At 41.1% G+C, this 135,574-nt stretch overlaps 2 protein-coding genes across 2 annotated transcripts; both read left to right on the top strand.

Moving 5' to 3' along the window:
* Nucleotides 1-26,312: 26,312 nt before the first annotated feature.
* On the top strand, nucleotides 26,313-48,798 carry LOC142445610 (membrane-spanning 4-domains subfamily A member 12-like). Its single transcript, XM_075547565.1, has 6 exons — nucleotides 26,313-26,453; nucleotides 30,584-30,721; nucleotides 31,330-31,386; nucleotides 37,991-38,107; nucleotides 42,072-42,182; nucleotides 48,685-48,798. The coding sequence occupies exons 1-6, from the start codon at nucleotides 26,313-26,315 to the stop codon at nucleotides 48,796-48,798; spliced, it is 678 nt and encodes a 225-aa protein (XP_075403680.1).
* Nucleotides 48,799-51,338: 2,540 nt separating this feature from the next.
* MS4A13 (membrane spanning 4-domains A13) lies at nucleotides 51,339-130,577 on the top strand. Its single transcript, XM_075547563.1, has 7 exons — nucleotides 51,339-51,467; nucleotides 55,410-55,466; nucleotides 63,115-63,234; nucleotides 80,368-80,463; nucleotides 110,627-110,746; nucleotides 115,426-115,505; nucleotides 130,478-130,577. The coding sequence occupies exons 1-7, from the start codon at nucleotides 51,339-51,341 to the stop codon at nucleotides 130,575-130,577; spliced, it is 702 nt and encodes a 233-aa protein (XP_075403678.1).
* The last annotated feature ends 4,997 nt before the right edge of the window (nucleotides 130,578-135,574 follow it).

Below are 135,574 nucleotides of genomic sequence, written 5' to 3'. Positions count from 1 at the left end.
TAACACAGGCACCGTATGCTGAGGGAGAGAGTGACTGAGGTGTCACCCTTTGTGTGTACGGTGAGACGTGATGAGTGGCCCATTTTGGGCTGTACTGGTTTTTTCAAGTCAGATTGTCGGTTGGACTATTGAGCAAAGTTAGGAACACTGAGCAGATTATTCTTTTATTTTGCTTTTCAAATAGTGGAAAGTTTGAGCTTGGAGGCATTTAACAACTGAAGTATAACTGAATATAGATCATTCAGACCACCAGTGGCCTATATTTCCGGTAATTAGAAAAACAGAAAGCAGAACTTTCCTGTGTGGTATATAGGCCTCAAAATTAGCCTTAAATAAATAAAACTGTGTTTGTGTTCTGATTTGCAACAGAAGATTCCAATGTTGGAATTTCCCCGGTATTCTTTACTCTTGAACTTCCAGACCATGCAAGGCTACTCTATACTCTAGGCCTGAGTGCATACTCACCTGACCCCTAACAAACATTTACTTACGTGTGCTATCATGATATTGCTCTATAAGTTGAGCACTTTTCTGTTGAGTCACCTTTCTTTGGAATGGGTACAAATATGGATCTCTTCTAGTCAATTGGCGAAGTAACTGGCTTCCAAGTTTCCTGGAATAGACAGCTAAATGCATCTAACGCTTCATTAGCTTGTTGAAGCATTTCAATGGGTAGTCCATCAATTCCTGGAGTCTTCTTTTTGAATAATGTTTTCAGTGTAGCTTGAACCTTTTCCTTCAGTACCACTGATAATTGCTCATGTGTTCAAAGTCTTGAAAAGGTTGAGCATCAACTCCGTCTTTTTGGTGTCGTGACTCTGGGAGTACTTTCCGCCTCCTCTTGATGCCTCCTGCATCACACAGTAGGTTGCCCATAGGATCTTTCAGTATTGCAACTGGAGGCTTGTTTATTTTTCCAGTTCTTTCAGTTTAAGACATGTTGAATATGTTCTTCCTTTATGATTTTCTAACTCTAGTCTTTGCAATTTTACTTTGTCTTCTCAAACTGCCCGTTAAATTTTCTGTTCAGCACTTTGACTCCATCATTTTTTCAATTTGTTTTAGCTACCGTACCTTTAAGAGCAAGTTTCATAATCTCTTTTGATATCCACACTGATCTTTCTTTTTTTAATCCATCATTATTTACTCAAAAATGTATTTGTAATTTTTTTCTTAGACCAGAGGATGTACACTGGTACAGAGAGGAAGTGGAAACACAGGGAATCCAGGACAGATGAACACCTCAGGACCAGTGGTGAGAGTGGTGATACCAGGAGGATGGAGGGAAGCTGGAGTAGGAAGGGGGAACCGATTACAAGGATTTACATATAAACCCTTCCCTGGGAGGTGGACAACAGAAAAGTAGGTGAAGGGAGACATCCGACAGTGTGTGTGTTAGACAGGGTTCTCTAGAGAGAGAAAGCCAGATTACCAGTAATTTTTATATATATCTATAAAGATAGATATCTAATACAAGAAGTGAACTGTTAAATTATATACAGATAGATAGATGTATAATACAAGAAATGAACAGTTAAATTATAAAGCAGTACAAATGGCTCTGCAACTCGCTCCCCTGAGAGAGTAGTGAGACACTAGCAGTCCTTTAAGTCTTGGGGGCCACCAGTTCCTCCTCTGTAGAGAGAACCGGGCTATATATACCCAGGCAGCAAACAGCAAGGTAGGTCACCAGTTGTCACCAACAGTCTCATGCCCAGCTCCAGAGATGTACATTCCAATCGCGTGGGCTTAAAGGGACCTCAACATACAGTGACACAGTCCACCGGCTCTGCATCCCACAGGTAGTGTGGCCTTTAAATTGAGGCACAGAACAAGCAAGCCAGCCGCACACTGGTCTAATGATCAAAAAGGAAGAGACAAGAAAGGCGAAGTTAACCAAGCCATTTATCTCTCTGCCCTTCAATGAATCCCACTTGTGTTTATTGGCCAGGATGGCACAATAAACTATTTCAGTGTGGTATAACAAAATAATAATAATAATTTATAAATTATCAAGGGTTCATGAGGGGGTGGTGGGGAGGGAAGGGAGAAAGCAGAAAAATGAGGAGCTGATATCAAGGGCTCAAGTAGAAAGCAAATATTTTGAGAATGATGAGGGAAACAAATGTACAGATGTGCTTGACACAATAGATGTATGTATGGATTGTAATGAGTTGTATGAGACCCCAACAAAATGATTTTTTTGAATTTAAGCCTTGATTTTTAATATTGAAGGATTCTATGGGAAAAACATTAAATTTCTTACTACCCCTCTCTCTTTAGCATGCCACACACATCCTAGTGTTGAATGGAAATACAATGGAGAATTTCAGACACCTAGAGAGATTTCACATTTGAATATTCCAAGTATCAATACGAACTCAGAATTATATGGTGGTGAATTCAAAACTAAGTTAAAAGTATGTACACCATAAATGTGGAGAATGCACATCTTTCCTGATCCAAAGATGTAGAACAAAGGTTATCATCACTGAAGTCACAGATCTTGGCTAAAAGCAGAGAATATTAGAAAGATGTTTGCTTGTATTTTATTAAATATGCAAAGGCATTTCATTGTGTGGATCATAAAAAATTATGAGTAAAATTGAGAAGAAATGAAATTCCAAAATACTCCATGGTGCTCATGAGGAACTGTTATCAATCAAGAGGCAGTCCAAATATGGTAAGGGCATACTGCCTGATTTAAAATCATGAAAGATGTGCATCAGGATTGTAAATGTTTATCTATTTACTCAAGCCATATACTAAGTAAATGATCCAAGCAGCTAAAGGAAATTAAGAAGAGTGCAGCAGCAGTTTGGGAGTTGGTTCATTAACAACCTTCAGTCTGCCGATGTCACACAGCCTTGCTTGCAGAAAACTAAGTGGACTGGAAGCACTTACTGAGATTCTCTCTCTCTCTCTCTCTCTCTCTCTCTCTCTCTCTCTCTATATATATATATATATATATATATATATATATATATATATATATATATATGCTACAAAAACATATCAAAGCCTTCCCTGTGGATTAAATGCCAATGTAAGGAAACTGAAAACAATCTTGCAAAAGGACCAATAAACTGTCCGGTCTTGGCACAACAGACTCCATTTTGAGTCCTGCACCTCCATCTTAGCTCTCAAGACTGACCCCTAACCGACCTCCCCTCCCGTGCTCAACCCCAAATTCCTGGAACCAGCTCTTCCCAAAGCCAGAATGTTTCCTGAAGATATGGTCACTCCACTCTGCCCGTCCCTGACATATAGGTAAGATTAACAGCCTTCTCCCCTCTGAAGCACCTGTGTATGCAGATCCTCCCCAGCTATGATCCTCCCCAGCTGTACCTGCCAGCAGTGGGCATAAAAACGCCACCAGGATTTTTTCCTGGCGCGGCTTCAATAGCTCAATATCCTGAGTTGCTGAACCCGCCTGCAAGCTTCTCAAAAAAGGCTGCCTAAAACTTCATTAATTGGGTCTTTGATTCTGTTTTCGCGTCCAAATAAACCTTATATAAACAACATCATAATAAATAAGGAAAAGTTATCAAGAACTTCATTTTACTTGGCTCCAGAATCTACACCCAGGGAAACAGCAGTCCAGAAATCACATGACATATATTGCACTGAGAAAAATTTTAAAAGATCTCCTTGAAGTGTTAAAAAACAAACAAAGATGTCACTCTATTCAATCACCTCATATCTGTACAAAATTGGGCTATGAACAAGAAAAATGAAAGAAGATGGATTTGAATTATGATACCAATGAAGAATATTAAATGTACTGTGAAGAATAAACAAATTTCTATTGGAAGAAGTACAGACACAATTTTCCTTAGAAGTGAGGAGGCAAGACTTCCTATCTCATACTTTGGTTATGTTATCAAGAAGGAACCAGACCCTGGAGGACAATATGCTTGGGAAAGTAGATATTAGCAAAATAAAAAGACTCTCAATAATAGGGATTGTCACAGTAGCTGCAACAGTAGACTCAGGCATAAGAATGAGTGTCAAGATGGCAGAGGACACGGCAATGTTTTGCTGTGTTGTACACAGGGTTGCTCTGAGTCAGAACTAACTCAGCAATACCTAACAATAAAGGAAGTGGGAGAGGATTGAATAGGGAATTGTTGCCTAATAAGTACAGATTTTCTACTTGTAGTGATAAAAAGTTGTGGAAATAGTGGAAATGGTTGTAAAACAAATTGTTGCCACTAACTTGTAAATTGAAAACTGGTTAAAATGGTAAATTGACCTTACTACCTAACTAGATATGATAATAGATAACCAATAGAAGACGAAGCAAAGTCAATGTGGAAAGAATAATCTTGTATAAATGGTGCTGGGATAACTGGACAGCCTTGGACAAAAAATAAATTGGACATCATATAAGAAAATGACTCAAAGAAATCTGGGAAAACAATGCTGAGGTAGGAGTAACTACGTGGAGAGTTCCACAGAAAATATTGGGTTTGGGGTCTGGGATGCTTTGAGATGTGCAATCACGTACAGTGGAGTTGAAGTGACCTGTGGTTTGGTGCCCTGACCATCTTAACCTCCACCAACTGTGAAGGCTTTTCTTGCAGCCACTAAGCAGGCCCAGCATACGGCAAAGGAGGCTTTTCCTAGCACCACTCAGCAGCCACCGCCCCATGGCAGAGGAGATTTTTATAGCAGTCTCTCCACATCCCCCACTCCCCAGCAGAGAAAGCTTTTCCCTGATGCTGCCTGGTAGTCCCCACTCTGTGGCAGTGGCAGCTTTTCCCTGGTGCTATTCAGCACCCACAGCAGCACAGCTGCACCCTGCTGCCCCATGTTGTGCACTACCTGTGTGATTGACCTGCCAAGCACCATCCTCCCTGCCCATGACCACCCAGTCCAGGTTGCTTGAGAGGGCCACTTGAGCTGCCCTCCAAATAGATAATCCCAGCTGTCTAAGGAGAAAGCAAAACCCTGGCAAGATAAAGAAGCAGCCCAATCCTGGGGAGTGCAGTTGGCTAGTAGGTAACCCTTAGATTCACTCTCACTAGCCTCCCAAAAAGAAAACTCCCAACTCCCTGATGCCTGGGAAAATGGCACTGAGCACCTGTAAAATTTTGCACAGACAGCAACCTGAATCAACAGCCTCTGCAAGCAAGCAAGAGAAACAAAATGCAATGTCAGTGGAAGTCATGAACCTAATGATGTTCATTGAAGAAGCAGACATTCAGCCACCACAGAAAGAAATCTGCAGTATGCCACTTAAAGGATATGAAGCATAGCTACATACAGGATATGAATCAATCAATTCAGAAAAGGGTGAAATAATAGAGAAAATACAGTCTACACACCAAAGGGAAATACAAGGGCTAAGGAGTAAGGCAATAGAATCAAAGAACAAGATAAGAGACCTCACCAACAGAAGAAGTGGAGAACCATATCAGTGATCTAGAAGATAACCAGGTAGACATCAACAAATGGGAAAGGCAGTCAACAAGACGATCAAAGAACCTGAAGAAAATCTGAGAACAAAGAGCAATGCTATGAAGAGGCACAACATTCAAATAACTGGGATACCAGAGCAAGATACAATGACTAAAACGACAGCAAAACTAGCAAGGGAATTCCTGGAAGAAAACGTCCCCAAGAAATTGAATGAAAATCAAACTATCTGTCAGGAAGCACAGAGGACACCAATTACACTGAACCCCAGAAAGAATTCACTAAGGCACAGAGTAGACAAATTAATCAACTATGAGGATAAAGAGAAAAAGAGGCAGTCGCCTACAAGGATGCTCAGATAAAAATATGCTCAGATTTATCATCAGATATCATGAAGAAGAGGCGAGATTGGAGTAACATCTTCCGAAAGTTGAAAGAACATAATGCCAACCAAAGAAGCTTCTATCCCAGCAAACTATCCATCAAAATAGAGAGGTAAGAGTCTTCCCAGGCAAACAAGAATTCAGAGAATATATCAAAAGAAACCCAGCACTACAAAACAATTTTCTTTCCAATTCACTGTTGGCATAAGACCAACAATTTTGAGCGCAAACAGGAGATCACCACATAGCACAACTCCATCTAGAAGTATACACATCGAAAACAACTCCCAGGAAAACAGTGACACAAAGGTGAAACAAAGGCAAGAATGAACTCCTCCCCCCCGCCCCCCCCCACACACATACACCTATACAACATTGATAAGGAAGGAGTTAGGAAGGTACCAGAGGACAGCAAAATATCCATCAGATGGATGTAATCTGAACATCAATGTCTGAACTCGGCCATTAAAAGGAAAAAGCTAGCCTACTGGATTAGAAAACATAACCCATCGATCTGTTTTCTGCAAGAAACACACCTTAAGCTCACAAACAAAAACAGGTTGAGAATCACAGACTGGCGAAAAGTACAACAAGCAAAGACTAACCTGAAAATACAGACGTTGCCGTCCTAATCGCTGACAAAATTTGACCTCAAGGTACAAGTCAAAACTAGAGATAAGGATGACCACTACATAATGCTCAAGGGATCAGTAGTTCAAGAGTCAGTGAGTATAATAAATATATATACCCCCAACAAGAGACCCTCAAAATTTGTCTATCAGATTCTTCAAACGATGAAAGAAAAAAAACCATCACAGATTCAACAATACTATTAGGTGACTTCAATACACCTCTCTCCAAGAGAGATATAAATCAATGGGAAAGAAGCTCAACAAGGAGGCTACAGAACTAAACTCTACAATTAGGCAACTTGACCTGGTACAGCTCTCCACCTAAATGCAACAACAACAAAAATCAGTCTTTTTTTTTTAATCAGTCTTTATTTTTTTATCACAGTGTTTTCAAGTGCACATGGCCCATATTCCGAAATCAACCACATGCTGGGATACAAGTCAAGCCCTAGTAAATTTGAATACATAGATGTCACTCAGACTTCCTTTTCTGACCATCATGCCATAAAGTTGGAAATCAATAAAAGGAATATCTGAAAACAAGGGCAAACGCTTGGAGGAATAACTCTTGTTTCTTCTTTAACATGAATGGATACAGATCCAAATTAGAGAAGAAATTGGGAAATTTTTTGAAACTATTGAGAATGGAAACAAAACATACCCAAACCTATGGGATGCAGGAAAATCAATTATCAGAGGATGGTTGATAGCAATAAATGCACATATGAAAAAGGAAGACTTTTCATATACTATCACAAAACCCTCAACAATTGGAACAGAGTCAACAAAATAATCCCTCTAATAGCAAAAGAAAAGAAATAATGAAAATCAGAGCAGAGATAAACAAGTGAGAAAAAAGAAAACAATACAAAATATCAATGCAGTAAAAAACTGGTTCTTTCAAATGAAAAACATGATTGACAGATTATTAGCTAAGCTAACCAAAGAAAGGAAGGAGCAGACATCAATAGTCAGGATGAGGGATGAAACGCAAAATTACAACAGACCCCAATGAAATCAAAAGATTAATTACACAATAGTACAAAGGTCTGTACTCCAATGAATACAACTTGGAAGACACTGAGAAACACTTGGAAAAACAATCCCTCGCCAGATTATCCCGCACAGATGTCAAGAACCTGAACAGACTCAATGGCAAAGGATGAAATAAATAAGGCTATCAAGGATCTACCAACTGAAAAAACTCCCGGCCCAGATGGCTTCACAGGGGGAATTCTACCAAACATTCAGAGAAGAGCTGACACCAATTCTAAACAAGCTTTTCCAAAACATAGAAAAGAATGGCAAACTCCAAAACTCCTTCCATGAAGCTAGTATAACACTGATACCAAAAGTGGGCAAAGATCCCACAAAAGTAGAGAACTACAGACTGAACTCTCTAATGAACATCAATGCAAAAATCCATAACAAAATTTTGGTCAACAGAATACAAAAGTATATAAAATTAATAATTCACCGTGGCCAAATGGGATTCATCCCAGGGATTCAGGGATGGTTTAACATCATGGAAGTCCATTAACATTATCCATCACATTGGGAAGAAAAAGGACAAGGACCACATGATAATAATCAATAATGCAGAAAAAGCATTTGAAAACATTTAACATTCATTCCTAATTAAGACACTCAAGAAAATAATACTGGCGGGACACTACCTCAACATAATACAAGCTATATGTGAAAAACCAATAGCCAACTTTATAGTCAATGGAGAAAAGACAAAAACACTCCCACTGAAAAAGGGGACCAGACAAGGATGCCCCTTGTCCTCACTTTTATTTAACATCATTCTGGAGGTCCTGGCCAATAACATAAGGCCACGGAAGGATATCAAAGGTATCCATCTGGGGAAAGAAGAACTGAAATTATTGTTATTTGCAGATGAAATGGTTTTACAAATTGAAAACCCCAAAATCTCCACTCAGGGTGTGCTCACTCAATAGAGGAATTTGGTGTGGCAGGATACAAGGACAACAGACAGAAATCAACTGGATTGCTTTATACATCGGCCAAGATCACAGAAATGCAGATCAAGAAGGTAGCCAAGCATAAATTGAGATATATAGGGATATACCTATCAACAACAACAAAAAACAAAACCCAAAGATCTGAATGAGGAAAAGTACAGGATATTTTTACAAGAAACCAAAAGTAACCTTCACAAATGGAAGAATAGCCCATGCTGATGGATTAGAAAACTCAATATTATAAAGATGTCAATGCTACCCAAGGCACTATATAAATTCAATGCAATCCCAATACAAACATCAACATCTTTCTTCAAAGAAATGGAAAAACTGACTACGAACTTCATATGGAAAGGGTAGAAGCCCAGAATTAGCAAAGAACTCCAAAAGAAGAGCTATAAAGTTGGAGGAATTGAATTACCTGACTTTAAAACCTGCTATACAACCAGAATTGTCAAAAAGGCACGGTACTGATATAATGACAGATACTCAGACCAAAGGGAAAAAAAGAACAAAACCAGAAATAAAATCAGTAGCATAGAGGCAAGTGATCTTTGATAAGGGCCCCAAAAGCATCAGATGTGATGTGGACACCTGCTTTTAGCAAATGGTGTTGGAAGAACTGTGTACAAAAAAATAAATTCAAGGTGGATTACAGACCTTGAGGTAAAATCCAAACCATTAGGATCACCAATGAGAAAATTGAGACAAACCTAAGAATCTTGTTGCAGGGAGTACATAGGCTACCAAAATAAGGCATGACACACAGAAAGGAAGCTAAAATAACCAAGTGCGACGTACTAAAGATAATGCGCCAGTGTCTCACAAAATACTTCATCAAGAAAGCAATGAGAGCCCACAGATTAGGAAAAGTTATTTAGCAGTGACATATCAGACAAATGGCTTATTACTACAATCTACAAAACTCTGCAAGCCTATATTAAGAAAAAATGAATTGCTCACTGAGGAAGTGGGCAAAATACCCGAACAGAAGATTTACAAATAGAGAAACCTGAATGGCCAACTAACATATGAGAAAATGTTCCCAATCATTAGCCATCAAGAAACGCAAATTAAAATAACCATGAGATACCACCTAACACCCTCAACGATAGCCCTATTCAATAAATGAGAAAGCAACAAATGCTGGAGGGGGTGTGGTGAGACAGGAACTCTCATTCACTGCTGGTGGTCTTGGAGATACGTACAGCCACTGTGGAAATCGATCTAGCGATACCTAAAACAAATAGAAATTGAGTGACTTTACTACCTAGCAATCCCCCTACGAGCATATACCCAGAAGAGGTAAGAAACAGACTACAACCAGCCATCTGCACCCCAAAGTTCATAGTGGCACAGTTCACAAAGGCAAAGAATTGAAAACAGCCTAAATTTCCATCAATAGACAAATAGATATGAAAACTCTGGTACATATATATAATGGAGGAATATGCATCCCTAAAGATCAGTGATGAAAAGATGAAGCACCTAGTCTCATGGAAAGAGTTGGAACAAATTATGCTGTGACGTTAACTAAGCACGAAAGGACAAGTATAACATGAGTCCACAGAGTTAACTTTAAGCAGGGTATAGGCAAATGAGCATATCGCATAGTTTCTGGGCTAAGGACCAGGTACACTGGCAGGGATCAGACCAAAACCAAGGTTACATATGGCCTCAAACTCTTTAAAAGAAAAAGGTGCAGATAGCACAGGGATGAAAGACATCCTTGCCTCCTCCTCATGCCCTTAAGACTCACGGAGAAAGGAGGGAAGTGAAAAGATGGCATTTGGGGAGCAGGGCATTAATCCACTCGTGGGGAGGGTCCTGTGTGTCTTCCCAGGAAAGGGAGAGAACAGACCTTATTCCTGTGTACCAATCCTTGAGGGTGACGATGTACCTGCAAGGAGCAGCTCATTCACCAAGAGCACGGCAAGCTTTGCCCAGCTAACGTTGTGAAGTATCCTGAGGCAGACTAGCAAAAGAAACTCCATTTTTGTTAGCTGCTAAGTAATTTGCCTGTTTCTCTCTTCCATCTCAGAAAGTTGACTGCCAGTTTACCTGCCCGTTCTCCCTCCCCTTATGGAAAAGTCTCTGTTGGTGATTAATTTTAGAATGTACTCCCATGTTCCCAGGTTCTGACACTACAATTAAGTTTTGACTGTTCTTCAATATATCATTGGTTCTGATTCAATATTGTTCCCTTGCATGTTGTCATCTGAATGGTATCGTTCATCTTTCTTGGTAACCAGGATATTACAATATAATTTTGTTACGGTAACCAGGATGTTATAATCAATTTGGGTTTTGTTTCTTTTATGATAAGAAATGTACCTTATAATGAATGCATGCTTCCTCTTCTTGAAGTTAAAATTATTCCATTAATTTTGCTTTCTGCTTCTGTTCATGCTTGCTTGAACCCTAGGCAGGTGATAAATGAGTTTTTCAGCCTTAAAAATGAACTGAAATGTGGACTTGGACTGCAATCAAAGACTCACTTTTAGATTCTAGCAGTCCGATTACAATCAAAGACAGACTCTTCTAAGTTATCAAGACATTATACTGGCTGCCATTTATTCAAATCTGCAACATCCCTCCCTAAAAGACAGAGATGCAAAGGACAATACTGAAGATCCAGTCTAGGCAAACTGGCTGATCTGCCCCATTCTCATGGGAATAAACTAAAAAAGAAAGAGTGAGTAGACCTCATTCTGGAGCACCAAGGCCTGAGAGAGATACACCTGCCCAGAGAAGCTAGTTGACAGAAAGGACTGCATAGCCCAGCCCGATTTAGACATAACATCTCCTCCCTAGATCACAGTGCTATCGAGGTCAGTACGGAAGGTACAGTGCAGGGAGTACAATAGATCAGCAACAGGAGCAAAGCCTCAAAGTCCCTGAGCACTCCTAAAAGTAGACTTGTAACTCGGGGCTGGGAGGGGCAGGGCTTGGCACCTCATCAGAACTGGTTGGGGGATATTCACAAAGGTCAGCAGTTAGACCCAGAACTATTTATATGCTTGTTTTTGTTTTGCATTTTTCTTCATGTTTTTCTTTTTTCTCTTTTGATGTCTATTTATAAGATAGACAGGATAAGCAATCTCAAGGGGACAGAAATGGAACCAAAGGTTGGAAGGTGGGGCATGGGAGAGGAAGATATGGGGGGAGGGGAGCAGTGAGTCAATACATCAGGGACAGAGGAAAATCCAGGGATCTAAAATAGATCGTGAGGAGGATGTAGGGTCCCTGGCGATGTTTGATCAGTTGAGATGTACCTGAGAGAAATTGCTGAGAGGCTAATGAAGGTTTGTGTTAGTCTGGGGGTAGACTAGAGAAACAAAACTCATAGACACTCATATTTCACAAGAAAGACTTTTATATAAAGGGTAAGTGTACATTAAGAAAGCATCCCAACCCAGTCCAGTTCAATAAGTCTGATATTAGCCCATATGTCCAATACCGATCTCCAAAGTCCTCCTCAAACTACAAAACACGTGCAATGACGCTGAATGCAGGAGGAAAGCCAAATCAGTGAGGGTGTAAGCATCTCAACGCTGGGCAAGGTCTCCACGCAGCTTCTCTAGCACCCAGGGCTGCATTGGGGTAGGTCCATGTGGCTTCTCCTCAGGGATGTCTCACAGGAAGTGAGCCTTGCCAGCCGAGGCAGAGAACTAGCTAAGGCAGCTGCACACTGGTCTGACCATCAGAGCGCAAGAGTCAAAAAATGGAGAGGCTCGCTGAGCCATTTATATCTCTGTGCCCTTCAATTAAACAGCCCTTCAAGTAATCCCACAAGTATTCATCAGCTAGGTTAGCACAATAAACCTAACTACCACAAGGGTGAACATGATAGTGGGGTAAGAGGAAAGAAAATATAGAGAGGAAACAACAAGAGAGAAAGTTGATGATGCCTGGCTATTAAATATTATAGGGTTTGGGGTCTTACAGGCTTTAGTTAAATAAGGGGCCATGTATCAGGGAAGCAACAAAGTACACATGGAAGAAGCATGCCAGCCTCTGTGATCATGAGGTGTTGAGAGGAAAAGGTATCAGAAGTTCAAGAACAAGCAATCAAATTGACATGAAGGAGCATAGGCAAAGTAGAGACCCAGAGCTCACCTGTAAGATAATTGGACAGTCCCTCAGAGAAGGGCCAAATGGAAGGACCTTCCATGGTTACAGTGTATCCATGGTACAGTAGAGCAATGATGAAGCTCTCCTCTTCTTTAAAATTCCCTCTTCCCACTATGATGGCCTTGGTTTTACCTCACTGATCTTGCTAGATCTGTGTATGTACCTTGGTACTAGTAAGATCTTTGGATGCACGAAATCAAAGATAGATAAACCCCTCAGAAACAGTAATGGAAGTAATGATACCCTGGTGATATGGGGAAAGAGGGGGTGAAAGGGGGAAGGGAGAACTGATAGCAGTGACGACTGTTACCCCACTCGAGGAGAATGGACATCAGAATTTTAGGTGAATGGATTCATTGGATGGTTTTAATTATGGCAAATACAAACAAACCCAATAATAAGAAGAATACATAATTTATTAAGAGTTCAGGAGGGCACTAGGGTGGGAGAGAGAGGGGATAAAGGGAAACTGATTATTAAGGAGTTCAAGGATAAAAATAAAATGGACTGTAAATGATGAGAGCAACAATTGTACAACTATGCATGATCTAATAGAACTATGGATTGTAATACCATATATACTCGTGTATGAGCTGAGTTTTTCAACACATTTTAAATGCAGTTTTTGTGGTGCAATTAGGTGCCTCGGCTGATATTCGGGTTGGTATATACTCGAGTACATACAGTAATATCTGTAAGAACTCCCAATAATTTTTTAAGAAAAGAAATTAACTCAAAATGGACCATAGAGCTAAATGTAAAAGCTAGAACTTTAGAAGGAAACAGGTGTAATTTTAATGTCCTTGATTAGGCAGTGTCTTCTTAAATATAACACCCAAAGCAAAAGTAGCCAAAGGGAAAATATTAATTGGACATCACTAAAATTCATAACTTTTGTGCTTCAAATGACACTCTAGTGAAAATAAAAACAGAACCCATAAAAAGGGAGTTAATATTTGCAGATAGTATATCTGATATCAGAATATATAAATAAAGCATATTAATTCACCAATAAAAAGGCAACCCAATTTAAAATTGACAAAAATTTGAATACACACTTCTCCAAGGCAAATATAAAAATATCCAATAAGCACATGAAAAAGATGCTTGACATCATTAGTCATGAGGGAAATTCAAAACAAAACCACAAGAAAATGCCACTTCATATCCACAAAGGTGGCTCTGGTTATGACAATATGAGTATGGTTGAAAAGGTGACTAGAGTTATAAGACAGTGTGATTAGGGAGAAATTGAAACCTTATACATTGCTGGTAAATCCTCATTGATGCTGAAAAGCCAAACGATATAGGCACCTTAGATAAGAATTTGGAAACGCCTTAGAAAGTTAAACAAAAAGTTGCATGACTAAGCAATTCCACTGTTCATATGTACCCAAGTTCACTGAAAACATATATACAAACGTGTATATGAGTGCTCATAAAAACTCTATTAATCATATCCCAAAATAGGAACAACTCAAATGTCCAACAACAGAACCAACAATATTCACATGTGGAATATCACTCAGCCATCAGAAGGCATGAAGAACTAGTACATTTTGCAACATGGATGAACTCTGAAAACATTGAACTAAGTGAAAATATCGAGACAAAAAAACCTCACTTATACGATTCCCTTCATATGAAATGCCCATATTAGGCAAATGTCTAGAGCTAGGAGGAAGGCCAATGATTGTCGGACGCTGGGCAGAGGGGAGAATGCAGGACTGGTAATGAGCTCAGGGCCTTCGGCAGATAATGAAAATAATCTAGAAGTCAAGAGCTGTGCTACCTTCTGAGTGTAGAAACACACATATACACACCAATATGATGAGTTTGGGGCATGTGAACAAGACAGTCAGAAAATAAATATGTAAAAGTTCAATATCCTAGCCCCTACCATACAATGCTAGCCCAGTCATATATGACAGCTTAGTGGAGGCTGGGATAGAAAACAAAACAAAAAAACTCATGGACAGAAGAGGTTTGACTTGAAAATATGTAGAAAATACATAGTAAGGAAAAGGGAAGAATATTCCAGGTGTGGGGAGCAATGTCTACACAGAATGAAAACAGAGACACTCTGGTTGTCTTAAAAGGTCAGTGATAGAGTATCCTGGTAGTCTGAAGGTTAGGCTGGACTGCAAAAGAATGAAGGCAGTATAAAGAGGTTAGAACCACATTATAACAGACCATGAAATATTGGGACTCTGGGCTTTCATTGGAAACAAAAACCTTAATAGAGATTTTAGGTTTAGATCAGAGAATCCTTGGAGGTGTTTGTGTAGGAAAGTAACAAACTTTGATAAATAAATTAGAAAATAAATGAGATGGCAGGAGAAAACGCTAACTAATAATTGGACCTGAATTTAAGACTAGAAAGAAGGGGTTTAGATACTTGAGAGATTTTTGAGTAGTCAAGACGTAATGGATGTAAAGCGATTAGATGTAAAGAGTGAAAAAGTGGAAGAAATCTCAGTGGTCAAGTCTGGTGACAGCGGGGACGAGAAGATGAGATTGATGCGGATTCCAGGAGAGCTAGAGAGCTATGGGAATTGGACCATGGCTCAGATGGACCATTTTATAGCTGCATGCTGTACACGGGAAGTTCATTATGGACGGCTTTGCAGCTGCCTGAAAAGGCACGTTTGGAAATCAGATTTTAGAGGAGCACTGAAAATGGAATCGCATGAATTATTCACCAAAAATCGTTAGATAGAATTAAGGGACTGGATAATAGATGAGTGTTGCCAAGGAGAGTTATATTTTGTAAAGAATGCCCACATTTACCTGTCAGAGAAAGTGAAAGCTCAGCAGGAGATGGAGTTTTGAACTTCAAATGGACATCCCCTTACAGAAGGGGTGCAGGGAGGAGACAGGCCAATCAGGGTGCAGTGTAGCAACGATGAAACATACAACTTTCCTCTAGTTTCTAAATGCTTCCTCCCCCCCCCACCCGACACACACACACACACACACACACACACACACACACACACACACTATCATGATCTCAATTCTACCTTACAAATCTGGCTAGACCAGAGGACAAACACTGGTACAGATAGGAACTGGAAACACAGGGAATCCAGGACAGATGATCTCTTCAGGACCAGTGGTGAGAGTGGCAATACCAGGAGGGTGGAGAGAAGGTGGGGTAGAAAGGGGGAACTGATTACAAGGATCTAAATATAACCTACTCTCTGGGGAATGGACAACAGAAAAGTGGGTGAAGGGAGACGTCAGACAGTGTAAGATATGACAAAATAATAATTTATAAATTATCAAGGTTTCACAAGGGAGGGGGAAGCGGGGGAGGGAGGGGAAAATGAGACTGATACCAAGAGCTCAAGTAGAAAGCAAATGTTTTGAGAAGGATGAGGGCAACAAATGTACAAATGTGCTTGACACACAATGGATGGATGGATGGACTGTGATGAGCTATATGAGCCCCCAATAAAATGATTTTAAAAAATTGGGGTCCTCTAAGAAAGTACCTGGTTATTGTTGTTGTCTTGTGTTTTCAAGTCAATTCACATTTCCAGCCATCCTGTGTGATAGAACTGCCCCCATAGGTTTTCCTAAGCTACCATCATTATGGGAGTGAATCGGCAGGTCTTTCGCCCTCGGATATGCAGTTAAGTTCAAACCACAGCACTCTCAGTTGGTGGAAGAGGACTGACCCACTGTGCCCTGAGGGCTCCTTGAGTCCGATCTTAGAATATAAGAAAAGGCAAGGTTCACAAACGATAAGGTTGCAGAACAGTGTTGTTGAGAAATACTTAACATAGGTCACTGCATTCAACAGTTACCTACACACACACACACACACACACACACCATTGCCATCAAGGCAATTCTCATGCACAGTGACCCTATCAATCAGCATCATGGTAAAGGATTTTAGAAAAGTATTAAGACAAAAAGACAGACTTCACTGTATGTGATGTGCAAGGGCAGACTGTGATTTGGGGTGGGGGTTGTAAAGGGAGCGGGAGAGAGAATTCAGAGTCTAAGTGGAAATCAGGACAAGAAAATGCCTTGCAGTTGTGGGCAGTCTAGTGCCTGCATGTACAGTCACTTAACACATGCTGCAAACATTTACTGAGCACCTACTAGGTGCCTGGTACAATGTTCAGCACTGCAGACGGAGCAGCAAACACCACACCACAAGGCCCTGGATTTGTGGAGCTTGTGTCGTTCAGATGTAAGTAGCAGCTGCGCAGTTCGAACACATCTCTGCACTCAATACCGAGGGTTCAGATACATCATTCTGAAATTCCCGACATTCCACTAAACAGTTTTGTTGAGTGCTTACCTCGGTAACACTCCTGAGCAGTTCTACTCTGTCCTACAAGGTCACTAAGAGCCAGCATTCACTGCAAGGCAGTGAATCAAGCAAAGCTCTAGTGCAAATAGCTCTCAGGCCACTTTCAATCTCTTCTTCAGTAACAGAGCTACCCAGGGATCTGCTGGAAGTCCCAGTGCTCTTATTTGCATAGGAAATGAAACTCCTTAAAGTGGTGCTTTTGCATTTACAGGAAACAGCTGCAACGAACGAAGATTACTGCAGGAACCATCTGAGTCACGAGACAGTAGAAATCTTCATTAAAACTGACTTCATGAAATTGGCACAAAAAGTTGTTTGAAATAAGCTTGAAGCAGGTACTTGTCCAAAGAGTAAGTGAAGCTGTGTCTAGGAGGCCATATCAACAGATCCCTTGTTTGCCGGTATCTCAAGAGGTGGGTGATTCTGTTGAGCACATTCGCTTTCCTGAGTCCTCTCAAAAATTGTGCGATCAGGGAAGGTCTGTGAAAGACATATCATGAATGAGGCTTAACCTCAAATTTAAGTTGACTTGAGTTGTGTGTAGGCATTTTCACATTCAATAAAACATGGACACAACACATTTTGAACCATCAAATTTTAATCGGTGTAGCTTTGAATCACCTAAAACATTTTTTTTTAATTTGATAACTTAATGTAAAAGCCAGAGATTCTAATCATCAGATGGGGCATGAGGATTTTTTAAATCCCCTCTTAATCTGCCTTTGTCGCAGCAGTTGGAGGGATGCTGTTCTAAATGCAGAGAAGTGAATGGGCATGGTGGCTGCAATAATGGACTCAACACAGGGACAAGTGGGAGGGTGGTACAGGACCAGTCAGTGTTCCATTCCGTAGTGCACAGGGTCCTTCCGAGTTGGCACCTAACAACATCTGACATCCACTTATCACAATCTGACCTTTCTGTCATTTGTTTACTATGTTTCTTCTCAGCAGAATACAAGTTCCTGAGACCTAGAATCTGTCTATCTTGTTCACAACTAAAACCTCAGCATCTAAAAGACTGTGTACCATTCAACAGAAAATGATTTGTGGATGAGTAACAATCAGTTTTGTTTATGGTTAATTGTATTTACATTCATCAATAGGCATATTTCTTTCTCTACCTAACACAGGTTTTAAATGTGTATTTTTTATCTTTCCATAAGTCACATTTTAACAGATGCGTAATTGTCTATCTACTCGGTTGTTTACAGTCATTGAGTGGATCCAGTCTTATGGCAATCCTATGCCTGCAGAGTGACAGGTCTCCAGGCCTCTCCTCCAAACCACTTCACCCCAGTAAGCCTCAGCTCAAAGGCACTGAGCTTGACTTCCGTGGGCCAGCAAGTCCAATTCCCCCAATCAAGTGCCCAGATGCACCCCACTCTGCAAGTCAGCCTACAGCACAAAAGCTCTCTACTTTACTTGCTCGGTGGGGTGGGAAGTCCATCACTCTGTTCCATACTCTGGCTCCTGGTGCTGCTGCTGCTCCTCTGACGTCATCTAGCTCCAAGAGGTTTCACTGTGCAGGGATGTTGGGTCCAGATAATGAGCTCCACTCCAGGCTCTTGTTTGTCATAAGATCTCCGGCTTCTCATTTTATACACAGCAGGATGCCACATCATTGAATCCTGGTCACAATTACTCACAAGTTATTCCGATCTGTATCTTCTCCCACTGTCTTACTAGACCCATGTAGGGAAAGGTCATTTGGTGAGAGTTCAAGACTTTGGCTAGAAGAATAATTCACTGTCCCTGCAGCCAATCTATTCAGAAATTGAAAAGATAAAACTCACTCCTGCCCTCTCTGCCCATGCTGTGCGTGGACTTGGCTGTTGAGATCATGGCCATCCAGGAGGTGAGCATGCTACCATGAAATGTGTCTGACTTCTTTATCTTACTCGCTCTCCTATCTCTTATCTCTATGACTTTACTATAATCTTTATATATCTTAACCGTACAATTGCGCTTCCTGAACCTGATTAGTTGTGGGAAGCTGGCTTCCCCCCCCCCACCCCAGTGAGTGTCTTCTAGACCCATGAGCACTGCACAGTGAGCCTACCAGATCCAGAAGACAGCTGTATGAGGAGCAACAGGAGAAACAAGAGTTATGGGCTTCCCAAACCACAGAGCAAATAAAAGCACTTCTGCGCGGAAGGCTGGCTTGTGGCGTGGGGGGCCTCTGGGAACTTAATTAGGGAAGTTGGGCTTGCTGACCCACAGAGCGTAGGCTGAATGCCCTTGGGTTTAGGCTTATAGCTGGAGCGGTATGGCCCTTTGAGTATGTATTAGCAGACCTGAAAGAACTTTGTGACATATCCTAACAAATCAAACCTGAGCATTTGTCAATGGCATCACAACTTGTTAACTTCCTTAATAAACCCTTGAATCATGAAATAAATAAATAAAAGATAAAACTCAGCAATTCCTGCATCAACACCCCATTTCCTTTTGTGAAATAAAGGGATGTGACCAAGGAAGCAAGAAACAAAAGAAGTTAGGAATGTGACGGAGTTATCCTGTTTAGTAAAATGAGGAAGCTTTCGAGATTGGATTGAAACCTGAAAAATATGTGTTGGGGTCCTAACCCCTATAATTATTGATGCAATCCTATTGGGAAATAGGATTTTCTTGGGTGCGCTAAAAGGTCTTATTCATATAGGGTGTGTCTTAAACCTAATCACTCTTGAGTTATAAAAAGAGGACTTAGGCCCAGAAGCAAGTAATCATAAACAGGAGGAGGGCGGGCGAACTAGATATATGACATGGAGATCACCAAGGCAGGAACCTGGCCAGGAATCGAAACTGAGTTCTCCCTTTCCCTCCCCCACGATAACAAGCCAAGAACAAAGCCTTTCACTGTCGCCAGTGCCCTGAGTTCCAGCCTTCGAACTGTGGGAAAATCAATGCCTCCTCTTTAGAGCCCCCGTTTGTGAGACTGGTTACAGGAGCACTAGCAAACTAAGCCACCATGCAAAACACGTTGAAAGGAAACTATTTGTATGCTTACGGGGTCAATGCTCACCTTTCTTCAAAATGTCCTAAAGCCTGAGAAGAGCCGACTTCTCGGTGACGCTATGAAACCCCGGGTTCGAACACAGGCAGAAGGGGTGCTCAGGCAGCCTTCCTCTTCAGCACTACTGGCTGTATGGCCCCAACCAAGTTACCTCGCCTCTTGGTCATTCCACTTTTATACATTCCTCTACATAGACAGGTTTAGAAGGCAGCCTATCAAATCATAGGTTTTTAATAAATGTTAGTTCTGTCAGAAAGAAAGTGGCACCATGGTTAAGCTCTTGGCCGTGACCATGAGATCACCGCCAAGAGCTGCACGGGACAAAGAAGTGGAAGTCTGCTTCTGTAAAGATTGCAGTCTGGGAAACCCTCTGTAGTTTCCTCTCCAGGGCAGGATTCTCATCAATCCTCAATCCATCAATCAATTCTCATCCATCAGAATCAGCTCCATGGTCCAAGACACCACCCAACACCTGTCCACTCTGTTTTCAACTCACAGCAAACCCATGTGACAGAGACACAGCAGAACGGCATCACTGGGTTTCCTACTCAGTGGTCTGAAAAAAAAAGAAGATTGCCAGGTCTTTATTCCGCAGAATCACTGGGTAGATAGAACGGCCGGCTTTTCTGTTCACAGCCAAGCACTTAACTGCGGTGCTACCAGGGCTCCTACAACAACCTTCAGAACTATAATAAATATATTTATTAGGAAGAAAAGGTAACCCACTTACATAAGCTATGAAGCACGTTACACACTCTAGAGGGAACATAATCCTAATATAATGATTTCAGAAGGCTGTGCATGTTTCTAGTGGTGCAGCGGATGGCGTGTGAGTGGCTAACCCAAAGTTAGGTGGTTGGAGTCTACCAGCTGCTCCAGGAGCAAAAGATGAGACTTCCTGCTCCCATGAAAAGGTATTGCTTCGGGGACCCTACTTTGCCCCATACAGTTGCTATAAATCAGAAATGACTGAACAGCAGTAGACAGTGGGGATGTATTGTATACGTCTATGTACAGTACAGATGAGGTCGCTGCAAAAAGCTTGTTGAAGTTTTTTCACTATCTGTGAACTCAAACGTTCTGAAGACCCTCTCAAAGTTACGTAAGAAACCGCATCAGTGAAAGTACTATCGTTAATGATGTCTGGGCGGTAAGATTTGGATGAGCCTTTTGTTTCTTCTTTCTTTTTTTGTTATGTGCAATTTCCAGCTATGTTTCTGTAATTAAAAAGGTATTCTGATTCAAGATGAGGTTGAACGGATGAGCGTCATAAATGAAAGGGGTGTGGAGAGACTGAGTGCTTCTGAAGCATTTGGGGATGAAAGGGCAGGGGCGGTGTCCCAGTACAAAGCAGAGAAAGCTGTGAAGGTGGAGCCCATTCTGAAATGTACAGATGGGTTTGTATACCTGCCTGGGTGGAAGAGAGTTAATGATAAAAGGACTTTGGAATAAAATAAAGGTAGGGTGCAGGTTGGTTTGAAATAAGGAAGTAAACATGCCCATAAAATCGAGGCAAATATCTGAGACCAGCACAGAGGTTGGAGCAGAGTAGGAGAGAAAACACAGAGGTGCCCAAGAAACAGGGTAAGTCCATTTAAATGTCTCTATCTACCTCTTCATCCACTTCAATGGGCATGAACAGTGGGGCTGGTCTACCTGTGTGCGTTCCCTCTGGCATTCTGTTCTCTTGGATGGAGAGATGAAGTCAGTTCTGGATTCCGTGTTGAGAACAGTAGATAAATAAGGGAAAGCAAAACCACGAGTGGAATGAATGCAGGAGAAAAATGAAACAGATGAGAAGTGAAACAGAGCAGAGGAATGAAAGCCATTCCGCAACAAAAATACCAAAAGCGAATGCTAAGTAAGACAACATGTTAGCTTCCAATGTATGTTGTCCTGTGAATATCCAGCAGCAACACCCCACTATGAGCATCTAGTACCAAGATGGCAACCACACATCTATCACAGGGCAGCACAAATACAGTGCCAGCTGGTTTTGTGATGTAAAGCTGGTGCCACTCACACCCCGTCGCGAGGTCGGCCTTTTCGTGTGTGGAGGATTATAATGCAGTGGCAACAGAGCCTGCTAGCAAAGTGGCTAAGAGCTCAGTTGCTAGCCAGAAGGTCACTCTGATGTAAAAAGGTGTCAGGATAATGTTACAGCGCTGGCAACCCTGGGCAGTTCTACTCCACCCTGGAGGATAAACGTGTACGAGAACCCACTGTGTGTCTGTGTGTATGCTGGGAGATACTGAGCAGGTACTTCATTACAACTACGATGTTTTCTCAATCAGCGTGGCCATCCTGGCCCACTCATGGTACAATTGAGGTTCATTTAGAAGGAAGGTGGGAAGAAACTAGGAAAGAGCTCTTGTCTTATTCCCATGGCCTTGTTCTTTTGCTCTCAGCACACCTACGTTTTATTCCCCCTGGGCTTAAAAACCATTGCAGTTGCTCTGATTTTTAGGAAAAAGACAACTGATGGCTAGGATCGGATCAACAGTAACGAGGGAGGCTGTACTAACCAGAGGCCAGACTCTATAAACGCAGGCTGCATGTCCTCTTTTCTGGGCTCACTTCTACAATTATCCTTATTTTCGTTGGGTAATCACTTAGTTATTTCTCTGAGTAAGGTCCCTTTCTCTGCTAAATTACATTACCAGTAGGGCTGTTCACACATTCATTTTGGTATAAATTAAAAAGACCAAAACTAGCTCAGCTCTTTAATCCTAGGTTAAAACTAAACAAAACAAAACAAAAAACAGAAGCTGTTTAGTAAAAAATGGATTGTGGACTTAGCCATAATCTTCTTAGAAGTATTAATAGTCTGGATTTCACACGAAGCTCAGAAATTGTAGGCCAGAAACTGAAGGGTAAATATGAAATCAAAAATTGCTCATCAATAAATGAAAAGCCTTGGGTATTTCTTATCAAATTTTTCCATGAGACCAAAAAAATTACAAATAATAATAGGAAAGGAAAGTGATAATGAGCTCATATCTGTACAGAAATTGGAGAGAATGATTTCATTGTAAACTTTAAAAAAACTGAAGACAATTTTTGTTCTGGCTGATCACTCCACCCTAAGCTCCCTCAACTAAGATCTTTTCATTAGCCTTTTGAAATTTAATGCCAGATGTAAGCTTTCCACATGGCCACATCTGTGTGTAGTGGGAGAGAAGACTTTGGCCTCGTAGCTAAATAGTGCCTCAAAGCAGCTTGCCAAATGCCAAGCACTTTCCAGTCCTTGGAGGAATTATGATCATTTGATCTTCATACCAGCCCTTCAGAGTGGTCTCATTAGTCTCATTTTAAAATTGAGAAGCAGGGACTAAAACAGAGTTAGAGAGCTTCAGCAGCTTGCTCAAGGTCCCAGAGTCAATGAAGCAGATTAGGGACAGATCTTGAGCATAGCTGGCCACAGTGACCATGTCTATGGAATGCAAAACGACCAATGGTCACCTTCTTTTGATCTCGACACACCTACTATTTCTTCTCTGGGCTTACAAATACTTGCAGTTGCTCTGATTTTCAGCAACAAGACCACAGATGGTTAGGATTTGGCCGATGGTAACACGGAAGACCATTTGAAATCAGTAGGCGGAATCTATGAAAACAGGCTGTACATTTGGTTCTCTTTTCTGGACTCATTTCCAGAATTGTCCTCATTTCAGTGGGATAATCACTTAGTTATTTCCCTGAATATGTTCCCTCTCTGTGCCAAACTATATAAATTGAATGTTGTTTGAGAGTTACCGGAAGTCACAGCTATTGACATGTTGCTTTCCCCTTGATTAAAATAAAATATCAGGGATTCAAATTTATACCCATTGGGAAAAAGTCATCCTTGGAAATCAGAGGTTTCAGAGATGTGACCCCCACCCATCCACTGACCATTGAGTTTTCAACGTGGATCAGTTGTACTTAGTTAGCATCTAGCATCTGGGAGGCTTAGAGGAATGGTTATGAATGTGGGTTCTAGATTCAATTCTCTGTGAAATGGGTATAATAACTATGCCTATTTCATGAGGCCAGGTAAAAACTAAGAGAAAATGAATTTCATTCCCTTTGCAGAACAATAATAATACTCAAAGGCTACTGGGTTGCTTTTGCAGTTCTAAGAACTTAATATGGAAAAACTCTTTAATACTCAAAGAGACCCTTTAAGGAACACATTCATCCTTTATCCATTTTACAGGCAAGAAACGAAGACAAAAAGAGGCTGAGAAGGTTGCCAAAGGACCAGGAATCCAACCTACCCGGAGTTTATTCTCTGAACAACACTACAGGGCCTCTCATATGCAAATGGTAAAACTTTGTTCGCCCCCTACTTAATCCGCAGGAGGCTAGTTGAGGAGAGGCCTTTCCTGGGACTTGCCTGGTTTGTGAAGTTCTCTCCAGGCGCCGGAAGGCAGTGGCTCCGTCGTTGGCTAGTGTGATTGTAGAGTCAGCTGGCCTAGAAGACAAACTCTGAAAGCTTCCGGAGTGTAGCAGAATGGCTGGAGCCAGGGACCCCTAGACCAGCAGTCAGGTGTCCAATGTTCTAGGCCTGACTGTGCCACACGTATTCTATGCAACCTTAAATAAGTCATTCAACTGAACTGAGCTTCGTTACCAAAAATGTAAACCAAGTCTCCATTGGGTCAGAGGAAAGTATACTGAGAGTAAACCAAGACTAGTGGATACAGGCAGCTAGCCCTATTGATTCTTGAAAAAAATCAGGGCACGTCCAGAGTTTTTCTTCAACATCAGAAGACTCCTTTTCATTTCAGTCCTTCTCTCGAAGCCGTTTCCTTATGCTTCATGGATGCCAAGAAAACAGCAATTATGAGCTCCTTCACCCCAGGTAGCCTTGCATAACTGGCATTTTATCACAAAAACAAACAACCAACCCCAAAACGTCGATTCTAACTCATAATACTATAGAGCAGAGTAGAACTGCCCCCCTTGGCTTAAAGATGAGCAGGGAAAAAAAATTTTTTTAAGATGAGCAGAAAGTCTCATCTTTCTCCCACAGAGCAGCTGGTCCTTTCACACTGCTGACCTTGCAGTCAGCAGCTCAATGGGTAACCCACTACGTCACCAGGGCTCCTGCTGACCACCGCCTAAGATGCTCCGGAGCTCCAGAAGGACAAAAATGAGTTAAGGACTCTCAAGAGTTGGTTTTTTGTTTGTTTGTTTTTTGCCCCGCACCCACCCCACTCCCCAGTGAACGAGAAAATAAACTTCATGGACAATATGTGAATTATCTACTTTTCTAATTCCTGGTCAACAACTTTAAACCTTGGACTGCCTTCCTGGATATTCACTTGCATTCTTGTCCACAGTATTAATTTTCCGTTTGCTGATCTTACCAGATGATCACAAATGTGCTGGCGTAATTAACAGTGCATTTGAATGAAAATAGGAGTGTGGGTCTGAAGTCCAACAATAGTCTCACTGAGCTCAGATCAAAGTGTTGACAGAGGTGTGAGACTTTCTTCTCCTGTACAGAGTTAGTCTTGGAACCCCCAGGGGCAGGTCTGTCCCATAGGGTTGCTATGAGTCAGAATTGACTCGATGGCAGTACGTTTGGTTTTGGTCTTTGAGAGACTCATGACCTCCTCCTCCTCTCCAGCACCATAGTTGCTACCCTGCTGCCATCATCACTTATCTTTCTATTCCCTTCTTCTGCTTCCTTCTTTCACTTTTAAGGGCCCTTGTGATTCCATACCCTCAAAATACCCACTGCCATCAAGTTGAATCCAACCCATAGAAAACCTACAGGGAGTTTTCAAGGATCTAAATCTTTGCAGGAGCAAAGAACTTCAACTTTCTTCCCCAGAATAGCTGGTGGGTTTGAACCGCTCATCTTGCAGCTAGCCCTCCAAAGCCACTGAGGATTCTTTGTGATTATGTAGAGCCAACCAGAATCACCTCCCTATATTAAAGTTAGCTGACCCGCAACTTCAGTTCCATCTGTAACCTGAATTCCACTTCTATTATCTATTCACGGGCTCTGAGGACAAAAGGATGGACATCTTTGGAGGGCATTCCTATGATAGCCACAGTCCCTTCCCTCTTTCCACTTTTCTTCAGATGCACTAAATGTGAATAATATCAATATATTTAAGGAGTTTCATAAAGCACATGACAAAATTAAATTGGGAAATAAATCAATTTTCCCAGTAACTTTTGAAGCCCTTTAGTGTATATCAATAGGAATTTGAAAATGCCAACAGTTTCTTTCATTTCTTTTCTGAGAACTGTGTCATATTTGGTATGTTTAATAGAATGTCTAACGCAATCATCTCATCCAAGCAGACAACCCAACCTGGAATGGGAGACACCCCAGCCGGTCTTCCTCCACCAAGAAATGGTGTGACTTTTTGGTCTCAACAACCTCCGGGTGGAATAAACACAGGAATCCAAATGCAAGGCAGCCAGGCTCCTTTCTTCGCTCCTCCAACAGTCTATGCTAACTTCCACCAGGGCCAAGCAAACATACAGTTGGTAAAACCACCTGTAGAAACGGGGGCATCAAATTTCAAACAAGAAGCAAAGGTGCTAGGGGTAAGTCTACTTTCTACTGGCATTTTACTTCTGTATTTTCAATGTTTTCTTGTCACTACCAAGGATAAGACACGTGGCTCTGACACTGGACTCAAACGCACCAACAATTGTAAGGCTGGCATGGGGCAGGCAGGGTTTCGTTCTATTGTACCTCGGGTTGCTACCGACTCAGTGACACTTCAACATCAACCAAAGCAACATGAATGATGGATGCTGATCATCGGGATCATCACGATCCTGTCCAATCCTTAAGCAGCTTGGGCAGATATTATTAATTTGCAGATATGCTGTACACTCAGCTCATTTTATTTTAGACTCAAGCAAGAATCTGACAGGTGTCAAAGGAGCCCTCCTAGCAGGACAGTGTCATAATAAGAACACTGGACGCACCGCTACTTTTGCAGTGATCTCACTTCGGCAAAGCACATTGTGAGTGTCCTCAGTTCTGTCTCTAGATCGGTTACAAGCCTGGGCCATGGACATAAGTAAAGTCACATGAAAGTGAACACAGATGACGTGGATGGTGCCACCACGTTGATTTCCATTGTCTTCAGCGTCACTCTAGAAGAGAAAGCCCACTGGTAGTTAGTTGCTTTTTAAATGGTTGTCTTTCGTGGGCAAAGACCTACCAGTGGACCTTCTCTGCTGGAGTGAAATAAAAATTCTAGAGCATTTGGAGATTTTCTGAACTTACCAACCACCTGGTGGCCTGGTGGTCCAATGGTCGAGTACTCGGCTACTAACGGAAAGGTTGGTGATTTGAATCCACCAGTGGCTCCACTGGAGAGACCTGGCGATCAGCTCCTGTGAAGATTAAAATCTAGAAAACCCTGTGGGGCGGTTATACTTTGTCAATTGGGATCACTTTCCGTCAAAATTGACTCTGTGGCTCCCAACACTACCACCTCACTTCTGCAAGGAACACTGTGAGAAACCACAATGTTGTCTCAGCAGGTGTTGTGAAACATGCCCGACTCCTCGACCGACTCACGTGCCCAGGTCCAAATGTCAGTAGTCCTTTAGCTGGGCAGTCACCTCATCCACACCATATTGCATCCACACCATATTGCATTGCGTCTGTCCCACCGAGCAACGCGCAACCCTCTCAGGGGGAGCATCCAGGAAATTATGATGCATACCCATGAAGTGCCAGCCACTCTCCTGGCAATCCTACTATCAGCTAGATCCACATTCTGCACAAGGCAGCGGCCCTTCATTCATGGTGGATCAAAGAGGGTTTATGATGATTCTCCTCCTGTCAAGAAAACACATATCGATATTTCGACTCCCATTGATCAAATGGGACAACTAGGGTCCCATACAAATGACCTCACATAGGTACTGGGGAATATATCAAAGGCTAAAACAGACACAGTCTCTGTCTCTCAGTCCTCGTAGAGTCTATGACTTCATTTGGAGGCATCAGATAATAAAGATAATGAACAAAGAAACGGCCTGGCTTGGTTAAAAAAAAAAAGGAAACAATCATAGAGTTGATTCTGGTCAGCCAGGCTGTACATCTTTCTAGAAGTAGGCTGCCACATCGCTCTCCTGTGGTGTGGCCGGTGATTCCCATCGCTGACCTTTTACTTAGCAGCAGAGTGTGTTCAAAGGTAATAGATGCTTCGTTGAGAAATAAAAAAGTGTGAAAACGATGTGAGGGAGTAGTCATTCTAAACTGGCCATGGGATTAGAAGATGGCACTTGAGTAAAGGCATGAAGGAAGTGAGGGAGGGGTGAGTTACACAGATTGCAAGGGAAGAGCCTCCTAATGGTCTTCTGATAACAACAAATTGGTAAGGGGGGGGGGTAAGATCATGGAGAAGAACACTAGAGCAGAGCAGAAGGAGTGAGGGAGTAGTCAGAAAGAGGGCAGAGAGGGGGGCTTCAGGGCCAGGTGCCTAAAGCCTGGGAGAAAGAAGGCTCTACCTGACACTAAAGAAGCTTACAACAAAAGTATTTTAAAGGTATAAAACAATTTTGTTTTTTAAAACCTCTAGTTGAATGTTTTTAAAGGAAATGCTACATCTTCTCCTTGAAGACTGCGTATCCATCCTATTCACCCCCAACCCCAGAACCCACAACCTCACAGGGATCCTGGAATGGAAGGACACAATGCAGCTGCTCCAAACTACTTGGAGATTAAGATAGTTCTGTGGCCAGAAGTAAAAAAAAAAAAAAAAAATGAAAAACAACCAAACCCATTGCCATAGACTCAAGTCTGGCTCATCATAATCCTTTAGGGCAGAATAGAACTGGCCCTGCGAATTTCTGAGACCATAAATCTTTTTTGGAATACAATGCTTCATCTTTCTCCCTCAGACTGGCTACTGATTTTGAGCTACTAACCTTGTGATTGACAGCCTAAGTCTTTACCCACTATGCCACCAGGGCTCAACCACTCATAGGATCATATGTCCAAATTACTAAATTTGGTTTAAAGCTCATGGTGACACCATGTGTTGCAGGGTAGAGCTGTACTCCACAGGGTATCAAGGTTATGATCACTCTGGATGCAGTTCTTTCCGGGTAGATGTGAACCACCAACCTTGTAGGTACTGGTCAAGTGCTTTGAAAAGCAAGAGAAAGCAGATGCTCTGTCGGCTGTCTTTGTGGAATAGCTCATAGATGATAAGGAAATGATTGCTTATCTGTGGAATGATAATAAAGGAACAATGATAATCAGTACAACATGAAGTTATAACTTCTGTGATTTATATTTTGAGATGCAACAGAAATTCAGAAAGGGAGGGTGAGTGAGAGCTAGAGAGATATTAGTTTGGCTGGTGCAACTAAGCCTTTATGGAAGAGGTAGGTCTGAGTTAAGCCTGAGAAGAGATAATGCTTCATTGGTAAAAGTTGGTTTTCTGCATTAAATTCAAAGACCTGCCTCTTATTAATTATGTGACCTTGCACACTTAATTTCTCTGTATTTCTATATTCCCATCCAGTTTGTGAAATGATTGCATAAAGCAATCTATGTGAAGTGTTTGTCGCAGTGCCGGGCGTATAGTGAATGTCCAGCAAAAGCTTTTATACTCACAGATTCTTTCCCCTTCACTGGGATTGCCCCGCACAGAGCATCTTCATTTGGAAAAGAACAAGAGCAGCAGGATCAAGCCACTGCCATCAAGTTCAATCTGACTCGCACAGGCTCTGAAAGACACAGAATTGCTTTAGGGGTTCTGAGACTGAAACTCTTTAAAGGAGTCCACAGTCCCATCTTTCACTCACAAGGCAGCCAATCACAGGGTTAGCCCACTGCACCCCTGGGGCATCTTTCATTTGGAAAAGAGCCACTGGTAGCGCTGACGCTTCACAGCAACACACAAGCCTCCACTGACAGATGGGTGGTGAGTGCTCATGAGCGAAACGAACCCAGGTCTTCCAGCCTGGAAGGTGTTCATTCTACCACTGAACCACCACTGTCCTCTCTCAGGGGACTCTAACCAAGAAAACTTTTAAACCCATTGGCATCAAGTTGGTTCCAACTCATAGCAACTCTGGGTTGTATAGCGTAGGGTATGACTTTTCTGAAGCGGATTATCAGGCCCGCTGAGACGCCGCTGAATGAGCCTGAACCACCGCCCTGTCAGTGAGTATCCAGTGCTCATGTGTCGGTGCCGCCCAGGAGTTCCTCAGGTGAGGCTTGTCTAGCTCAGGACTTCCCAGGACAGTCAAAATGCCCCACAGGGTTTCCAAGGCTAACATTTTTACAGAAGTAGACTGTCACATCTTTCTCCCACAGAACAGTTGCTGGTTTTGAACTGCCAACTTGAGATTAACAGCCAAGAGCTTAATCACTGCACCACCATGGATCTTTTAGGGGTGATAATGGATGCTTCACAGGAGATTTTCTGAAGAATGCTACCTGAGCCACACCCAGCAAACCTCTCTAGAAACTTAAAACCAGGTCATATGCTGTGGTCTTGGGTTCCCAGTGATTCTAGAGTGTACCCAAATCTTAATAGCCCACCTCCTGCTTTAAGTCTGCCAAAGTGACACCCCTGAATCTCACCAGGGTTAAAAAAAAAAAAAAAGAATCAGCAGCAGCAGCAGCAATGATAGTAATGATTCATAGGACTGGAAAACAATGACGATCTCAACACGCTTGTGTTTTCTCTTTCCAGGGCATCGAGATCTTGATTGGAGTGATGCACTTAGGCTTTGGAATTGTTCTGGGTTTAATGTACGGATCGTATGCAACTGTTTGGGGGTTTACCTCCATTTCTTTTATTGGCGGATACACAATCTGGGGCGGCATCTCTGTGAGTGGATGACCAGAAGGTCTCTCCTTTCAAATTTATAGAGGCAGAAATAGTCACCCCATGCACAACGCCTTTCTCAATAAGTCTGCAGCTGACTAGTTGGGAGAACTGAAAGCCTACCTGCTCTGATCAGGCTTAAGTAAGGGAGGACCTTTGTTTTCCATTTAAAACTTCCAGCTTAAAATTATACCCTAGAGATGACTTTACTCTGATCAAGTCATCAGCAAACTAAAACTAAAGGTACATGATATGTGGAAACACTATTTGTGCTGGGTGGAGGTGGGCATGATTGGAAATGTGATCAAAAATACACAGTTGAACCTGAGAAGAAGTTGAATAGTAAGCCTGCGAGTCAGCAAAGCAAGCAAGGAAGGTTCACTTACAAGAGAAACATAATTCTTTATAATGCGGAATGAAGGAAAAAAGCAAACTAAAAAGAGGAAGCCCAGGCTCCAGCCTCTGGTGGCGACTCGAGAAAACTTGACAACTAGGAGAATGAGAGGGGGATGAGATGAATTTAGCAAGTTCAAGTTTTCATAGAGAGCGAACTATTCCCAGGAATAATCAGAAAGCCCATATCTCACAAATATGTTCTTCTGTTTTGACAGTTCATTATTTCTGGCTCACTCTCCATCTCGGCCTCCAAGGTATTTTCACCTTGTCTGGTAAGTCAGAGGTCTCTCCTTACTAAACCCATGTGAAAATTAGCTTACTTTAGTACAACAGAGCATTGAGAAAGTGGATTCAAACACGTAAGTAGAAGAATTTGTTAGCAAGACATCTGCTGGTGTCTCCCAGGGTTTATGTGCTGGGGTGAAAGAATGTTGTCGTTGTTAAGAACTCTATGAGTAACCTGTGATGTGTCATGTTTAGAAAATTATGATGGCAACATATGTACAAATGGGCTTGATACAATTGATCTATGGATTGTTATAAGAGCTGTAAGAGCCTCCAATAAAATTATTTTTTAAATAAGAATAAAATGGAAGGAATATACAGTCACTGCACCATTCAGGAAGTAGCAAATGATCAAGAACCAATGCACTGAAGGAAGAAGTCCAAGCAGCACTGAAAGTTTTGGCAAAAACAGAAACAGGACTCTAGGAATGAAAAAAAACTACAGCTGAGATGTTTCAACGAATGGATTCGGTGATGGAGGCACGCTCATCTATGCCAAGAAATTTGAAAGCGAGCTTATTTGGTCAACTGACAGGAAGAAAACCATATTCATGCCCCATTCCAAAGAAAGGTCATCACCAGAATGTGGAAATGATCAATATTTTTAATATCACATGCAGATAAAATTTTGGTGGAGGTAATTCAAAAGTGGTTGCAGCAGTACATCAATAAGAAACTGCCAAGAATTCAATCAGCGTTCAGAATAGGACAGAGAACACACTGCTTGTACAAGTTCCATCTTAAGACAATGAAGTGTTCTGGAATTTCCAGTCTTCTCAAAGTTCTTTATAGATCCACATGGGAGAATGCCTTGGCATCGGCATAAAAACATTTGGCGAAAGACTCATTAACAACCTGTGTGTGTAAATGAGGCTGCTATGCTTACTGAAAGCAAACAGAAGTTGAAGCATGTACTAATGAAGATCAAAAACTGTAGCCTTCAGTATGCATTAAATCTCAACACAGATCTCACAATAGGACCAATAAACAATATCAGGCTAAGTGGAGAAAGTTTTCAAGAGTTTGGCATGATCTGAAGTCAAGAATTTAATTTTACTTGAATTCAGAAGCATCAGCCAAGAAAGCAGTAGCCAGGATATCAAATGACTTACTGCATTGGACAAATCTAATATAAAAGACCTCTCTAAAGTGCTAAAAAGCAAAGATATCACCATGAAGACTTTGGTGTGCCTGATCCAAATCATGGTATTTTCTGTACCAACACCCACCAAAACATCCAAAAACTGAACAGTGAACGAGAAAGCCTGAAGAAGAATTGATGCCTTTGAATCATGCTGTTGGTGAAGAATATTAAATATACCATGGACTATCAGAAGAACAAACAATTATACCTTGGAAGTAGTACATCCAGAATGGTCCTCAGAATTAAAGATGGGGTGATGCTCACCTTCCCCACATGATCACTGAAGACAAAGCAGGTACACAAGCAAATATGGTGAAGAAAGCTGGTGGTGCCCAGCTACCAAAAAGTATAGCATTTGGGGTCTTAAAGGTTTGAAGGTAAACAAGCAGCCATCTAGCTCAGAAGCAAAAAAAAGCCCACATGGAAGACGCACACCAGCCTGTGTGGTCACGGGGTGTCAAAGGAATCAGGTATCAGACATCAAAGAACAAAAAATCATATCATTGGATATGAGGGGTGTGCAGAATGGGGACTGAAAGCCCGTCTGCAGGCAACTGGACATCCCCTTACAAAAGGGTCGCAGACAGGAGATGAGCCAGTCAGCATGCAGTATAGCACTGATGAAACATTCAACTTTCCTCTAGTTCTTTAATGCTTCTTCCCCCACCACTATCATGATCCCAATTCTACCTTACAAATCCAGCTAAAACCAGAGATGTACACTGGTACAGATCGGAACTGTTAACACGGGGAATCCAGGACAGATGAAGCCCTCAGGGCCAGTGCTGAGAGTGGCAATACCGGGAGGATAAGGGGAAGGTGCAGTAGAAAGGGTGAACCAATCACAAGGATCTACATATAACCCCTCCCTGTGGGATGGACAACAGAAAAGTGGGTAAAGGGAGATGTTGGACAGTGTAAGATATGACAAAATAATAATTTATATATTATTAAGGGTTAGTGAGTGAGGGGAAGCGGGGAGGGAGGGGAAAATTAGGAGCTGATACCAAGTGCTCAAGTAGAAAGAAAATATTTTCAGAATGATTATGGCAACAAATGTACAAATGTGCTTGACACAATAGATGGATGTATGGATTGTGATAAGAGTTGTATGAGCCCCCAATAAAATTGAGAGAAAAAAAAGAAATTTCACTTCACCATTAAAAAAAGAAAAAATAAATCTTACCATAGTGGATGAAGGGGGAAGTGTAGAGTGGAGACCCAAAGCCCATTTGTCAGCCACTGGAGATCCCCTCTAGGAGGTCTAGGGGAGGAGATGAGTCAGTCAGGGTGCAATGTAGCACCGGACGAATACAGCTTTCCTCCAGTTCCTAAATGCTTTCTCCTCCCCCCCCCCCCCCAGCCGCCCCCAACTACCATGATCCGAATTCTACCTTGCAAGTCTGGATAGGGCAGAGGATGTACACTGGTGCAGATAGGAGCTTGTGGCACAGGGAATCCAGGGAAGATGATACCTTCAGGATCAGGGGTGTGAGGGGCAATACTGGGAGGGTAGAGGGTGAGTGGGTTGGAAAGAGGGAACCGATTACAAGGATCTACATGTGACTTCCTCCCTGGGGGACAGACAACAGAAAAGGGGTGAAGGGAGATGCCAGACAGGGCAAGATATGACAAAATAATATTTTATAAATTATCAAGGACTCATGAGGGAGCAGGAAACAGGGAGAGAGGGGGAAAAAGAGGACTTGATGCAAAGGGCTTAAGTGGAGAGCAAATGCTTTGAAAATGATGAGGGCAAAAAATGTACAGATGTGCTTTATACAACTGATGTATGTATGGATTGTGATAAGAGTCATATGAGTCCCTAATAAAACATTTTTTAAAAAAGAAAATCCATCAATACCACTACTATTCAATTTTGAGTAACAACCACAAAAGTTATTGATATAGAAATTGAAAATTTCTGTCAGTGACTTCCATCACAATTGTTCAAATATGCATTTAAGATATAATGATTATTATGGACAATTGGAATGCAAGAGTTGGTAATAAAGAAGCAACAGTAGTTGGAAAATATGGATTTGGTAGTAGGAACAAAGCTAGAGATTACAAGATAGAATTTTTCAAAACCAACAACTTGTTCATAGCAAATACCTTTTTCAGCAACACAAAGGGTGATTTATACACATGGAATTCTCCCAATACACAGAAATCAAATTGACTACATTTGTGGGAAGAGAAGATAAAAAGCTGAACATCCGCAGCTAAAACAGGCTCAGGGCTGACTGTGGAACACACCATCAATTGCTTATGTATAAATTCAGCATAAAGCTGAAGAAAAGTAAAACAAGTCCAAAAGAGCCAAAAGACAACTTTGAGTCTGTCCCATTTCAATTTCAACAACGTTTCAATAACAGATTTGACACCCTGACCTCTAATGACAGAAAATCGATGAGCTGTGGGAGGCCATCAAGAAGACCATTCATGAAGAGAGCAAAAAGGTCATTAAAGACAGGAAAGAAAGAAAAGATCAAAGTGTATGTCAGAAGAAACTCTGAAAGTTGCTTTTAATCATAGAGTAGCTAAGAAATTATGAAGTCAAAGAGCTGCCATTTCAAAAGGCAACTTGAGAAAACAAAACCAAATATTATAATGAAATGTGAAAAGACTTAGAGCTATAAAGCCAAAATGGAAGAACACTCTCGCAAATTTTTAACCAAAAGAACTCAAGAAAAATTCAAGATTCGAGTTGCAATACTGAAAGATTCTAGGGGCAAAATATTGAATTACGCAGGAAGCATAGAAAAAATACAGAATCGCTGTACCAAAAAAGAACTACTCAACATTCCACCTTCACAAGGTAGTATATGAATGAGGTAGTTAAGTTTATTGTGCCAACCTGGTCAATAAACACATGTGGGATTAATTGAAGGGCGGACGGACAAATGGCTGGGTGGGCCTCGTCTATCTAGTTCTCGGGACTCTTGCTTTGTGATGGTCGTACCAGGATGCAGCTGCCTTAGCCAGTTCCCTGCTTCAGCTCACTCCCTGCAAGACATCCCTGAGGAGAAGCCACATGGACCTACCCCAATGCAGCCGTGGGTGCTAGAGCAGCCATGTGGAGACCCCTGCCAATGCTGAGATGCTTACACGTTCACTGATTCAGCTTTCCTCCTGCAGTCGGCATCATAGTGCTTTATGAGATGGAGGAGGAGTTTGTGGATTGGTGTCAGACATATGGGTTAATGTTGGGCTTGTGGGCTTGGGCAGCACTGGGCTGGGATGTTTTCTTGATGCGCACTTAACTTTTATATAAAATTCTCTCTTATACATGAGTTTCTGTGGATTTGTTTCTCTAAAGTATTCAGACTAATACAATGAGCAAGAACCAATGGTGCTGAAGGAAGAAGTTCAAGTGGCACTGAATGCATAAGCTAAAAATAAGGTTCCAGGAATTGATGGAATGCCAATTGATGTGCTTCAACAAGCTGATGGAGCACTGGGAATTTAGAAAACAGCTTCTTGGCCAACTGAGTGGAAGAGATCACTATTTGTGCCCATTTCAAAGAAAGATGACCCAACAGAATGCTCATATTATCTAAGGATAGCATTGATATTACATGCAAGTATAATTTTGCTGAAAATCATCCAATAATGGTTGTAGAAGAGGGCGTGGAACAAGGGATGTCATTGCTGATGTTTGCTGGATCATGGCCGAGAGCAGAGAATACCAAAAAGATGATTACTTTTGTTTTATTGACTATGCCAAGGCATTATACTCTGTGGACAATAACAAACTACTGGTTACCTTGAGAACAATGGGGATTCCAGAACACTTCATTGTACTCATGCAGAACTTGTACATGGACTAAGAGGCAGTTTTGAAAATGGAACAAGGGAATACTGCATGGTTTAAAATCAGGAAAGATCTATGTCAGGTTGCATCCTCTCACTCTACTTGCTCAATCTGTAGACTGAGCAAATAAATCATCAGAGAAACTGGCTTATATTAAGAAAAGGGTGGCCTCAAGATTAGAGGAAGGCTTATTAATAACCTGTGATATGCAGACCACACAACCTTGCTTGTTAAAAGTTAGGAGGGTTTGAAGCCCTTGCTGATGCAGATCAAGGATTGCAGTATTCAGTATGGATTATAAATCAATGCGAAGAAGGCCAAAATCCTCACAACTATATCAATAGAAGACATCATGATAAAATGGAGAAAAGGTTGAAGTTGTCAAGGATATTATCTTGCTTGAATCCATAATCAATGCTCGCGGAAGCAGCAGTCAACAGATCAAAAGACCAGTTGTACTAGGTAAATCTGTTGCACAAGACCTCTTTAATGTATCGAAAAGCAAGAAAGTTACTTTGAGGACTAAGGTGTGCCTGATGCAAGCCATGGTGTTTTCAGTTGCCTTATATGAATATGAAAGTTGGACACTGAATAAGGAACCCCAAAGAAGAATCAATGTATTTGAATTATGGTTCTGGAGAACAATAGTGAAAGTATCACAGATGGCTAAAAAGGACGAAACAACCTGTCTTGGAATAAGTATATCCAGAGTGCTCCTCACAGACAAGGATGGTGAGACTTTCTCTCATGTTCTTTAGACAAGTTGTCAGGACAGAGCAGTCCCTAGAGAAGGACATTGTTTGATAGAGGGGCAGGGAAATAAAGGAAGGCCCTCAAGATGGCGTGACACAGTGGCTACAACAGTGGCTTCACGTAGAGGAACAACTGTGGGAATGGCACAGGATCAGTGTTTTGTTCCGCTGTGCATAAGGTTGCTATGGGTCAGAACTGACTCACTGACACCTAACAACAACAAAATTCCTGATTAGAGGTCCCTGAGAGGAACAAGTAAACTGTGATTGACAGTTAAGGTAAAGAATGACCACTCAAACCCACCCAGGGGCACCAGGGAAGAAAGATACAGAACCAGGGAAACTTGTGTTCTTCTCCTACATCACTCTCCCCACAAGCCTGAAGAGCACCACCTTCTAAATCTGGGCCTTCTCACCTGGTTCCTTGAGAGACTTCAGAGTTTCCCTTAATTCCTAAATTTACTAGCAAAAAATTTGGGTGTATGTACTTTCCAATTTATAAAATGTAATGCTGTTTTACAATGTCATCTAGTGGCTAAAAAAGGTAACTATTGAAACAACTTAGCGCAATGGCTGTCACAGAAGAATGTTTATGGGTTTTTTTTTGTTTGTTTTTACTAAAGGTGTGTAGTTGATATTGTGAAAGTAGCTTCTGCTTTGGATTATTTACATTTTGATATAGATTTTTAAGAAGTATCTCACATTTCGATTGAGTAGGTTTTATAACAACTACTCAGAGAGCAGAGAAAACATAACCACAAAATTATTTCAATCTCAAAAAGTTTTTTTTCTCAATAAGAGCCATTAAATTTGATAGTTTATTTTATTTTCTTTCACTTAGCCTCTATTATATTTATGTTTCCTGTTATCTCCATTAGATAAAAGGCAGCCTGGGAATGAATATTGTTAGTGCTATCTTTGCCATTGTTGGAATGATCCTTTTAGTGGTGGATGTGAGCATCAATGGGGTATACTACCAAGACTATTGGGCAGTGGTAAGTGTCTATAATAATCTACTACCTTCTTTTCCTCCACTCTCAAAATCAAAAGTGAGTGTAATTGTTTTTATTTATATTATTACTGTCCAGCAACTCCAGTGGAAAATCCCCCTAGCTTCTATTCAAGTTCTACACCCAATCAGGTGGGACTATAGAATACAATCAAAGAGTTACCTATACGTTTAGCAAGACAGAAAGGACATTCTTCCTTGAAATGTCCAGTTGTTAATCACATAAGCAATAGCTCATGATTTGGCTAGGCCACTAAGACTTTTAATACCCAGAAATTATTTCCAAAGATTTGAAACTCTGTGTATGTAAGATAGTCAAATTCCTAAAGAGCTTTTTTAAACATATTTTTTGAGAAAGAATGTGGCCACTATAGTAGTTATTGTTGTTAGGTGCTGTGATGTTGGTTTTAAGTCATAATGATGCAATGTAACAAGCTACCTGTTCTACCCCACCCCTAATGATTGCTATGTTAGCGCCCATTATTGAAGCCACCCGTGTTAAAGTTTCCTTTCGAGGGAACAGGATGAGAGAAAAAAAATGACATTGACAAGGACATCTGATTTTATTACACCCATTCAAAAAATTAAACAACTCTAGAAGAAAGCCTATGCTTTGATATGCTGTTAAAACAAAATCATCTAGTGATTATCTTTATTTTTTTAATCATTTTATTGGGGGCTCTTATAGCTCTTGTCACAATCCATACATCCACTGTGTCAAGCACCATTGTACACATACTGCCATCATCATTTTCAAAACATTTTCTATCTGATCCCTCCTTGGTATCAGCTTATTTTTTCCCTCTCCCAGTCTGCCTCCCTCGGGCACCCTTGATAATTTATAATTTTTTTCCATATCTTACACTGACCTCTGTCTTCCATCACCCTCTCTCTCTTCTGTTGTTCATCCCCCTGGGAGGGGGTTACATGTTGATCACTGTGATTGGTTCCCCCTTTCTCTTCCTACTTTCCCCTTACCCTCCTGGTATTGCTGTTCTCATTATTGGTCCTGAGGGGTTTATCTACCCTGTATTCCCTGTGTTGTGAGCTCTTATCTGAAACAGTGTACATGCTCTGGTCTAGTCTGATTTATAAGGTAGAATTGGGGTCATGAGAGTGGTGGGGGGGAGGAGAGGAAGCATTAAAGAACTAGAGGAAAGTTGTATGTTTCACTGGTGCTATACCGCACCCTGACTGGCTCCTCTCTTCCTTGTGACCCTTCTGTTAGAGGATGTCCAATTGCCTACAAATGGGATTTGGGTCTCCACTCCGCCCTCCTCCTCATTCACACTGATATAATTTTTTTGTTCTGGGTCTTGGATACCTGATCCCATCAACACCTCACGATTGCACAGGCTGGTGTGCTGCTTCCATGTGGGCTTTGTTGCTTCTCAGCTAGATGGCCACTTGTTTATCTTCAAGCCATTAAGGCCCCAGATGCTATATCTTTTGATAGCCAGGCACCTTCAGCTTTCTTCACTACATTTGCTTATGCACCCATTTTGTCTTCAGCAATAGTGTCAGGGAAGGTGAGCATCACAGGGTTATTAGAACAAAGTGTTCTTGCATTGAGGGAGTACTTCAGTAGAGGCCCACTGTCCTTTATATGGGTGAAGAATGAACAATATTACCTTAGGAAGAAGTGAGTAGTGTAGTAGGGACAGAATACAGATAAGGACAGAGGAACACAAAATTGGACTGTGTTTAAAAATGTCACCTTTCCCTACAGGCCAAGATAAGGACTTTGGTCTGTATCCTAAAAGCAAAATCAAGTCATGGAAAGAATCTAGACAATGAATAAGTATAATTAGATTTTACTTTAAAATAATAACTCCATTAGAAATACAAAGAAAAACGTATAAAGAGGCAAGGATAGATGAGAAGACCTCTTGTTAAATAAGATGTCCTGAGGTAACAACAAAAAATATACCCTCTACACACCAAACAAAAATAAAACCACTACAAGTAAATAAATAAACACAAGAAAATGTTCTTCAACTGGGAGCTAAGAAGAATGATGTGGAAAGCAGTCGATCTTGAGAAAAGATCAGGCAAATCCTAGACCACTACTGTGAAGTACCTCCAGGCCCGAGGAGAAGCAGGAAAGCCACTAGAATTCACACCTTCCAGTGTGTACCAATTTTAGAAGAAGCCAAAATCTCTCAGTTCAAGAGCATCTCTGACCACAGAGCAGGGCTTGTTGAAGGGTGTTTGGCAGATTCTCAGAGGACATAAATTTTTTAGAAATATATACCCTGGTTTAAGTGTTAAATATGTATTTAAAAAGATTATCTAAGGTTTTAGTCAGAAAAAGAAAATTACCTACAGGCTGGAGAAACTTGGCAGCAATAAGGGATGACAACGGACAAAATGTCTACATTTTGACAGAAAGAAACTGCGACTCAAGAATAACACATTCAACCAAATTCTTGTGCAGCTGTATATGCAACAAGATTCTCTCAGTGAGACAACAGCAGCACCGGGGCACCGCTTATCAAAGAATACAGAAAGGCACAGAGACGCTTTGCAAAGTGATCAATGAGAAGTACAAAATAATTTAAATATTTACCTAAAACTAGACAATGGGAGATATCAATTATAGTACTAAATATAAACTGTATAACGTTTCCCTCAAAAATCAACCACTCCAAAAAAAAGTGAAAACAACATGTAATTACCAAAACCTGAGGGATGAAAAAAAAATTGTGGTAAGATGAGAGTGATATACAATAAGGCTACTAATCACCTCATTTTTCATAGCAAAGACTCATTTAATAGTGTGTAAAGTTAAAATATGTAAGCATAAAAATAACTTCAACTTCTTCAAAGATTTTGTAACTTAAAATATTTTAACGGAATCTTATTCAAACTTGAAATATTCATTTGAAGTTCAGAAATGCCAACTTCAAGTAAATGTAATGCTTGTCTTCAAATTGGGAATTACATGGTTCCTGTTGGCATAATAGTTATTATGCACTGGGCTGCTAATCACAAAGTTGACAGTTCTAAACCACTAGCCACTTCAAGGGAGAAAGAGGAGGCTTAGAGGATCCCCTGTCTTAGGGGGTCTCTATGAGTCAGAATCAATTGATGACTGTGACTTTAGAGTCTTAGGGAATGACTCATTTTCTCTCTGGCGTAGTGGTTCCGAATTGGGCTGCTAGTGACAAGTTCAGCAGTTAGAATCGACTAAATGGCAGTGAATGAGTCTTTTGTTCACTCTCACTCTCATTCTCTCCCTTTCCCCCCTCCTTGCTCTTTCACGGTCGCTCCCTGAATCCATTCTTCTATTTCTACTTTCCCTATACACCTAGATCATTCCAGAATCATAAACCAAGGAATCAAAACCAAACCCACTTCCACTGAAATAATTCCAACTCATTATTACAACCCTATAGGGCAGAACAGAAATGTTCCTCTGGGTTTCTGAGATTGTCCATTTTTACTGGAGTAGCCAGCCTCATTGCAAGAGTGGCTAGGGGGTTTGAACTTCCGACCTTATGGCTAGCATCTGAGTTCTTACCTCACTGGGCCACCAGGACTCCATTGTAGAATAATAGGCATGAAATGTTCTTCTTCTTTTGACTATTTCTAAGGAAGTGGAATTTGGGATCATTGATTGTTTTGTTTTCTATAGGGCTTGATTTTATTTTTAAGATGAACATTAAAATTTTGATAAAATGAAAATAGCAAAGAAAAATAGATAATTCTTTTTAATGTTTGCGAATGAAATAGTTTGCTTACAAAAGCAAAATCTGATAGCACTTATATGGAAATTTAAAATTAGTTCACATTCCCTGAAGTAAGCATTTGATGATATTATAGTCAATAATTATGGAGGGTGAGTTGATTATGAACAATATCATATTGTATATGTTAGTCACTCTTTTAGGCCTATGTGAAGGCTTCTTGATTAGCAAAAATGTCAGCACGTGTGTTCCTGATTTCAGATTGCTGGGAAAGGAATTTCAGCCATGTTGATGATCTTCACCCTCTTGGAGTTCTCCATAGCTTGTACGTTAGCCCATTTTGCTACTCAAGCAATTCCCTCCACCAACATGGTGAGTTGTGCCTCTTCTCTGTAAAACAATCAGAATGTGTGCCAGATATAGCCATAAACGGTGGAAATGGTTAAGTGCCTGACTACTAACTGAAAAACTGCCGATTCAAGGGTACCCTTGAACTGGTGAGTCAAGTTTTAGACCTAAGACCCGGTGATCTGTTGCGGAAAGAGTGCAGCCTTGAAAGCCCTATTAAGCACTTCTAGTCTGCATGCTTAAGGTTGCCATGATGTCCGAATTGACTCCGGGACAGCTAATGAAGATAAAGATCTGATTATACTTTGGATGATTTGCTGACACCTTCTTTTGTCTTTGACTCTGAAGGGACAAGAGCTAGAGGGATGAGCACAATTGCAATAACATTATTGTTCGGTCTTCTTCATTCTTTACAGCCTGCTATAATCATCCCAAATGTGTACCCCATGACATCAGCACCATCTTCAGTGCCGACCAGAATTGACAGCCAACCAGCTTATGGCTCTAGATAATAAAGACGGGACAAAGGATGTCCATCCGGTCCTATGGAGTAAAACTGTTCGGCAGAAATTTTTTGAAAAACTGACTTCTTTTGTCTCAGATGATGAGCAATATTTAAAGAGTGAGCTTGAAATGTTATCTTGTGCATATTGTTCATGATAGTTGTCTCCGTTGTCACTGTTTCTTCCTACTCACTACTGTCATGCACTGGCCAAAGGTGAACGATCAAAGGACCAAGACATGACCCTGTCATTCCCCGGAAGTCAGACACTGTCCACATTATTTTTATTTCTCCTCAATAAAATGCTATTAGGAATATAGGGCCTTCCTGGTATGTGTTGACATTCATTTCTGTTTCATTCAATTCTATTGTAGAGTGGTGCCCAACCTACTGCCATCAAGTCAATTCTTACTCACAGTGATCCTATAGGGAAATGTAGAACTGCCCCTGTAGGTTTGCAAGGTTGTAAATGTTTATCAGAGAGCCCTTTCTTTCTCCCTCAAAGTGTCTCATGGTTTTGAACTGCTGGGCTTGCATGAACAGCACAGGGATAAGTGAAATTTAAATTTTAAAAGCCATATAATGCACTAAATGTACTACCTGGATATGGTAAATGCAATAATAATTTTTAATTATGTAAAATGTTATACTTTTAATTTTATTAAATAATTGTATATATTGATAATGGTGCTATGAAAAGTGATATCTAAGATATTATGCATAAATGTGTGTATGTATAAACATATCTATTACACAAGATAGATGACACTTCAACAGTAAACTCAATTGCTTACTTAGTGTTTTACAGATTTCTTTCTGTCTTTCTTACTAGAATATATTGGTACTTACACAGAGAAAATATCTATTTTCTCTTATGAGATTTATTATATAACGTTGAACAAAATATTTGATCAAAGATTGCAGCCAAAAAGGTTCCTGTAATGATCCTCAAAAATAGTATCAATAACCTTGTATCAGGTCTAGTGGGCTCAGCACATCTCTTTATAATGTCTTTTGTGTTCTTGGGACCAATTCCAGGGAATAAGCAACATGAACCACAGGCATAAAAATTAAAAGACAAAGGATCAAAAGAAAACCAGAAACTGGCCATCAAGTTTAAGTCTTTACCATCCCAGGAATATTCATATGTCCTAGGTTATTTTAAATGCTCTCTGGAGCATTTAACAAAAGGACTAACTCAGATTAAACACCAACCCATAAGCCATTGTTTATTCATTGTTGATCAATGCATATTTTCTGAGGATCAAAGGATAAAGATTAAAATGAAAGTATATTCTAAATTTCCAAATCCATGTTCTAGAGATAAAAAAATATCAATGTTGATTCACTGGTCTATTATCAAAGGAATGAGGCAGTAACTTTGTCTCACAGTTTGGCTCAATCCTGTAGTCTATGCTAAAAGAGTTCTAGTGACACATGGATTAGCTCAAGAGTTCCGCTAACTGAAAGCTCAGCACTGAAGAGTTCACCACTTATTCCATAGGAGAAAGGTATAGTAGTCTGCTTCCATGAAGATTATTGCTTTGAAAGGCTATGGGCAGTTCTACTACCACTGGCAGCGTTAGTATGAGCCAGTATCAACTCAAGAGTAAAGGATTTGGCTTCAGTTTTCTAGTTAGATACTGTAAAACTGAGACCATCAAAGGAAATAATCAAATCCAAGATAATTTCCAGCGACTGTTGACTAAACCTTAAATGAAAAGTAAACCACTATTCACACAAATAATCAATAACTGTTGGCAACCGAGTTCCAACTCATACAAATTAAATCCGGTTTCCACTAACCTTGAGATTGAAAGCATATTCAAGGGAGTTAAATGAGATGCTATCCATAGCTACAGGAATGTCTGCTTTCCACGTACGTTAATGCCTTATGAAATCCTGAGAGTTGCATAACACTGTTGCTATGTATTTGTTGGTTATTTTTGAATTCTATTATGTGCTTGAGGTTTATTTTTCCCCACTTTCTAACCTGCCTTGGCAGTTCTAACTTTCCTATATTGTCATCTCTACTTCATTCATCTCATCAGAAGCACTGCTTTGAACTAAAGGCCACATCAAATAGCAATTTACACCAAGCATTCCCTGAAGAGGACTAGAACCATGTATTGATGAAGATCAAAGACTTTAACCTTCAGTATACTTTCCAAAAAACCAAACTCACTGTCCTCAAGTCAATGCTAACTCATAGCAACACTGTGGGGCAGGTGGGACTGACCATGTGAATTTCTGAGACTGTAACTGTTTACAGAAGGAGAAAGCTTCCTCTTTCTCAGGATGAATGCCTGGTGGTTTCCAACTGCTGGCTTTGTGGATCACAACCCAACTTGTAACCACGACACCACCAAAGCTACATAATACTTCTTCCGTGCGTGCACACACACACACACACAAACCCACAGCTAGGCAAGTGAATTCCAACTCATAGTTTCTGAAACTTTAATCTTTAGAAGGCAACTGCTGTTATGCAGCCTCTTGTCATTTCCAACTCATAGTGGCCCTATGCACAACAGAGCAAAACACCTCCTGGTTCTGCTCCATCCTCACAATTGTTATGTTTAAGCCCATTGTTACAGCTACTATGTCACTCCATCTCGTCGAATGTCTTCCTCTTTTTCACTGCTCCTTCACCAAGCATGATATTCTTTTCCAGGGACTGGGTAGTCCCGCTAATGTCTCCAAAGGATGTGAGATGAAGTTTCACCATACTTGCCTCTAATGAGCATTCTGGCTTTACTTCTTCTCAGACAGATCTGTTTGTTCTTTTGGCAGCCAAGGTTCTTTCAATATGTTTTGCCAGTAACATAATTAAAATGCATCAATTCTTCTTCAGTCTTCCTTAGTCAGTGTCTAGCTTCCACATGCATATGAGGTGATTAAATATACCATGGCTTGGGCTGGGTGCACTTCATTCCTCCAAGTAATATCTTTGCTTTTAAAAATGTTAAAGAGGTCTTGCACGGCAGACTTACCAATGCAATGAGTCATTTGATCTCTTGATTGCTGCTTCCATGTGGATCCAAGCTAGATATAATCGTTGACAACTTCTGTCTTTTCTTGGTTTATCCATTTATCATGGTGTTACCAATTGGTCCAGCGGTGAGAATTTTTTTTTTATATTGAGTTACAATCCACCCTGAAAGCTGCAATCCTTGATTTTTATCAGAAAGGACTTAAAATCCTCCTCACTTCCAGTATATCTCACTTGATTCCGAAAACTTCTCAAAAAGAGATTTGACACACTGACCACTAATGACAGAAGACCGGATGAGCTATGGAATGACATCAACAGCATCATACATAAAGAAGGCAAATGATCATTAAGAAGACAGGAAAGAAAGAGAAGATCACGTGGATGTCAGAAGAGACCCTGGAACTTGCTTTTACTCATAGAGTAACTATGGCAAATTGCCAAATAATGAAATAAAAGAGCTCAATAGAAAGTTTCAAAGGACAAAGAAAAATATTAAGATGAAATATGCAATATAGAAAAAAATTAAGAAATATGCAATACAAGAGCAGCTGGTGGGTTTGAACAGTTTCTGCAGTTAGCAACCCAATGTGTAAGCCACAACTGGACCAATAAGCAATATCATAATGAACGGAGAAAAGATTAAAATTGTCAGGGAGTCCACTTTACTTGGACCCACAATCAACACACATGGAAGCAGCGATCAAGAAATCAGAATTGCATGGGAGATGTGTGAAAGGGAAGGAAGAGGGATTTCAAGAGCACAACTTCTACATGTATAATTCAGTGTCACTGATTATACTCTCCATGTTGTACAATCAGTATTGATAGACTTTTCCTAGTTATTCTACCACCATTGACATAAACTCAAAGTCTCTGCTTTGTATATTTTTGCCACAATAGAAAAATATTAAAATTATATAAATCACAATCACTACAAGGAGAAAATGTTCTAGAATTGACTGGGGTGATAATTGTACAACTCTTTATATGATTGAATTATTGAGTTGTATGACATGTGGATGAAGTGCTAATAAAACTGTTTAAAAAAAAGAAACTAATTTGAAAAAATGATTAAAATATTTCACCATGATCAAATGAAACGGTAAACTTTTTTTTAAGTTTCTCTGGAGTCTAAGTACCCCTATTACTTTTCTTACTATGCTACTTATTGACTTACCTACTGCACGTTTCCCATAGTTACACTTTGTAAACGACATTTGTGACCAAAGTTTCCTCTCCAGGAAGGCAGCGGGAAAGACTGTCTCTGGCAGTGAGGCTGGTCGCTGTGCAGAAGATATGTATATATATATGACAGGTAACAGGAAGGACAACGTCGGAACCCAACGAACTGGTTGTCATTTCCGGAGACAAGACGTTGTCCGGCCACGTGACCGGAAGCACATTAATGAGTCTGCGCGGTGACCTTCCAGGGTCCGCCCACTTGGAGGATGCGCAGGCGCAAAAGGAGCCCGCCACTGCCGTTGGCGGCCGGTGAGGCCTGACTTGAGAGCGAGGGCTGGCCAGGTACCGAGCGCCACGCTGCCGCCTGGATGGCCGCTCAGCAGAGTCCGAGGACCTGGCGCTGAGGGCCCAGCTGCCATCTGGATTCCGTGGCTTCCACGGGCAGGGCCACGGGGCAGAAGTGTTAGGAGCGCCCTGGGGCCAAGCAACTTGCCAAGGTAGACCCTGGCAGATGGGGTGAAATTGATCCTTTGGGCTTGAACAAGTAAAATGCGGGTAACGACGTGGGGTGTAAATTTTTAGAACCGAAAAGGCAGGTGGAGAACTGCTGATGGGCCTGGGCCATCCTTCTCAGCCCCAGGGCCCATTGCTTTGTTTCGTCATGAATTAAGCCGTTTCCATCTTGCCCCAGAAATGACCCTGGAGCCCTTGCCAGGAACTCTGCACCGAATGTCATACAGGCAAACGGGCTTGGGGGGTTGGGATCAGACTCTGAATTAGGTTCTTGCTGCAGCTGAGCCAAGGGGTGGCTGAGAGGAGCCAGGAAGATGAGCAGGCAGCAGTTAAGGAAAGGCCTTGTCCTACTAAAGAATTTGAACAGTATTCTCAAGACAGAAGTTATCCCTGCTAAAGTTGATCAAGATGAAGTCGTTTCACTGGAACAGCTTGCCAGGATGTCACTATGAGAGAGCAGTATCCTCTGGTCAGGAAAAACCGCTCACAAAAGCATTTTTCATGAGTATAAGTACAATGTGAATTGCTAAAAGATTTTATGAGACTTCTCTAACATGAGTCTATACATGTTCTTTATAGGGAGGCTTCACAACAGGTCGGTATAAACTGATGCCTCTAGGTCAGGAATTAGGCATGAAAAGAAGAAAATGATCACTTCTGAGTTGGAGAAGGTATTAATCACAATAATATGCACTATAAAACTTGTGTTTTGTATTGTATTTCAGCTGCTTGGAAATAATAACACCAAAAATTGGAATCATCTAAAGACAATGCTAGTAGTATGGCTTACGTTTTGAATTCAAAAATCTCCACAACAGATTCTCTCATTTTAGGGGTAAGTGAAACTTCGTTTTCACTGACTACATTCAATATTATGTACTATTTCAATTTAAGATAATTTTCAATGGAGAAAGGGACAGGGCTTGTCAACAGGGTATATGCTTTTTTTATATGCTTATCTTTTGAATGTTAATTTCTACACATTTCAGTGGAGGTCATGTCACTTCATAAGTGAATGCTTAAATAGAAGCAGTGACCAAGCCAAGAAAAACCAAGGTAATTCAGAAATCCACATAAGGAATAAGTCAAAGGAGTCAGGGAGGAATAGAGAGCTTCCTCTGAGGAAAAGAATTCTTCTACTCTTTTCAAAGTACTGTCCTGGTGTCCGTGCTATCAAATGATTATAAATGTGCTTCTTCTGTTCATTCACTAACACTGGAGGTTCTAGACAGTGTATCTCGTTCTCATAACACAAGGATTCAGGATCATGCTTCTTCACATCAAAGAGGGAGAATTTTTTTTCCGCTAACTGTGAACTTTTCCTCTAAATTTAGCTTTGTGGACCTGTTGTCAATGCCTGTCATTGGACAGTTGAGGAGAGGTTCTTTAAGTTTATTGAAGTGCTAGGCCCCTTTGGCTGTAGGATGAAAGCTCCGACTCTTCTCTGAGAAATGTCCATGTTCACAGGACATCTGTGCCCGATGTTGGAGGAGTGACTCCTGAAATCCACTCATTGGCTGTAGATAAAGCACTATTGTTTTTTCTAAACGTTTACTTTCTTTTTGTACATATTCCAAATTTAATTCTTTTTCTTTTGTTAATCACTTTAATCATTTTATTGGGGGCTCCTACAACTCTTATCACCAGCCAGTCAGCCAGCCATTGCATCAAGCGCATTTGTACATCTGTTGCCATCATCATTCTCAAAACATTTGCTTTCCGCTTTGTGGACTTCTTTATAAGTTTTGGCTCTTTCGGTATTTCATAGTTTTATATAGACCAACTGCCAGTCCTATAAAAAAGGCCACTATTTTGAAAATCCACTCTCTTAGCAGTTGCTTAAGTCATAAAGAACTAATGTTCCTTATGCCTATGTGCTTATATAAGAGGTATGTAATAGGTGCTTACTCTTTGCCTGCCAACATATTACAGACTAATGAAGTCAAAATGAAGAAGCCAAAGTTCAAATCCTCAAGAATCTTCCAACATAATGAATGATTTTCCCATTCAGTCCAAAGAAACTATGGAAATAATACCATTCTTTGAAATTTCATTAAGAGGAAACTTTAAATTCAAAATCTATAAAAATGTATAGGACTTTCCCTAAATAAGTAGCTTGTCTATAAAATAAAATTTCTTCCCGTAGAACATAATAACACAAGAGGAAATAAAAAGAAATAGTGGGAAGAACTAGAAAGCAAAAGCATTTATAGAGGTATAAATACAGACATGTACATATGTAAATATATATATGATGATGGGGAAATAGATCTATGTGCATATATTTATAGTTTTAGTTTTAAGGTAGCAGATGGACATTGGGCCTCTACTCAAGTACTCCCTCAATGTAAAAGCACTTTGTTCTATTAAACTGGCATTCCATGTGCTCACCTTCCCAATATGATCGCTGAAGACAAATAGGTGCATAAGCAAATGTGAAGAAAGCTTACGGTACCCAGCTATCAAAAGATATAGCATCTGGGGTCTTAAAGGCTTTAAGACAAACAAGTGACTATCTAGCTGAGAAGCAACAAAGCCTACATAGAAGAAGCACACCAGCCTGTGTTATCATGAAGTGTCGATGGGAATCAGATATCAAAGAACAAAAAAAAAATCATATCATTGTGAATGAGGGGGAATGTGGAATGAAACCCCAAAGCCCATCTGTAGGCAACTGGACATCTCTTTACAGAAGGAGAGCTGACGAGCCAGTCAGGATTCAGTTCAGTATAGCAACGATGAAACATACAACTTTCTTTAATAGTTCTTTAATGTTTCCTGGCCCCGCTATCATCCCAGTTCTACCTTACAAAACCGGCTAGACCAGAGGATGTACACTGGTACAGATAGGAACTGGAAACACAGGGAATCCAGGACATATAAACCCCTTAGGACCAATAATGAGAGTAGCAATACAAGGAGGGTAAGAGGAAGGTGGGGTAGAAAGGGGGAATTAATTACAAGGATCTGCATATAACTCCTTCCTAGGGGGATAGACAACAGAAAAGTGGGTGAAGGAAGACGTCGGACAGTGTAAGACATGGCAAAGGAATGATAATTTCTAAATTATCAAGGGTTCATGAGGGAGGTAGGAAGGGAGGAGGGGAAAAAATAAGCTGATGCCAAGGGCTCAAATAGAAAATTTTTTGAGAATGATGATGGCAACAGATGTACAAATGTGCTTGACACAATGGATGGATGGATGGATTGTGATGAATTGTATGAGCCCCCAATAAAATGATTTTTAAAAGAAAAAAAATTCTTCTCTAAAGTATATGTTTAAAATCAGTCAATTATACTTATGCATTTCATAGATAGTATACAAAGAACTGGAACTTATAAGCTAAAATATTCAATAGCTTCCACTAACATTTTTATGAAAAGGAAAATAACATACCCTCTGAAATTTTTAGTCATTAAAAATAAAATTTCATATATAAATTCAAAAGCAAATTTCCTAGAACATATATATCTACTGTTAGTATAATCTTCTTATAGACTGAAGTTGAGTAATAATTATTGCCAACCCTAGTCCATTCCTATTCAATGTGAAGACTTTATACAAGCAAGTCCACCTTGGAAATCCATTGTTTCTCTCATTGGACTATGCCCCCACCCTCAAAGTATTTCATGTTTAAGATTACAAAAGTACAATAAAGTGTAGGGCATATGACAATGAAATTAGCAACCATATTTTCTCTTGAGCAACCTGAGTGTTCTTATATCATGTCAGTACTTGATGGGCAGCGAAGATAGCCAGCAGTGGCATCAGCATTCTTACGTGATAGGTGATCACTGCTACTACCAGTGAACAGGCTGTTGCTGGCCTTTCTGGTTAGGGGCACCTTTCTGGGCTAACAAATCTAGGGAATAAGGTTCATTGCATTATTTTACAAATGTTTCTTATGATTAACACTCATTGAAATTCTGTTATAAACCACATAGTTTAAGTTATAATGGCATTCTCTTCTTACAGGTTATCCAGATAATGATTGGCATCTTTCATGCTTTAATGTGGTATTTTGTATTTTTTTTGTATTCGGTACAAGTTCAAGGAGTCTTTGGAACATATGAACCTATAACTTACAAAACAGGAAGTACTTTATGGGGAGTTATTGTGAGTAGAATATAATTTATATTAAATCAATTATTCAAAAATTGATAAGCCATATAGTTGAAGGTTGGAGATAGATTCTAATCAAAGTTTCAGGACAATTATATAACTAAACCCATGTTAATAATTTATTCAGAAATCAGATTCCTTTTCAACAAATGTCAGTGAGTATTAAGTCCAACAGCTATGGTTACAGAAGTGAGTACATCATGACAACATAGGTTGGATTATTCCTAGATATGTGAAAGAGAATTTTAATTGTAATAGCTGTTCATAGATTTAATTCTCAAGTTAAGGGTCATTACTTTAGCGTCTTTACTCAGTCCACATGTAAGCACCTTAAAACTTGTCATTATCTGAATTCTTCTGTGATTTCTAAGCAGCTGTAAAATCAAAATAAGCTCAAACTCACCGCCATGAGTGAGCCTACAGGACAGGGTAGAAGTGTCCCCTAGGTTGCCAAGAGTGTAATCCTTTGTACAAACAGAAAGCCTCATCTTTCTCCAGAGAGCAGCTGGTGGCTATTTGTTTGTTGTTTGTTTTAAACAGCTTTAGTTAACTCAACTTAGGCAACTACACGTATATACATTGAAATCACCAAAAATTAAGTGGTATTGAAGAGAGAAGAACTAGAATTGAAACTGTCTTAAAAATTGAGAATCAACAAAGGGTTCAATAGATAATTTCCTTCATGAGTGATAATAGATAGAATAATATGATGTATGATTCTCAAAAGTAGGGCGAAGAGATTGATTGACAGTATCAATAAGAAGGAAGGAGATCACCTAACCATTTCTTGGGGCCAAGACAAGGTGGATAACATGTGTGAAGGTCATACTGGAAACAATAACCTCTGGAAGATCCCCTGCTTTGAAACACTGACTCACAAGTGTCAATATCTTTCACTTGGAAATAATAGGGAATTTTCAGATCAAAATCCAGATAAATAATCTATGTTCCTCAGTGCTTAACCTTCTGTGCTATGACACCACTGTATTTAGTTCCTAGAATAAATCATCTCAAATTTCAATATTCACTATAAAACTTCTCATTAAGTCATAATTTTGAAAGAAATTTTTATACAATGTGCCTTGGATGATTGGAGAGTATCTTCATTTACAATTCACAAGATAGTCCCACTCTTTATTCTGAGCTATTTCTTAACCTCACAGTGCTCCTCAGAAATCTCAGCTTTTGTTACATGCTACTGAGTGTGCATGTTTTAGATAACCTTATAGTGTTTGTAAGATTCAGATTTGACCTTCCTACAAAAGCTGAGGTCTCCAAATTCGCCAAAGCATGTTTTATCCACCACTTGTCTGTCACTTTGTTATGCTTGTGTGTTGCTGTAATGCTGGAAGCTATGTCACTGGTATTTCAAATACCAGCAGGGTCACCTAAAGGGAACAGGTTTCACCGAAGCTTCCAGACTAATACGAGATGACAAAGAAGGGACTGGTTCCCAACTTCTGAAGATTAAGCCTCTGAAAACCTCGTGCATGACTTTAAACATCTTCAAATACTGAATGCCTAAACAAAGGAATAGAACATTCATTGTTGAAGATACTGCCCGCACATGGGCCCCTCAGATTCGAAGGCACTGGAAATGTGATTGAAGAGATGATTTCTTGGAGGGGAGTTAACCTTAGTGATGTGAGTCGGTGGCGCCTGTGAGAGTGGAGCCTTCAGAATCTTCATTTGCTAAAGGGATATGACTCGTGCTAAAGAGAAACCACTGCCAAAATCTTCTAACGATTGGAACTTGGAATGTGCCAAGGTTAGGAAAACTGGAAGTGGTCAAAAATGAAATGTGATGCATGAAGATCAATATCTTAGGCATTTGCGAGCTGATATGGACCAGTATTATCCATTTTGAATCAGAAAGTCATATGATTTACTATGCTGGCAATAGCACATTAATAGGAATGGCATGGCATTCATTGTCAAAAAAGACAGTGCAAAATCCCATCATGAAATATGTTATCTGTGATCAGATTATATCTCTCTTCCTCGAGGAAATTATTATTCCCTCAATACAACTGTTTTTCAACTTTATGCACCAACCACAGAACTAGTGATGAAGAAGTTGAAGGATTATACCAAAAACTTCAGTCATAATTAATCAAACATGCAATCAAGATGCATTGTTGGTTATTGATGACTAGAATGCAAAAGGTGGAAACAAAAAGGAAGGAACAGTAGTTGGACTATATGGACTTGGTGATTGAAATAAAGCTGGAGACCATGTGATAGAATTTAGAAAACCAACAACTTGTTCACAGCAAGCACCTTTTTTTCAGCAATGAAAAAGGAGGCTACTATACATGGACTTCCCCAGATAGGATGTACAAAAATAAGATTGACTATATCTATGAGAAGCCACAGTGTAGAAGCTCAGTATCAGAAGCTGAAACCAGACCACTGTCTAGCTGTGGAACAGACTATTGATTGCTCATAGGAAAGTTCCGGATAAAGATGTAGGCAATTAAAACAAATCCACAAGAGTAAAATATGGCCTTGAGTGTATCCCACCTGAATTTCAAGAACAATTTGACTCATTCAACACTAATGACAGAAGACTTGATGAGCTGTGGGAAAACATCAAGACCATCATTCATGAAGAAAACAAGAAGTCATTAAAAATACAGTAAAGAAAATATCACGCGAATTTCAGAAGATGCTGAAACTTCCTCTTAGTGGTAGATAGCTAAAGCGATGGAAGAAAGGATGAAGTCAATGAACTGAATAGAAAATTTCATAGGGCAGCTCAAGAAGAGAAAGCCAAATATTATAAAGAAATGTACAAAGACCTAGAATGAGAACACCAAAAGGGAAGAACATGGTCAGCATGTCTGAAATTAAAAGAACTCGAGAAAAAATTTCACCTCAATTATGAAAGATTCTACAGGCAAAATACGGAATGATGCAGGAAGCATCAAGAAAAGATGGGAAGAAAACACCGAGTCACTCTACCACAAAGGTTTGGTCAACATTCCACCGTTTCAGAAGGTAGCATATGAGCAAGAACCAATGGTGCTGAAGAAAGAAGTTCAACCGCACTAAAAGAACATTAGCCAAACTCAAAGCTCCCCAGGAATTGGTGAAATACCAATTGAAATGTTTCAAGAAACTGATGAAACACCTGAAGCACTCATTCATCTATGCCAGGAAATTTAGAGACAGTTGTATGGCTAACGGACTGGAAGAGATCCATGTTTGTACCCATTCCAATTGTGAGGATAGTACAGGACTGGGCAGAGTTCCATTCTGTTGTGCATAGCATTGCTTGGGTTGGAAATGACTAGATCGCACCTAACTACAACATAAGGAGTGTAGCATGAATGTTATTTTTCTATATAGTCCTTTGTTAAAGCAACTAAAACTAAACGTAAAACAAAAGGAATGTGTTAGGATTTTACGTTCTACATTCAACACAGCACAGCTTAGCGGTTGTGGGAAAGAGAATAGTCTGGTATGAAGAACTAGAACTTCTTCCTTAAGGAACAAAAGCAAAGACATGAGTAGTAATTTTTCCCTGGAAATGGATACAGTCTCACTTAAGAAATATATTTTGGACATGTATAATTGGTAATAGACTGATGAAAAGCTATATCTGGCTACATAACCAGTAATTACAATCAGTGGCATCATTATCTTAGAAATAATTTTTAAAAACCTTAGAAAGCACACATACATGTCAGCAAACTTGGTCTCTGTTTCAGAACTGTTTAGGCCATTTGGGGCATATCCTACGATCTAAATATTGCCTACTGCCTTCATGTGTGTATGTATGACCTGCTTAAACCGAAAATGGGTATTTTAACATTTTTGCTATTTTAAGTATTGCTAAAATTTCTTTTTTACTTATAAGAGGGAATTGCTACAAAAAATTTTAAGTTTACAAGCATTGTCAATAAATATTTATAAGTGTGTTTTTATATCCAGTTTATCATTTCAGGAATCCTCATAATAAAATCAGCAAAGCATCCAGATTACTCTCTGGTAAGTTGAAATGTTTGAGAGCAACTCTAGAAATCCCTTATTAAAAAGTTAGAAATTCCTTATTAAAAAGCTAGAAGTCCTTTATTAAAAAACTACTGGATGATCTAAACTGGCAGACTAGGCAGATATACTGTTCAGATCTTCTGCAACAAAGACCTGAGAAATCAAGTAAAATAGACACAGATGAAAATACTAGAACCCCTAGCTTCAAAAGAAAGGATAAAGAAGTAGATACAGTGTCATTTAGAGTAAGAGACCAAATGAATGAGGCAAACAAGGAGGCATATGGAGTGATGAACAGGATTGACACAACACAGCCATTTTGAAATAGGGCGAACAGCATTCTAACCGAAGCAGATAGCAGACAATTGACCCCATCCACCCAAGACTGCGCCAGTGGGAGTCCTCTGAATTAAAACAAAATCTGAAAAAGGAAATCAGGAACAGAATAGATAGCGAACTTAGAATAGCCACCCAAAAGATGAAAAACTTAGAATAAGACTAACCAGAGAAACATTAGACTGTATAAAGAATATTATAAAAGAGTACTATAAGAAGCTTACACAAATGAAAGACTGTACCATGTTCATGGGTAGGAAGAGCTTAAAAGAGTAAACATGTTAATACTACCCAGGACATCTATAGATAATAAAGCAATAGCATTCCAGATTCCAGCATCATTCTTTAAAGAGATGGGGAAACTGATTACCACTTTATATGAAAAGAAAAGAGACTATGGACAAGCAAAGCACTACTAAAGAACAACAAAGCAAACCTCTCACTGCTCAATCTCAAAACCTGCTACACAGCAAAAGTAGTCATAACAGCCTGTTGGTGATACATTGATAGATATATAAACCAATGGAACAGATTGCGAACCCAGAAGTAAACCCATCTCCCTACAGAAAATTGATCTTTTACAAAAGACTAAGTTACATTAAATGGGAAAAGGAGTCTCTTTAACAAGTGATACTGGCAATATTGGGTTTCCATTTGCAGAAGGGTGAAACAGAACCTGTGTCTCATTTGATTTAGAAAAACGAACTCAAGATGGCTCAAAGGCATAAACATAAAATCTAGAAGGCTAACAATAACGAATAGAAAATATAGGCACAAACTCAGGGGTTCTGACACCATGCATAAATACACTAATAACAAAACACACAGCAAGAAACAACTGGGACCTAAACATTAATCACTTTGTACATCAAAAGGTTACGAGAAGAGTGAAAAGAGAATCCATGCCTTTTCAGACAAGGGACTAATCTCAATTTTTTATGGAAAGCTTTAATACATCAACAAGAAAATGATAATCCAGCTAAAAAATGTGTAAAGAATATGAAAAAACAGTTCATCCAAGAACATATTCAGCCAACAAACGTGAAGAAATTCTCAAAATCATTCGTCATTTGAGGCATACTAATCCAAAAATATTGTGAGGATGGCACAGGAAAGTGTTTCATTTTATTGTGCATCGGGTCACTATGGGTTGATGGCACCTAACAACAACAACAACAATCAAAGCAACAAAGAGATAGCACATCCCCCCAATTGCAAAATTTAGAAAACAAAACAAAAAATGCTGGCGAGGGTTTGGACAGACCAGAATCCCCATACACTGCTGTGGGACAAAAACAGTACAACTACCGTGGAAAGTGATAGGACACTTCCTCAAAAAGTTGGGGATATACGTCAGAAGACCCAAAAGAAACCAACAAACAAAAACATTGTTGAGAACGAGGGGAGTTGGAGCAGAGACCCAAAACCCATCTATAGATAATCGGACATCCCCTCACAGAAGGGTCATACGGAAGGGTTGAGTCAATCAGGGTGCAGTATAGCACCGATGATATATATATTTGACATTCTGTGACGCTTCCTCATCCCCCACTATCACGATCCCAGGCCTGCCTTTCACTGCGGGCTAGACCAGAGCATGTACACAAGTACAGATAAGAGATAAGAGCTCATGACACATGGAATCCAGGAAAAACAATGGGAGTAGCAATACCAGGAGGGTAGGGGGAAGGTGGAGAGAGGAAGGGGAGTAAGGGGAAGTGATCACAATGATCCACACATAACCACACCCACTCCCCCTCACCTAGGGGGATAAACAAACCATACAGGAAGGGAGGTCAGTTTAAGATATGAGAATAATAATAATTTATAATTTATCAAGAGGTCATAAGGGTGGGACATGGTAGGGAAGGAAAAAAGAGCTGATACTAAGGGGTCAAATAGAAAGTAATGTTTAGAGAATAATTGATGGCAACGTATGTACAAATATTCTTCATACAATTGTATGGTTTGTTTTAAGAGCTGTAAGAGCCCCCAATAAAGTGATTTTATAATTAAACAACTAAAAGTTGGGAATTTAAATACCCAGCAATCGTTCTACTCAGTCATTGTCACCCTCATTCAATGAAGCAAGTATAACCCTGAAACTTAAACTAGGCCAGACAGTACTAAAGAAATTATTCACCAATTTACCCTTCATGAGCATTGATGTAAAAATTTGAAACAAAATTGTAACTAGTAGTAGCCAACAACATATTAACAAAAAAATTATATACCATGATCAATTGGAAATTATCCCAGGCATACAAGGATTCTGTTGGGGGAAATATTGAATGATTCGGGAAGCATCCAAAGAAGATGGAAGGAATGCACGGAGTTGCGGTACCACAATAATTGGTTGACATTCAACCCGTTCAAGAGGTAGCATATGATCAAGAACCATTGATACTGAAGGAAGAGGTTGAGGTTTCACTGAAGGCCGTAGTAAAAGGGCTCCAGAAATTGATGGAAATTCATTTGAAACGTTTCAACAAATTGACCGTGCGTTGGAGATAGCAATTCACCTGTGCTAAGAAATTTAGATGATAACTGTATGGTCAGCCAACTGAAAAAGAGACATATTTGTACCCATTTCAACAAAAGATGACCCCAAAGAATGTGGAAATTGTTAAGCAGTATCATTATTGCCACATGGAAGTACAATTTTGACAAAAATTCTAAAACACCGCATCGACAGCGACCTGCAGAAATTCAAGCTGGATTGAGAAGAGGCTATGGAATGAAGGTTATCATTCTGACACCAGATGGATCTTAACTGATTGTTTTTTTAATTAATAAATATTTTTATTGGGGCTCATACAACTCTTATCACAATCCATAAATACATCAATTGAGCAAAGCACCCTTATACATTTGTTGCCCTTGTCATTCTTTTTTTTTCTTTTTTTACATTTTATTAGGGACTCACACAACCCTTATCACAATCCATACATATACATACATCAATTGTATAAAGCACATCCATACATTCCCCGCCCCAATCATTCTCAAAGCATTCGCTCTCCACTTAAGCCCTTTGCATCAGGTCCTCTTTTTTTTTCCCTCCCCGCTCCCCCCTCCCAATGTGCCCTTGGTAATTTATACATCGTTATTTTGTCATATCTTGCCCTATCCAGAGTCTCCCTCCCCCCCCTTCTCTGCCGTCCCTCTCCCAGTGAGGAGGTCACACGTGGACCCCTGTAATCAGTTCCCCCTTTCCAACCCACTCGCCCTCCGCTCTCCCAGCATCGCCCCTCACACCCCTGGTCCTGAAGGTATCATCCACCCTGGATTCCCTGTGCCTCCAGCCCCCATATGCACCAGTGTACAACCTCTGCCCTATCCAGCCCTGCAAGGTAGAATTCGGATCATGGTAGTTGGGGGGAGGAAGCATCCAGGACCCGGGGGAAAGCTGTGTTCTTCATCGGTACTACCTCGCACCCTCATTGACCCATTGATCTTAACTGATTGTATGGTATGCCAGAAAGATGTGTACTTGTTTTTTTTATTGACTGTGCAAAGGCATTTGACTGTTTAGATCCTAACATTCTATAGATAACATTGCAAAGAATGGAAATCACAGACCAACTTATTATGCTCTTATAGAACCTGGACAAATACTAAGAGGAAGTAGTCTGAAAGAACAAGGGGATAGGTCTATAATTTATTGTGAGAAAGATGTGTATCAGCATTGTATTAGTTTGACACGTATTCAATCTGTGTGCTGAGCAAATGATCAGATAATCTGGATTACATGAAGAACACAAAATCAGACGGGAGGAAAGTTAATTAACCACCTGCAACATGCAGATGACACAGCTTGTTTCCTGAAAGCAAGAAGGACCTGAGACAACACTTACTGGTGAGAATGAAATACTGCATCCTTCAGTATGGATTATGCCTCATTCAGAAAACAAAAATATTCACAACTGGACCAACAGGCGCCATAGAAAAGAGACTGAAATTGTCAAATACTTTATTTTACTTGGATCCACAGTCTGTTCACGGAAGCAGCAGTCAAAAAATCAAATGAAGAAAATCTGTTGCACAAGACTTGATGGTTTTAAAGAGCACTTTGAAGACTGGGTAACCTGACTTAAGCCAAGGTACTTTTTACTCTCCTCATAAGCATGTGAAATTTGGACAGTGAATAAGGGAAAACTACCAACAAAATGATGCATTTGAATTATGGTGTTGAAGAAAAGTGAAAATATTGTGAACTGCCAGAATAACAAATAAATCTGCTTAGAGTAAGTATAACCAGAATGACCTTCAGAGCCAAGATGGTGAAACTTGGTCTCATGTACTCAGAACATGTTATAAGGCGATACTAGTCCCTGAGAAAGGGCACCATGATTTCTTTATAAAGTAGAGTCAGCAAAAAAGAGGAAGACCTTCGATGATATGAAATGACATAGTAGCTGCAACAATGGAACCAAGCATAACAATTGTGAAGAGGAGGCAGGACCAGGCAGTGTTGTATGTAGGTTTACTATGAGTTGGAACCAACTCAACAGCAACATCACAACAGTAGCAACACACAATATCTATGGACAACATAAGTTTCACTGAAGAAAGTCTAAAAACATGTCCCCTGTGAATGGGAACCAGACAAGTTTGTTCTTGGTTACCAGTCCTAATCAGCATTGTAGCGGAAGTCTTAGCAAAAGCAATAAGGTGAGAAAAGGAAACAAAAGACATAAAATCCAGGACAGGAACAGATATATGTTCATCACAGCATTATTTACAATCGCAAAAAGATGGAAGCAACTTAAGTACCCTTCAGTCAATGAATGGATAGACAAATGTGGCACATGTGCACAATGGAATATTATGCACATTGAATAACTATGATAAATCTGCATAACACCACATACCATGGCTGAACATGGATAGCATTATGCTAAGTGAAATAAACCACAGAAGGACAAATATCTATAAAGCACCACTATTTAAAAAAAAGTTTTGCACACTGAAAGAAACATTCTGTGAAAGTTACCAAGGTTGAGAGGGTAAAATCACTAGCTAGAGGCTAGAACATATTTATTAACTTGGGTGAACATAAAGACAATATACAATAAAGGAGATCAGCACAAAATGATTGACGTAAAGGAAGATACTTAAGAGCACCAGTTTAAAACAAGAGCAACTAAGGTAAACACTATTATATATATAATCCTTCAATAATAATAAAAACCTATGATTAAGGTAAATACTATTATATATACATAATCCTTCAATAATGGTAATAACAATAACCTGTGATTAAATATATAGATAGACACAAGATGAACAGATAGGAGAAGACAAATGGGACTACACCCATGAATATAAATAGGTTTGATAGAGGTTACTTCATATGTATATATGTGTGTTGCAAATATGCCCATGTATATACCACCACAGTGTACAGGAGGTAATGTTATGAAAGCTACTCTGCCATAATCAAATATTTTGAGGGAATTAGTCTTTGAGCACTGGGGCTCAAGACCATAGCCCGTGAAGGTCAATTGGTCAATAAAAACTTTAATAGAATATCTGGGATCTTAAAGGTTTGTGAGTAAAAAAAATAAAAAAATTTTAAATTGTGTGACTTCAGGTGCACCTATTAGACTTTCCCTGTCACAGCAAAGAAAAGTGAAGCAAATCAAAGATGCATGGAAGCAGTTAGTTCAAAGAACTAATGAACCACATGAACCTTAGCAGTCTCCAGATGACCCTGAGACCAGAACTAGATAGAAATAGAAATAGATTAGAAATCACTCTGAAAGATTTCAGTAGAAAGTCTTGGATAGTATGGCAGAAAAACATGGAACACAACTCAATATCATAAAAAATGAACAGGCTTGCTGTATATTTTAAAAATTATGTCCCTCAACACAAGAACACTTTGTTCTAATTACCCGACATTCTGTGATGCTCACCTTCCCTGACAATCACAGAAGACAAAATGGGTGCATAAGCAAATGTGGTGAAGAAAACTGATGGCGCCCAGCTATCAAAAGATATAGCATCTGGGGTTTTAAAAGCTTGAAGATAAACAAGTAGCCATCTAGCTGAGAAGCAACAAAAAGCCCACATGGAAGAAGCACACCAGCCTGTGTGATCATGAGGTGTCAATGGAACGCGATATCAAAGACCCAGAACAAAAAATTATATCAATGTGAATGAGGGGGAGTGCAGAGTGGAGATCCAAAGCCCATCTGTAGACAATTGGACACACCTTACAGAAGGGTCACAAGGATGAGATGAGCCAGTTAGGGTGAAATATAGCATAAAAAAATGCAACTTTCCTAGTTCTTTAATGCTTCCTCTCCCCACCCCCTTTCCACTATTATGATCCCAATTCTACCTTATAAATATGGCTAGATCAGAGCATGTACACTGGTGCAGATAAGAGCTCAAAGTACAGGGAGTCCAGGACAGATAAGTCCTTCAGGACCAATAACAACAATAGTGATACCAGGAGGGTAAGGGGAAAGGTGGGGAGAGAAAGGGGGAACCAATCACAACGATTGATATATAATGCCTTCCCAGGGGAATGAACAACAGAAAAGTGGGTGAAGGGAGATATCAGTCAGTGTATGGCATGAAAAAATAATAATTTGTAAATTATCAAGGGTTCGTGAGGGGGGGAGGAAGGGACGGAAGGGGGAGGAGGGGAAAATGAGCTGATACCAAGGGCCCAACTAGAAAGAAAATATTTTGAAAATGATGATGGCAACATATGTACAAATGTGCTTGACACAATGGATGTATGTATAGATTGTTAAAAGAGCTGTAAAAGCCCCCCAATAAAATAATTTTATTAATTCAGCATTGGAAGAATTCAGAATCGCAGGAAGACTCATAAAAAATAAAAAGAAAAACATGTCCAAGAAAATTAATGGATTTTCATAGATAATGAAAATCCAGGATTGAAACTCATAGATTCCCATTAGGCTTTATTTCTACAAATGATTAGGGTGTTTTGTTTGTTTGATTGTTTGCTTTTTTTAACAGTGAAACCTTTTGTTCCAAATAATATCCTCTATATGTTTTCTCCCAGTTGCCCCATATTGCTATAAAATGTAATATTTTTATCCCAAATGGAAAAATTAATGTGTAGTGGTCTGCTGGCATTTTAATTTTTCCTCCAGAATAAATTGTCTTCATGTAAACAGGAAAAATCATTTTTGGTGGACATGCCAATACTTATAAAACTGTAGAAACTAGATCAAAGTTTTAATTTGTTAACTATTTTTCATCGATGTGAATTGCTTAACCAAATGGCTTCTGAATGTAATAAGCTAATCTTGTCTCTTCTCTCTAGGTTTTGTGGTCTGTGGTCCTGAACATTATCTCCTTAATTATTTCAATAATTTCAGTAATTTTAATAATAATTGAGTTGTCTAAGTTTCGATCTGTGTCATATAGAAATTATGGACAAGCAGTAAGTGATCTCTCCTGTAAAAACATCTGTCTTTCTAAATTGTTCTTTTCAATTATTTTAAAGCCATAGGACATAAAATGGTGCTTTTATTGTTCCTCGGGAAACTTATAGTCTAATGGTAAACTCTTGATTGAACATCTTCATTCAAAAACAACGCTAAGTTGATATTTGTGTACTTAAAAATAAAGTGTTGGAAATCTTGACATGCCCAATTAAAAGGAAAGAGAGTAAAAAAACATGGAAATGCTCAGTGATGTATATGTATCAAAGATGAAATGGAACTCCTAAAGGTTGGTGTGTATGCACCACCAGTGATTCTCTTAATGAAAGAAATACAATCCTGGACTGTAAAGCCATTCCTAAATCAACAAAATAATTCTACTTTTGACACAGTTAGAACCTAATAATTTTGACCACCACTTGTTAGTTTGTCATACAATAGTGATTTGTGTAATGCTGTCATACAGGAAGCTATGTCATTGATATTGAAAATGCTAGGAGAGATACTCAACGTGCACAAGATTCAGTGGGGATTCCAGACTCAGAACAGACTACAAAGAAGGAGTTGGCTGTCCACTTGGAAGTAGCCACTGAAAACGTAATGCATAGAATCAAAATATTATCAGATACTGAAGGCCTAAGAATGAAAGCAGAATGTTGTCAGAGGTAATGCCAGAGGATGGGCCTTTTGCATCACAAGGCACTTGAAACATCACTGAGGAAGATCTGCCATGGTAATGTGAATTGTGTAAAGCTAGAGGCAGCAAAGGCTTTGGGATCTTCATGTGCTGATTGGGCACAATGCAAGATGAGAAACAACATCTCCAAGCATCACTTAATAATCATGACTTGAAATGTTTTAAGTATGAATCTAAGAAAGTTGGAAGTAGTCAAGGATGAAATAGAACTCATCAATATCGATATTCTAAGCATCATTGTTAGGTGTCATCCAGTCTGTTCTGAACTATAGCGACAGTGTGCACAATAGAACCAAACAGTGCCTGCGCCTGCAGCATTCTCACAATTGTTCCTTTGTTGGATCCCATTGTCAGTCTATCTCCTTGAGGACCTTCCTCTTTTTCCCTGCCCCTCTACTTTACCAAACATGATGTCCTTCTCCAGGGACTTGTCTCTCCTGAAAACATGCCCAAAGTATGTAAGACAGAATTTCGTCATCCTTGCTTCAAGGTGCACTCTGGCCATACTCCTTCCAGGACAGATTTGTTTATCCTTTTAGCAGTCCATGGGACTTTCAGCATTCTTCTCTGGCACCACAATTCAAATGCATCGATTCTTCTACAGTCTTTCTTATTCAGTGCCCAGCATTCACATGAGTATGACACAATGGAGAATATTACGGCTTGGGTCAGGTGCACCTTCATCCTCAAAGTAGCATCTTTGTTCTTCAATACCCAAAGTAGGACTTGTGCAGCAGATTTACCTAATTCAATATGTCTTTTTCTCTCTTGACTGCTTGTTCCAGGAACGTTGATTGTGGATCCAAGCAAGACAAAATTCTGGACAACTTCAATGTTTTCTTAATTTATCGTGGTGTTACTTGTTGGTCCAGTTGTTAGGATTTTGGTCTTCTTTACATTGAGTTGTAATCCATACTGAGGGCTGCAATCCTTGATCGTCATCAGCAAGTGTTCTTACGTCATTACTTTCAGCAAGCGTGTGTCATCTGCATATCACAGGTTAATAAATTCCTCCAATGCGGATGCCACATTCTTCTCCATATAACCCAGCTTCTCGAATAATTTGTTCAGCATACAGTTGAACAAATATGGTTATAGAGTATACACCCCTGACACACACCTTTCTTGATTTTAAACCATGCAGCTTACCCTTGTTCTGCCTTTTGATCCATGTACTAGTTCTAAATGAGAGCAAACGCATTTGGGAATCCCTGTTCTTCTCAACACTATTCATAATTTGTTATGATCCACACAATCAGTATGGGTGGGAACTAATCCGATGGCACAACAAAACTCATTTCTATTATTATACAGAGATTTGGGGACGCAATCTATTTTTATGTCTCGTGAATTTTTTTCAATGCCCTTTGAAAAATCTCAAGGCTATGGAGTCGATTCTGACTCATAGCGACGCTATAGACCAGAAAACTGCCCCTTTGAGTTTCCGAGGCTGTAAATCTTTATGGCAGCAGAATGACTCATTATTCTCCCCTGTAGCTGTTGGTGGAAATGTCCTATACACCAGGGTCAAAATAGTGGCCCTATGTTGGGTTTGCAAGATTGTAAACACTTATGGCAGCAGACAGTCTCATCTTGCTCATGTGGAGCTGCTGGTGAATTTGAGCCACCAACCTTGTTATCAGCAGCCCAATGCCCAACCCACAGCAACACCAGGGCTCCTTAGTTAACATTATAATATTCTCCAGTAAATGTGAGCATCTTTAATGTTTTTTTATTTTACTTGAATTTATTGATGAAGATAAAAGACTGCAGCCTTCAGCATTCCAACTCAATGTAAAGAAAACAAAAATACAAATTAATCAATAATCAAAATCTTGATAAACAGAAAAGATTCAAGTTGGTAAGGATTTTATTGCATGTGGGAGACCAGCCTTCTGTTGGCTTTAAATTCATAGTATTAGTGCTTAAAAAAAAACCACAGCAATACTTTAAAAACCTCCATCTCAAATGAGGAAATATGAGAGTCAAACCTCTGTTTTCACTGTAGAACAAAAGAACAATGTCCATAATGAAAAAAAGGTTATTATTATAGATGAGTGATAAACTTTCTGTCTCCAACATAACCCCCTGTGTTAGGCCGTGTTCCCTAGAGAAACAAATCCAGAGACATTTCTGTGTAAGAGAGAGCTTTATATCAAAGAGCAATTATATATTGAGACACTAGCCCAGCCCAGTCCTGATCATGTCCATATGTCCAATATTAGCCCATCTGTCTGATATTAGCCCATTAATTCTTCTTCAAACTTAAGCAGCACATGCAATAATGGCAAATGCAGGAAGATCACAGGCCGGTGGGCAAAGTCCTGTGGATCCAATGACAGTGGAAGCATCTCAGTGCTGGTGCGGACCTCCACATGGCTCCTCCAGCTTTCTGAATGTGGCTCCTCAACAGGAGGGTGAAACAGTGAGTGTGGCCCATCTTCACAGAGAAAGGGAGGAAGTACTTGGAATCCTCATGAAAAGGCCATGCCCACAAGGAGACATCATCAGGCTTTGACTTGATTGAAAGGCTAGATTCCACCCCTACACCTATTTATCAAGTTGACATGAAATTATGTAACTACCACACCCCTCCATGCCAATAGCATAAAGAGGATCATGGGTGGAAGGAATTTAAGCATAGAGAACAAAAGCCTAGCAGACAATGATAGAAAATTCAATTAACACAACAGAATAGATTCTGTATGTAACTGATGATGTAATAATTTAAATAAACATGCACCAGATTTTCACTGTAAATTATAAGAAACTTCTTCAGTTACCCAGAAATTCTCCTTAGAAGCAAGCATGGTGAGATGTACTATGACCTCACATATTTTACCTGTCATCAGGAGAGACTTGTCTCTGGAAAAGGATATCATGCTTGGTAAAGTTAGAGGGTCAGTGGGAAAAGAGGAAGACTAGATGAAATGGATTGACCCAGGAGATGCATCAGTAGACTCAAGTTATGAAGATGGTGGGGGACCAGGTACTGTTTCATTCTATTGTGCAACGGTCACTATAAATCAAAGCCAATTCAAGGGCCCTTAACAGCAAGACAAACCCCAATATTTATTAGATTGTATGACTCTTAGGCAAGTTTACTAGCTTCCCAGATCCTTCAAATCTCTTTATATGTAAAATAAAAGGTTAATACATATATCTTAATTAACTGCTCTCCTGACTCCCAAAGGCCTGGTTGTAGCTCTAATGGCCAGCTTGATTTCTAAATGGATATGCTTTCATAGCCTCAGACACAACAGAAATAAAATGGAAAGTGTTTACCTCCCATCAAATGCTGTATTTCTAGACGCCCTTGTTTCTAGTCTCCTAGGTGCAACACATTGAAGTATCCTTTACTCTTCTCTTTCTCCTAAACTGTCTATTCTTCATTGAAATGTTTATATTTAGGGTTGTTAGTTGCAAGTGCTGGGAAACACAAACCATCTTTTTGTTATCGTGGATAGTGCTAAAATAAACATGAGTGTACATATAAGGGGGTACCCCCCAAAATAAATTTTTTTCAAAGCTATGTAATTTTTTTTTACAAAACAATCCTTATCACATTCAAAGTACTCTCCATTACACTTAATCCATTTGTTAAATCTGCGATTTCATTCTTTAAAATATTTTTGTTAAAATACTTTTGTGGGGACTCTTACATTTCTTATCACAATCCATTGTGTCAAGCACATTTGCACATATGCCGCCATAATCATTTTCAAAGCATTCTCTTCCCACTTGACCCCTGATAACAGCTTCCCATTCCCCCTCCCTCCCCCACCTGCCATCTCTCACAAAGCCTTGATAAGTTATAGATTATTTTCATATCTTATATCGTCCTCCTTGCCCCTCACCCACTTTTCTGTTGTTCGTCCCCCATGGAGGGGTTTATAGGTTGATCCTTGTGATCATTTCCCCATTTCTCCCCCAACCCTCCCCTAATCCTACTGGTATCGCTACTCTCATTGTTGACCCAGAGGGGCTTATCTATCCTGGATTCCCTGTGTTGCGGGCTCTTATCTGTAGCAGTGTGCATGTTCTGGTCTAATCTGAATTGTAAGGTAGAATTGAGGTCATGATAGTCGGGGGAAGGAAGCACCAAAGAACTAGAGGAAAGTTGTGGATTTCATCGGTGCTATATTGCACCCTGACTGATTCATATCTTCCCTGTGACCCCTCTGTGAGGGGATGTCCAATTGTCTACAGATGGGCATTAGGTCTCCACTCCATGTCCCCCACTGCCACCATTCATATTGAGTATGATTTTGTTCTGGGTCTCAGATGCCTGATACCTGATCCCATCAACACCTCATGATCACACAGGCTGGTGTGCTTCTTCCATGTGGGCTTTGTTGCTTCTCAGCTAGATGGCCACTTGTTTATCTTCAAGTCTTTAAGACTCCAGATGCTATATCTTTCGATAACCAGGCACCATCAGCTTTCTTCACATTTGCTTATGTACCCATTTTGTCTTCAGCAATTGTGTCAAGAAGATAAGCAACACAGAATGCCGGATTATTAGAACAAAGTGTTCTTGTGTTGAGGGAGTAACTTGAGTCAAGGCCCAATGTCCATCTGCAACCTTAATTCTTAACATATAGATATGCGTATCTAGTTCTATACTCCTCTTGTTATATATGTATATGTAAATATGTACATACCCATATTCAGATCTCTATAAATGTCCTTTGCCTTTGCTTTTCTCTTGTCCCACCGACATGTTGGGCCTTCATTCGGGTTTAGTGATTCCTCGCTGCTACATTGCCCTTGATTAAGCCCCACTAGGCTTCCAACGCCCTTCTCTACATTGATTATAGTTCACTTATTGTTCACTTGTCCCTGGATTGGTCCCCCCACCCCTTCCTTTCTCCTACCTGCCCTTCTCCCGTACCCCCCTGAATCTTTGGTCCCGTTCTTTTCATTTCCGAATTATTTATCCCACCTATCTTATCTAGATAGACATGCAGATACATTAACAAGTGCAAGAACCAGGCAAAGTCAAACAAAACAACAAAGGAAGTCAAGACCAACAAAACAATCAGCAACAACAAGAAAAAGTACAAAGAAACCACTGACAAAAAATGGAAAAGCCTATACTTCAAGGTCTGTTTGTTGGCCTGTCTGAGTGTTTTCCAGTGGAGTCTGATGGAGTGCCACACTGTCTTCAAAGCCTATTTTTGGTGTTCCCTGGGGATTTCATCACTTTTCTCCCTTTGCTGCTCTGTTGCATGCCCTTAGCGTTTCTCCCCAGTGTGATGGGATCAGATTGTGCACAATTCCCACTCTGTGTCTCCAGTGTTGTCCCCTGCAGCACTATGGTTTAGTGAGGGATGTCGAGTCTCATGGTAGGACTGGCCATATGGTCCTATCTGTGTGTTGTTTGCTCTGAGCAGGAATATCTTTCTCGGGGCTTGGTGGGCCAGGATGTCCTCCCCTCCCTCTCCATTCCTGTTCATTTCTCCTATGTGCTCAAGTCAGACGTGACCTTCTCCCCAAGCTGCAGCCCCAGAGTGCTGTCTCTGAAATGCATTCTTCTGAGGGTGTGGGGTGTACACATAGTTGGGATTGGGGCCGGCACCGCATACCTTTCTATTGGTTCCCTGGAACATGTTGGTATGTTGTATTCACATCTTGGCACATTGGTTGAACCCTGATCTCTCGCTCCCACTCCTGTGGAGATATAAACAATACCCTCCCCTTGGGTGGGTTAGTGCCCTGATCTTCATCTTCCCGTGTCTTTTTTACCCCTCGCTTTCTTTGCACCTCCTATTTAGTTGGCTGCCATATGTATCCCTGGATTGGGTTTGGCCCCTGCCATAGTAGCTGGACCTCACCACAGGGATGTATGTATATAGTAGCTTTTCCCCTATGCCTCATTTTTTTTAAGTTTACCTCAGTGGCTTCTACTTATCTTTTTGTGCCTAGCTGATTTCACTTAGTATGATTTCCTCCAGGTCTTCCCATGTGGCAATGTGCTACATGCATGCATGACAGCTTTTTAGGGATTCATAATACTCCATTGTATGTATGTATTACAGTTTCTTGATCCATTCGTCTGTTGATGGAAACTTGGGTTGTCTCCTACTCCTTGCAATTATGAACTATGCCACAATGAACATTGGAGCACAGATGTCTGGTCATGGTTTGTTTCTTGCCTCTTCTGGGTATATGCCTATTAGGGAGTGAGTCATATGGTAGCTGAATTTCCATCTGTTTTAGATATCACCAAATTGATTTCCATAATGGCTGTATATACCACAGGTCCACCAGCAGTAGAAGAGAGTTTCTATCTCCCCACAGCCCCACTAACATTTGTTACTTTCTGATTTTTTGATTGGACTATCTTTTAGGGTGTTAGGTGGTATCTCATAGTTATTTTAATATGCATTTCTCTTATACTAAGGATCGGGAACATTTTCTCATATGTTTATTGGCCATTCGGATTTCTGCCCCTGTGAAACTTCTGTTCGGGTTCTTTGCCCACCTCCTTAGCGGGAAATTTGATTTTTCTTATTGTAAAATTGTGAAGTATTGTAGATTTTAGTAATAAGACCTTTGTCTGATGTGTCATTGCTAGAAATGTTTTCCCAGTCTGTGGCCTCTCATTACTTTCTTGGTTAATTCTTTTGATGTACACAAGTGTTTTATCTTCAGTATATCACCCTTGTCAATTTGAGACTCCTCTGTATTTGTATCCTTCCCTATTTTTGATAGCCTATGTATTCCCTGTGCCAAGGTTCTCTGGTTTTTCCCAATTCCCTCATTAATGGCCTTAATCATTTGGCGTTTTACCTCAAGGTCTTTGATCCACCATGAGTTTATTCTTGCTCATGGAGTGAGGTAAGGGTCTTGCTTCATTTTTCTGCATGTAGACATTCATACTGTTCCAGCACCACTTACTGAAGAGGGTATCTGCTTCCCATTTGATGCTTTTTGGGCCTTTATAAAAAAATCAGTTGTCTGTATGCTGATGTTTTTATTTCTGGGTTTTCAACTCTTTTCCATTGCTCTGATATCTGTCATTATACCAGTACCACAGTTTTGACCACTGTGACTGTACAATATGTGCTAAAGTCAGGTAGAGCAAGCCCTCCCACTGTGTCCTTCCTGAGGAGTTCTCTGCTAATTCTGGGCTTCTTCTCTCTCCATTTGAAGTTGGTAATCAGTTTTTCCAATTATTTGAAGGATGGTGGTAATTGTATCAGGATAGCATTAAACTTATATAGTGCCTTGGAAAGAACTGACATCTTTACTATGTTAAGTCTTCCAATCCACAAGCTTAGGATATTCTTCCATTTGTTGAGGTCACTCTTGGTTTCTTATAATAGTGTTCTATAGTTTTCCTCATACAAATCTTTTGCTTATTTTAATCAGGTATATCCGTAGATATTTCAGTTTGTGCTTGGCAATTGTAAAGGGCACTACCTTTTTTTTTTTTGTAGGACCAAATATGCAGGCCTCATTCAGTAAATACATTTTGTTATTTCACAGCCATTTACTTCTTATCTATGCTTTCTTTAGTACTACACAAAAGCAGAATTCAATGATTGTTACAAAGACTGTGGGATATATATAACCTGAATATTTACCATCTGGCCTTTAACAAAAAAGTTTGTCAACCACTGATAGACTACTATATGAATAGATCCTGTAGTCTTCAAACATGATTATTTTTCTTTGTAATAAGTCTTACTCTTTTACATATTGCTGGATCAATTTACCAGTTTTATTGGGCTGCTACCTGTAGGATCAATAGTTTGAAACCACCAGCCCCTTGACAGGAGGAAGATGAGGCTTCCTACCAGTAGGAGGTAAATTCCTAGAAGCCCACAGGGGAAGGTCTACCCTGTTCGGAAGTGTCTGTATGAGCGGGACTGGCCTCAGCAGCAGTGAGCTTGGTCTGGATTTCATATTATTACAATGGGTCGGCCTCAAGTCTCATTCTTGTAAAATTGTTACCTTTTTAATTGCCTCTTCTGTGATCTTGTCTGATATGTATGGCATTCTGATAGACTTCTGTCTGTTGATCTTGTATCCTGCCACTCTGCCATATTCTTCTATCACTTCCAACACTCCACTTGTGGAATTTAGAGGATTTTTATTTATAAAATCATATTGTCTGCAAATAACAATAGTTCCACCTCGTCCTTCCCAAATGAATTCCTTTGATGTCTTTTTTAGTCTTATGTTGTTAGCTAGGACTTCCAGTATGTTGTTAAACAGAAGTGGGGACAAGGGACATCCTTGTTTGGTCCCCGTTTTCAGTGGAATTATTGTCGTATTTTCTCCATTGATTACCATGTTGGCTGTTGGTTTTTCATACATAGCTTGTATAATATTGAGGAATTTTCCTTCCATTCCTATCTTCTTGCATATCTTAAACAGGAATTGGTGTTGGATATTTTTTAATGCTTTTCCACATCTATCGATATTATCATGTGGTTCTTATAGTTGTTCATGACAATGTGGCAAATGTTACTAAAGGTCTTTTGTATGTTGAACTATCCCTTGTATGAATCCCACTTGGTCATTGTGAATTATTTGTTTTATATACTTTTGTATTCTATTGGCCAGTATTTTGTTACGGATTTTTACATCAATGTTCATTAGGGATATTGGTTTGTAGTCCTCAATTCTTGTGGGATCCTTGGCTGCTTTAGGTATCAGAGCTATACTAGCTTCATAGAAAGAGTTTGGGAGTTTTCCGTCTTTTTTTTGTGGTCTGGAAGAGTTTGTGTAGGATTGGTGTTAGTTCTTCCCTGAATGCTTGGTAGAATTCTCCTGTGAAGCCAACTGACGCAGGGGATTTTTTGATGATAACCTGGTCTCTTTCTTCTATTGCTATAGGTCTGTTGAGGTTCTTGATATCCATTTGAGATAGTCTAAGAAGGTATTGTTTTTCCAAGTATTTTTCCATGTCTTCCAAGTTGTTGAATTCGTTAGAGTACAGGCCTTCATAGTACTGTGTAATCATCCTTTTGATTTCATTATAGTCCATTGTAATGTCCCTATTTCATCCCTCATCCTTGCCAATGCATTTTTATCTTTCCTTTCTTTAGTTAAGTTTGACAGCCATCTATCAATTCTGTTAATTCTTTCAAAGAACCAACTTCTAGCTGCATTAAAGTTTTCCATAGTTTTCTTGTTTTCCCTCTACTGCATCTCAGCCCTGATTTTATTATTTTGTTCCTTTTGTTATTATTAGGATTACTCTGTTGACTCTTCTCTAATTGGTGTAAGTTTTGTGCTGGCATATCAACAATGCGTTTCTCTTCCTTTTTCATGTTTACATATATTATTATCAGTTTTCCTCTGATAAATGCCTTTGCTTTGCCCCAAAGGTTTTGGTACGTTGTATTTTCATTCTCATTGGTTTCTAGAAACTTCCTGATTTCATCGAGTTATTCATCCTCTAATTGTTTGCCCTTGTTTTCTTCATCATCCTTTTGTTGATTTCCAGCCTTATGGCAGAGTGGTCAAAGAGAAGTCTGTATAATCTCTATGTGCTTGAATTTACTCAGGTTTGACTTGTGTCTCAGCATGTGGTCTATCTTTGAGTATGTGCCATATGGACTTGAAAAGACTTAGAATTTTTTTGCATTGGGGTAGAAAGCTCTGAAAATATCTATCAGGTCAAATCGTCCAATTGTGCTGTTTAGATCTGTAGCCTCCTTGTTAAATTTCTTTCCTTGTGATCTGTCTTATTCAGAGAGTGGTGTATTAAAGTTGCCTACTATAATTGTTGTGGCTGTGATTTCTTTCTTCAGCTTTTGGAGTGTTTGACTTAAGAATTTTATGGGTATCTCATTGGGCTTGTATATAATTATTATGCTCAGTGTTTCTTAGGCTACTGTTCCCTTGGGCATTATATAGTGCCCCTCCTTGTCTCTAGTTATGGCTTGTACCTAAAGATGAATTTTGTCAGAGATGAAGATTGCTACCCCTGCTTTTTTGTGTTGCCATTTGCTTGGAATATTTTTCTTCAGCCTTTAATTCTCAACCTGTTTTTGTCTGTAAGCTTGAGATATGTCTTCTGTAGACAGCAGATTGTTGGGTTGTGCTTTCTAATCCAGTCTGTTAGCCTCTGAATTTTAATGCCTGAGTTCAGTCCATTGATATTCAGTGTTATTGTGTCCATCTGTGGATTCTGTGATGTAATCTTGTGCCTTTTGTGATGGGTGTTTTCCTACCTCCTTATCTTATCAGTTTTTGTTTGTGTGTGTGTGTGTGTGTGTGTGTGTGTGTGTGTGTTCTTGCCTTCTTTCAACTATTGAGCTAATGCTATCTTGGCTACATTCTCTTGTCACCCTCTGGATAGAGTTGTTCTATATGACAGTCTCTTATTTGTGTTCAGTGATTGTTGAATTTCTGTCCATGCTGGATCGGCAAAGATCTTTTGTAGTTCTGGGTTTCTTTTTATGTATTTTTTTAGTTTTGCCTTGTCTGGGAAGACTCTTCTCCATCTTCTCCATCTATCTTAATAATTTGGCTGGATAGAGGATCCTTGAGTTTGCATTATTTTCCTTCAATTTTTGGAATGTTACTCCACTCCCTCCTCTTGTTCAGTGTCCTCTGATAGGTCTGAACATATTCTTATTTGGGTACCTTTATAAGTGACTACTTTTTCCCTAGCTGCTTTTATGATTTTCTCCTTTTCCTCATAATTGGATAATTTAACTATGATGTGTCTTGGTGACTTATTCCTGGGATTCAATCTGGCTAGTGCTCTTTCAACCTCCTGAATGGCAGCCTAATGTTCATTTATTAAGCTGGGGAAGTTTTCCTCTATGAATTCCTTTGTTATTTTCACTGATGATGTCTTTATTGTGTCTTGTTCTGGTAGTCCAATTATTCTAATATTATTCTCCTTTATGGCATCATACATAGCTCTCATGTTTTCTACAGCTTCTCTGGTTGTCTTATTTGACTACCTTTCCCGTTTGTTGAAATTTGCCTGCTTATCTTCTAGGTCACTGGTGTAATTCTCTGCTTCCTCAAGAATGTTGGCAAAGTCTGTTAATTTGCTACTGAATTTTGTTATTTCATCCCTTAGGCCTTGCATTTCCCTTTGCCTCCTTGTCTTTATCTCCTCTATCATTTCATCCTTTTTCTGTATTGCTTCCCTCATATCCTGTATGACTCCAAGCAGCATTATGAAGATTTCTTTCTATGGCAGGTCAATGTCTGCTTCTTCTATGCACGTCGTTAGGTTCATGACTTCTTCCAGCATTGTATTCTGTTTCTTCTGCTTTATCATTAGGGCTGGTTGATTTTTACGTGTTGTTTTAGAGTCACCTGGTGCCATCTTCCAGGTTCAAAGAGCACTGGGCTTTTCTTGGGGGACTCGTATGAGTGATTCTTCAAACTACCTGCATAGAGTTCCACTGGGGGCTCATACTACCCTGTATCTTACTGTGGTTTCACTCTTACCCTAGCCAACCAGTATTCCATTATTTGGAAGGTGCGTTGGCTAGTTCTCTCACAGGACACTGGTCAGGTAGTGGTGGGCCCAGGAGGATGGCGTTTCACTGGCTGATCTCCCTGGAAGCCATAGTGGTGTGTCTCACAGGGCTTGGCATGCCTTGGATGGCATGTGGTGTTTGCCTCTGCAACTGGAATTCCACGGAAGGCGGGTGCGTGTACTATCCTTGGTGTACAATCCTTGGTGCATGGATGGCAGGCAGAATTACCCTAGTTGGAGAGATCACTGGAGAGATTTGGCGAATGTTCCTGCAGCAGCACGGAACGCCACAAATGGTGGGCAGGAATTCCCCCAATCATCTGTAGGGCCTTGACATACAGGCGGGAGAGCCCCCGGCTGTTTGAAGGGGAGATCCCCCAGCCGCTTTGTGTGTGGGGGAAGGTGGGTGTGATTTCCCTAGCTGCATGTAAATCCAACAAGTTCGGGTAGGAGATCCCCCAACTGGACTGTCAGAGTTGCCCTAGCTGGAGGGTAGTGGCCTGGAGGCTGGTAGTGGATTGTGAAAGGAAAGAGAGGGAGAAGAGAAGAAGAAAAGAGAACGGAGAAAACAAAGACAAGAGCAAAAATAAAAAACAAACTAGCGCCCACACACATAAAGCAAAGACAAAACAAAAAGAGAGTTGAAAAAATAAAACAGCAAAAATATAAACTGAATCAGCTGAAACTGTAGCAGCAAAGAGAGCCGAGATAAAAGAAGAGGGGGGAAAAGAAGAAAAAGCGAACGAAGAAGAAAAGAAATTAAAAATAAATAAAGAGATAGCTGAGCCCCATGCCATGCCTTGTGTAGCACTGCTTTGTGATGCATGCAGCACTGCCGCAAGAGGCTCTCACTGCTGGTTGGTCAGAGTTCCCTAGGCAGAGGGTAGGGGGCGGGAAGCAAGCAGTGGCATGTGGAATGAAAAAGAGAGGAGAGAAACAGAAAAGAAGAAACCCAGAGAAGAGAGAAAGAAAAAGAAGGGGAACAAACATAATTGTGCTTGCTGAGACTGACTGTGGTGGGAAAGAGAGAAGAAAAAAAATTAAAAGATACCATTGTCTTTGATACAATGGATGGATGTATGGATTTGATAAGAATTGTATTAGCTCCCAATGAAATGATTTTTTTTTAAGAAAGTCACTATAGCTGATCCCTGATCACCTGACAGAGGGACCAGCAGGGATTAAATCCTGCCCCAAGGTGGCAAGTGGGTGTACCCTTTTGGTGCAGGGTCCCACAGGTGCTGGGCAGAATTGTCCCAGTTTTCCAGATAATCTTAGAGGCCAGACGGAGGTTTCCTGAGTCTTCTGTGGTGTGCAGTGCTCCCACAGTGGGCAGGCTGGAGTTCCCCCTGCTGTTTGGGTGGAGTTGCCCTAGGTGGATGGTTGTGACCCAGAAGCCATCCGTGGCGTGTGAAAGGAAAGAGAGGGAAGAAGAGGGAAAAGAAAAGAAGAGAAAAAACAAAAACAAAATGGCCCACTGAGATCGACCACCGTGGGAAAGATAGAAAGGAGAGAGAATAAAGTGAGAAAAAAAAATAGTAAGTAAGGAGATAGTAAAAAAAAAAAAAAGTAAGGAGATAGCTGAGGCCTGATCACCTGGCCATGCAGCTAGAGGAGTTCCAACCCTGCCTCAAGGTAGCAGGGTGGTGTGCCTGCTTGGTGTAAAGTCCCACAGATACTTGGCAGAATTACTCTCACAGGCCAGATCACAGCAGAGGCCAGGCAGCAATTCCCACCGTGGTGTTGAGTGCTGGGAATCACTGGTATTGCTGCCTCGTGCCATATGCAGCATTGCAGCAAGGGGAGAAGTTCCCTCATCCACATGTAGGACCCCAGGACAGGCAGGGGATCCCTCAGCCAAATGGAGGACAGGCAGGTCCTCCCCAGCTGCATGTAGGATCACTGAGGGTGGACAGTAGCTCTGCCTGTTGGTCTTACGGAGTTTCCCTAGCTTGTGCCAAGACCGCTGATGCCCCAATAGCACAGGGTTTTGTTTTGTTTTGTTTTGTTTTCTCTGGCCAGCTGCAATTAAATTAAATTGGTCCCCTGGCTATGGGGTTTGCATTTGTGCTCAGTTAAATGTTCTGAAACTGAAGCTTGCTCCAGAGGCTCTTTGTTACATTGAAAGTCTCTGGACTCTAGCTAACTTCTGGCATTCCTTAGCATGGGCTCCCCTATTATCCTACTGTATGTTAAAGGGCTTGTTCTGCCAGCTTGTCTTGCAGTTAAACAATGAGCCTGGGCTCTGCAGTTTTTACCGAGAATATCTTTTTTCTCTTTTTTATATTGGGCTTATGGGGTGTTCTGCTTCTCGGCCAATGGGAACCGAATGTGCGTCCCAGGCTATGGCTACCCGCTTATGCTCTGCCCCACTGCGATCTGACTTGGGTAGATGTCCTGAAGTCCTTTCAGTTGCTCTAAATCCATGGCTACAACACTGGTCCCGACCCCTAGGCTATGAGTGCAAGGCAGCTAACAGCGCAGGCCGCTCTGGTGTGGGGTCTCGTGACTAGCTTTCAGAAGTTCTCTTGAAGTCTAGGGTTCAGATCCCTTGGGGATGTCAGCCTGGGTAATCGCTACTCGCTGCTGGACTAGCGCGTTGGCAGAGGCTCGGTCTGGAGCCCACCAGCCCAGCACAACGAGCCTAGAGCATTTCAGAGCATTCTCAGTTTGCTTTGTGAGTGGAAATTTTTAAAAAATCAGAGGTCAGGATATACTCTAGTACCCTGATTCTGATTTTAGGACTCTGCCTCCAAGTCTTCACCTTACCTCTTAAATCGTCTGGCCTGGCAACAGGAGCTCCGAGCGGGTAAATCTACCTGGACTCCATCTTCTTCCCCGCAATTCCATTCTTGAAAACATTTTCAAACTCATCTGTTTCAATGGCTGACACCACCTCCCTCTTATTTTTCTTCACCTCTCCTAGGTCATCAAATCTCTGCCCTTCCCTGTCCCTGTGCATTCACGGAAACAAAAAGAAGTCACACAGAGTAAGGTCAGGCAAGAGAGGCATGCCGGTTTTTGCCCAAAACTAGCACACTGAGTTGGCTGCATGAGCAGGTGTATTGGCATGGTGGCAAAACTTGTGTTTTTAATGACCTTTGTTTCCTTCATGTATGATGTCCTTGATGCAGTCCCATAGCCAGTCTGGTTTTCCATCATTAGTGGTCAGTATATCAAATCTTAAATGGTCTCTAGATCCAGGTGGGACTTACTCAAGGTCATATTTGGCTCTAATGGACTTGTACTTTTATTCAGCTTCACTTTGAATTTGTGATAAGGTTAGTGACCTGTTTTGCAACCAACACCTGACCTTGTTCTGCTGACCCTTCACCTCTTCTCTGTTATATCTCTTTCCACTAATGTAAACAGTTTGATTCCTGTGCATTCCACCTGGTAAGATCTTCATATGTAGTCACTATGTTATAGAAGAAAAACAGATTTGCAACTAATAAGTCAAAATTTTGTACTGCAAAATTCTATCAAGCATTCTCTGGTGTTGTGTCTGTCACCAAGGCTATATCACCAATCCTTATTTTTCAATTTTCACATTTCAGCCACAAATAATTATCAATACAACTTGATTGGCTGTTTCATCAATTTTAGACTGCAGAAGTTGGTAGAAATCATCAATTTCCTCATCGTTGGCTTTAGTGGCTGCTGTTTAAATTTTAGTAATAGTCACATTAACTGGTCTTCCTTGTTGGCATATAGATATTATAACTTTCACTGATATCATTGTACTTTGGTATAGATATTAAAATGTTCTGTTTAACGATAAGATTCCTGCCATTCCTCTTTAATTTGACTCCCAGCTGAGAAAACCATTTAATTCACCAATTCAAAATGATCCATATAAGTCATTTCATCTCCCTAATGCCCAGGGTATCAATTTCCATGTGTTCCATTTCATTTTTGACCATTCTCCCACTTTTATACCTCATCCATTATGTGTTTAAATTGTTCGAAGATGGTTGTAGATGCTTTTGGAGTGGTGCCACACCAGCAAGTGCAGGTCCTAAAATCTTTACTCAATCTGCATCAGTTTGCTTGACTCTGCTTTGAGGAAGCAGCTCTTTCCGGTCTTATTTCAATGCCTTGAAACCCGAGGGGCTCTTCTTCTAGTGCTATATCACACAGTGCTCAACTGCTACTCATCAGATTTTTCACTGGCTTATTTTTCATAAGTAGGATGCCAGGCGCTTCCTCATAGTCTGTCTTAGCATAGTGTGTCCAGTAGCATGCTCTTTCAGTATTACAATAAAACACAGCTGCTACAGTACAATAAATGGACAGACAAGGTCCGAATATTAGTGTTGGCTTTCACAGCCAACATATACACACCTATTTATTTTTTTAGGAGAGAGCCAATAGTATACATTTAACTCACCAATCAGCTATGGCAGTTGTGAATCTTTCCAGTAACAACAGAAAGTAACTGCTTTATTTATCCTAGCAATCAAACTCAATCAATTCCCAGTGGAATACTGTATTTTGAAATTAGCATCTACTCTATTCTTTCATACACGTATACTATAACAATATCTTGTGTGAACTTTTATCACTGTGTGTCAACTGCGTTTATAATAATCAGCCATTTTAATAGATGAGGATTGTTTGATGAAAAAAAACCTCATTGACTATCTTCTCATTAAAGAGAGTCACATCATTTATACTGAAGGGTTTGAATAATCAGTCATGCAGGGAAGAAAATAATGAGAGAGAAAAAGAGGTTCAAGAAGTGAGATACTGAGCGAAGAGCATGGATAAAAGCTACAGATGATGAATTTGGGGAAGCTATGAGAAGGGAAACGGGCAAACAAGTAGAAATGCTTAGGGAAGTAAGATAATGAAAAATGCTTATCTGATTTCCCTATTTTCTTTGACTATCATTTTAAGAGTCCTTTCAGTGACTGTATTTTAAATTATTGAAAATAATAATACAAGATTTCCCCCTATTTTTGGTTTCAGAAACTTGGGAGGGAAGTGTCACGTATTTTAATTCTCTCCTACCATTTGGAAATGTCCATTACATTTGTATACTCGGTCTTCACCTGTATTAATTTGGTAAGTATTCATCTACTCTTTGGAAAAATCAGGAGATTTTGATTAATAATATGCAAACTCTACAAAGATGTGGAATACATTAATGAATATGTTTAGAACTATAAAATGGAGTATTGTGTGTCTTTTCATTACAGAATATACACAACCATCGCTTTTCATAGTTTTATTATTTTCCTTACTTATTTAGTATATCCTATTGCTACATATCTAGTTTTGCTTTTAACTTTTCAAAATTATAAACATGTTCCAGGAAACACCCAGATGCATATTTTTTGCATGTAAGGCCAATATTTCTGTAAGGGGTTGATTCCTAGAAGTATTCATCACAAAGTCAAATTTAATAACATTCCAAAATACTAAAACATCACAATACCAACAAAACTTTATCAGCATGACTTTTCCCATAAACTTGGAAAAAACTTGGTATCTAATATTCATTCTTTCACACGTGTTTATTGAAAGTCTGTTATTTGGCAGCCATTGTAATAGCTTCTGAGGATGTGACAAAAAAGACAGAGAATGACTCTACCTTCGTGGAGCTTTTTTTACAGAGGGGGAGACAGACAGTAAACAAACAAACAAATACAGGAAGTGTCAAGAACTGGTAAAATTATTAATAAATATAAATGAGCAAGGTGATAGAAGGCAGAGGTTATATTACACAGGGTCGTCAGATAAGACCATTCTGGGCAGAATCAAACACCAGACTGTGTGGAAAAGGCGTTTACCAAGAATAAAGAACAAAGTGAGACTTCCACAATGAATGAGTGAGACCATGCAAATCACCTCTCAAAAAAAGATTAAACTGGATCACAATATTAATAAACATCTATTTAAGACTATCAGTTGACTAAAGGCATATCGTAGATTGAGAACTGTATTCAAGAAAATCTACTGTGCCTCACCTCAGGAAGAATGTTGTTCAGTTTGGGGGTTTCTCTCATTCCCTCTACCCCTAGCTCCATTGTGTAGAAATTTATCTGGGTGGGACAAACTGCATCATCCAGGAGCCTCACTGCTAGAGGGAGCTAACTTTATTTTGAGAACAGCACAAAAAAGTCCATGAGCAGAGGTATGATTAAAACGTGAGTGATCCCAGGGGCACCAGAAAATATCAACATCACACCTAGCCTGAGATCAAAATACTAATTTGGGACAAAAAACTGACCAGCACTCTAAAGGGTGATTCAGGGCACAAGATAATAATGTAAGCCGTGAAAATGTCTTGTTCCTGGTGTTCTGGAAGGTTAGAAACATAGCAAAGTTAGGCACGCATTAAATAGACCAGGAAAGGGTTCCTAGGTGGAGCAAACGGTTTCTGCTCAAATGCTAACCTAAAGATTGGCAGTTCGAACTTACCCGGTGGTATCTCAGAAGGATAGACCTGGAAATCTGCTTCTCGTAGGATTTCAGTTGAGACTGCCCTATGGAGCAGTTCTATTCTGGAGTGCACGGGATTACCACAGTCAGAATCAACTCTAGAGCAGCTTATAGTAAGTAGCAGGGAGACTGGAAGGGGCCTTATGCAGGTGAGCTGTTCATTCCTCAGTGAACAAGGGGCCTTGCCAACAAAACAAAGGTATTCATACGCTTAGGCCGCCTAAATGCTGAGTGCATTTCTCAAGCCTACACCGATCCACTAGTAAAGAGTTTAGGGTGTTTAAGCACAACCTCTAACCAATAACTTGCTAGCCGCTTACCTGCATTGGCCTAGACAAATCCTGGAAGCCGTGCTTAAAAGTAAACGCAAGAATTCATTTTTATACACACAATGGAATACCACGCATCCCGAAAAACAGCAATGACAGCATGAAACACCTCAAGACGGGGAAGGATCCGGAAGACATTATGCGGAGTGAAGTTGGTTCATCACAAAGGGGAAAATACTGTGAGTCCACTGCTGTAGGAACGAGCCCAAACTCAGGCTTGTAGGACATCCAGGCTGCTGGCTGGTGGATGGTGGAGAAGAGGGGTGCGGTGGTCAGACAGCCTGGTAAAGAACCTGACTGGTGCCAATGAACCGTACACCATCTGCTCTATGGCTGGAGGACACCTCACAACAGCTGAGATCAAATGGTCAAGGGTCGGGAAGGGGATGTTGTCTACTGAGTGGCTGCCATTCAAAGCTATGATGAGGTACCCACCCCACCCCCAGACAGGTAGGCCACTTTATCAAAGGGATGAGGGACACTGTTGGTAAAAACAACCCAGGAGAGAGGGGGAAAGGAGCAAACGCATCAGGGGAACACAACTCCACGTCTGTTGATAGGTAATGACTGAAAATGCTTTGGGAGTCTCTAGGGGAAGAATGTCTTTGGTGGTATGCACCAAATGGACCACATTGACCTGGGCTTCTGAGTGCACCCAGGGACCCAGCCAGGTGCTATGGAACTCTGAGATACTGACTCCTGAACCTTCGAGATGCACAGCATGCTCCCGAGGCTGCATCAGTGAGCTCCCAGGCAGAAACTCCACGGGGTGAACTGGACCCTTCCTCAGCCACACTTGTAACTTGAGGACGTAAGTCAGAAAATGCACCATGTCCAGGCAACAGAGCCCGGCTGGGCCAACATTGTTGAACTGGCGGTAGGCGGACAGACATGGTCTGTTACATCAATTCCCTATATGCCGTATTAATATATGTATTAGTCCAGCAAACCTGTGACAGACATTCTGTTTTATTTTGTTTTTGTTCATTTTAAGGTGTATATCAGAGGTATTATGTCATTGGGGTCACCCTCTTAAACTTGTGTTGTTTTAATGTTTTTCAGTAAATTAAAATGAGATGTGATGAGCCTATAGGGACAGCAAGTAGAATAAGGGCTTCGGGGGGGATGGAGTACAGTGGGAAGGGCAGGGGGAGGGGGGTAATAAGGGAGACCATGTCAAGGAGTCCAGGAAGAAAAACTATGTTTGGAAACTGATTATCGAAGCAGTTGTACAATTCTGCTGGACATGATTGGAATGATATAATGTAAGTATTAACTCCAAATCAATGATAAATTTTACAATATAAAAATAATTATATTTTAATGAGTAAATATACCAGAGACCACGCGCTAAAAGGAAAACAGGCTCTGCACAATAATTACATGTAGGTAATTAAAAAAACAACAGTAATAGCCACCACTACTGAGGGAAGAGGACAGGGCAGTCAGAGTCTAAAGTTCCTTGTCATCTGAAATGTCCAGTTTTAAGGAAGGAAGGAAGAAATGATGAGACATTGCAAAGAGACAGGAAAGATTGATCCATCTACAAGAAGGGTTTCACAAAGTTTGCAAGTACACATCTCTTCATTCCATTTTCCAAGAACTTTTTTAAGTGTCCCACCTCCCCACTACCATCACCCATACTTAGAAAATAAGCAGTCAAAAACGATTATCTTTAAAAAGTAAAGGAAACCACATTTCATCAAAGACGATGATTCATCAAATAAGAATTTCAATAAAATAGGAATTATTCCAAAAGAAATTAAAATTCTGAAATTTAAAAGTACAATAGTAAAAATTCAGTAGTGACTTAATGGCAGATTTGAATCGTCAGAAAACAAAATGGCCAACATGAAGATCGAGCAATAGCAATCAACCAAGTTGGGATGGAAAATAAAAAGACAAAGGTAGAGTCTAAGACCTTTCGGACACCACCATGTATACCAGCATATGCATATGGAGTTACAGAAAAGGGCACATGCAGAAAAAAAGATGAAAAGAAATAATGGTCAAAAACCCTAGGCCTCATGCAAAGTACCAATCTATTTGTTCAAGGACCTCAGTGGCTTCCTAGTAGCATAAGCACAGAGAGATTCACTCTCCCAGACTTCTCAGAGTCAAACTGATGAAAAAGAAAAAAATCTTGAACGTGCCAGACACAACTTGAATAGCTTTCCCCTCATCAGAAATACTGGAGACCAGAAGGTAGTGGAATAGCATATTGAAGTGCTACACAAGAATTACCTGCCAAAAATAAAGGAAAGTGAAGTAAATACATTCACAAAGGAACCAATACAGAGAATATGTAGCTAACAGAACCGCCTTACAAAAAATAATACAGGAAATTCCTTAGACTTAAAATGACATCTGATAGGATGTAAAATACAGCAGACCAGCTGCCTTTGACTCCTGGTGACCCCATGTGAGTCAGAGTAGACCTGTCCTCCATCTGATTTCCAGTGGCTGCAAAATTCTCATGTGTCAGTTCTCCTAATCCATGGTACTTTTCAATATTCTCCACCAACCTATAATTCAAATGTATCAATTCTTCTCCAGCCTCCAGCTTTCACATTCATAGGACTGAAAATGCTATGGCTCAAGTCAGACAAGTCCTCCAAAGTAACATTTTAACTACTACAATTCCGTCATTTGATCTCTTGACACTACTTGTATTAGCGTTGATTGTGGATCCAAGTAAAATAAGATCCTTGGCAACTTCAGGTGTTTCTCCATTTATCAAGGTGCTGTCTCGTCCTCCAGTTGTGAGGTTTCTGTTTTCTTTTTTGATATTGAGTTGCAATCCACACTGGAGACTGCAGTCTTTGATCTTCATCAGCAAGTAAGGTTGTGCCATCTGCATATTGAAACTTGTTAATAAGCCTTCCTCCAATCCTTATGCCCTGGGAAGGGAAATGCAAATGGAACTTTTAAGTTTTTACTCTGTGGATATTAGCATTGCTGATCATTTTAAACACAGGTGTGTATCTATGTATTCCTTGTATAGTTTTTAAAAACTTGATTTATAAGAGACCACCTTTATCCTCCCAGGTTCAAAGACATGACGATGCTTCATCTAGTGAGGATCAACCTGAGACCATTTTATGAAATTCTTAGAAATGTGAGCGTTTTATCCCCCCTGGTATTGATACCGATGTGGGCCCTGATGATACCTTAATAACAAAGCTGCTTCACGTCCTCAGATGTGTGCCAAGGAAAATACAGAAGTTGGATTTTTCTCCTTGGTATTTAAGAAATTTCTACACATTTTTTTAATTCAGGGGAAATGTTTTCTCTATTTAAAGATGAGATTGTCATAAGGAAGAATTTGTGAACCATATGTACAGAGTACTATCAACCTCCCTACCGGTTCTTGTAAAAGACCACAGCAAAAGATTCTGGTTATCTATAGAGTGCAGGTGGTAAAGACCTGGAGCATGATGTTGTGTAATTCTCAAGAAATTTTAAATGATTCATATTCCTACAAGTAAAGGGGATGTTTCACAGTCAATGTTTATTTGCCTGAACAAAGTCTGAATCAGAAGGCCTCCCATTCACAGGCTTTTCATTGTTCTTTGATTTCTCCTCTAATTAAAATGCCTTTATGCCCTGGAAATGTCTTGCTGTGTTTATTGAGTTGATAGGTGGGTTTATTGTGCCAACTGGGCCAATAGAAACATGTGGTATTAATAAGGTCTCAGTTTGATTGGAGGGCAAAGAGATAAATGGCTCAGCAAGCCCTGCCCCTCTCTTTCTTGCTCTTTGGTGATCAGACCAGTATGTGGCTGTATTAGCTAATTCTCTGCTTCAACTTGTGAGCTACACTACCTGTGGGATAGCCAACCCTTGAGTCTTGTTGCTAGAGCTTTAGATTCCTTTGAGAACTGTTCCACCACCCTGCTGATGTATTCATTGCTTGAGCTTGAGACTGGTGGATCCTGTCATCTGGCATGGGTGACCCACCCTGCTGTTTGCTGCCTGTGGGCCAACTGCCTGCATTGCCTAGGGGGAGACTCAGCTGTCTGCCTCCTTGACTTTGGACCTAGCAGCCTTCGTGAGTTGAAGGACTTCCAGTATATTAACTGTTCTACAGAAGTGAGTTGAACTGAGCCCCCTGTACTGCTGTGTGAACTAATTAGATGTTATATTCCTTTGTGCTGTATATATCTATCCATATATGTATGTATACAAAATCACAAGTGTCCAGGTTTTGTTTCTCTACAGAACCCTGTCTTACACAGATGTACATAATGAGAGTCACAGAAAAGAGGAAGAGCTGAAACAATTAAGAAACAGCTGTAAAAAATATCCTGCTTGATGAAAAATATCACTATTCATTCAAGAACCTCAATGATTTCCAAGGAGGATAAATACAAAGAGATTTTCACTCCTAGACATCTCAGAGTGAAACTGATTTTTAAAAAGAAAGAAAATCGTTCCCACTTTTCCTCGTTTCTGGGATAATCTTTTCAACTGCTTTTAAAGCAAACAAACATTTTCCAGAAAAAGAAGACTTTCTCGTGGGATTTGTTCTGAATTCACATTCACCTTTTATTCTAATATGGAACATTGCTTCAAAAAACCTGAGGCCAACAATATGAATCATTCCAGTTGGGGTACATGAAACTTCCCAGTGTGCTGCTGCTTTTTATTTGCTTCTGCCTTTCTGCTCTCGTAAACAAACACAGCCCCAAAACCATTGGGGCAGTTCTACTCTGACCTGTAGGGTCGAATTGCCTCAACGGCAGTGGGTTTTGTTGTTGTTGTTTTGGGAGGGATTGTTTTGTTTTCTGAAACATTTCACCAAGTTCTATGCTATTGTAAAGGATTTTTGGTTCTAAAAATTCCAATACTTGGTTCATTTGTTTCCAGTTCAATACACATTGTGTACTGTGTGCAAGTAGATTTATTAAACTCTGATGAAATATCCAAGAGTAATAAGATGCCTGACTACACGGATGGAAACAAATAAGTAACAAAACAAGATTCTGCAGTGTGATACATTAACAGAAGAAAAATTGAAATAGGCATAAGGTTTTGTGTAGGTTAGGTGAACTCTGAATAGTTTAATAGAGTGTCACCAAAAAGCCAGTCCACAGAGAGGACCACATGGCCAGCCCCACTATGAGACATGATGTCGCTCACTAATCCATGGCCCTGTGGGGGACAGCACTGGAGACACAGTGTGGGAATTGCACCTGACCTGATCCCACCACACTGAGGCAAAGCACTGGGGGAGTGCAGCGGAACAGCAAGGGAATGGAGTGGCAAGGTCCCCAGGGAATGCTGAAAGTGAACTTTGGGGCCAGGGCGTGGCCAGTCTGGACTGGAAAACACTCCTAAGGGCCAACAAACGATCCTTGAACTAACTACAAGCTTTTCTTTCTTGTGTTTTGCTTTGTTCTTTGTCAGTTGTTTTTGTTGTTTTGCTGTATATTGTTGCTTGGTTTTCCTCTGTCTTAGTCTTGTGCATGTTAGTACCTCCATAGGTCTGTCTAAATAAGATAGGCTGGATGAACAATCTGGAGGAAAACAATGGGACTGACAGTTCCGGGACAATATGGAATAGGGGGAGGTGGGGAGAAAGGAAGTGGTGTTAACAAACCCAGGGACAAGGAAACAAGTGATCCAAATTGGTGGTGAGGTGGGTGTGGGAGGCCTGGTAGGGCATGATCAAGGGTAATGTAACGAAGAGGTATTGCTGAAACCCAGGTGGGGATGGAGCATGATAGTGGGACAGGAGGAAAGTCGAGGGAAAAAGAGGAAAGAGCTGGGAGGCAAAGGGCATTTATAGAGTTCTAGACAAAGACATGTACATAGGCAAATATATATATTAGGATGGGGAAATAGATCTATATGCCTATATTCATAGGTTTAGTATTAAGGTGGCAGAAGGACATTGGGTCTCCACTCAGGTACTCTCAATGCAAGAATACTTTCTTCTGTTAAATTGGCATTCTATGGTGCTCGCCCTCCCTTTTCTTCCCGTTCTCCCCCCACCTTCCCCTCCCCTCACTACGACCATTTCTGTTCCCGAGGGGTTTGCCCTGGATTCCTTGTGTTGAGAACTCTTTCCTGTACCAGCATGCATGCTCGGGTCTGGCCGGAGTTGTAAGGCAGCGCTGGCATCAGGATATTGGGGGTGAGGAAGCCTCAAGGGACCAGAGGAATATTGTGTGTTCCATAGATGCTATACTGCCCCCTGACTGACTCGTCCCTTAATGAGGAAATTTTTGAACCCTGTTTAGGAAATCAAATCAAAAGGATTTAGAGATTGATTATACTTGGGAATAATGCCAGTGCTCTTCTGGGGGCAGTTAGTTGGAGAGGGATACTATTAATTAGAATGGAGGGGGAAAAAATATTGGTGGGGAAATGATGAGCGCAGACTGCTTTATCTAAAGTGGTTTGCAGTGATACATGTAGAAACACGTAGGAAGTTGGAAATAGAAACCTACAAATTTAGGAGAGCATTCTAAGATGGAAATCAACTTTGCGAGTTGTTTTTAAGGAGATCATTTGGGAATGCCAAAACTTCTTGATTTCTCCCTCTAGCTGTGACTCCCTTTATTTCCTTTTCTTAATAATAAAACTCAAAAAACTATTTATATTGGCTAATCCCAAATTTAATCCTTCTTTTGAATTTTATTGAAGAAAGGAAATCAAAAGAGAGTCACAGCTAGAGCATGAGGTAAAATCATAGAGAGCTTCTTAAACATGTTCATCTGTTGGTTTTGGTATCTCCTCCCATCTTCTCTTGAACCACTCACAATACGTCGGGTTTGCGCCCCTCACCCCCTCTGAGCTGAAACTAGTTTTGCCCTTGATACCATGATCTCAACGTTGGGAAATCTAGTGACTAAAATGCTCAGTTTTCATTTGACCTGACCAAAACAGCCAGTGCAGACTTCTTCGGGGAAGGGTTAGAGAAAGAAGCGCCACTGGTGGAGGACATGTGAACAAACAAGAGCTTCACCTTTTGATGTTTTTTAATGAAAGTTTCTAGAATTTCGCAGCAGTACGTTTTGATGTGGCTGTGTCATTCCGTTGTTGAAACCTGACATAGCAGATTTTACACCTGTAATATTTTAGTTTTCATAGTTCGTGTGCTTCTGGAATGTACACAGGACATAATGTACAGGAAAATATCTCAGGATATTTTTCAAGGACAATATTTTTCCAAAACACATATCTAATAATGAGGACTGTATTCCAGGTTTTGCTGGTGAGTATTCTAAAGGGACTAATAGAGTAAAGCGGCAGCAAGGGAGCATCTGCTTGGTGGACAAGCTGCCTCCGCAGACTTTGCCCCTGAACTGGCCTCCTCCCTCTGGCTTTGTCCAAGCTCAAAGTCAGCTTAAGATGCCCACACAGCTGGTGTTCTCACCGCCTATGCTCCACCCTCCACCCGCCACCTGCGGACTCTGCAGCGCTTCTAAGACCCTAAACTGTGTGATTGTCCTCTCAGAGGGCAGGAGTGGGGGGAGGGAAATCTCCTCTTGCACTGCCCCCACCCCCTCCCCCCACCGCAGCGACGCACTCCGCCACAATCGCAGCGTTATTGCCACGCTTAGGCCAGCGGGAGGAGAGGGCCCCCTGAGACAGCCGAGTCCACCAGGCAGGGGCAGACCCAGCACCGTCCGCGGGAAGAGCCAGGGAGAAAGACCATCTGCAGGACAGCGTCCTTCTGGCCGGGTGATCCAGAAAAAGTGGCCTCTAGCCAGGTTAAGACCACGCTGCGCCAAGCAACCCTCCAATGTCAGATGCTCTTGTTTTGAGGTTCGGATCCACCCCGCAGCTTTGGGCTGATGAAAAGAGCGAATGCTGTGGGCAGCGTTTCTGACTGACTGGTAAGGGCAAGGTTTGAACTCCAGTGTGTCCGACTCGTTCCCCGCCTGCCTCCCGTTTTCTCAACATTCAAGCGTGGGCCACTTCAGAGGCCACTCCAACCCGGACAATTCATGGTTTTCGTAACTAGAAAAGGAGCTTTATACGTGAAGAATTTGAAGGTAAGGGCTTAGACTTCAAATATAAATAAGAAGCTGGGATGGAGGGCGTGTTAAAAAAGAAGCAGCAGACTGGAGATTCAGGAGGTATAGGAGAAAGCCATAGGAGTAAATCATGGCATATCAAAGCCATAGCAGAAAAGTTAGAAGGCAAGGAAAATTTTTCTAAAGACTTCTTCATTTTAGGAAACAGAAACTATCATTTACTAATTTTATCAAAATGAAGGTACATTTCTTGTAAACACATGGGTGTGGTCACAATGTATGAGCAGGCCACCAAACTCAACTCACTGCCATTAAGTCAGTCCTGACTCATAGCAACTCTGTAGGGAGGGTAGAGCTGCTCTGGTGGGTTTCTGAGACTAACTCTTTTGCTTAATTTAGAGAACATGTGTTAAGTCTTAAGAGAGACAAAGACAACACAAAAACATAGACACATCCCCTGGATGAGGGAGCCCTCCAACATGAGGTTAAAATGGAGTTCAAGGGGTCACAATTGAGACTGGAGGTAAATGGGGTGTTGGGGGTGGGCAAAGTAAGCGGTCATAAGGACATGATTGGTGGCAGTTCAATACATCACAGTTACACATGGGACTACAGAAACGGGAGCAGGACTAGACAGATAGAAGGACTTATAAGCTTAGTCCTTCCAACCAAGGCAGTCAGGGCCACACTGACTTCTTCAGCACGGTGACCTCCATCAAGGACACATCTTGGGCTGGCCCGAGAGGGCCAGAGGCAGTCCACTCCCCAAGGCTTATGGCTTGAGGGCAAGATGATCCACAACCTTGGATAAAGATGAGAAAGCATTCAATGGGGGCTAAATTCATGTGGGGACTCTTCAAATGGATTTGGGGCTGTCACTGCCATTCACACCCTTTTGCAAACCAGGTGTTCAAAATTTAATCCCCCCTCTGATCATAAATTATTATTATTAATTATTTGATCACACAGGCTGGCGTGCTTTTTCAGGGTGTACTTACCTGACACAGCACTTACATGGCTGATTCTTTAAAACTTTTAAGACCCCAGACACTATACTTCCTGATAGCTGGGCAGCATCTGATTTCTTCACCACACTTAGCTATGCACCCTTGTCTTGACAGAAATAGAAAGCATCGTCTTTCTCCCATGGAAAGGCTGGTGACTTTGAACGGCCGACCATGCTGTGAGCAGTCCAATTCTTAAGTACTGTGCCACTCGGGCTCCTAAGAAGGCCTCCGGGTTGCAGATTGGGAATTGAAATTGGAAAGCTAGGAAATTCAAAGTCATCAGAAATTCAAAGTGTTCTCTTGCCTCTTCTCTATTTGTGTTTTTCTCTGAATGTCTTTATGCTCAGTTTCAAAACTCACTTTCCCCACAACTCCACCCACTAGATTAGACCAAAGCAATGCCTCTGCTCCTAAGGTTTTCCATATTTACATCAAGAGCCTAGCCCAAACGATCTGAGCACAATATGGGCCCAGTTTGATTTACATGCTTGCTTTCAGCCCAGTCCACTATGGCCAAGGAATAATTCTCATGGATTTCAATTATGGAGTTCAGGGAAGATTGACACACATGCTGGCGTGTAGTGGGTTGGGCTGTTACTGAAAAGTGAGCAATTAGAAACCACCACTGCTCCACGGAAGAAAGATGAGGCTGTCTAGTCCCAGAAAGATTTACAGTTTCAGGAACCCACAGGGGCAGTTCTAGAAGAGTACTCAGAATTGACTCAATGAATTAGGATGTTGTTTTTTAATGAGTTATACAGAACTCTCAAAGGTTAGCCACAATTTTAGTGATAGATATCTATTCTTGTCGTCACATTTCTATTGAACACCTTCCCTACATCTTCATAGGTCCTTAACTTGTGAAGCCTAATATATATGTATGTGTGTGAATATATATATTCTACATATATATTATACATACATATAATCACAATAACTTTATTTTCCAGTCAGGCACCTCTGCACCAGACTCTAGCTTGGAAAGAATAGAAAGCAAAAGAACAAACCATGACAACCGAAAGGCCTATTTTTCTGACCCTATAAAGGCAGAGGTCACTGCAATTCCTAGAAATAAGGGAACTGATGTAACCGGGGAAGCCACCGCACACTCCCTGCTACTACTATTCCATCCATTTTCAGTCAACAAAGGAACAAACAGGAGTAAGTATGGAATTTTGTCAGAATAATAACATCTGTGATTTGATGGGGGCGGTGGAGTGGGGGGATATCTCAGGATTGTAAAGTAGTGGAAAATGGGCAGCTAAAGGATTAGATTTCCTTCTCAATTTTAAGCATTTTGTGCAGGAAAAATAATTTAATGTTAATTTGTGTACAGTTTTCCTACAGAAAAGAAGTACATTATCCTCTCATTTCTCTACTGTGTCTTAAAGAAAATGCCACACCACCTATGGATAACCAAGGAAACAAGAATAGTGGGGGTAAGAATCACACGGCTGTCTCTAGTTCTTGGCCTCTGTTATGAACGCCTTAAATGGAGAATGCATGGACGTGTTCTGCCACAGTTATGTGGCATCGGCATTGTCCACTTCCAGCCTGAGCATACAAACTGCAAATCAGACCAAACCGCGATTATTAAACTTAATATCATTGGTATGTACATAACCCAACACCATCACAACCTACTCATAATCCCAGAAGATATAACCTGAGTCTGAAAATGGATAGAAAATCTCTTTCTTGGATCTATCCCTTTTTTTTCCCCTGTCAAATTAAACTGATGGCATAGCCCTGACTGAGATGGTCAGATTATAGGACTAGATGAGCGGCTTCAAAAAGTTCATGGAAAATTCGATTACCTTTTAATTCCATTTCTCCGTGAACTTTTGAAGACCCATCATACTCAGGAGAAATGACAGATCTTGGTGAACAGCAAACATAATACTCTCACCATCACCCCCATGCATTTCAATATTGTTCCACCATCAAATCCCATAAAATGTAGCTGGTTACACCTTTTTACATTATCCATTTTGTCAAATGATGGACGAGAGAGAAATAGGATTAAAGAATTATATAGGAAAATTCCAAGCATCTTATTCTATTTGATTTATTTAAGATTCTTCTGATCCTCCACCAAAATTATACTAAAGGTATACATGAAGCAAACAGATATCTAAATGTCCTCCTCTTTTATTTGTTTTAATCCAATAACACTAAAGATATGAATCCCATGTGCCCTTGCCCACATATATGGTCTGAGTATTTGGGAAGAATAGTTAAAATGTGTCTGAAAGAAATCTGTCTGTTTGGGGTCACATTACTGCCTTTCTATGAGATTCTCCCTTATCCAAGAAGACAAATGGCTCGGATCCTATTTGGTGCAAGAAAACATTCCAACTCCCAGTCTGTACAGATGGAGTCGATATACTTCTCTATATTTCTACCACCAAGTACAGCTAGAAATCCTAGACAAATATAGGAAGGTTCTACAGTGGAAGGGCTACCGACCTTGAAAACCAGGGTCACAACACCACTGAGTTTCTTTGTTTGCATGCCTGGTGGTCCGGTGAGTTCAGTATTGGGCTGCTCTTTGAAAAGCCATAGGAATAAACCACCAGAAAGATTAGGCTTCTTGTTCCCATGAAGACTCACAGTCTCCGAACCATAAGGGGCAATGAAATGGACTCAATGGCAGTGGGTTATGGATTATAACTATTAAAAAGGCTCCTGGCAGTTTACATGTTTCAAACTGGTTTAAAATGGAGTAAAATGGTTACTCAGCTGGTAACCAAAAAACTGGAGGATTGAAGGCAAACAAGCGGCCATCTAGCGCAGAAGTAACAAAGCCCACATGGAAGGCACACACCAGCCTGTTTGATCACGAGGTGTCGAAGGGATCAGGTATCAGGCATCAAAGAACAAAAATTCAAACCATTGCGAATGAGGGGGAGTTTAGATTGGGGACCCAAGACCCATCTGTAGGCAACTGGACATCCCTTTACAGAAGGATTGTAGGGAGGAGAGGAGCCAGTCAGGGTGCAGAGTAGTATCGATGAAATATACAAATTTCCTCTAGTTCTTAAATGCTCCCCGCCCCCAATATCATGATCCCAATTCTACCTTACAAATATGGCTATCCCAGAGGATGTACACTGGTACAAATAGGAACTGGAGACACAAGAAATCCAGGACGGATGATCTCTTCAGGACCAATGCTGAGAATGGCCATACCAGGAGGGTGGAAGAAGAGTGAGGTGGAAAGGGGGAACTGATTACAAGGATTTACATATAACCTCCTCCCTGGGGGATGAACAACAGAAAAGTGGGTGAAAGGAGACGTCAGACTGTGTAAGATATGACAAAATAATAATTTATAAATTATCAATGGTTCATGAGGGAGGTGGAGGGGGCCGCTGGGAGGGAGTGGGGAATGAGCTGATACCAAGGGCTCAAGCAGAAAGCAAATGTTCTGAGAATGGTTATGGCAACAAATGCCCAAATGTGCTTGACACAATGGATGTATGTATGGATTGTGATAAGAGTTGTATGAGCCCCAAATAAAATGATGGGGGAAAAAAGTCCCCCTACAGCACATCATAAGAAAACCCTAGCAAGAAAAAAAGAAAGCCCTAGCAATCCAGTCCTAAAAATTCGACCATTGAAAACGCCATGGAGCACAGTTTTACCCTGTCACACACGGAGTTACCATGAGTCAGCATCAACTGGATGGCTACTGCCATACAACTACTAAGAAATTGAATTTGTAATTTTTAAACTTCTGGAAAAAAATATTCTTGCCCAGATGACTTCAAAGGAGGATTTATTTTAAGAGAATGTCAACATCAATCCTCCATCATTTTCAGTGGGTGGAAAGTCTTGTGGATATAGTGGCAGTGGAAGCATCTCAGCACCCCATGTGGCTCCTCCAACTCCAGGGCTCTGGCTCCATCAGTGTAGTTCCATGTGGCTTGTCAACAGGAATGTCCCACAGGGAGAGGAAGCAGAGAGAGTGTGTGTCTGGCCTCCAAATGAGGTCATCAAGCTGTGACCTGATTGACAGGCTGAACCCCCACCCCTTCACTCTTAATAGTCTTAAATTGACATTAGATTATGTAACTATCACAGGCAGTGCCGTAACCTTGGGTGTCTCCTGAGCTCACCAGGGGAACACTATGATAAGTATCCAAAGGCATCAGAGGGAGCCGACTGTCCCTTGAGCGGGAAGGACAAAAGATTCGCATCGCTTTTAAAGATGGGCATTCTCCAGGCCCATAGTGAGCTGCCAGGTGCTTGTAGGAGACATCTTTACAGTAGCCTTTTTATGGAGGGGTATTGGGGGGACATCTCTATCTGGAGAATGTGCATTTGGTGTTACCTCTATCTCAGACCTGTGGAGATCCTTCTCCAACACTAGAGGTGATCTTCCAAGCCCTGTGATTAAGAGTATAGAGATGAGGCCACATACACTTTCATCCAGGTTCGCAGGTTAAGATTTAGTAATATCATTTATTTTCCCTTTTAACCCATTTTGAATTTGTTCCAGTTTCTATTATATTCTGCTTTCTTTCGGATTGAGGTTTTTTCTGAATTTTATTTTGTTGATACTGACTGTTAGGGGCTATTTGTATGGTTTTCTTTATATGAAATCCACGCTAGGTAATCTATAGAGACAGAAACTAGATTAATCATCCCTTGGGGTTATGGCAGGGTAATTAAAAGTTAAGTTTCCCAGAAACTAACTTATTCTAGGAGTTCTCATATCATCTTTATTTCAAACAACCCTTAGTTGTGCCCATTTCTAAAGAGGTGACCCAATAATGGAGAAATGATTGAGCAATATTATTAAGATAATATTAAATTTTCATTGTAAAATGTTGCTAAAGATCATCCAAAATCAGTTGCAACAACAAATTGAGTGTGGGCTTCCAAAAACTCCAGCTGAGTTCAGAAAAGGATGTGGAATGTGGGCTTTTGCTGCTGTCAGATGGATCTTGACTAAAAACAATACCAGAAAGCCATTCCTCTATGTTGTATTGACTCTTCAAATGCGTGTACCTGTATGTTGTTTTTAGGTGCCATAAAGCCAGTCGCTGCTCATAGTGAACCTATGTTCAGCAGAATGAAAATCCACCCGTGCCGGTGCCAGCTGTGCCAGCCTCACAATTGTGCTTAATGGTTGAGCCCATTACTGCAGCCTCTGTGTCAACTCAACTCCTGGAGGATCTTCCTCTTTTTTGCTGCTCCTCCATTTTATTGACCATGATGTGTCCTTCTCCAGGGACTGGTCACTCCTGTAACATGTCCTGAGTCTTGCTAATCTTGTCTCTAGGAAGCACTCTGGCGATACTTTTTTCCAAGACAGACTTGTTTGTTCCTTTGGCAGTCTATGACACTTTCGATATGCTTTGCCAGCGCCCCAGTGCAAATGCATCAATTCCTCGTCAGTCTTCCTTAGTCAATGTCCAACTTTCACATATAAGGCAATTGAAAATACCATGGCTTGGGTCAGGTCTTAGCCTTCAAATAATACCCTTGATTTTCAACGCTTTAAAGAGGACCTTGTGCAGCAGATTCACCCAGCACAATGCATCATTTGACTCTTGACTGCGGCTTCCATGAGCATTAATGCAAATCCAAGCAAAATCCTGGACAACGTCATTTTTTTCTCCATTTACTGATGTTACCGATTGCTCCAGTTGTGGGGATTTTGATTGTCTTTTCACTGAGTTGTAATCCATCCTGAAGGCTGCAACCCTTGATCTCCATCTGCAAGTGCTTCGGGTCCTCCTCACTTTCAGCAAGCAAGGTCTTGTCATCTACATAGGCCTTGCTCCAATCCTGATAGAGCGTTCTTCTTCATAAAATCTAATTTCTCTGGCGATTTGCTCAGCACACAGATTGAATAAGTATGGTCAGAGAATACAACCCTGACACACACCATTCCTCATGTTAAACCATGCAGTATGTCCCTTGTTCTGTTCCTACAATGATCTCTTGACCCATTTACAGGTTCTGCCAGAGCACAAGGATGTGTTCTGGAATTCCCATTACTCTCAAGTCTATTCTTAGTGTTTTATGATCCACATGGCTGAATATCTTTGCATAGTCAATAAAACACAAGTAAACATCTTCCTGGTGTAGCTCTGCTTTCCGTAAAGAGCCATCTGACATCAACAATGACATCTTTTTCTGAATCTAGCCTGAACCTCTGGAAGCTCCCAGTCAATGTACTGCTGCAAAAACATTGTTGGATAATCTTCAGCAAAATTTTGTTTGCATGTGTTATTAATGATATTGTTCTGTGATTTGAGCAGTCTGTTGGGTTACCTTTCTTGGAAATGGGTACAAATACGGATCTCTTCTAGTCAGTTGGTGAAATAACTGCTTTCCAAATTTCCTGGCATAGATGAGCAAGTGCTTCCAGTGCTCCATAAGCTTGTTAAAATATTTCAACTGGTATTCCATCAATTCCTGGAGCCTTGTTTTGGGGTAATGCATTCAGTACAGCTTGAACTTCTTCCTCCAGCACCCATCGGTACCTGCTCATATGCTGCCTCTTGAAACGGTTGAAGGAAACTAGTCCTTTTTGATACAGTGACTCCGTGTAATCTTTCCGCCTTCTTTTGATGCTTCCTGCACCATTCAATACTTCTTTCCCATAGAATCTTTCAGTATCGCAACTCACAGTTTTAAATTTTCTTCAGTTCTTTCAGTTTGACATACTGAGCATGTTCTTCCTGTTTGGATTTCTAACCCTAGACACTTGAACATTTCATTATAATGTTTGACTTTGTCTTCTTGAGCTGTCCTTTAAATTTTCTGTTCGGCTATTTGCCTTCATCATTTCTTCCATTTGCCTCAGCTACTCTGTGATTAAGACAAGTTTCAGCATCTCTTCAGACATCTACATTGATCTTTTCTTTCTTTTGTGTCTTTTTTTGACCCTTTTGACCTTTTGCTTGCTTCATGCATGTTGTACTCGATGTCATCTCATAGCCTGTCGAATATTCTGCCATTAGTGTTCAATGAATCATAGATAATCTGGAGATGTACTTGAAATTGTGATGAGATATCCTCAAGACTGTATTTTGACTCTCATGGATGTGTTTTAATTTTCTTCACCTTCAACTTGAATTTACATATGGACAATTGATGGACTGTCTGCTCCACCATCACCCCTGGCCTAGTTTTGGCTGATGGCATTGAGCTTCTCCATCATCCATTCCCACAGATATAGTCTATCTGATTTCTGTGTATACCACCTGGAGAAGCCCACCTGTATAAGCCACCTTTTGTGTTGTTGAAAAATGTATGTGTGATCGGTCTTGAAAAATTTTATCATGTGATTTCCAGCTTTGTTTCTATTGCCAAGGCCATATTATCCAGCTACTGTCTCTTCCTCTTTGTTTCCAATTTTTGCATTCCATACATCAATTATAATCAGACAAGTGAGTAGTGGAATCCTTCAATTGCTTCATCACTAGGTGTAGTGGTCCACCACTTGTTTCTCAGTTTGTTCTCCGGTGGTGGCTTGTTTGTTTCTCTCGTTGGTATTTCAAATGCTAGCAGGGTCTCTCAAAGTGAACAGGTTTCAGCCGACCTTCAGCCTAATGACAGACTATGAAGAAGGAATAGGCTGTCCCCTTCTGAAAACCTTACGGACAGTCTCAAAACATTGTCAGATACGGAAAACCTCATGAAGAGGAGCGGAACTATGTCAGAGACAGCGCCCAAAGCTCAACCCTTCATGGTGGAAGGCACTCAAAAGATGACCGGAGAAAAGTTGCCTTCTCAAAGTAGAGTCGGCCATAATGACATAGCTGGAGTAAAGCAGGAATAAAACCTTTTGGACTTTCATTTGCTGATAAAGCAAAGCACAAATGGGGAGAGAGAGCTGCAACACTGGCCAACATACATTTTGGTGCCTCAAATGTTGGGCTTTTTTCTGGGTATATTTGACCTGCTGATTCCAAAAATTGAACCAATTTTACCCAATAAGCTCTAGTTTTTGAGATACAGATCATATGCCATATATCACTCTGTTCACCCACAAAAGTCAGGATATTTTAAATTTTTTTATATTAACATCTTTTACACACAAAGGAAGCATATTGGAAATTAAAAGGAAAAGTGTAGTACATGACAATGTACCTATTTCATACCACAAGCACAGATTTCGGAAACAAAGTGTCCAGTCCTTCAAGAAGCTCCTTTTGCGTGACTTCTGGGAGTGGGATCTGCCAGGACAATCCCACATGCGATTCCAACAGCGGTCTGCCATAGTGTGTGCACCCCATCTTCCTTTGTATCTGGTCCCCGTTGTTTGTATGTCTTGGTAAAATTTCTCACTTTGCTCTTTGCTTACATCACCAAGATTCTCTGGAAAGTGATATAGGAGGCCAAGCCTGTGGAGATGAAGGAGCATATCCTCTCCTCATTGTGTGTAATTGTCTGCCTTCTTGTTGCCAAGAAAGTTTTTCACAACAAAACCAAAGGAAAACCAGGCACGTGATTAGATTTTAGAAGAATTTACTTGAGAGGACAGCACTGGGGCTGCAGCTAGGGGAGAGGGGCATGTTTGATCAGAGCACATGGAAGCAAATGAAGGGGGAGGAAGAGAGCGGAGCACATCCTGGCCCATCAGGCCTGGAGGACAATAGCTCTGCTCTGAACAGCCTATGGACAGAGTAGACAATATGCTGGTCCTACTATGAGACACGCCATCTCTCATTGGCCCAGGGCCCTAAGGGAGACAACACTGGAGACTCTGTGTTGGGAATGGCCCAGACGGACCCTGTGACACCGAGGCAAACCGCTCTAAAAGCGTGTGGCAGAGCAACTGTGGGAGCAGAGCACGGAGCCCCAGAGGGAGTACAAAAGACAGACTCTGAGGCCAGAGCATGGTACCCCATCGGACCTGACTGAGGACACGCCTAGAGATCAAAAATCAGACCTTGAGCTATTTACAGGTTTTTCTTTCATTTTAAAATTATTTTCTTTTAATTAATTTATTCTTCTATGGATAATTGGTTTCCTTTTTTGTTGTCATTGTTATGTTCTCACTCATCGCCTATCTTGCTATGGCTTGATTTTTGGTGCATATTATTATCTCTACAGATCTAGCTAGATAAGATAGACTGGATGAATAGTCTGGAGGAGAAAACAGTGGGACCAATGGTTCTTGGGGGACATGGGAGAGGGGGAGGCGGGGGTAAAGAGGTGGTTCTGAGCAACCCAGGGACAGGGGAGCAATAACTGATCTAAAATCAGTAGCAAGGAGGGTGTGAGAGGCCTGGTAGGAATTCAGCAAGGGCAATGTAACCGAGAGAAATTACTGAAACCCAAATGAAGGCTGAGTGTGATAGTGGGACAAGAATAAAGTGAAAGGAAATAGAGGAAAGAACTAGGTGACAAAGGGCACTTATAGAGGTCTAAAGACTGGGATGTACATATGTAAATATATTTATATAAGAGTGTGGGGAAACAGATCTATGTGCATATATTTATAGGGTTAGTATTAAAGCAGCAGATGGACATTGGGCCTACACTCGAGCACTTACTCAATGCAAGAACACATTGTTCTATTAAATTTGCATTCCATAATGCACACCTTCCTGACACGATTGCTGAAGAAAAATGTGTGCATAAGCAAATGTGTTGAAGAAAGCTGATGGTGCCCGGCTATCAAAAGATATAGCATCTGGAGTCTTAAAGGCTTGAAGATAAGACAAGAGACCATCTAGCTGAGAAGCATCAAAGCCCACATGGAAGAAGCACACCAGCCTGTCTGACCACGAGGTGTAGAAGGAACCAATTATCAGACATCAAAGAATTAAAAATCATATCAGTGGGTTCCCACCTTCCTGAAATGATCACTGAAGACAAACATGTGCATAAGCAAATGTGAAGAAAGCTGATGGGGCCCGGCTCTCAAAAGATAATAGCGTCTGGGGTCTTAAAGGCTCAAAGATATACAAGCAGCCATCTAGTTCAGAAGCAACAAAGCCCACATGGAAGAAGCACACCAGCCTGTGTGACCACGAGCTGTCGAAGGGATCAAGTATCAAGCATCAAAGAACAAAAAATCATATTATTGTAAATGTGGGTGAGTGCAGAGTGGAGACTCAAAGCCTATTGGTAGGCAACTGGAAACCCCCTTACTGAAGGGTTGTGGAGAGGAGATGAGCCAGTCAGGGTGCAGGGTAGCAATGATGAAACATATAACTTTACTCCAGTTTTTAAATGCTTCCTCCGCCCCCCTCCCCCAACCACCATTATCATGATCCCAATTCTACCTTACAAATCTGGCTAGACCAGAGGATGTGCATTGGTACAGATAGCAACTGGAAAAACAGGAAATCTAGGACAGATTACTCCTTCAGGACCAATGGTGAGAGTGGCAATGCTAAAGGAGGAACCGATTACAAAAATCTACGTATAGCCTCCTCTCTGAGGGATGTACAGCAGAGAAGAGGCCAAGGGGAGACGTCATACAGTGTAACATGACAAAATAATAATAACATGAATTATTAAGGGTTCATGAGGTAGTGAGGTAGTGGGGAAGGGGGTCTAAAATGAGCAGCCGATCTTAAGGGCTCAAGTAGAAGTCAAATGTTTTGAGAATGATGATGGCAACAAATGTACATATGCTTGACACAATGGATATATGTATGGATTGTGATAAGAATTGTACAAGCCCCCAATAAAATGATTTTTTTTAAAAATATTTATGGCTCAAAAGCTATAGGGAGCAATTCTACTCTCCCGTATAGAATCAGATCTAAAGGAGTAAAGGACTGTTGACTACACTGGAACTGATGAGACTTGGCATATGTTAATTCTCCAGGAGTCATACTATCTGAACTCGAGTAAAACTATTTATGGGCTGTTAGATATTTGATGAACTGCTAACTGCAAGGTTAGTGGTTCAAACCCACCAACCACTCCACAGGAGAAAGAGGAGGCTGTCTGCTCCAACAAAGATTTAAAGCATCAGAAACCCTACGTAGGGCCACTTTGAGTCAGAATCGACTCAATGTCAGTGAATTAGTGCCATTTTAATGGGTATATGAATAGTATATTTGCTAACTCTTCCAAAGTAATAACAGACCCACCTCATCTGAGTCAAATGTGAGGCATTCTGAAGTTCAATGAGGTGTAACTATTTTCCTTCACCACTTTAGTTTTCCTTGGTGTCTTTTCCTTTCAAAATGGGGGTAGAATGGTAATATGTAAGTGATGCTGATGTTCTTTTCTCCTAGACCATACAAGTGATGGGTGGTTTGAGTATCTACTCCCTGGGAATTCTGTGGACATATTTATTCCTCACCCAAAATGTGGTATTTGGAAAAGAATATCCACCTTTAGCATCAATTATAGGATACCCATTCTGGTCATCTGTTTCTGTGAGTATATAATTCATCCCTTATATTTATTCTTTCATCTGTTCATTGTGTTTTTATTGTTTTTGAGCCAAGCCAATGCCAGAGTTAGAACAATTAAAATGTGTCATCTCCAAGAATTAATTCGTATACCATGTTGAAAAGAACACAAGAATATGGAGGGTGTGGGGAATCTTGATTCTTGTCCATAAAATCTTGCCATGGGAAGAGTTTAGTTAAAAGTCTATTTTTTTTTAATCTTCTTGATTACAGAAGATAGTGTGTTAGAATACCCAAGGAGCATTTGGGGGAAACAAAAGGATGTTACCTATGCAACTATCTCTCGGTCATTTATTTTACCAGGAGGCTGACAAGATGAGAGTGCCTATGTGCTGGGAAATTATGTATAGAACTTATGTAGGGGAAGTAATGAAATTTGGGGGTTCTGAGAGTCCAAGAATGATTTGGAGAAAATATTAAATTATTAAAGTAAATTTTGTCCAGTGTGAAACTGTCCTCTTTTACCCCCCACAAACTCCTTAGTAGAATCTCTTTATTAAAAGAATGCATTTGAAGTTTGATAACTTGGCCAACAGTTATTGAACATTCACTATGGGTCAGGCATTATTTCAAGTGATTTAGATAAATCAACAAATAGATGAATATCCCTGCCCTTATGCTGTTTTTATTCCAGCAGTTGGTAATAAAATAGTACATGAGACTATAGAATTAGAAGGGGGGGAGGGTAGAGTAACAAAAACAGACCCACGTCCATCCAGTCAGTTCTGTGTCATAATAACCCTACATAGGAAAAAGTAGAACAGTTCTTAGATTTTTCAGGACTGGGAATCTTTATAGAAGCAGACATCCTAAGCTTCTTCCCACTGAGCAGCTGGCGGATTTGAACCACTGACCCAATGCTTAGCCCACAGTGCTATCAGGGCTCCTTTAGAGTAGAGTAAGAGAATTTCTGGGAGAGTGACAAAGGGATACTGGATGGCCAAGGTAGGCCTTGATGAAGCATTATTAGTAAGTTATTACTACATTTTTAAAAAACACACACACAACTCAGTAGTATAGAAGTACAAGAATGAATTTCTCATTCACTCATCTTTGAGTTGACAGAGAGGCAGCTGACTTAGGTTGAGACTACCCACACTGGCCGTTAAGGTCAAGTTTAGATCTGCTCCTTATGTCTCTCATTTTCCTTGGATCCTCAGCTACGGGGGGTATGTTATTCGCCTGTCAAATGGCAGGAGCACAAAGGGCTACCTCACTGGAACATTTTAAATCTTGATTTGGTCATACTTGCTACCTGGAATTAAATTTTTTTGGCCAATGATAGAAACTATCATGGTGGCATTTGAGCAAAGTCTTGAAAAAGTGAAGGTAGTGGGACATAGATGGGGGGGTGGGGGGGGTGGAGAAGTTCCAGGAGAGAGCTGCCAGTACACAGCCTTCACTGACTGCTATGTCTGAAACGTACCTAGGAAAGGGAAGCCAGCCTGGCTGGCACAGTGAACAAGAGTAACAAAGATGGGTTCACAAAAATAACTAGAGGAAGCCAGGTAACTATAAGACTGTGTGAACCACTAGGAGGACTTCAGGAGCCCTGGTGGTATCGTGGTTACACACTGGGCTGCCAGCCACAAGGTCAGCAATTCTAAACCACCAGCTGCCCTAGGAGAGAAAGGCGAGGCTTTCTATTCCGTTAGTAAACAGTTACTGTCTCAGAAACCCACAGGGACAGTTCTGCCCTGTACCATAGGGCCTGTGTGAGTCAGGATATTTTCAGCGGCAATGAGAGTTTTGAGTTTACAAGGACTTTTTGAGTTGAACTGTGAATGGAATAGCAGTCACAGGAATTTGTGAACAGTAAAATAACTTCGTTTGAGTTTTAAAGGAACACTTTGGGTGCTGTGTTTTAAAAAAAAAGGCAGCGGGGAGTGGGGTGATGGTTACAAGTCGGACCAGGAGTCCATTTAGAAGGCTACTACAGAAATTTAGACCAGACTCCGACAGAATTAACTGCCGGGTGAGAAGTCATATCATTTTAGATCTGTGGTGAGGTGTAGCCAATTGAATGTCATGATTGGTCAAATGTGAGAGAGGTTAACGATAATGTCAGGTTTTGGGTTTAAACTAATAGAAGGATAGACTTCACATCAACTGATATGGGAGAGGCTCTGGGTAGAAACGGTTTTCAGGGAAGATCATGAGTTTATTCTGGGCATAATGAATTTTAGACATCTATTTAATATTCAACTGGAGATGTCCATTCATCCATTAAGTAGAGAATCTACAGTTGAGAACAGAGAGCTGAGTTTAATGGATACATTTGGAAGTCATTGGCCGAGAGATGATTTAAAGCCTTGAGATTGAATGAAACCTCCAAGAAGTGAGTGAAGACAGAGAAGAGAACCACAGAGTAGAACTGCGCTGTCTCCCACAATAGCCGCTAGAACACACGGAGAAGACTTGCAAAGGGAAAACGCATTGCACCTTTCAAAAACTTAGCACAAAGAAAAAGAGCGTGAACTCTATTGCGTCACTGCTACAGTCATTCTGTTTTAGGTATCTGGACTTAAATATTCGATTACATTTAATTTCCTCCTTTTATTTTTAAGTTTCTCAATGTGATGTTGGAAACTGGCACACTTGTCCCCTGCATTCGATTTCTCTTGACCGGCCTTGGGAATTTGCTTTCTAACTGAGGGCAGCTGTAGCTCAGGTCGGATCTGTTTGCATAACCTACCCTCAGAGTAGTAAGCGATTGAATGTGAGGCCACGGAGATTAGTGGGGACCATTGCAGTCGTTCACACACACACACACACACACACAGTGTCTGAACTCAATTTACAAGTAGGACGTTTCAAAAAGCCGTGGTGGTGAAATGTGTTAAGGATCAGGCTGCTAAGAGGAAAGTCAAGTGTTGAAAACCACGAGTTGCTCTCAAGGAGAAAGACGGGGCAGTCTGCTCCCCTAAAAATGAATAGGTTCATAATCCCTGTGAGGTAGTTGTACTTGGTCCTATAGAGTCCATATGAGTTGGAATCGACTCAATCGCTATGAGTAGGGAGGAGTTTTCAGAAATTATCAGATAACTGGAAAAAATTAGACTGGAGACCAGATACATCAATTGTAGAAACAGCTCAGTTTATACAATTGGAAACGAGGTTGCCTTTGTAAAGGTTGTTGTGTCTCTTTATATAGATGTATTATATAAAAGTAGTGTTTGAAATTATTCAGGGTTGTTTCAAGACTAGAACATGTTTTTATAAGTCTGCTTCCTATGTTTAATACGGATCATGACTTTATTTAGAAACACTTATCTGCCATTTCCTTTGTGTGTTTGAATGGTTCTATCTTTGTGGGATCCAGCCCACATCCAGCTGGGTCCTAAGGGTCGGCTGTATAATTGAAGGGAAGAAATTAAGAGACAGACAAAAGCTCTGGGGTGCTTTTCTCCATGGTGCCAGACACCAGGTCCAGGAGAGAGAGAAAAAATGCATTCTGATATCAACTAATGTAGTCTCGGGGCATGCAAGCCCTCCTACTTACAGGTAACCACATACATGACAAAGTGGGCTGTACCTTAAACCTAGAGGTCCCTGAGATCATTGGAGGAGTAACTTCACACCAGTGCTGGGGGCAGTAAGGGGAAGTGACTGTCCCCTGAGCAGGGAGAGCAATGGCGTTATTTCCGCTCCTATAGATAGAGATGCTGGCCAGATAGCACTCAGCCACACGCTTGTGAGAGGTAACTCTAAGGCTGCATCATTATGGGAGGACATTGTGGGGATCTGAGTTATGAGAATGTGATTGGGACTCATCTCTAACTCACAAGTGCAAAGGCCTCCTTCCACCCAGAACCCTGGCCTCCCAGGCTTCTTAAATAGGAGAATAAAGAATGTGTCCACATACATTGTCTTCCCGTTCCTCAGCTTCCCACACATTTTCAATGATGTGGGAGTTTCTAAGCTAATGGAAAATCTGATCCAAGGAGAAAAGAGAAGTAAATTTTGGAGACCCCCTAGCTAACATCCCTAACAAGTTTCTGAAAACGATGGGAAGTTTTCCTAGCAAGCTGCTTCCACACAATGGGAGACTGGCGGGATTCTTATATGTAATTATGTGAACGGAATTGCGGCTATTCTGAATTACTTTCCCTGTTCGTAAAATATGTCCCAGCATTATCTTAAAGACACTCACCTGCAAAGAGAATACGTTGTAGCCTTGTCTCATGATAAGTTCATTAAAGGGGTGGCACTTCTTATAATTCACTTTAAAGGCTCAATAAATTATGGCTCAAATTAAAATGTGATCATCATTTTACTCCACAAAGATGAAGGGCTTCGTCTAAGCGCTCTCTGGATCCCATCTCCAGGGCATGTGTTACAGTAGTGACATCATGGATTCCCCATCTCTGAAACAGCGAACCTTTGAATCATTTCCTGGATGGTTTTCTCAGTGGCTCCAGGGAACAATGATGATGATGAAATACTTCATGTTGTAGTGTCATAGGATTCTCTTACTTTTTAGGCTGAAACATAACAAGTTAATAGTAACAAATGTCATCTTTGGTTCCAGTATATCATATCAGGAATCTCTACAATTGCTCTAGACAAGTTCCATTCAACAAATATGGTAAGTCACAATGTTTATAGAAATGATATAACAGGTGCATTTTCCAAAAGGAAGATAGGCAGTAAGGAGGCCACACTATTTTCTCTAAATCGCTAGAAATTGACTCTGTGTTCTTTAGCACAATCATTTTAATATTTAAATACTTTTTGTTGCAGAATGGCATTCCATTGTATAGTTTAGCACAATTTGTTCACACATTTACCTATTGATGAAATTCTCACTGCTGCAGATAAATTCCACATGAACATTCACGGATGAGACTTCGTATAGATATATGCTCTTTTTCTCTAGGGCAAATAACTGACTCGTTTGGTATATGCAAGCTTGAATGTGCAGTATGCGATCTTCCGTCGCTTCACCAATATAATCCAAATTCTACTCTAGTTTCATTGGAAAATATGAGCAGTAGGGTTGGGTTTTTTTAACCTTACTTAACTCAATGAGTATGTTCAACAAATAATTCCAGGAGCTGGACTGTGTGAAGAAGAATGTGATTCCGGGATTGAAAGAAGACGCCTTTACAGCCTGCAGTACCAGATGGCGCAGCCTTGCTTGCAGAAAATGAAAACTTGAAGCACCGGCTGAGGGTCACCAAAACTACAGCCTTCGGTATGGCTTATACCGGAGTGTGAAAAGCACACAATGGTGCTGGTAAACATCGTGATCACAGAGAAACTGATGTCAAGAACTTCATTCCACTTGGATCAGCAGTCAACACCCAGGGAAGTAACAGTCAAGGAATCAAAGGCTTTCTTGCCCTGAACAAATCCGAATAAAGTGCTTCCCTTGGAAGTACTGAAAACAGCGAGGTCAGTTTGATGACACAAGTGTGCCTGACCCAAGCCTTGGTCTTTTCAAGTGGTTCATATACCTGCAAACATTGAACAATGAAATGGGAAGTTGGGGGCACTTGGTACATCTGGCAACAATACTGACTACAGTGAGTGGACTGATGAAGGAGCCAAAAACAGTCTTAGAAGAAATCAGTGAGAACACCCCGTAGAAGTGAGAATAGGAGATTTCTATTTTCAGACTTTGGTCAGGTCTTCGGGGAAAACTAATGGATAGAAAAGAGCATCTTGCACTGGGCCTCCACTCAAGCACCCCCTCAATGCAACAATACTTTCTCCTATTAAACTGACATTCCATGATGCTCACTTTTCTGACGTAATCACTCAAGACAAAGTGGGTGAATAAGCAAATGTGACGAAGAAGTCGGATGGTGCCCAGCTATCAAAAGATATAGCATCTGGGGTCTTAAAGGCTTGAAGGTAAACAAGCAGCCATCTAGCTCAGAAGCAACAAAGCCCACATGGAAGAAGCACGCCAGCCTGTGGGATCACGAGGTGTTGAAGGATCAGGTATCAGGCATCAAAGAACAAAAAATCATATCATTGTGAATGAGGGGGAGTGCAGATTGGGGACCCAAAGTCCATTATGGAAGGGTTGTGGGGAGCAGACAAGTCAGTTGGGGTGTAGTGTAGCAACGATGAAACATACAACTTTCCTCTAGTTCCTAAATGCTCCCCACCCACCCCCCACTATCATCACCCCAATTCTACCTTACAAATCTGGCTAGACCAGAGGATGTACACTGGCGCAGATAGAAACTGGAAACACAGGGAATCCAAGGCGGGTGACCCCTTCATGACCAGTGGTAAGAGTGGCGATACTGGGAGGGTAGGGTGGAAAGGGGGAACTGATTACAAGGATCTACATATAACCTCCTCCCTGGGGGATGGACAACAGAAAAGTGGGTTAAGGGAGACGTTGGACTGTGCAAGATATGACAAAATAATAATTTATAAATTATCAAGGGTTCATGAGGGAATGGGGAGGGAGGGGGTAAAAATGAGGAGCTGATGCCAGGAGCTTAACTGAAGAGCAAATGTTTTGAGAATGATGAGGGCAATGAATGTACAAATGCGCTTTACATGATTGATGTATGTATGGATTGCGATAAGAGTTGTATGAGCCCCTAATAAAATGATTTAAAAAGAAAACAGCATCCTGTTTGGTAGAGGGCCAGTGGAAATGAGGGAGCCCTCTGTGAAGTGGAGTCACATGGTAGCCACAACAACAGACTGGAGCGCCCCATGCTCCAGAAAGCAGCGCAGGACTCGGCAGTGTTCCGTTCTGTTCTAGCTGGTCTCCCCGAGTAGGGACGCTGTACTGAATGGCAACCCACAGGCCTTGGCTAGACTTCACATTCTGCACACCTTTCTCTTCCTCTTGGTTTCCACCAGCCCCCTGCAGGTGCTAGAGATCCAAGGTTTAGATAATCCCTGAGATACTTGTTGGGGGGGGGGGAGAAGAAGAAATATCAATTTATGGATACAGAGTTTCTAAGGATGTTCCCAAGGCCCTGGAGAAACACTGTGCCAAGTGGTAGGCATTGGAATTTACTATCTTTCTGTGGTCACACTCTGCATGACACCATGGTTTGCCTATCTTGTTAACACTTCTTTTAAAAACATTTTCTTCATGTCCAAAGTGTGCTTGTTTGTCTAGGTCAATAATCTAAAAGTTCCTTACATGCCATCTACAACACAGAAGCTGGTTTGCATGGCGTTACCATAGGAATTCAATAATTGTGTGTCCGCGGTGGCACTACCAGGGGGACGAGGTGGGCTTCGGGGGGTTTAGACCACACCAGGTGTGACACCAGCACCTGGCCCACATCTACTTCCCTTGGTGCTCGAGGTCTGTTGGCCCTCTCATGGCTGTTCAGTTCACAGAGAGCAGCCCATCACCCAAGTCTTTCGTAATGCCGCACCCCCCCCCCCCAAATCTTAGGAAGACCAGATGGGTGAGACTGCAGTGTGGGTTCAGCGGACAGGTGGAAAGACCGTGGGCCATGCTGTCTGTCCCTCAGCTGGGGACTTTGCTAGGTGAGACCTGGATGCTGACCTGTGTCCCCACGTAGGAGACCATGCAGCTGATCCCCCAGTCTTTGGCAGAACTGGTCCCTCCTTTATCCCTGTGAAACCATGCAAATATAAGTTAATTGCCGCCAGGAATCACACATTGCCATCTAAAAGTGGCACTTTAAATTGGTGAATTGTTATGTCACTGCTGTTGTGATGACATTGGTGATAGGCAGAAATTACCATTTACAAGTAAGAGTCATACCCCCCAAAAAAAAAAATTCCTAAGGTCTGGTGATGGAGGAGGGTCACGTGGAGGGTTGGTGATCACACTGGTGACTCCTACCCCACGGAAGCACTGCTTCTCAGCCAAGGAACAAATACAGGCACATGACATCGAACATTTATTATCTCCAATTGTTCGTTCCTCTTGAGATACCTACCAAATCAGCAGGTCTCAGAGTCCTTTTAATGGCCTCACCATTCTGGAAAGACTAAGATTTCCATAAATCCACGTGAATATGCCAACATTGCACATGGATAACCCCATCCTCACCTATTCATACTGCCAGTGACCAGATGGCGGTTCTTGTCTATTCCAGATATCCTGCACTTTAGCACTGAACATCATGAGTGCCGTCATCGCCGTGATCGGCGTCTTCCTTCTAATAGTGGAGCTTATGCTGTATACTTTAAGTTCAGTGAGAGTTATTTGGCCCCAGGTAAGTTCTGCATTTCTATGGGAATTGAAACCCATTCGATAATTACATGTGAACCGATTTAGTGAGCTATCAGAATATTTGAGTTCAGGGAGTCTCCAACGTATGACACGCTTGGATTGCAAACTGCGCTTGATGCCAATGGAGGGTATTCTGTGCGCTGGGTATTTCTATGAATCTGTGTCTTCAAATATATCTCTAAACTTGTGTGCAGTATTTCTGGTCCCCAGGTACAGATAAAGATCAAATGTATAGGTACTGATAATAAAAGACAATAATATTGAAAACAAAAAGAGAAGAGGTATTCGACTTATAACAAAAGCCACTTGAACTGTGGCGTTGTCAGACTAGAACACTGTCTTAAATCAGGGAATACCAGTATTAGGCAAGATATAGAGGTGACCTTCATGATTATTTATTCTTTGGCATATGCAGCTACTAAAAATGTTACCACTTATATTCTTGAACTTGGAACCTCCAGGAGCCTCAAGTAACAAATGGAAGGCATTATAAATATTAGTAGTGGTATTTTGAGTGTTATTGTTGTTAGGTACCATTGAGTCAGTTCCGACCCATAGCAACTGTATGCGCAACTGAATGAAACACTGCCCGGTCCTGCACCATCCGCACAGTGGTTCCTGTGCTTGAGCCCATTGTTGCAGCCACTGGGTCGATCCATCTCGCTGAGGACCTTCCTTTATAGTGAGCAGCTCAGTTCTTTCCAAGCACCTACATCTCTGAAGCCAGGTCCCCCGGCCTTAACACAACAAATTTGTTACAGCAGTACTTAATCTTTGTTGGAGAGAATAGCATTCTTATTTACCTAAAACACCCAAAGACTTATATTTGATGTCAAGGCTTTAGTCTACAGACAGAATAAGGTTGAACTGTGTAATTTGAAATACTTGATCCAGCATGCATATTAGTGTGGACATGTTTGCACTGTCAGCTTGGTGAGCGCGTCAGTCTGTCAGCATTTAAGTGTGTCTCTGCTTGTGTTTCAGTAGTTGTGCACATGTGTGTGTGGCTGCGCATGCAAAAGTGTGGGCTTGCTGTACATGTCTCTGTATATGTTTAGTGTGGGAAGGGGTGGTTAGAAGGATGAGAAGACGGGAGTCTGTGTTCCGCTATTTGGTTAGGAATTGGAGCTATCCAGGCCAAAACTTGCTCAGGGGTCTCCTCTTCTCGTTTTGAGGAGGTCGACGTAGACGGATCTTGGACCAAGATCTAGAAACCACCTTTTCCGAATTAAGCCTATGGGAGAGTGTCTGTTTCTAAGTGCCTCACCTAATTAAGATCTCCTTCAATGCCACAATTTTTAAAAAAATCAAATCCATTGCCAAAGGGCTGTGACTCATAGCAACCTTGTGTATTACAGAGTAAAACAAGCTTAAAACATTACGATGTTCGCTCAGGGTGGCAGGGGTAGACACTTCATAATATTTTTTCTCTAATCCAGGATTGTCTAAATTCCAAATTCTTTTACCACAAAATACCAAGTCCAACTAAGAATCGGTTCAGTGGCACATCACAAGACCGTGCCCTGTTGCTTTGAGGAGCGCTATTTTATCCTCCTGGATACCTTAAAATGAAGTCTTTAATAAATATGGACATTGAGAAAGCGCATAAGATCCTATTTGCATAATAGCAATGTCCGTCTGTCTTACTGAATTGAAATATAATTATGCCTGTAACTCTTTCACAAAGCATTATCTCTTGAACTACTAAAGGCCATATTCGCTGGAAATCCAGAATTTCCATCTTGAGGACCCTTCCGTGTTGACACTCCTAAGTTACTCAAAAGCATGGGGGCTACACAGTCAAGCCTGACTTCAAACTCCTACTTCACAGGATCTTGAAGCAGATCAGTAGCCCATCAATAGCCAGTACTTTCTACTGCCGTGGCTTCAGTTCCTATTCAATGGTGTCACTTGGGAAAAATCATTCCCATGGCTCGTGATGGTCTTGTCATAAAATTACTGTGGGCCTCTCAGACTCGGCCTTTCAATATTACAGATTCTCTGTTCTTGTCTGCTGCCCGACTTTCCCCCCAAGAGTTTGGGTCTTTTGCGGTCTGGTACCCTGGGTACAGTCGCAGAAGGAGACAGCCTATCCCCAGGACTCTGAAGCCTTTGCGTGTGTCCTGGTCACCAATCCAAACCTTTCCCTCCCTGTGGGTTCCTTCTTAGGACCTTTTCTTATCAGAGCTCTGATTCCACGGACCTCTCCGTTTTAAAAAGTTCTATGTCAACCGCCAAACGTGAGAGACAATCCCAATCTCCTCTCCTCCAGAAGGTTCAGTGGCCTCAGGGAATGTTTTCTAACCTTAGCCACACACGTAGGAAAACGCAGTCAACGATTCCTCCTGTCTGTTTGGCAGAAGTATGACAGCTTTTGATCATCTCGTATAAGCAATTACGACCATAATGATGAGGAAATATATTGACATGTACATATATCTGTACTCATATCACTGATGGTGAGAGGAGATTGGGTCATTTTCGCTCTCATATTTCATCTTCCTGAAATTTTATAATAGTTTTATGATTTTGAAACTATTAGCATGCCAAGATCTGTAAGAAATGTGCATTTTCTTTTTGGATACAGAAAAGTGCTCAAATTCTTTCACTGTATTTGCTCCTGTATACGTCCTTGGAGTTATTTCTGTCGACTATGATAACCAATTGGATAAGCAATGGAAAACGTAGAAGATAATAGAGATAAAGTGAGTACCTTATTTCTCCATGGTGAATCACAAGCCGCTGGCTTCTGTTTTGAGCCCTTTTTGAAAAACCTTTCCTAAAGAATGATGTGTCTTTATTATATTTCTACCTCCACTCCTATATGGACGAATCAAGCAGTAGATAGATCATTTTCTGGGTCACATCGCTTTAATTCAACACATATGCTCTTGGAAAGTAAAAAATCTGTAGCTTTTGTGACCAGGCATAAGGCTGTGGGACCACGAAGATCTTAGGGCATAGTTTTGAACTGCTATCCTTGTGACTATCAGCCTAACTCACAACCACTCGGCCACCAAGGAATCTAGTATGAAAAAAATCCATCATTTAAAGCTACACCCAAAGTCGTTAGGTTTTTTCCCTAGCAGAGTGTCATTGTGTGGAATGTGTGTGATGGAGATTATGGGACAATAAACTCCTTTCAGTGGCAGTGTAGGAGCTGAAAAGTAAGCAAGAGGTGAAAACTCTTAGAGAACATTTAATAAAAGGCAAACTGTGATCCACATATTAGATTCCCATTGTTGCAACTTCTGTAACATGCCATCTAATTCACATGTGCCTCTAAAAGGAACAATCTTCGTGTGGAGATTTAGCCTAAGAGTATCGAGAAAGAGGATAAGAAATCCAATGTAAAAAAAAAAAAAACTAGATGATCCTTTCTTCTCTTCTACTAATTTTATCAAAGTAATTCCAAATAGAGATTGCTTAAATAAGCAAGCAAACAAAAAAACATGCAAGTTAAGATGGCACATTTATGGATGGTGAGTAAATCAATGAGACTCGATCACATAGTGTGGATGAGAAATAAGGCCAGAGAAGTGCTAAAATTATGACAGAATGGATGTTCTCAGCTAGAACAATGGGCTCTCATGCTCTCACTGTCTCCTGTCTAACCTACAACAAGGGGAGATGGAGAAGAAGAGGACACGATTGAAATATAAAGCGCTCCTGCCCCAAGTCATGGTGTTTTCAGTCACCTCATATTTGTGTGCAAGCTGGACAATCTAGAAGACTGGCCAAAGAAGAATGGTTGCTTTTGAATTATAATGTTGATGATGAATATTAAATACACTATGGATTGCCAGGAGAACGAACAAGTCTGCACTGGAAGAAGTACAACCAAAATGCCCTTGAAAACTGAGCCTGGAAAGACCTTGTGTCATGCACTTTGGACGTGTTGTTAGCAGGGATCAGGCCCTAGAGAAGGGTGTCATGCTTAGTAGAGAGTCAGCAAAAACTAAGAAGACCGCCCCCCAAAAAAGACCACAGTGGGCCACCACGAGGGCTCAAACAGCAACCAATGTGAGGATGGTGACGGAGCAGGCAGAGGTTTGTTCTCCCGTACACAGGGTCACTAGGAGTCGCTCGGTGGCCGCTAAAAACAACAGAAACATCCAGAGGATTTCCAGATTCTTTCCATGGGTGCATGGCCAGGAAGTCAGGACCTGGTTCTCTGAACATGGAAAGAGAAGGAAATCGTCTCATGGGTGAGATGATAGTTCCGTGTGAGGTTTATTTCATTGGGGTGCTTTGCGACCAGAAGAATCGAACCATCGAACAAGAGGTTGGAACCAATGAACCCAGAACTGAGGGGAGAGTTCTAGGGTGGAGATTTCGCATTGGGAGTTGTTATAAGTTTTTAGGTGGCTGACAAAGCTTTAGGTAGAAGTGGTGTTGGCCATAGAACCACCGTTGGAGAACCAAGGAACAGATTAGAGACCTAAAGAGATTAAGGTCCAAGTAAAAGACCAAGTTTATGAGATTAGGTAGCGGCAGCTAAATAGTAAAGTGGAAAACTGATAGTCCATCTACAGACCTTCAGATTCATTGTTCAAATAAAGGACAATGGCTGCAGCCAAAGGGAAGTCAGCAAACAAAAGAATCCACACCAAGCACACACAAAGGCTTCCACAACAGCCGAATTCTTCTCTGTCTCTGCAGAAAGCGAAAAGAGGAAGTGCGTGGATTGAGCCGATAAGAACATCCGAGTTTTCTCTGCAAACGAGGCAGGATTTTAACAGGTAAGTATTTATTTTGAGGAGAAAATTCTATGTTCCTAGGGAGTCATTTGGGGGGACAATTTGACCTTCTTTGAGGGACAATCGTATGGCATAAAGAAAGGAAAGAGGTGAACTATAAACCTCAAAAGTACATGACTTGGTTTTTTAAAATGCCAATGATGAGAGTGTCCTTATCCATGTGTCTTCAAAAACTGTTACCCCAAATCCTCTAGTTTATTATTTTAAAGTACATAAATCAGTTTACCTATCCCGTAAGCCTCAAAAGTCCATGACTTGGTTTTTAATGCCAATGATGAGCGTATTCTTCTGAGTGTTTCTTTAAAACATGTTACCCCAAATCCTGTAGTTTATCATTTTAAAGAACATTGATCAGTTTGCCGATCCCCAACTTACCTCAGGTCCTTGGCAGCAGGAGATAGATCCTTTTCCTACATATCCAAGAACCACCAAGAGCTCAGTCAAAAAGGAAAGCTTAGTGCCCAAAGGAAGAACTTCTTTTGTCCAAGAGGCTTCATGAAAAACAAGTGCATCTCAAGGGCATTCTTCCCCCTATTCCATTAATAAAAAATGAAAATTTAGAGATATGCTTGGGGGTGTTTTTGTTTGTTTGCTTTGCTGTCTCTGGGTAGGAAATTGAGAATTAATTTACCTCAGATTAGATCTGGTCAGGTCGAGTAAAGGAACTCTTCCATACAAGAAACATTTCCTTATTTCTAGAATGGGATCTAAGCCTAATATTGATATCGTGGTATATTAAATGCTGATATCATGGTATACTAAATGCTGATATGGTGGTATACTAAATGGTGATATACTAAATAATCATTTCCTTATGAAAAGGGAATTTAGCATAAATGACACAGTCCTATTGTCTTTGCAGGTGCCTTGGTAGCAGAGTTGTTATGTATTGGGCTGTGAACTGCGAGGTCAGCAGTTCTAAATCACCAGCCATGAGAAACGATTTCCACTCCCTGGACATCCTCTTACTGAAGGGTTGTGGGGAGAAGATGAGCCAGGCAGGGTGCAGGGTAGTAACGATGAAACATATAACTCTCCTCCAGTTCTTAAAAGCTTCCTCCTCCCCCCACCCCACTATCATGATCCCAAGTCTGCCTTACAAATCTGGCTAGACTAGAGGAGATGTACATTGATACAGATAGCAACTAGAAAAACAGGGAATCCAGGACAGATGATTCCTTCAGAACCAGTGGTGAGAGTGGCGATTCCTGGAGGGTGGATGGAATGTGGGGTACAAAGGGGGAACTGATTTCAAGAATCTACTTATAGCCTCCTCCCTGGGGAATGGACAGCAGAGAAGAGGGCAGGGGAAACATCAGACCATGTGACATATGACAAAACAATAATTTATGAATTACGAAGGGTTCATGAGGGAGGGGGTAGTGGGCAGGGTGGGGGGGAAATGAGCAGCTGGTATTAAGGACTCAACTAGAAGGCAAATGTTTTGAGAATGATGATGGCAACAAATGTACATATGTGCTTGACACAACCGATTTATGTATGGCTTGTGATAACAATTGTATGAGCCCCCACTAAAATGATTTTTTTAAGAGTTAGTCTTGGAAACCCACAGGGGCAGTTCTACCCTGTCTTATAGTTGTAAGTGGCTGAATGACATTGAGTTATGTCATTGAGACTAAGAACAAATGTCTACTGCGTGTTACTCTTCTAGAAAGTCCAAGATCCAAAATGTTATCTTTTTTATCCACAATTCTCCTTTATGGTGTCTCACGGTGAATTTTATAAACACATTAGGTACAACATCTTGTTGGGAATGTTTCTATTGGGTGTATCAGGATCCTTGTTTTGTCTTGTTTTCTTTTATACATCCGCAATACAGTATCCTTACATCCGTGAGCAACTCTTCCACTGGGTAGACTGTGCGTATTTTTATTTGTTATTGTCCCAGAGGGAAAATGCATGGCATTCTTCTTTTGCCTGTTTGCTTTTGCAGGCATATACTAGTAATCCGTGTGGCTTGGAAATACACATGCACATGGTCTTTTCCTCTCAGTAAAATTGTTTTAAGAGTCAAGTTTCTATCAAAACATATGTCAATTTATTCTGACTGACACTTAAGATCTGTGGTGCGCATCCAACACAGTTTACATATTCTCTATCCCGGAGGTGAACATCCAGAGATGGCCAAATTCCAATTCCTTTGCCCCTTTAAGTAAGTAACCAGTATCTTCATACCTGACTCCTAAGGGAAGTGTGAACATGGGTTTACTATGTGTAGCCACTGCCATCGGTCAACTCCCACTCAGCGTGGCCCTGTGTAGGATTTTTGAGAGGATAAATCTTTCTGATATATCAGAATCAGACAGCCTCACCTTTCTCTGGTGAAGTGGTTGGTGGGTATAAACAGTCCAATGCTTATCCCACAGTGACGTGTGTGGGTACATGATAGATAGATAGATAGATAGATAGATAGATAGATAGATAGATAGATAGATGATAGATAGATAGATAGATAGATAGATAGATAGATAGATAGATAGATGTCTTTTTAATTTGTCTAAGTCAAATTACTCCCTACTATGGTTTGCTCTTTTGTGCTTGCTCATCTATTTCAAGAAATTTGGAAGGCAAATATCTGGCAACCTGACTAACAAGACCCACAGCTGTGCCCATTCCAAAGGAAGGGAGCCCCAAAGTGAGTGGAAATTGTCTAAAAATGCCTTTGATCCTGTTGAAAGAAACATGCTAGCAAAATTTTCCTGGAGATAATTAAAAGTTGGCTGCAGCAGGACATTGGCAGAGAACCACCAGAGGCTTATGCTGGATTCAGAAGAGGATATGAGACAAAGCGTAGCATTGCTGATATCGTATGGAGAACATCAGGGAGATGGCTGACCTGGGTTTTATGGACCACACGAAGGCCTCTGACTGTGTGGACACAGCAAAGTGTGGATGATATCGTGAGGAATGGGAGTTATAAATACTCGTGTGCAGGCAATACCTGTGCCTAAATGGAGGTAGCTGTTTGAATGGAGCCAGGGGATACTTCATGGCTTACAATTGGGGTGGGCAGAGTATGCGGCAGGACTGCCATCTTTTCACCTTGCCGGTTCAATTTGTATACCAAGCAAGGAAGCCAAGAAGCTGGGCTGTGTGGAGAAGAACACAGTCTCGGTGCTGAAGTCAGACTCAGCCACAACCTGAGTGGTCCAGGCGACACTCCCTTCTCTTTCCGAAAATGAAGAGCACTTGAAACACCGATGAAGTAAAAACGACAGCCTTCAGTCATGGATTACATCTCCACATAAAGAAACTGAAAATTCTCACAACCGGAACAATAAAGAGTATCATCGTGAACACGGAAGAAATTGAAGTTGTCAAATACTTCATTCTTCTGCCCACGGAAGCAAAAAACGAAACCCACTTCTGTCAAATCAATGTGACTCATAGTGACCTTATAGGGCAGCATAGCTCTGCTTCAGAGAGGTTCCGAGACTGTAAATCTTTACAGGATGTGGTAGTTACATAATCAGTTGTCAACTTGAGACTATTAAGAGTGAAGGGATGGAAGTGCTAAGGAGATAAATAGTCCACGGGATGCAGGACACACATGAACTCCCTGTGAGACATTCCTGTTGACAAGCCACATTGGAGCTACACTAGAGCCTGGAGCTGGAGGAGCCACGTGGAGCATTGAGATGTTTCCACTGCCACTGGATCCACAAGACATTCCACCCACTAGCCTGTGATTTTCCTGCATTCGGAATTATTGCATGTGCTGTGTGAGTCTGAAGATGAATTTATAGATTGGTATCAGACATATGGGTGAATATCGGACTTATGACTTGATCTGGATGGGGCTGGGATGTTTTCTCAATATGCAATTGCTCTTTTATATAAAACTCTTTCTTACACACATAGGAGTATCTCTGGATTTGTTTCTCTAGTCAACCCAGCGAACGCACAGGAGCAGCAGCAGCCTCATCTTTCTCCTGTGGAGCAGTTGGTGTATTTAAACCATGTACCTTGCAGTGAGCAAGTCTGGTGCTGACCCTACTGCACCTCCAGAGTTCTCTCTGAAGAAGCAGCGGTCAGGAAAACAAATGGCATATTGTATTGGGGAAATCTGCTACAAAAGACCTCTTTACTTATGTTTAAACTGTTTTATTGACATATAATTGATAAATCATATAATTCAATAATCCACTCATTTTAAGAAGAGTTGTACAATCATCACCATAATCCAATTTTAGAACATTTTCTTTATTCTGTGCTCATTGTTATTAGCTCCCCACTCCCCCCAACTTCCCCTGCTGTAGCCCCAAAGAATCACTAATGTAGTTACTGCCTCTATTGATTTAGATCCTGGATTTCATATACAGGAAAATATTTTTTAAAACACGAACAAAAGTAACAAAGCAAAACAGATAAGACTCTCAATTGAAAAAAAAGCAGAAACTACTAAAAACTAGAACACATTTTTAATGGATCAAAGGGGAAATCAAAAGATAAGGTGTTAAATTCTAACCTCACTGCATTTGCAATAACCCACTTTCCAATGCATTCTGCATGGTAGTAAGGTTAGTCCCATCCCTGGTCTATGTGCAGAGGGAATTCACCAGAAGCTGAATTCGCATGTGTTTCTCTTTCCCTTTTTTTTTTTTAACTGAAAATGGATCAAAAGGGAGATCAAATGATAATATGTTTTACGCGAACTATGTCTGCCAAATCCACTTTACAATGCTCTCTGTCCATAAGAAAACTGTTCACATCCCTCAGCCTGGTCAGAGGGGATTCACCAGAGGCTTAATCCATAAGGGGGGAACCTGCACATGGATTTGGGACTTCCACTTTCATCCATATCCTTCTGCAAACCAGGTGCTTGCAATTTAAACTCTAACACCATCCCCTCCTTTGGATTTGGATTGTACTCCTTCTGCCAGCCAGGCACCACCGGGTTTCTTTAGGACACTTTGCTATCGCGCCCATTTCTTCAGCACCAAGTGGGACTAAGTCATAAGAACAAGTTCTTAGATTAGAACTAGAATTAAGTGTGAACCCAACATTCATTCATATGTCTATGATTTATATGTGTCTCTGGTTCACCTTAGAGATATCTTTGTCATTTTATGTTAGAGAACGTTATCAATCACCCCCTGGAGCATACAGTAATTCTAATGATAATGCCATTGATTTAGTCTAGGGTGTCGAATTTAAGAAGTCTGTTGCGAAAAAATTATACGACTAAAAGCCATTATGAACTATAATACATGATGTGTTGACTTATACAGATGAAATGCTTAAGTGAATGGTCACTATTTACACAACAATCGGAGTGGTGATAGGGCAAAGCTTTCAATGACATTCCTTTACCAGGAAGACCATGCCTACCAGATTAATACATGAAAAGACCTTTGATGACTGAGATGTGCTTGACCAGTTTTCTATTAATGTTCCTATTTCTTCACTCCTATTTTTTCTCTTGTTGGTTTGCAGGAATTCCTTATATAGTTTGAACTATAGATATGAAATCAGTCAGTTAAAATATTGTCAATGCCTTACACTATCCTGTCATGTCCATTAATTTTGTCCATTGTACATAGTACAGAAAATATAATTGTGTATACTCTTATCTTTTTGCCCTATAAGCTTTAGCTACATTTTCTAGAAAATGAGTTCTCAATCAGAGCACCAAAATATTCTCTTCTATTTCCTTTTATTAATGTTGTACTTTTACCTGTCAGTTTTAGATGTCCAAATCATCTGGACTCTTGTGGTGTTAGAGTGTTAGACAGAGAAGTAGTTTTGTTTTTCTCTGTATGAAGAGTCTATTTTCTGAATTCAAGTACTAAACAGTCCATCCATTTTTCCATCGATTAGTAGTAGTATCATTATTCATATTATTTTGTATGTGTCTGTCTGTCTGAGTTTCTATAATTCAACAGTATTTTTTGTTGCTTGGGCTTTGAATATGTCTTCCTAATTTTTCTTCTTTGTAAACTTAACTAGTGTTCATGGACTTTTTAAAATAAAGGCTAGATATCATGAGGGGAGGGGAGGAGGGAGGGGAGAAAGAGGGAACTGATCACAAGGTTGGATTCACAGCCCACCCCCCAGGGGGATGAATAACAAAAATGTGGGTGAAGGAAAGCAACAGGCAGTGTAAGACACGAAATAACAATGATAATATATCATTGATCAAGGATGCACAAGGGTGGGAGGAGGTGGAGGAAAGAAGAGCTGATACCAAGGGCTCAAGTGGAAAGAAAATGTTTGGGAAATGTTAATGGCAACAAGGGTGCTTTAATACAACTGAATCATGGATTGTAATAAAATTTGGAACCGCCCGCCCCCCCAAAAAAAAGATAAATGAATCAATAAAGACTAGAGTTTATTAAGTCTCTCAAACAATCAACTGAAATTTTATTTCGACTGCATGAAATTTTTCAATTAATTTTGGAAAATTTTGATATTTGGTCTATTTTGGACTATTAAACCATGCCATCTAAGACATGGAGTTTGAGTAGTTTTCCATACATACAGATTTTGTTCCTAAGTCCTTTATTAACTTGCTTATAAAACTTTTTCCCCCATAGAGAAATCTTTTTTAGAGAAATCTTATGCAATGCTACATATGAATCCACCAAAGGCATCTATAGCACATGATACACCCACTTTGCCAATGTCAAAAATCATTGCCTAAAATCGCCACCAGCACAAATAAGATTGCATGTAATAACTACATATCTGTCATTGGAGCCTAGGAGATATAAATACGGACATATATCTTTCAGGAAATTATGAGATATATATTATATATATAATCACTCATTCACTCACTCACTTTCATCAAGTCGATGACGACTCACAGTGATCCTATTAGAACAGGGAAGCACGGCATCTGTGAGTTTCCAAGACTGTAACTGTTTACAGGGAGTGGAAAGCCCAGTCTTTCTCCAGCAGAGTGGCTAGTGGTTTCAAACTGCTAACCTTGTGGATTGTCGGCAACTTGTAATGACTACACCACCAGACCTTGTGTGTGTGTGTGTGTGTGTGTGTGTGTACACATTTACATAATTTGCCCAAGCAGCCCAGAATTTTCTTTTGCAGCAGCCTTCCGTGGCAGGTCTTTGAGGTTGTATGCTTTTATTTTATTTTTTTAATCTGTGTTGAGTGGGTAGTGTGTGTTTGTGTGGTGGGGAGGTGTCCCTTGGGGAATATCCACATACTCTGCTCCACAGAGGGTCCCAGGTTTTCCAATGTGGCACGGGAATGCTGTCCTTTCTTGGAACTGGGGTTCATTTGAAAAAATTCTTGGAGTGGGTGGGGTAGACGGGGAGCTTTCGATCATGACTCATCTTACCAGAGGGTCTGTCTCTGGTTGGTGGGGAAGGGATCGACAAAGAAGCTTGACCTCTTCAAACTGGATGTGTTCAGGTCCCGTGGACACAGTATGATGCTGCCCATCCAAGGAGAGGTGCCATCAGGAGGAGGGGGGAGGGGACAGAGAGCGGTGGCCCTGCTGGTGTGGGCGCTGCTGGTGTGCGCGCGCCCCACGCTCCACGCCCTCGCTCTGGGCCACAACCGTGGCTTTCGAAGTAGCAGAGGCGATGAGAACCCCAGCGGAGGAAGCTGCGTCCGCCTGGCTCCCAGGACTTGGCAGGCCCCCACCAGGTGCGCCGCAGGCTGGACCAAGCCCCAGGAACTCTGTGCGAAGGGTGCAACGTGAGTGTAGGGGACCCAGACTGGGGGGCACTGGTGCTAGGCCTACACCTACCGCTGGGGTGGGCGTTCCCAGAGACCCCTAAACCAGAGCGCTACCCAAACCACTTGAGGTTAGGAAGATCACCAATCCTTACATAAAACTCGCTGCCAATGGAGTCAAAACTGACTTATTGTGACCCTGTAGGACAGGGTAGAACTTCCCTTGTGACTTTCCAAGACTGTATTTCTTTATGGGCGAACAAAGCCCCGTCTTTCTCTGGGAGCCTCCTGTGAAGTCTACACAGACAGCCAGCGTATTATGCAGTAGACTCTTCCAGCGACAGTGCAGAGTAAAACAGCTCCGCAAGGCTTTCCACACTGTGAATCTTTATTTGTTATATGATAATTAACTTACAATTTAATTTCATTGTGAATTGGGTGAAAGTTTACAGAGCAAATCAGTTTTCCATTCAATAGTTCCCACACGTTTTGTTCCATGCATTGTTTGCAATCCCCACAATGTAACCACTCACTCCATTTCCTCGCTGGCTTTCTTGTTGCCATTCCTCCCACTTTGCTGATTCCTCTGAACTTTATCTTTCTCACTCTCTGTCTTTTGATTGAAGCGTTTAGTCCAATTACATTCATAATTACTGACAGGAGCTCTAGTGAATGCTGCCTTTTGTATCCCAAATCCCTTATTATGATAAGGAAAGTGTACCTCCATAGTGTTATTGCTCCCCTAAAACACCTTCTTTGTTTGGCTGAAAACAGCTTACAATAGTGAGCTTGGTTCTCGGTCTAAATGGTGAATAAGGGCCATAACCTTAAGGATTCCCCTAGTCTCTATCTGGCCCGTCAGTCTGGTATTTTTGAATGATTTTGAATTTTGTGTCACATTTTCCTCCCATTCTATCCAGGACTTTCTCAGGTGACATTTTTCAGAGCAGTTGGTAGTGGTCGACAGGCACCACCTAGTTTTCCTGGTCATCGAGACTCGGGTTGGCATGGTGTGTTAATAGGAGACTGATGTGGAGGCCGTACCTGACCACGTAGGCGAGGAGGAGAACCCAGCTCAAGAGCAGGAGCCACAAGGCAGAGGTCACACAGACCCCCACCCTCCATTTTTCTGAAACAACCATTCATCTTGCAACACTCTCCTCTTCTGAGTTCAATAATTCCTTGCAAAGACCATGCACAGAACTCAGACCATACACACAAGTATGAAGCTGTATCAGGGAAATTAACAAATCACCACAAACTTGGATCAGAAAACACTAAAGAAATCGTCATTGGTTCACGACCCCTCTCCTCAGCTTTGTGGTGCTCAGTGTCCCAGTCACACGGTCCAATGGCCTCTGCCTTCGTCCATGGACCAGAAAGCCCACCCGATGCTCTACTTCATGGTCTCATCATTTCGGTGCTGCTGCTCTGCTCTGCCTCATGGTCTCCTTACCTCGGTCCCTGATCTCAGTGTGACATGGCTTCTGCAGCTTCCACCACTTCAGGCAGGGATTACAAATGTGCTCCGCTAGTGGCTCCTCTTCTTTGATGCTCCTGAGAATTCTTCCTCCTGCTTCTGAGAGGCGACTTTCTGATACCCAGAGGAATAGCAACCAACTCACTAGCCCCCTCAATTAGTGCCACACACCGCATGACCCTGGTAGTGTAGTAGGCTGTGATAATGAGTCTTTCCACTCCCATAAAGATTGACAGTCTCAGAAGCCCACAGTCACAGTTCTACTCTGTCCAACAATGCTTTTGCTCAGTTCACTGTCCTACAATCTACCAGCTTGCCAGTGATTCTATTAACTCGCAATATTCTTGGGAGGGGTTGAAGCAGGCTCTGTTGTCTGCCTCTAAGAATCCTGACAGCTTCATGGAATATCATTTAAAGTTGCTAGAAAATGAATAAAGGTTAATAAAACCATTAGAATTGTTAGGAGATGTTTAACTATGGGTAATGAATTTTTAAAAACCTAGTTCATAGAACTGTTTCATTGTGAAAAATAAAGAATGTAAGAATAAACTTCTTGATGAGTGTTAAGTACCTTAGAATTTATTTTGTTTCATTTTTATGTTTTCTTTTAGAACTAGAGTCTATTCATTCCTTCTATGGATGTACTGTATTTTGGATAAGATGCCTCCAGTCCCCATTATGCTGAAAAAAGAAACTAGAGTCTTTGGGGTAAGGACTAGGGGTTGCTTAAGTGAATCTGTGGTTTGGGTGTGTGGCAAGTTCCAGTAAGTAGCGGAGAGAATAACACCTCTGATCATCTACCAAAGGAAGACACTTATTGGACTAAGTTCTTACAAATAAACTCCTACCATCCTACCTCAGTGATTTTCCCTTTGTCTGTGCATGTCTATAATGAGTTTGGAGGAAATTAGAGACTGTGGGTCCTAAAGGAGATGATAGCTACCTACAGCCAAGAAATAAGGTCGGTCACAGGACTTCTTGAGCATCTCCAAACATTGTGTTCTTGTCATAATCACCCTGCATTTATATCGGGGACATTGTCATCCTAGGCCACCATTCCTACTCCTTCACCCCAACCAAACCTGACATACTACTTTCTTTCTATGCCACACACCCTAAGTAGTTGGAGCTTGAGTCAAATTTAAACCATGACTTTAATTAAAGTGCCTAACAACGTCAAGACCAGAATCTTAGGATTCAATAGAGTTGGTTACAAGTGACTTTTCCAACCCCGTGGTTCTGAGAGTCGAAATTGGTCACAGAGAACCCCACTGTCTCCTTAATTGATTTAGGGGGATGCAGATGGTAGAAATACATCAGAGAAAAGAAGCTTGCTATTGGTTATACCCTGTCCTCCTAGATACCGAAGAATATGAGGTGTCCACCAGCCCCTCCTTCAGAGTATCCCTGTGTTCTCTATAAACTAACCTGCGGAGGAAGTGCCAGACCCTACAGGACTTTGAGCTTCAGTCTAGCTCCCTGAATACTTGAATCATATCATGCCTGGGAAAGAGGGCTGGTGGCACAATTGTTCAACATTCAGCTGCTAACCAAAAGGGCAGTGGCTCAAACTCACCAGCAGCTCTGTGGGAGAAGACCCGGTGATCTGCTTCCATGGAGATTATTATTGTGGGTGGATGCCACCAAGTTGGTTCTAAGTCAGAGCCACCCCGTGTACCACAGAGCAAAACACTGCCTGGCCCTGGGCCAGCCTCATAATTGGTATGTTTGCGCCCATTGCTGCAGCCACACGGTGCCGAGGGTCTTCCTCCGTTTCACTGTCCTTCTATTTTACTAAGCATGATGTCTTTTTCCAGGGACTAGTCTCTTTGGATTACGCGTCCAAAGCATGTGAGATTAAGTTTTGCCATCCTCCCTGGTTAAAAGCATCTCGCTGTATTACTTTCAAAATAGATTTGTCTGTTCTTCTGGCCGCGCATGGGGCTTTCAATATTCTTCACCAGCACCACAATTCAAATGCACCGATTCCTCAGTCTTCTTACTCTCACGTGAACACGAGGCCATTGAAAATACTAAGTGTCCCTTAGTCCTCCAAGTGTCGTCCTTGCTCTTCAACACTCCACAGAGGTCATGTGCAGCAGATGTGCCCAATGTTGTAAGCTTGATGTCTTGACTGCTCCTTCCAGGAAAACTGATCACAGATATCAAGATAAAATCCTTGACAATCTCCATTTTTTTCTCCCATAAATATCAGAACTTAGGAAACCTTATGAAATGTATCTGCTCTGCTCCAGGATATCTGCTCTATCCAGGTCACTATGTCTCAAACTTGGCTCCATGGCACACACCAACTACTACAGCACTGTTGCTGGTTGCTGAGGATGTGACACGATGGGGTTGTTAGTCTGGTTATGATTTGAATCCAAGGAATTGATGAGGACAGGAGTTCTGGAAATCACACTTCTGTTTGGTAGTAGTTTAAAGAAACTGCCATGAGAAGTCAGAGCCCTGGCTTTACAAGTTCACGTAATGATTCAACCAAACCAGTTGTCCAAGAGTCCATTCCTTTTCATGAATTGCAGAGTAGAACAGAACTCTTATCAGGTTTTCTTGAGTGCAATTTTTACAAAAGCAGGTCATCAGGTTAGTAGTCAGGTTAGTAGTCAGTATCCAACTGCTACATGCATATGAGGTGATTAAAAATCCCATGGCTTGGGTCAGGTGTACTGTAGTCCTCAGAGTGAGTACTTGTATCGACCCATTTATTCCACCCAGGGACAACTTAATCTTATTGTGCCTTAGAAATTAGGCAAAAGGACACATCTGTCAGCTGTTGGGACAAAACAAATGCACACACACACACACACACAAATGTTCACCAGATAACAGAATCATGCAGCAAAAGTTCTAGAATGACAGTGCTCTTCATAATTCACTATGCTATCTTCACTTTGCTTGAACAAATCTCAGGGCTCTGTCCAGTCATGGGTTACAGAAGTCAAGACTGACCAAGCAGTTGGACAGAGCAAAGGGAAATTAAAAACCCAAGTTCTAGACAGGGACAGTTTGGAGACTGGAGGTTAAGGCCAGAAGGTTCCAGTACAAATGACATTCGGAAAGCAAGAGTGAGATCCATGTGTAGTATTGGCAAGATTGAATAGAAGTAGAGCAGAACACAGCCCACTTCTCAACGCTGAAGGACTCCGAGTGTGTATCCCACTTACCTGGCCCATAAACAAGACCCTAGACACCTTCACTTACCTGAAAGTAACCAGACCAAGGCAAGGTCATTGAAATTCTCATGAATAATCCCTGCATGAACTCTATGTCGAGACTCAGCCGTTTTATGACTGCTGCCTTCTGTTGTCACTTTGGGGCTTCTCCTCAGGTTTTGATCATGAGGGAATAGAACTATGTACTCATATCTATATATTAAGAATTAAGGTTGTAAATAGACATTGGGCCTCAACTCAAATACTCTCTTAACATAAGAACACTTTGTTCCAACAATCCGGCATTCTGTGATGCTCACCTTCCCGACACAATTACTGAAGACAAAATGGGTGCATAAGCAAATGTAGTGAAAAATGCTGATGGTGCCCAGCTATCAAAAGATATAGCATCTGGGGTCTTAAAGGCTTGAAGATAAACAAGCAGCCATCAAGTTAAGAAACGACAAAGCCCACATGGAGGAAGCACACCAGCCTGTGTGATCACGAGGTGTCAAAGGGATCAGGTATCAGGCATCAAATAACAAAATACCATATCATTGTGAATGAGGGGGAGTGCAGAGTGAAGACCCAAAACCCCTCTGTAGACAATTGGAAACCCCTTACAGAAGGGTCACAAAGAAGAGAGGAGCTAGTCAGGGTGCAGTATAATACCAATAAAACACACAACTTTCCTCCTCCTCTTTGGTGCTTCCTTCACCCCACTATCATGACTTCAATTCTACCTTACAAATTGGATTAGGCCAGAGCATGCACACTGCTACAGATAAGAGCCCACAACACAGGGAATCCAGGATAGATAAACCCCTCAGGACCAACAAGGAGAATAGAGATTCCAGCAGGATTAGGGGAGGGTTGGGGAGAGGGGAATGGGGAATCTATCACAAGGATCAATGTAGAACCCTCTCCCAGGAGGACGAATAACAGAAAAATGGAGGAGGGGCGACAGAGGACAATGTAAGATATGGAAAAAATTAATCTATAACTTATCAAAGGTTTGTGAGGGAGGGCAGTCAGGGGAAGGAGGGATGGGGAAGAAGTGGGGAGCTGATATCAGGGGCTCAAGTGGGAAGAGAATGCTTTGAAAGGGATGATGGCAGCATATGTGCAAATATGCTTGACATACTAGATGAATGTATGGATTGTGATAAGAAATATAAGAGCCCACAATAAAAATATTTTTTTAAGTTGAGCAAGAATATTTGCTTCAGAAACCTGAGTAGAAACTAGGTCCTCTGGCATCCTTTCTGTCACTCTGCAGAACTCTCGTGGAGGTGATATTGCTTGCGTGATTCATTATGACACTCTTTTCTTTCAGGCTGCCCAAATAATGGTTGGTGTGTTTCACGGTGCTCTGGGATATATCTGGATATTCTTACACAAAAACCATCATTTATTCTTTGGAAAAGTCTACCAGCCTGTAGCCTTGCTGTCAGGATACCCATTTTGGGCATTTAGCTTTGTAAGTAAATGATCTCATTGCTGGCGGTTATTCATGCGTCTACTCAATACATTCAGTGGCTACTGCGGTGACTGGGCAGTGTGCTGGAGACGCCAGCTGGGGAAATCTAAAATCTCTGAATCTTGTCATCTACTGAAGATATCTTAAAAGAATAAGTGTATCTGTAAAGTTCATCCATACCTAGAATCTACATAGTTTAGCGAATGTTACAGCAAGGAATAGGAAGACTCGTCGAGTAGTAAGTGACGGTGACTGCGCAGCTTACCTAGCTGAGGTTCTTGCTCTTGTTTCCCAGTATTTCTGGGGCAGTAGAGGGGACATTAGAGGAGTCCTGGGGGTGTAGCGGGATATGCACTGGGCTGCTAACTACAAGGTCAGCCGTTCAGAACCACCAGTCGCTCCACGGGAGAAAGACAAGACTTTCTACTCCCATAAAGAGTTGTAGTCTCAGAATGCATACAGTACACTACATGGAGGGCAACAAGCACTTTGACTTCTTCCTAAGTCTTATCCACACCTACTACATTCAGGAATCCTAACAATCATTGTGGTGTTTGGGGGTCCCATACACAAGTGCTAGTCCTCAGGTATTGAATCGCTGTATTAAGGGATAGGTGCCCTGCTGGCATCATGGTTTTACATTGGGCTGCTAGCCACAAGGTCAGTAGTTCAAAACCACCGGCTGCTCCCATAAAGAGTTACAGTCTCAGGAACACATAGGGGTAAGTCTATCCTGTTCTACAGGGTAGTTACGAGTTGGAATCAACTCAATGGCAATGAGTGAGTGAGCACTAAGAGATAACATATGGAGGTCACTGGCCATCCTGAGATTTCTCGCACGGAGTCCTGTCTCCCAGCACATTTCTGAGGCCCCAGAGTTTTTCAGCTCTTGGCTGGCTCGCCAAATATTTGGGCTGAAGATCAAAAGAGGGAAAGACGCCCTACATATACAGGCCAAAAGACAAGAAAACTGATCCAGAACCAGTCGACGAGACTTTAGTTAATTACATTAGAGGCTTACAGACTGGGGAAGCAGTACTGCATCCTGCAGCAGCTGACCGGACAGGAAAGGATCCACTGGCGGTAGCCATGGAGGCTCTGATTGTACCACTTAAATGACTCTGAGTGAGATAAGTTTTTTGCACTATGATTTTAGGTACCTGAAATGCATCTGGCTGGGCTTCAGCCTGGCTATATGCAGCGGGCAAAGTGCCATAGGCTCCAGTGACCAAGACACAGTGGGAATGCCTGCTTAACTGAAGTACAGCCACTTTGCACATTTACCTAATATCCCTACAGATGCATAAAACTATATGTGAAGCTACTTTGAAGAAGGTGGAGTTTCAGGTGTTTGAAATGTGGAGTACATTGGGATTGAAATCTCTTTTTATATATCAAATGGAGATATTAACCTACTTGGATGAATCTAGGTTTGGGGAGAGAAGCATATATCTGGTATGTTGGTGGTATTTAATGAAATGACACTAAATGAAATTACCAAGAATTAACTTGTTGACATAAAGTAGAAAATAGCACCAGGACCCGAGTCCATAGTTAACAGTAAAGAGGGAGAGCCAGCAAAGAAGACAGAGGTCCAAAATAAGAACTGTTGCTACCCTGGAATTCAAGTGAAGAAAGTGGGGTCATGTCCGGAGGAAGTAAACAACTGTCAAAGATTACAGATAGGCTGAGTTAGTAGAGACAGGACCTAGCATTGCCCGTTGGCTCCTGTAAGGCGGAGGTCATCGTGAGTGATCCTGAAAAGAGCCGGTGCGGTGACAAGGTACGACTGAAAGCTTGCGTGCAGTCGGTTTCCAAAAGGAGTTGGAAAAGGGGACCGAGATGTTAGACAAGAACTTTATTGGGTCTTGCCAGCAAAGGCAAGAAAAATAACGTGGCAGTGGCTGAGTGGGGAACTACAGCGTAAGTGATTAACTAAGTCTGGCTTCAAGGTTATGCTGAGACTCTAGTGGGAGGTTAAGAACATTGCAAACCCCAGATGGAGAAGTCACAGGTGGGCCGAACGCCTATCGTTCTACATCACCATGCAGTTAGAAATCCAAGCATGACCTCAGAGTCTGGTGAAGACCAGTTCTGTGGAGTCCCATCCTGAATTCAAGGAACTGCAATGCACATTCACTGGATTAAAATTTCTCCAGGCCTCAGAGGGTTATGTACCAATAACATCTAGGGATGAAGCCTATTCATTATAGTTCTGACGAATCTTGCAACCTAATGTAAACTGTCTGAATTACATTTGGAGGACCTTCCAGATGCCTTTGAGTGAAGTCCAATTCCTGGTGACCATACGTAGGTCAGAGTAGACCAGTGTCCCATAGGACTTTCGGCGGCTGGTTTTTTGGCCCCAGAAGTGGATCTTCAGTTCTTTCTTCCAAGGAGCCTCTGGGGCATGTCAAACACGAACCTCCAACGTTTTGGTTAGCAGGGCAAACCACTCACACCGCCTAAGGACTCCATGCAGGAGTGGGAAAGGTGTCCAGTGGGCCGCATAAGACCCATGAAATCATGATACCGTTCCAGCCATTACATTAGGGATACGTTCATTAAATGCTTGGTCGTATGGCCACGAAATGATGTTATAAATATCCAAATGGTTCCCCACTCCTGTGGGGAGAGGGAGAGGGGGAGTGCGTACTATATGAATAAAGAAGCAAAGAATACATGTCTGATTTTCTCCAATATATTTGAGTGTTGTTATGAAAGCGAGGACCATCAACGTTTGCAGCCACCAACAGCTGGGAAAACGAGAAGATTTTTCTAGAAGGACTGCACTTGCTCTGAGATTTCAGTTCTTTCAGTAGCAGCTTTCGCTCCCTGGGATGTTCATCCCAGGTTTCATAAGTCTTCCGACCATTGCCAGGCAGACAGTAGCTCTAATGTCACCTTCTTTCATAGACCGTGTTGAGCATCTCTTAGGATTTGCTGCCCTCAATGTATCTTCTGTCACACGTTCCTATTTTATGTTCATGTTCCTTGTATTTTACCTGAATATGTGTGTGGATTACCTGCTTACTTATTTTTTCCTTACTTGCTTGTTGTCACTCTGTTGACTAGGCTATGTCAGAGTCCCGGTCATTCTGGGGAAAGAAAGCTGTTCTGATTACAGATTTTGAATAACATTTTTGAGTGTCCTAGAAAGGTTGACACAGATTTTAAAACAAAACAAAAACTCAATTTTTGAAACACAAGAAACTCTTGTCCTTTCAACAGTGCCAGGATCTGAAGGAGGACGTGGGGTTACCAATCTTTGAAAGACAACAAGTGTTTTAAAATCTTTTCTGATAATATTTTAAGTGAAATTAGATTAAGCATGTATTGCATACAAGTGGAATCACTAAATTATGACCACGTATGTTTTCCTCATAAAGCTCATAGATATAGTAACAAGTTATTAAATAGAACCAAGTAAACTTGTATCTCAATGCATGCCATAAATTCATGTTTAAACTATTCCTTCATCCCATCTCAAGTACAAGTGTTACATTAAATAGAGAGTGATTGTGCTTATTGTTAGTTGTTGTTGGATGCTGTTGTGTCATTTCTGACTTACAGCAACCTTTCGTACAACAGAACAAAATGTTACCTGGTCTTGCACCATTCTCACAAAAGTTATGGTTGCAGCCACCGTGTCAATCCACCTAGTTGAAGGGCTTCCTCTTTTTGTTTGACCTTTGACTTTATTTAGCAAGCATGACTGTCTTGTTTTCCAGGGGTTGGTCTGTGTGTGTATGATTGAGTTATTTCCATAATAGGAGCCTCGGTGGCATAGTGCTTATGCATTGGGCTGCTAACTGCAAGGTCAGCCGTTCAAAACCACCAGCAGCTCCGAGAGAGAAAGAGGGGACTTTCTACTCTTTGTAAAGAGTGACAGTCTCAGAAAGACACAGAGGCCGTTCTACCGTGTCCTATAGGGTTTCTATGAGTCGGCATCCACTAGCTGGCAGTGAGTTTGGTTGGTTTTCAGTGTATGTCCACAGGCTACGACAGCACTGCAATAGAAATTTGGTATAGAGTCAAATTTCTCCAAAAAATTCTATCGCTGTTCGATGGGCTTCAAGCATGTTAATAAAATTGTGACAACACTCTCTTAAGGGAAAAGTTAATGAAAAGATATCTCTTCTTTTTGTTTCTAGTATATTATATCAGGAATATTTGCAGTAGAAGCCGAGAAGAAGCGTACCCAATGCCTAGTAAGTCAGAATGTTGAAGACATGTCAGTGACTAAAAATCCATTTGTTCAGAACCAAACTACTGAAATTTAAAATACTAACTTGCAAAGCTTTTTAAACGGATATACTTTAATAAAATCATTTTATAATTTCATGAGACATTGAAGTAACACAGAATGCATGGAGCAAACCAGAACTTCAGAGATGGGTATTTAAATAGGATAAGTCATTAATTGCACATGAAGATGTCAATTCTGATAAAAGTATGTATGTCTGGATACCAAGAAACGGTGGAGGGGAAAAACATCCTGGTGGCATAGTGGTAATGAATTGGGTTGCTAATCACAAGGTAAGTAGTTCGAAACCACCAGCCACACTACAGGGTAGAAGGAGGAGCCAGTCTATTCACATAAAAAACTACAGTCTTGGGAGGGAGGAGAAAAAATATTAGCTGATACCAAGGGCTCAAGTTGAAAGAAAGTGTTTTGGAAATGATGATGATAACATATGTACAAATGTGCTTGATATAATTGATGTAGGGATTGTTAAAAAGCTGTAAGAGCCCCCAATAAATGACTTATTAAAAATTTTTTAAACTGTATGAGAAGGGGAGGGATGTATTGGAATGAGTAAGATATGTCAATAAAAATGTTACTGGGGGTGAGGAAGCTACAGTCTTGGAACTCCTAAGGGCAGCTCTGCTCTGTCCATTCTGAGTCAGCATTGACTCATAACAGTGAGTGCGAGAATAATAGTAGTTAAGATGTTCGCGCCAGGTCTCTAAATATGTTTGTATATCATCTCACAAGAAACTCTTATCAAGTAGAAAACAAACCCTTACAACAAGCCCCACCACAACATAGATGTGAAAACCTGAGATCCCAAGAGTCTAAGCAAACACCTTCGAGTGTCCTGAGCAACTGAGATGCTTTTGTTATCCCTAAACCTCCAGCCAGCCCACACCTGACAGTACTAAGGAAGTGACTCGGGAGCGGGATGGCCCCACCAGAAAGACCATCCCTCCACTGCGATCCACTGACCTGGGGTGGGGGTCAAAATTCAACCAACCCTGACATTTAAGAAGGTCCCAATAAAGGTTCTGCACATGGAAGCTCCACTGGTTTCTGGGGTTGGTGAAAGACACACCTTTGAGAAATGAAAGCTCTGTAATAGAAACCCTCCCAGGACCCATCTTCATGTGACTCCTTCATGTAATAACAAAACTGTAATTGCAGCTATAGCAAGCGAGAAAAGAGACAGATAGGAAGGAGGAGGAGACCGAGAATGAGAATAAGGAGCTAGCTCTAGATCATATAATTTGCAAACAACACTGCTTCACTTTGAACCCAGACAGGTTGGTTCTAGAGCCCAGACACTTAACCATTGCTGAGATCATAAGGCAAGAAGAACAAGTCTCTCAGTAGGAGAACTGGTAGGAGAAGGGTGGGGACGGGGCAGTGCAATCAAAAGAGAACGGACTGCCCGGCAGGTCCTGGTTGAGGGTAACTCGGCAGAACCCAGGTATTCTATAAAACCACCCAGACAAAGCAAAGTGACACAGGCTATGTATGTAGATTTCCCTAAATGTTTGCCTTCTCTGTTTCTCCCCATTTCTTCCTCCATTTCATTATTTCTACTCATAACCCCACTCTCCGCTGGACAAAAAGTGTGCAGTATTGCTTAGAGCACTAGGCTGATGGTAAGTTCTCTCAGCTTTCTTTTCCTGAAAACAACCTGATGCTGTTGTTTTCTGAAACATTCTTTAGCTGTGCAAAGAATACAACCGTCTGACAAGGCCTGCACTTCATCGCTTTTCTGATGTCATTCTACCATGCTGCGGCTTCCATTCTGGCTCATGGGAAGTTTGAGTCTTAGTTTTGTCCCTTACAGCATGATATGCCTGCTTATCACAGCTACTTTCACAATGCTCCCTTTGCCTTTCACTGTCATCAGATTTACTATGATGTACCTGAATATAGTTTCCTATGAATTTCTCTGTTTAGAATCTTCTCAATATATGTATCCATCTAGTGGTTATGCATTAGGATTCGATCCAGAAGGTC

Source organism: Tenrec ecaudatus, chromosome 4 (genome assembly GCF_050624435.1).
Source record: "Tenrec ecaudatus isolate mTenEca1 chromosome 4, mTenEca1.hap1, whole genome shotgun sequence".
Classification (NCBI taxonomy): domain Eukaryota; kingdom Metazoa; phylum Chordata; class Mammalia; order Afrosoricida; family Tenrecidae; genus Tenrec; species Tenrec ecaudatus.
This window is presented reverse-complemented; position numbering and strand designations above follow the sequence as displayed.

Excerpts from the sequence above, each read along its gene's own strand:
- LOC142445610 (XM_075547565.1), top strand. The coding sequence starts at position 26,313 with ATGCAAGGCAGCCAGGCTCCTTTCTTCGCTCCTCCAACAGTCTATGCT. Across the intron at positions 38,108-42,071 it reads ACCAAGACTATTGGGCAGTG|ATTGCTGGGAAAGGAATTTC; the intron begins GTAAGTGTCTAT and ends TCCTGATTTCAG. Across the intron at positions 42,183-48,684 it reads CAATTCCCTCCACCAACATG|CTTTGTGGACCTGTTGTCAA; the intron begins GTGAGTTGTGCC and ends CTCTAAATTTAG.
- MS4A13 (XM_075547563.1), top strand. The coding sequence starts at position 51,339 with ATGATTGGCATCTTTCATGCTTTAATGTGGTATTTTGTATTTTTTTTG. Across the intron at positions 51,468-55,409 it reads GTACTTTATGGGGAGTTATT|TTTATCATTTCAGGAATCCT; the intron begins GTGAGTAGAATA and ends TTTTATATCCAG. Across the intron at positions 110,747-115,425 it reads TGAGAGTTATTTGGCCCCAG|AAAGCGAAAAGAGGAAGTGC; the intron begins GTAAGTTCTGCA and ends CTGTCTCTGCAG.